Here is a 144,179-nt window from a genome sequence, read left to right as displayed (position 1 = left end):
AGTCCTGTCTATCAATTTTTATGGACTGCCCTTTTAGTGTCAGCAATAAAGAAATCTTTGTTGGGGGCCGGGCAGTAGTGCAGTGGGTTAAGCACACGTGGCACAAAGAGCAAGGACTGGTGCAAGGATCCTAGTTCGAGCCCCCGGCTCCCCACCTGCAGGGGGGTTGCTTTGCAAGCGGTGAAGCAGGTCTGCAGGTGTCTATCTTTCTCTCCCACTCTCTCTCTCTGCCCCTCTTCTCCCGATTTCTCTCTGTCCTATCCAACAACAACGACAGCAATAACAACAACAATAATAATAATAACCATGATAAACAACAAGAGCAACAAAAGGGAAAAAATAGCCTCCAGGAGCAGTGGATTGTTAGCACGGGCACTGAGCCCCAGCAGTAACCCTGGAGGCAAAAAAAAGAAAAAGAAAAAAAGAAAAAAGAAAAGAAATCTATGTCTAACCTAGGTCGCAAGGTTTTTTTTTGATGTCTCTTTTTTTTTTTAGAAAAAAACTATGAATTGATTAATTAATGAGCAAGCAGACACAGAGAGAGAACCAGAGCATCACTCTAGCACATGCAATGCTAGAGATCAAACCTGGAGCCTCATACTTGAGAGTCCAGTGCTTTATCTACTGTACCACCTCCCAGGCCACTTTTGTTGTTTTCTTCTAGCAGTTTTGATTATTTTAGCTTTTTTTTTCTGCCACCCAGGTTATTACTGGGGCTCAGTGCCTGCACTATGAATCCACCTCTCCCAGTGGATATTTTTTTCTCTTTTTTTTCCCCATAAGACAGAGAGAAATTGAGAAGGAAGGGGGGAGAGAGAAAGTTAAACACCTGTAGACCTGCTTCACCACTCATGAAGTGTCCCCCCTGCAGGTGGGGAATGGGGGTTTAAACCCAGGTCCTTGCACATGGTATATGTGTAGGCTTAGCCAGGTATGCCACCGCCTGGCCCTTATTGTTTTTAAGGGGTTGGTTTTTTTTTTGCCTCCAGGTTTTTTGCTGGGGTTCGGTGCCTGCACTACGAATCCACTGCTCCTGGAGGCTGTTTTTTCCCCTTTTGTTGCCCTTGTTGTTTATCATTGTTGTTGTTGTCGTTATGGCTATCGTTGTTGTTGGATAGGACAGAGAGAAATGGAGAGAGGAGGGGAAGACAGAGAGGGGGAGAGAAAGATAGACACCTGCTTCACTGCTTGTGAAGCGATCCCCCTGCAGGTGGGGAGCCAAGGGCTTGAAACAGGATCCTTATGCCAGTCCTTGCGCTTCACACCATGTGCGCTTAACCTGCTGTACTACTGCCCGACCTGTTTTTAAGTTTTCAACTAAATCTATGGTCCATATTTAGTTCATTTGTGTACATGACGTGAAGTATATAATAAGATATTTTCTTCCTATCTTTCTCCCCATGAAACAAACCCAGGGCCTCAGACTGGCCCAGTTTTTCATTCATTATTTTTCTGAGAGAGAAAAGGAGGGAGGGGGGGAGAGCATGCAGGAAACAGACAAAGGGAGAGACACCATGGCACTACTTCCTGGAGTTTCCTCAGTGCTATTTATAGTGCTCCCATGTGGTACTAGGGCTCAAACCCAAAGCCTCACACATAGCAGGATGTGTGCTCTCGTGAGTGAGCTATCTCCCATCCTCCCTTTCCGATTGTGTTTTCTATGTGAATGTTCAGTGGTTCCAACAACATTTGTTGCAGAGATTATCTTTCTAAAAACTGCCTTAGCACCTGTGTCAAAAATCAATCAGCCATATACGTGTAGATCTATTTCTGGTCACTGTTATATTACATGAACCTGTGGGCCTGTTCTTTTGCCAATATCATACTGTATCAACTATTCTAGCTTTACAGCACTTCTTAAAATCAGATACCGTGTGTTCCCGTTTTGTTCTTTATTTTCAAAACTCAGCTATTTTGAGTGTATCGCTTTATCATATAAATCTTAGAGTCAGCTTGAAAATCTCCACAAAAAGTTTTTCTGAGACTTAGGTTTTGCATGGTGTATATACACTAGGTAGGGAAGAATTCACATTGCATCATCCAACGCTTAATTACAAATTAGCCCCAAATTCATCAGCCTACACCATCAAACATTTATTATCCTAGATTCTATGTCTCAGGATGTGGGTGCAGCTTAGCTGGGTGCTTTTGTCTCAAGGTCTTTCACAAGGTTGCAGTCAAGCTGTCAGCCAGGGCTGAGTTGAAGGCCCAACTGGGGGGAGGTTCTGCTTCCAAACTCACTCATGTGGTATGACTGAGTTCCTTGCAAGCTGTTGGACTAAGTGCTTCAATTCCTTTCTGACTGTTGGCTGGAGACCTTGCCCAGTTGCTTGACTTGTGGGCCTCTCTGTAGAGTTGCTTACACTATGGAAACTTGCTTTCCTCAAAGAAAGAGTAAGAGAGTGCTCAGGATAGGAGCCACTTGATTCTGCAACCTAATCTAACAAGTGACATCATTTTTACTATATTCTGTTCATTGTTCATTGGGTGTGAATGACTGAGTTTAACCCCCACTCAAGGGGAAGGTTACACAAGTTTATGAATGCCAGAAGACAGAGATCACTAGGAGCCTTGTAAAGCTTATCTGCCAACAATGAGTCTTCCAATATATGAAGCCAGTATGTCATTTTTTAGGTCTTTAATTTTCCTTATTGCTGTTTTATTGTTTGCAGTACACAGATCTTGCATATATCTTTTAAGAATCACTCTTAAGGATTTCCTGTTTCTGGTCCCCTTACTGCACTCTTTTAAAAATATTTGTATTTGTATTTATACACACATGAGAGAGACAAGCCAGAGCACCACTCTGGTCCTTATAGTTGCCGGAATCAAACTGGGAACCTCATGCATGAAAGTCTGATGCTCTAACAATTGAGCAGTTTCCCAAACCAGAAATGGTACTATTTAAAATTTTAACTTCCAATTGTTTATAGGCATTATACAGATTATACAATGGGTTTTATATATTTATCTTATGCGTCTGTCTTTGGTAAACCCATTTACTGGTCCTAGTGTTTTACACAGATAGTTGTCCATCAACAGAAATGGTCTTATTCTTTTCTGATATGTATGCCTCTTAGTTCTTTCTCTTGCCTTATTTCTTAAAAACTTTCCAATACAATATTGAATGTTACTCATGATTCCTATTTCTACTAGAAAGTGTGTGTGTGTGTGTATGTGTGTGTGTGTGTGTGTGTGTGTGTGTGTGTGTTTTCCACCAGGATTATCTCTGGGGCTCAGCACCTGTGCCACTTCACTGCTCCTGATGGGTATTTATTTACTTTTCTTTCTTTCTCTCTTTCTTTCTTTCTTTTTTAATTTCTGTTTTTGATAGAGCATGCAAGACAGAAAGAAAGAGGGAACAAGAGACACCTGCAACGCTGCTCCACTGTTTGTGAAGCTTTTCTTCCTACAGGTGGGGACTAGGTCCTTGGTTCTTGCTCATGGTAATGTGCCCACTCAACTGGGCATGCCACCACCCAGACCTTCTACTAAAGATGTCTTTATCTTGGTTTATTTTATCCTTCTGGGATATGGTGTTTATTTATTCCTGTAAGCATTTAGTCTAGCATGTTGTTGAAAAGATAAGTTCTACTGCCAAAATATTAGCGTTTTTTTCCCTTAGCAAAAGTATTTCCTATGTAGACATATAACCTATATAATAAGCAAACACCATTTACACTGCTTTACAGCCTGTCATGGTATCATTTAACAATATATTTTGAATATCCTTTTATGTGAATAAATGTGTTATTGGTGGGATTCCCCAGGAAATAGTCTGAGACACAGATGAAAATGCAGGGAGAGCATTGGAGAGTTCTCTGATGATCAACACCATTGAAAAAGGGATGCAAGTTAGATTATGCAGGAGGAAATGGTGCAGTAGTTATAGTGGTACCAGCAGCACTGTCTCATGAGAGAAAAAAAATAGTTGATTATCCTCCTGTAGAGTTTGTAGTGGGCCGCCTCCTGGAAGTAAATATGGCAGTGAACAAAGTAGCTCAGGTAACTGAGTGTAGCTCCTGGTGACAGCACTCCTTGTAGCAGTCCCTGTCCCTGGGAACTCTGAATGGAGGTCTGGGAAGCACATCACAGGATCTGCCACAGCTAGGAACACTTCCGGCTTCAAATAACAATTTAACCAACTCTTTGTTTGCCACCAGGGTTATCACTGGGCCTGGTTGCCTGCACAGTTCCACCACTCCTAGCAGCCATTTTGTTCTCTTTCCTCTAGATAGTGAGAGGTGGAGAGAGATCGAGAAGAAGAAATAGATAGACATGATAGCACTGCTCCACAGCTCGTGAAACATCCCCTGCAGACAAACACATTTGGTGGCCCAGGGCTCAAACCCAGTCCTGAGGATGGTGATACGAGCTGTCTTCAAGGTGAGACACTGCTAGCCAACTCTTGCTTAAGAAACAGTTACTTTTCCTCAGCTAGTGGGAGGTCTGCCATAGACGATCACGGGCAGCAACCACATCTTTCCCTTTTATCAGGAAAGCAAAAGTCTCTCTCAGAAACCCCTAGTAGACTTCGTAGATCTTGCTGAGCAGAACTGGATCACATGGTCACCACTAGAAAGAAAGGAAGCTAGGAGAGGAAGCACGATTGTCGTGAATTTGTGGTTGCAGCAGTGAACATTGCAAGCCACTTGGGTTCTGTTAGTATAGAAGAGGGGAAAGGATTTTAGACATACAACAAACAGCCTGTCACAAATAGGCCTCTACAAAATTATCTTGAATGATCAGATATAGATAGAATTTACTGAAATAGTCCCTGTATTGCTGGGCATGTTTTCCAGCATTTTGCTATTATTCACTGTTAGGCAGTAAACATCCTTTCCTGCCCCTATTATCAACAATTTCTTCTCAACCAAATGCCAAAATGTATAATTTTCTTGTCCAATAGAATGTTCCTTTTTAAGGCCTTTGATGCAGATTACTAAAATGTACCTGAGAAAGATCTTTAAAATGAATGTTTCCAAGAGCAATGAAGACTTAGTTCCTTGCTGGCACTGAATATTAACTTTTTTTATTAATATTCATCAGACTTACATTCTAAAAATAGTTCCTTATTTTAATGTGTATATTTTGTGATCATCATATTTACTCAGTTTTTGTTGTTATTGTTTGTTTTTGTTTTTATTGCCACCAGAGTTATTGCTGGGACTCAGTGCCTGCATAACTAATCCATTGCTCCTAGTGGCCATTTTCCCATATATATACTCTTTATTTGAATAGGACAGAGAAATTGAGAGGGGAGGGGAAGATAAGGAGAGAGACAGAGAGACATCTGCAGTACTTGCTTCACCACTCATGAAATTCCCCCACCCCACAGGTAGAGCAGGGGCTTGAACTCTAGCCCTTTCACATGGTAATATATACACTCAACCAGATGTGCCACTGCCCCCCCCCACTTATTCTTTTTTTTTTTTTAATTGTGGTCCAACAATAGGGCTTGTATGGTTTCAACATTTTGAGAATTATTGAGATCTGTTTAGTGTTTTGTTATTATACTATAAAGATCCATCACAGTAGGCCTGCCTGTGATTAACCTGAGCTGTATGATTAAGTTAACGCTGTGACTCTTGGTCAAAATATGAAACACTGGTGTATAGTTTCCCTATGGAGCCAGGAGACTGAAAAGTTTCAGGGCAATTTGACCCACCTTGGTAACATTGTTTATTAATAACAATGAGATTAAATCGTTGCACCTGGTCTTGGTGGGCTACTCTCCCAGCCACCACACCAGGGTTCCACTGCTTCTGCAGCAGGGATATGCCTAGGTGACCAGTAAAATATAAACCACCTCTGCGAAGACCTCACTTTTTAAAAAAATATATTTAAAAAAATATATAGACAAGACCATAGGGTAGAGGGGTACAATTCCACACAATTCACACTACCAGAGTTCTGTATCCCATGCTCTTCCTTGAAAGCTTTCCTATTCTTTATCTCTCTGGGAGCATGGACCAAGGATCGTTATGGGGTGCAGAAGGTGGAAGGCCCTCATTTCATTCTCCCTGGTTCCGAAGTGTTCTGTGTACACATCAGTGATCTACAAGACATCTGGTCTATTCCTTACAGAAAGAGGACAAAAAGAGCCTTCACATGGCCTCTCCAGACCCCTGCTGTGAGTTATGTGCTATGATATGTTCTGATTTTCCTCTGTTGCTACACTCCCTCCTTTCCTTGTAATGAACTGTCCATTAGAAGCTTTGTCATTTGGGGCCCTATGTATGAGTCTTCTTTAGCGGTTGAACCCTAGTATCTGAGTACCATTATGAGTGCAGTTGTAAATTCAAGTCCTGTTTAAGCATTCCATGAGCATGCGGGATCCAAAGAGATTATTATCCAATGGACATGTTTCTTTGTAAGTGTGTGTTTGTGTCTTTCTTCCTTCCTTCTTTACTTTCTTTCTTTCTTTCTTTCTTTCTTCCTTTTTTTCTTTTTTTATCAGAGCACTACTCAGCTCTGGCTTATGGTGGTATTGGGACTTTGGAACTTCAGGCATGAAAGTCTTTTCACATAGCCATTGTACTGTCTCCCCCACCCATGCATGTAGCTATCAAATATGTATGATTAATTGTATTATAAAGTGAGTTTCTATCCACAGCGCTTGGGTTTTACACATTTCAATGCCATTTCACTCCTTTCATTTTAATCTCACTAGTTTTGAGTATTTTGATCTTTGCTTTCCCTTCACTCGTGTGTGTTTTGTCTGTTTTTCACATTCTCTCTCATTGATCTTTTTTGCTATTGTGTGATTCTTTTAGTTAACATTGAATTGACTTTTCAGAATCAAGTCAGGGAAATTTTATTTTTAAACATAGAAGTAGATTTTATTTACATTTGACAGTATAGCTAATATATTTAACTTACGATGTCCTCTGTGTCTCCCACTTTGCTCTCTCACTCTCTCTCTTTCTCTCGCTCTCAAAATAGATGAATAAAAAATAGCCTGAGAAAGCTGCTGAGCAGAGGTATTGTACCTGTGTTAGTTCATTTTCATGTGAATTTTCTCTCATTATAACATTACTATTATTCATTGGGATCTCATTCGCAGGCCTAGAAGTCTTATATGTGGGGACCAGGTTGTGGCACATTTGGTAGACCACACACATTACAGTGCACAAGGACCCAGGTTTAAGTCCCCAGCCCCCTCCTGCAACAGGCAAGCTTTTCAAGCAGTGAAGCAGTACTACAAGTCTCAATCTCTCTCTCTCTCTCTCTCTCTCTCTCTCCCTATCCCTATCCCTATCCCTATCCCTATCCCTATCCCTATCCCTATCCCTCTCCCTCATCAATTTCCTAAATAATTTCCCCTTCCTATCATAAATAAATAAATATTTTTTAAAAGTAAATTTTGCATGCACAATTCTCAGTTTGTTGAAACCTTAGGTCTACTTGGTCTCTCTCACTGTGTTCTTGGCTAGCCTAACCTTTACAAGAATTTTGAAACTTGCCGTAATTGTGTCAGCAGCTTCCGGTTTGTTCTTCTCCCCATAAAAGTCCAGTCATTTTAATACCTTCTCCCAAGTTTAGTAACTTAGCTCATTTTGTTCCATTCACTAACCCTGATATATTTTTTCTCCAATATTAATTCAGTGTTGTCCAGTTGACAGTAGCAAATTATTGATGGCTAGGGTTTGAATACTTCTAATTACCACAACTAATTTCATTTTATTCTTACTAGAGCTCTGTGCAGTAGGTTCAAGTAACCCCATTCTTTGGTTGAGGAACTTCAGACTAGAGTAATCAGTGGGAGTTGGGGTCTTTCTCTTTAGGAGACTTACTTTTCCCATGGCAAAATATTTTTACTACGATGGGCTCACAGATTCAGTGTACAGGGTGGAGGTACATAGCATAATGGTTATGCAAAGACACTCTCATACTTGGGGCTTCAAAGTCCCAGGTTCAATTCCCTGCACCACCATAAGCCAGAGATGATCAGTGTCCTAGTAAAAATAAAATAAAATAAAATAAGAGATTCAATGTGCAGTTTTGTCTATTTTTTTTTCTTTTTTTTAATTTTTTTTTTATTAAAGAAAGGATTAATTAACAAAACCATAGGGTAGGAGGGGTACAACTCCACACAATTCCCACCGCCCAATCTCCATATCCCACCCCCTCCCCCGATAGCTTTCCCATTCTCTATCCCTCTGGGAGCATGGACCCAGGGTCATTGAGGGTTGCAGAAGGTAGAAGGTCTGGCTTCTGTAATTGCTTCCCGGCTGAACATGGGCGTTGACTGGTCGGTCCACACTCCCAGTCTGCCTCTCTCTTTCCCTAGTAGGATGGGTCTCTGGGGAAGCTGAGCTCCAGGACACATTGGTGGTGTCTTCAATCCAGGGAAGTCTGGCCGGCATCCTGATGACACCTGGAACCTGGTGACTGAAAAGAGAGTTAACATACAAAGCCAAACAAATTGTTGAGCAATCATGGACCCAAAGCTTGGAAAAGTGGAGAGGAAGTATTAGGGAGGTACTCACTGCAAACTCTAGTATACTTCTGTTTTCTTACTTTGGTGCCATACTCCAAACTCAGTCAATTTCTGCTTTGCGTTTCTACTTCTTCTTTTTTTTTTTTTTTACATGCATAACATTCCCCAGATTCCCATTTAGCAATACCACCCCACTATTTCATTCATCATTTTTCATGGACCTGTATTCTCCCCACCCACCCACCCACCCCAGAGTCTTTTACTTTGGTGTAATACTCCAATTCCATTTCAGGTTCGACTTGTGTTTTCTTTTCTAATCTTGTTTTTCAACTTCGGCCTGAGAGTGAGATCATCCCATATTCATCCTTCTGTTTCTGACTTATTTCACTCAACATGATTTTTTCAAGGTCCATCCAAGATCGGCTGAAAACGGTGAAGTCACCATTTTTTACAGCTGAGTAGTATTCCATTGTGTATATAGACCACAACTTGCTCAGCCACTCATCTGTTGTTGGACACCTGGGTTGTTTCCAGGTTTTGGCTATTACAAATTGTGCTGCCAAGAACATATGTGTACACAGATCTTTTTGGATGGATGTGTTGTGTTCCTTAGGATATATCCCCAGGAGGGGAATTGCAGGGTCATAGGGTAGGTCCATTTCTAGCCTTCTGAGAGTTCTCCAGACTGTTCTCCACAGAGGTTGGACCAATTTGCATTCCCACCAGCAGTGCAGGAGGGTTCCTTTGACCCCACACCCTCTCCAGCATTTGCTGCTGTTACCTTTTCTGATGTGTGACATTCTCACAGGAGTGAAGTGATATCTCATTGTTGTCTTGATTTGCATTTCTCTGACAATCAGAGACTTGGAGCATTTTTTCATGTGTTTCTCAGCCTTTTGGATCTCTTCTGTGGTGAATATTCTGTCCAATTCCTCCCCCCATTTTTGGATGGGGTTATTTGTTGTCTTGTTGAGTCTGGTAAGCTCTTTATATATGTTGGTTATTAAACTCTTATCTGATGTATGGCATGTAAAGATCTTCTCCCATTCTGTGAGGGGTCTCTTGATTTGGGTAGTGGTTTCTTTTGCTGTGAAGAAGCTTTTTAATTTGATGTAGTCCCATAGGTTTATACTTGCCTTAGTCTTCCTTGTAATTGGATTCGTTTCATTGAAAATGTCTTTAAAATTTATGCGGAAAAAAGTTCTTCCAATATTTTCCTCTAAGTATCTGATAGTTTCTGGTCTAACATCCAAGTCCTTGATCCACTTGGAATTTACTTTTGTATTTGGTGAAATACAGTGATTCAGCTTCATTCTTCTGCATGTTTCAACCCATTGTTTCCAACACCATTTGTTGAAGAGACTCTGCTTCCCCCATATAATAGTCTGGGCCCCTTTGTCAAAGATTAGATGTCCATAGGTGTGGGGCCTCATTTCTGGACTCTCAATTCTATTCCACTGGTCAGTGTGTCTGTTCATGTTCCAGTACCAAGCAGTTTTGATGACAATGGCCCTATAATATAGTTTGAGATCTGGCAGTGTGATGCCTCCGGTTCTGTTCTTTTTTCTCAAGATTGTTTTGGCAATTCTAGGTCTTTTCTGGTTCCAGATAAACATTTGTAGCATTTGTTCTATTCTCCTAAAAAATGTCCTTGGGATCTTGATGGGGATAGCATTAAATTTGTAGATGGCTCTGGGTAATATATTCATTTTGATGATGTTAATTCTTCCAACCTATGAACATGGAATATCTTTCCACTTTTTTGTGTCTTTTTCAATTTCTTTGAGTAGTGACTCATAATTTTCAGTATACAAGTCTTTCACTTCTTTGGTTAGGTTTATTCCTAGATATTTTATTGTTTTTGTTGCTATAGAAAAAGGAACTGATTTCTGGATTTCAATTTCTTTTAACTTAGTGTTTGCATAGAGGAATGCCACTGACTTTTGAATGTTAATTTTATAGCCTGACACATTACTGTATTGCCTGATGATTTCCAAAAGCTTATTGCTAGATTCCTTAGGTTTTTCCATGTATACTATCATGTCATCTGCAAATAAGGAGAGTTTGACTTCTTCTCTTCCAATCTGTATTCCTTTAATTCCTTGCTCCTGCCTGATTGCTATGGCAAGAACTTCCAACACTATGTTGAATAGTAATGGTGATAGTGGGCAGCCCTGTCTAGTACCTGATCTGAGGGGAAATGCTTCCAGTTTTTCACCATTGAGTATGATGTTGGCTGTAGGTTTGCTATATATAGACTCCACTATCTTCAGGAATTTTCCATCTATTCCTATTTTTTGTAGTGTTTTGATCATAAAGGGATGTTGTATTTTGTCAAAGGCTTTCTCTGCATCTATTGATATGACCATGTGGTTTTTGGTCTTGCTTTTGTTGATGTGGTGGATCACATTGATTGATTTACGTATATTAAACCAACCTTGCATGCCTGGGATAAACCCCACTTGGTCATGATGAACAATCTTTTTGATATACTGCTGTATCCGGTTGGCTAGAATTTTGTTCAATATTTTCGCATCTATGTTCATCAGAGATATTGGTCTGTAGTTTTCTTTTTTGGTTGTGTCCCTGTCTGCTTTTGGTATCAGGGTGATGTTGGCTTCATAGAAGCTGGCAGGGAGTATTCCAGTGTCTTCAATCTTCTGGAAGACTTTTAAAAGTAGAGGTATTAGTTCTTCTTTGAAAGTTTTGTAGAATTCATTTGTAAAACCATCTGGTCCAGGACTTTTATTTTTGGGAAGATTTTTGATAACTGTTTCAATTTCATTAGCTGTGATGGGCCTGTTCATGTTATCCACTTCCTCTTTACTTAGTTTTGGAAGTTGGTAGGTATCTAGGAAATCATTCATTTCTTCCAGGTTCTCTAGCTTGGTGGCATATAGTTGTTCATAGAAGCCTCGCATGATATGTTGAATTTCTGCAGTGTCTGTTGTGATATCTCCTCTTTCATTTACTATCCGATTTATTTGGGTCTTCTCCCTTTTTTGTTTTGTGAGTCTGGCTAAAGGCTTGTTTATTTTGTTTACTCTTTCGAAGAACCAACATTTACTTTCATTGATCTTTTGTATGGTTTTCCTATTCTCAATGTTATTTATTTCTGCCCTAACTTTAGTAATTTCTGTCCTTCTGGTTGCTTTAGGGTTCCTTTGTTGTTCTTCTTCTAGGTCTTTAAGATGTGCAATCAGGCTGTTTATTTGTGCCTTTTCTTGTTTCCTAATGTGTGCTTGTATAGCTATGAACTTCCCTCTTAGGACTGCTTTAGCTGTGTCCCAAATATTTTGATAGCTTGTGTCTTCATTTTCATTGAACTCTCGAAACATTTTGATTTCTTCCTTGATTTCCTCTTTGACCCAGAAGTTGTTAAGAAGTGTACTGTTGAGCTTCCACATTTTGGTACTGTTACTAATCTTTTGTTGATTGTTAAGTGTTAGTTTAATTCCACTGTGGTCTGAGAAGATGCTTGGGATGATTTCAGTGCTCTTGAATAGGCTGATGCTGTCTTTGTGGCCTAACATATGGTCTATCCTTGAGAATGATCCATGTGGATTTGAGTAAAATGTGTATTCCAGTTTTTTGGGATGAATGACTCTGAAAATGTCTAATAGTTCTAGTTTATCTATCTCTTCATTTAGCTCCCTTATGTCTTTACTGATTTTCTTCCTGGATGATCTGTCAAGTTGAGAGAGTGGGGTGTTGAAGTCCCCTACTATGATTGTGTTACTGTTAATATATTGCTGTAGCTCTTTCAGTAGAAGTTTGATGTATTTAGATGGCTTCTCATTGGGTGCATAGATATTAATAATTGTTTAGTCCTCTTGATTGACTGATCCTCTGAGCATTAAGTAGTGTCCATTCCTATCTTTTTAAATCTTATCTATTTTAAAGTCTATCATGTCAGATATGAGAATAGCTGTTCCTGCCCTTTTTTGTGGGCCATTGGCTTGAATGATAGTTTTCCATCCTTTCACTTTAAGTCTGTGTTTGTCTTATTGCGTTAGGTGAGTTTCCTGTAGACAACATATTGTTGGGTTGTGTTTTCTGATCCATCTTCCTACTCTGTGTCTTTTAATAGGTGAATTCAGGCCATTGACATTTATTGATATCAAAGATTGAAGATATTTTAACGCCATTCTTGTAGAGTTCTAGAGTGTTTTGATATATGTTCTATTTGTGGTGGTCTGGTTGTTTATAGGAAACCTTTCAGAACTTCTTTCAAGGCAGGCTTGGTGATGGTTGCTTCCTTCAACTGTTGCTTGTCTGAGAAGGTTTTGATGCTTCCATCTAGTCTGAATGACAATCTAGCAGGATATAGTATTCTTGGCTGAAAGCCTTTCTCATTGAGCACTCGATAGATATCTTGCCATTCTCTTCTGGCCTGTAGTGTTTGTATGGAGAAGTCTGCTGCTAATCTTATGGGTTTTCCTTTGTAGGTGACTCTTTGTTTTTCTCTTGCAGCCTTGAGGATCCTTTCTTTATCCTTATTCCTTTCCAATCTAAGTATGACATGTCTTGGTGTCTTTAGGTCTGTGTTAATTCTGTTTGGGACCCTCTGGGCTTCTTGAATCTTTATGTCTTTGGTGTTGTCTAGACTAGAGAAATTTTCAGCTATTATGGCCTGGAGAACGCTTTCTTCCTCCCCTTCTCTTTCTTCCTCTGGTAAGCCAATAATGCGTATATTGTTTCTTTTGAAGTCATCCCATAGGACTCTGTTATTGTTTTCAGCATCTCTTAATCTCTTTTTGAGATCTCTTACTTCTTTTTTAGTTGTCTCTAATTCATCCTCAATCTTGCTAATTCTGTCTTCAGCCTCATTGATTCTATTCTCTCTGCCCTCTACTGCTTTCTGGAGTTCATCTATTTTGTTGCCCTGCTCTGATACTGTTTTAGCTTGTTCAGCTAGTTGCCTTCTTAGCTCAGCAATTTCAGCTTTCAGCTCTCTAATAACCATGAGATTATTAGAATTTTCTTCCATATTCTCATTTGTTGTTCCTGCAGTTCTGATTACAATTTTTTCAAATTCTTTACTCACTCCTGTTATTATTTCCTTAGCTAATGTTTGGATGTTGAACTCGTTGTTTTGTGCTTCGCCCTCTGGAGGACTTTTAGCTGGACTCTTGTCCTGGTTCGAGTCTCCATTATTTTTTCTTGTTTTTTTAACCATTTTATATAAGTTAACAGTTTTTTCAATCCCTGAGTTGGAGTTCAGTGGTGTAAAAGCCTTTTTTTTTTTTCCCCTGTAGGCTATGGTAGCCTGAGGGCTTTTAAACTATCAATAGGCTTCTTGGCTTAATCAATGACTCCCGACCAAGAGATAAAGCAGGGTGTGGCAGAGATAATCCAGTGGTTATGCAAAGAGACTTTCACAGCCCTTCAGCTATGCCACCGAGGTATAGGTCTTCTCCTGAGTTTCCCGGTTAGATCTCTGTGCCCTGGTGTCCCTCCCTGTTGCTGCTCCAGATTCTGAGGGTAGTAGCAATGGAGACTCAGAGTTGTACTTGGTGAGTCTCTGGGGAGTCCTTTCCTCCCTTCAGCTGTCCCCTTGTTGGTGGAGCAGACTGGAGGTGGTGTCTCCACTGACAAACTGTCGAACTGTTAGCAGTCACTTAATCTCTCCTTAGGCCCCTCTCTCCTCTCTGTCACCAGCCACGCGTGTTTGTATTCACGGGTGATTTACTGGGTTTCTGTGGTCATTCTAGTCCTGTCTTGTTTCGGTCCGGGTGGTCTCCTTTGGTATTCCTAGTTGATCCAGGAGAGGATAGGAGAGGAGAGAAAGCGATCTTGTCTGTTTTTTTGTATCTTTAAGTAATTCCACAGGAAAAGGTACACAAAACCAAATTTTAAATAAGTATTATATCTGTAACGGTGAATGACTATGTACCTCCCTAGTTCTGACCTCTCATCTGAGCTTCATCCAGCAACCTCTTTGAGTGCTTTATTCTTTTTTTTTTATGAATTCAGGGCCTTGCATATGTATTAGACCACTGAGAAGCCTCCCCAGCCCTTTTCTTTCCTTTTTCTTTGGAAAGAGGGAGAAAGAAGAGGCAGGTATAGAGACACAGAGGGAATAGAGACACCACAGCACCATGCTAGCATCCATGTATCTCCCTGGAGCCATCTATGGGCACACAGAAAGGCACACTGTCTACTTAGCTGAGTCATCTCCCAGCTCAGCCTGTTTGTTCTCAAAACATCTCACATTCAAACACCTGATGAGCTCCTGCTACTCCCTCCGCAAACCAATACTCTACCCATCTTTCTCATGGTAATGGATGGCACCATCAGATGCCCTGCAATCAAGTTAGACGTAAGAGTTGTTTTGGGCCTTTCCCTTCTAGTACCTCTTCCATGCTCATTCCATCACCAAGTTCTGCTAGGCTTGACCCCCGAAGTATGTCAAAATTCCAGTTAATGATCTTTTCTCTTTTTTAGTTTTTTAATTATCTTTGTTTATTTGTTGGATAGAGACAGTCAGAAATAAAGAGTGGAAGGGGAGGGACAGAGGGAGAGAGACACCTACAACACTGCTTCATCACTCACAAAGCTTTCCCTCTGCAGGTGGGGACCAGGGTCTTAAACCTGAGTCCTTGTGCACTGTAACATGTGCGCTCAACCAGGTGCACCATCACCTGGCCCCATGATTTTTTCTTTTCTTTTCTTTTCTCTTCTTTTCTCTTCTTTCTTTCTTTCTTTCTTTCTTTCTTTCTTTCGCGCCTCCAGAGTTATCACTAGGGCTCAGTGCCTGCACTATGAATCCACTGCTCCTGGAGGCCATTTTTTCCCTTTGTTGCCCTTGTTGTTTGTTTGTTTGTTGTTGTTGTTGTCATTGCTGTTGTTGTTGGATAGGGCAGAGAGAAATCCAGGGAGGAGGGGAAGACAGAGAGGGGGAGAGAAAGACAGGCACCTGCAGACCTGCTTCACTGTTTGTGAAGCGATCCCCTTGCAAGTGGGAAGCCGGGGGCTTGAACCTGGATCCTTACACCATGAAGCACTGCTCAGCTCTGGTTTATGGTGGTGTGGGGGATTGAATCTAGGATTTCATAGCCTCAGGCATGAGAGTCTCTTTGCATAACCATTATGCTATCCCCCCCACCCCCACCCCCGCCAGAGACCCAGTTATAACTGGCTCCTCTTGATTAGTTTTCCTAGGGCCAGTTCTTGTTTTTGGTAACCATCACAATGTGTGGGTTTTTTTTTTTTTTCCTATTTCTTCAGCTAAGATAGCAGAAGAGGTTATTTATTGTACATGGGTTACATTCAGCCACAAGGAGAGCAGAACTAGTCCAGAATGACAAGTCCAAGGCAAAGGAGCAAAAGGGACTGTGTCTTGGTATGAGCAATGAAGGTCATTCAAGATGGTCACATAGGATCAAATGGTGATGAGGTTCTAGATCTGCTGAAACAAGTTCTAGGCTGCAGCACAGAAGTCTAATTTGTACCAGCGCCTCTGGCCTCCGGCATCCCTTATTTCTGCTCCTGTAGCTTCCATGGGTGCACAAGTCTACTTGGACCTCTGCCTCATCTTTCTTCTTTTGCGCTTCAGCCTGCGCATTCGATTCTTCCTCCACTTGGCTGTCATCGTTCAAAGGGTTCTAGGAAGATGGTGCTGAGGCCAAGAGACACAATGTGTGGTTCTGATATTAGTGATCAAGGATTACCACTCACACTCAGAAATCAATCACCTAGCACAGTGATTGTGCAAAACAGGTGCCCATGAAGCATGTGGTGAATAATTGATTCTTATTTTCTTTTCCCTTTCTTTGCCATCAGGGTTATTGCTGGGGCTCAGTGTTAGCATTGTGAACCACTGCTCCTGTCGGCCATTCCCCCCCCTTTTTTTCTATTTTATTTGACAGGACAGAGAGAAATTAAGAGGGAAGGGGAAACAGAGAGGGAGAGAGATCAAGAGACCCCTGCAGACCTGCTACACCACTCGTGAAGCCTCCCTCCTGCAGGTGGGGAGTGAGGGCTCAAACCTGGGTCCTCGAACTTAACCAGGTATACCACCACCTATCCCCTTGATTCACATTTCCATTTGCATTCTGGCAAAGCAACTTAAGGATGTTTTTCACATCCAAGGCTAAATGTTCTACAGTATCCTTTCTGTCCTGAACTGTGTCTGGATTGTAATCTTGCTGCCTTTGGAATTTTCTTAAAATCTTTCTTTAAGCCAACTTCCTTTATGACTTTTATTCTTCTTCTACGTGTGGTCTTTTGCTTCTTAAATTACTTTTTCTCCTGGTTCTGAAAGCAAATAATTTTCCCAGAATTGGGATGAGGATAGATAGCACAAAGACTATGCAAAGAGACCCTCAAGCCTGAAGCTCCTAAACCCCAAGTTCAATCGCCTTCACCACCATAAGCCAGAGCTGAGCAATGCTCTAGTAAAAAAAAAAAAAAAAAAAAATTCCCAGGATTATTCCCTTTGTCTAAATCTTCCAACTATCTCTTGTCTATCCCATTGTCTTGTTTGTGAGCCTCAAGTTGTTTTTTCTCTTAAATCATATACAAATAAAACCCTTCTAGACTTGTGTCAATGGAGTGTGATAGTCGCCTTTAGTCCCAACCTCTATCCATTTGGGTAGTAATTCCAGGACCGTCCTTGATAAATCTGTAGTTGGACATTCTCTATAGATGAGCACCACTTCTAGCCCATGCTTGGGCTTCTTTTTCTTATGTATTGCTGGGGAATGAACCACACATGTGATTCCACTGAAAGAGATAGAGCAAGAGAGCCAGCAAGCAAGAGAATGATCGGTGACTCCACTTGCAGGGGGGTCGATTCAGGTGTCTATCTTTCTCTCTATCTTCCCCTCCATGCTCAATTTCTGTCTTATCCAATAAAAATGGGGAAACATGGCCGCCAGGAATAGTGGATTTGTAGTGCTGATACCAAGCCCCAGGGATAACCCTGGAGGAAAAGAGGAAAAGAGGGAGAGGGAGAGGGAGAGGGAGAGGGAGAGGGAGAGGGAGAGGGAGAGGGAGAGGGAGAGGGAGAGGGAGAGGGAGAGGGAGAGGGAGAGGGAGAGGGAGAGGGAGAGGGAGAGGGAGAGGGAAAGAGGTGATAGAGGAAGAGACAAAAGACACCAAGGCACAAGTCTACAATCTCTCAATTTCTTCCTTGTGCTATCCATGGTGCTTGCATGTGGTGCCAATGATCAGACCTATGGCCCAAGGTATGGTAAGGCTGTTCTGCCTCCTGGACTCCTGTGCTGAGACTTCTTATAGGCTTCCACTTATTGAACCTCTTTGAATCATAGTGGTTGTCACCCTCCTCCCCTCCTCCCTTCTGGTACTGGGAGCCATGGGCAGTAGGTGAAACGGTTCTTCCCATCTCTGTGGCCACTGCAGTGAGTCATAGGGGTGGGTTATAGTCTTTATATCCCAGCCAGTCTGCCTTTACTTCCTGATTACTAGGGTTGATCGTTAGAGTTGTTCTATCTCAGCATAAAAATGTAAAAAAGACAGTTGCTAGACTAGGGTGGGAGGCTGGAACAAGGGGTTTTGAGACAAGGGGCAAAATTCAGGAACACAAATGCCTGCCTCACATGACTCCTTGGAATGCAGATAGACACACACACCCAGTTAGTCCTCTGACTAGGAGAGACACAGGTGTCTGAATATCTGAATCAGGGCATAGTTGATTGGGCAAGAACAATGTTCCTTCAAAAGAATTCTTTCCAGTTGTTCTCTTTCATGAAGGGAAAGCCTGAATATTCCATAAGGTCCAAGTATGCATCTGTTTTTCCCAGCTCAGCTCCATTCGCCTTAAAGTCATTTATTTTCAAGACTGCTTTTATTTTCTATACTGTTGACTATCAATCTCTTGTTACTTTATTGAGTTTTTATTCTTTTCCTATAAGGTCATGGGATATTTTAGTGAAAATTTGTCAGGAGTTTCTCTGGAGGGCTATAAGATCCAATTTTTCTCTTATCCTCTTTCAACAAAGAAATCTGCAGATCCACAGAATATTCATGAATATGATTTTTTTTTACTTAACATCTGCTCCCATAGCTCTGTCAGTGAGGAATTCATCATTCCCAAAACATTCCATATGCTTTTCCACTCTGCATTTACCCATGCAATTTCCCCTGGCACAAATCCTCTTCATTTTTTGGCCTCTAGCAACTCAAGAACAGGATGTTTCGATCCTCCTTATTTTGAGCCTGAGGACACTGTCTCCATGTTTGTGAGTACTAACATTCTAGTTAGAATCATGCCAACATTGATGAGATTTTATGAAGAACATATTTTCTTGATTAAACTCAAATTGATTGAATTCTTCAAAAACAACTTTTTATATACTTCAGGTAAAATGTCTCTAGACTATTGCTTTTATTTTACTAAAATTATTTTGATCTGGAAAATTCTTATTCATATACCTGTCAGTGTGATGAATTGTTTTAAAATTTATCCAAATAAAGATTCTTTTTTAAAAATGTTCATCTCTTAAATGTGAGTTTACTTTGTGGCAATTATGACTCCCAGTTTCTTGTGGTACAAATTTTGCGAGTCTAAATTTTATCAAGATATAACTCTTGCAATAGTTTCAAGTCAATACCAAAGATAACAGGTATTAGTGGTCCACCCATAACCCCTTTGCACTGACCTTCAGTACCCAGAGAGAAATTATCAGTTTCTGAGAGCAAACACCTGCAATTCCCTGCCCGAAGGCTTTCTCTCAGCAGACCATGCCGGATGGGAAGTACTGGGAATTAGTGTACCTGAGAAAAACCCTAAACCAATAGCAGATGGCATTTGGAGGACAGATACTTTATCCTTGTTTTATGGTGGAATGACTCTTAGATACATTCTACACAGTTTTTCCCCAGGGTTGTCAGGTTGGGTGGAGGAAGAGATTGAGTTTGTCCCCCTGAGTAGAAAGCTGTTTGATGATGTAACCTTTACTGTCTCATCCCAGTCCCTGTCTTCCTCTCCCCTCCCTACTGATGCTTTCTGGAATGACCCTTCCAATATATTACTTGGACTCTTATTCTTGCTTAGTTCAGAGGAAACAGCTTCCAGGGAGACTGACCTAAGACTACAAATGTAATTGTATACTGTTTTTGCCATTGTCAGTTTTATTGTGTCAATTATTTTTATGGGGTCTAAATTTGCAATGGTGCCTTTTTAATTCTCAGAGTTAATTTTTAATGAATAGTCTGAGTAGAAGACTGATAGGTTGATTTAAGAGGGGAATCTAGAATGGAATCTGGGTGCATGCCTGGGTCTGAACCTCCGCCTGTCCTTTTTGGCACATCCTCTCTAGGACACCCTTTTTCATATTCTCCACGTAGAGAAATCCTACTTAATCTCCATGACAAAGTAGAAATGTCCATCCTGCATGAAACTTCCTGATTCTCATCAACTCTCTGAGCTCCGACAGCATCGTGTTTTCCCCTCCTCTATTTAGCACCATTTCCTGCCTGATGTGATTTTTAGTTGTGTGTTTCCTTATTAGATTGAAAGCAGAGTGAATCTTGATTTTTTCCACTCCCACAATAACCACATAGCAAGTATACAATTAATATACAATGGAAATGTGTGTTTCCATTACAGAGAATGGAATCTACTAAGAAACTTCTCATATCACAGGTCTAAGAATGGTGAGGTGGGGGGGTGTTAGTTTTATTTATTTATTTATTTATTTATTTATTTATTTATAAAATGGAAATATTGACAAGACCATAGGATAAGAGGGGTACAATTCCACAAAATTCCCACCACCAGAAGTCTATACCCCATCCCCTCCCTTGAAAGCTTTTCTATTCTTTGTCCCTCTGGGAGTATAGACCCAGGGTCATTATGGGGTGCAGGAAGTGAAAGGTCTGGCTTCTGTAATTGCTTCCCTGCTGAACATGGGCATTGGCAGGTCGATCCACACTCCCACCCTGCCTCTCTTTTTCCCTAGTGGAGCAGGACTCTGGGGAGTCGGGGCTCCAGGACACATTGGTGGGGTCTGCTCAGGGAAGTTAGGTTGGCATCATGGTAGCGTCTGGAACCTGGTGGCTGAAAAAGCATTAAGATACAAAGCAAAACAAATTGTTAAAGAATCAGGAACCTAAAAGCAAGAATATTGCGATAAGATTTGGGGTCTCCATTTTGGAAAAAGCTAGTAGGTATATTTTAGGTATATAGTTTTTGCCTGAGCCTGACATCTAATATGCAGGTTGACCCAAGGTATTGTCTGGGGAGATGGTGTCATAGTTGGAAGGGGTATTAGTTTTCTAATAGTGTTCCTTTTTAATCTGTAACATATGTCTTTCTCAATATTTTTATCAACTTCTCTCTCGAATATATTGGGTTCTTTTTTTATTTCTTTATTGGGGAATTAATGTTTTACATTCAACAGTAAGTACAATAGTTTGTACATGCATAACATTCCCCAGTTTCCCATATATCGATACAACCCCCACTAGGTCCTCTGAATCCTTCTTGGACCTGTGTTCTCCCCACCCAACCACCCCCACTTCAGAGTCTTTTACTTTGGTGCGATACGCCAAGAATATATTGGGTTCTTAATCATTTCACACCAACACTATAACATTGCTTTCATTTTCTCTAAATCAGTTTATTTGCTTTCCATATTTAATTAACTTGATTGTATATTTTTAAAAAATCCATTCCAATAATTAAAGTTACATGGTCATCATTTGGAATAGTAGACCTCAAGTGTGACAGAATATAAACATAAAAATTCCATCAAAATGCATAAATGACATGAATAGGAATTTACAGGATATACACAGTAAATAGACATCTCAAAAATAACTCAACACTCATTATAATCAAAGAAACATATTAAAATACAATTTCCCTATTAGTCTACCTAATGGTTGAAGTGTAGTGTATGATAATGAATTCATATTCATTGCTGTTGCAGGTAGAATATCATGCTTTTTTCCTGGAACTGATTCTGGCAGTATTTTTCAGGGACTTCAATGTTTCATTTTAAAAAATACATGTTTAGAAAAATACAATAAGGACATAATCAGAAGTGTGGAGATCACTTCAAGCCAGAGCTGAACAGCGCACTGGTAAAAAGAAACAAAGAAAGAAATGGGGAGAGAAATGCATAGCATAAGTTCATAATAGGGGTATGCTTAAATAAATAGTGGTAAATTAATTAAGTCATGACATGGCCATATTATGGAACACTAATATGGACTCATGACTTTTTTTTTGTCTCCAGGGTTATCACTGGGGCTTGGTGCTGGCACTACAAATCCACCACTCCCAACAGCCATGTTTTCCTTTCTATTTGACAGGACAGAGAGAAATTGAGAGAGGAGGGGGAGATAGAGACAGAGAAAAACACTTGCAGACCTGCTTCACTGCTTGTGAAGCATCCCTCCTGCAGATGGGGAGGTGAGGCTCAAACTGGGATTCTTGTGTGGGTCCTTGTGCTTACTACTATGTGCATTTAACCAGGTGTGCCACTGCCTGGTCCCACTCCTGAGGTTTTTCTATTGGCTTCTTTTTCCTAATTATGGGTCACTTTCCTGATGCCTTCCATCTCTCAGATTTTTGTTGGAGATTATTACATTTTATTTTATGTATTTATTTTTAAAATATTTTTATTTATTTTGGATGAGACAAAGATTAATAGGGTAGGGGAGATAGAGAAAAACCTGCAGCACTGTTTCCCCACTTGTGAAACTCCCTCATCCCGCAAGTGGGGACCAGGGGCTTGAACCAGGGTCCTTGTGCGCTGCAATGTGTATACTGTACCAGATGTGCCACCACCTGGCCCCTGTATTTATATATATATATATTTTTTTTTTAACCAGAAAATTATTTGGCTCTGGCTTATGGTGATGTTAGCAATTGAACCTGGAAACTTGAAGGCTCAAACATGAAAATACTTTGCATAACCATCATGTATCTCCCTGGCCCAGACATTCCATTTTACAGGTTGTAGGAATTCTCGGTTGTTTGTTTATTTATTTATTTATTATTTATAAAAAGTAAACATTGACAAATCCATAGGATAAGAAGGGTACAACTCCACACAGTTCCCACCACCAGAACTCCGTATCCCATCCCCACCCCTGATAGCTTTCCTATTCTTTATCCCTCTGGGAATATGGACCAAAGGTCATTGTGGGGTACAAAAGGTTGAAGGTCTGGCTTCTGTAATTGCTTCTCTGCTGAACATAGGCATTGGCAGGTCGATCCATATTCCCAGCCATTTAATTTTTTTTTTTTTTTTTGCCTCCAGGGTTATCGCTGGGGCTCCGTGCCTGCACTACGAATCCACTGCTCCTGGAGGCCATTTTCCCCATATTGTTGCCTTTGTTGTAACTGTTATTTATTTTTTAATGCTTTATGTATTTATTCCCTTTTGTTGCCCTTGTTGTTTTATCGTTGTAGTTATTATTGTTGTTGGATAGGACAAAGAGAAATGGAGAGAGGAGGGGAAGACAGAGGGGGAGAGAAAGATAGACACCTGCAGACCTGCTTCACCGCCTGTGAAGCGACTCCCCTGCAGGTGGGGAGCCGGGGGGCTCCAACCGGAATCCTTACGCAGTCCTTGCACTTTGTGCCATTATTATTCTTTTTTAAAAACCAGAGCACTGATTAACTCTGGCTTATGGTGGTATGGGGAATTGAAAACTGGGACTTTGGAGCCCTAGGCATGAGAGTCTCTTTGCATAACCATTATACTATCTACCCACCCTGCAACTCTTAATTCTGTATAGTTCTTTTTACTGTTAGATTGTGTTTTAGTGATTTGCCAGCAAGAATTGTGTGTTTATTCCCTACCCACTTCCACATCTGGTTAAGCGCACAAGCTGCAGCGAGCAAGTGTGCAGATTCAAGCCCCTGGTCCCCACCTGCAAGGAGAAAGCTTCACGAGTGGTGGAGCAGGACTGCAGATGTCTGTCTGTCTCCCCCTCCCTTCTCAATTCCTCTCTATATATACAATAATAAATAAAAACATTGAAAAAAAACATTAAAAAAGAAAATAAAATGTTTTAAAATATAAAATACTTTAAGAATTTATCATTCTTGTGCACAGGGCATGCTAATCATCTATGTATCATTCCAACTTTAGTATATGTGCTCCAGAAGTGAGCACCTTGTTTTTATTTCTTTTTTCTTTAAGAAAGGATAAATTAACAAAACCATAGGACAGGAGGGGTACAACTCCACACAATTCCCACCACCCAATCTCCATATCCCACCCCCTCCCCTGATAGCTTTCCCATTCTCTATCCCTCTGGGAGCATGGACCCAGGGTCGTTGTGGACTGCAGAAGGTGGAAGGTCTGGCTTCTGTAATTGCTTCCCCGCTGAACATGGACGTTGACTGGTCGGTCCATACTCCCAGTCTGCCTCTCTCTTTCCCTAGTAGGGTGGGGCTCTGGAGAAGCAGAGCTCCAGGGCACATTGGTGGGGTCTTCAGTCCAGGGAAGCCTGGCCGGCATCCTGATGGCATCTGGAACCTGGTGGCTGAAAAGAGAGTTAACATACAAAGCCAAACAAATTGTTGAATAATCATGGACCTAAAGGCTGGAATAGTGGAGAGGAAGTGTTGGGGGGGGGGTACTCACTGCAAACTCTAGTGTACTTCTGCTTTCAGGTATATATTTTGCACTAGTTTATGGATACGTGTGAACATATGCTCTCTCTCACAGAACCTGGTCTATATCTAGGTTTGGGGACTTTGTTAGAAAGTGAACCACCTGGGATGGAATTAGAGAATACTATGAAAGGAAAGGTCTCACCCGAGTAATGAAGCTGAAGGGTTGTCATTCCACACCTTAAGTCTCTGGACACAGTCTGAGCTGAAGCATGTTGAGGTGGCAATCGTTGCGTTGATTAGGTTGCGATCAACCCTTGTTTTTATTTTTAAGCTTGGATTCCCACGGTTCACTACCTAAATCAGCATAGTTTAGTGGCCAGCAACTGATTGGCCAGTAATACTTCAACACCTTGATCCAGTGAACGTCCACCCTTTATTGATGAATATTTGTGTGGTCTGGGAAACGTATTCAAAGATTCAGTAGTTTCCAAATCAAGTCTAGCTTTTTTTTTTTCCTGTTTGCAAGCCCTCACATCCAGCAAGGGACAAATAACTTGCTAGAACTTTCTTGAGTCACACAGCTTTGTCCATGATCCTTCGGGACTGTCTAAAGTAGATGGTCGGTTGCACTTCCAAGATTTACTTATTTGTTTATTTATTTATTTATTTATTTGCCTCCAGCGTTACCGCCTGGGCTCAGTGCCTGCAATATGAATCCACTGCTCCTGAAAGACATTTTTCCCATTTTGTTGCCCTTGTTGTATGACAGACAGAAATCGAGAAAGGAGAAGACAAGAGGGGAGAGAAAGATACCTGCAGACCTGCTTCACTGCTTGCGAAGCGACCCCCCTGCAAGTGGGGAGTTGGGGCCTCAAACCGGGTTCCTTACATCAACCCTTGCACTTTGCACCATGTGTGCTTAACTCGATGCGCTACCACCCAGCCCCCGATTTCTTTTCTTTTCTTTCTTTCTTCCTTTCCTTCTTTCTTTCCTTCCTTCCTTTCTCTTTCTTTTTCTTTCTTCCTTTATTTCCTTCCTTTCTCTCTTTCTTTCTTTTTTGCCTCCAGGGCAGGGCTTTCTTTCTTTTTTCCCTCCAGGCAGGGCTGTGCCTGCACTATGAATCCACTGCTCCTGGAGGCCATTTTTTCCATTTTGTTGCCCTTGTTGTTTATCATTATTGTTGTTATTGTTGTCATTGTTGTTGGATAGGACAGAGAGAAATCGAGAGAGATGGGGAAGAGAAAGGGGAAGAGGCAGAGAGGGGGAAAGATAGACACCTGCAGACCTGCTTGGCGGCTTGTGAAGCAACGCCCCCTGCAGGTGGAGGGTGGGGGGCGGAACCAAGATCCTTACGCCAGTCCTTGCGTTTTGCGCCATGTGCGCTTAACCCGCTGTGCTACCACCCGGGTGGGCCCCTTGATTAATTTTTTAATTAATTATTTTTTTAATTATTGGATAGAGACAGAAATTGAGAGGAGAGGGGTAGATAGAGAGGGAAAGAGAGACACCTACAGGCCTGCTCCACCACTTGTGAAGTTTTCCCCTTGCAGGTGGGGACCAGCGGCTTGAACCCGGGTCCTTGCGCATTTTAATTTGTCTGTTTAACCTGGTGTGCCACTATCTGGCTCCCAAGGTTTCTTACTACTGATAATATGTCAGGCTGATCAGCTGGTGGCCTGGTAAACCTAAGACCAACTACACGTCAGCCACACTGATATATGGGCTCCTCCCCACTCTATTCCACATCAAGGCAGATCCTGGTAGAACTTCTGTGCTGGGGTAAGGAGAGCTGGGATGAGAGCAGTTCCAGACTAAAACATCATACACTTCCATTGGTTTTATAGGCTGGGGTCCAGTACATTTATTTAATGCTTCTCAAGTTATATACCTTTTATTATTTTTTGACAAACTTGTTCCGTGTTTGTTTGTTTGTTTGTTTTTCTCTCCAGGGTTATTGCTGGGGCTCGGTGCCAACACCACGAATCCACTGCTCCTGGAGGCTATTTTTTCCCATTTTGTTGTCCTTGTTGTTTTATCGTTGTTGTGGTTATTATTGTTGTGATTGATGTCACTGTTGTTGGATAGGACAGAAATAGAGAGAGGAGGGGAAGTGAAAGATCAACACCTGCAGACGTGCTTCACTGCTTGTGAAGCAACGTCCCTGCAGGTGGGGAGCCAGGGGCTCGAACTGGGATCCTTACGCCGGTCCTTGAGCTTTACGCCATGTGCGCTTAACCCGCTGCGCTACTGCCCGACCCCCACTTGTTCATTTTTTTTTTTTTAGTTGGGACTTTATCCTCTATTCAGAGATACTTAACTGGCTCCCGGAGACACTGTTTAAAATTGTGGCTCATATTTCCAGAAGTATGTTAAAAACACACATACAATCCAAATATAGCACACAGTTTTTGAATGCTCATAGTTCGTCTGGAACCTGTTACTACTTGCCACCAGGTATAGGCAATGGAACCAGAGAAAGTCTCTTAGATGGAATGAAGAGTTTTCTAATCTAGAAAGCTAATGACAAGGGGGTTGGGCAATAGCACAATGGGTTACGTGCACGTAGTACAGGAAGCGCCAAGATCCGTGCAAGGAACCCAGTTCGAGCCCCCAGCTCCCCACCTACAGGGGTTTGCTTCACAAGTGGAGAAGCAGGTCTGCAGGTGTCTATCTTTCTCTCCCCTCTCTGTCTACCCACATGTCTCAGTTTCTCTCTGTCCTATCTTTCACTTATTCAGTTTTATCACTGCTTTTTTAGAGAGGTTTGCTGAGCTTCTTACTAGAGATAGTCATTCTGGAAGAAGTCCTCCTTAAACCATACAAGTTTTACAAATTAATTATGCTCATGGAAGGTGATGTGAGGACTTCTTTGTAATATAAACTCTCCAGGGTAATACCACCTTGGCAAAATGTTGACTTCAAGGGGCCAGAAAATAGTTCATCTCCTTGCCTTGCCATGAGCAAGGCTCTGGGATCAAGCCCTGACACCACATAGGAGTACCATAGCAGCAGGGGAAGTTCCACAGATGGTGGAGTGGCGGGTATTGTGACGCCTCTTTCTCCCTATGAAATAACCAAAATTAAAACAGTGGGCCAGGAGTGGTGAGTCAGGGATATGTGAGGCTCCAGCAAAACTCAAGAAAAAAATAATAATTTATGTCTGGAAAATAGCTAGACTTGTAGGAAGAAGTCCTATTTTATAGACCAGAGCAACTGCATTAGTGGGCTTCTGTACTCACTCTTTTAGATATTTTCTTAAACCTGGCTTTTAAGTGTATTCATGACTCACATATATCCTAATGGAAATTTTTTTTAAAAATCTCGTATTTACCATCACAAATATATTTCAATGGAAATAAAAGGCTGTTAACCACTGAGAAAAAAAAAGTTGGATTTACACCGAACTAAACAGTTAACTGGGGTGGGAGGTAGATAGCATAATGGTTATTCAGAGAGACTCTCATGCCTGAGGCTCCAAAGTCCCAGATTCAATCCCCTGCACCACCATAAGCCAGAGCTGAGCAGTGCTCTGGTAAACAAAAACAAAGAGTTAACTCCAGGACTCCTTGTAGCCTTTAATAAACAGTTTGCTGGTACTAGAACTTTAGTGGTGGATATGGTGAGTTTTATACTCAGATACATAGGCATGAGAAACTATGATCCTATAATTTAGTAATACTGTAAACCAATGTTAAATCAATGAAAGTTGAGATTCTCTGAAGAGAAACGACATGTAAAATTTCCCAAGCTTATGACTACTGAACATTTTCCCATAAACCCTTTCAAAATACAAAATGCCCTTGGTTTTGTTATACTTGAAGTTTGAAGTCTAGATCACCAAAATTGACGTTAAGGAAAGATGTGTCAAAACAGTGATTAGTTGTGTGCAGCAACTTCCTAGACATGGGAGCAGCATAGAGATGACGAGGGAAATTCATCATGGAGGTTTTGGCCATCAGCCAAGCTCTTCAACACAGCTGCCCCTCTACAACCAGAAGCATTTCACTGATGAAATGTTCTTCCAAAGTTCTGGGTTCTATTTTTAATAAGGACTACCATCGTCAGATATTAGACTCTTAGAAAGTAGAAGAAGGGATGGGGTCTAGGTATGCACAGGAGTTATGGTAAGACCAAAAAGACAGTTCCTTCCTTCCCTCCTTTCACCAGAAGCACTGCACAGCTTTCATTTAAGTGTTCGAGACTGAACCTGTGATTTCAGAGCTTCAGGTATGAGTCTTCTGCATAGCCATTATGCTATCTTCCCAGCCTCCAAGGGGAGAGTCGATAAAAGACTGGACAGAGGTTATGATGCCCAGACTAGTCTTGGAAGGTCATGAAAGTGATAGCCACCAGCCATGAAATCATCTCCCCAGACAATATGTTGGGGCTGGGTGGTGGCACACCTGGTTGAGCACAAATGTTACAAAGCACAAGGACCCAGGTTCAAGCCCCTGGTCCCCACCAGCAGGGGGAGTACTTTGCAAGTGATGTAGCAGCATTGCAGGGGTCTGTGTATCTCGCCCTCCCCTCCCTCTCAATTTCTGACTGTCTCTATCCAATAAACTGAAGATAATTTTTTAAAGTGTCTTTTTAAGAATGAATCAGGGGAGTCAGGCGGTAGCGCAAGGACTGGCCTAAGGAACCCGGTTTGAGACCCCCCCCCAGCTGCAGGGGAGTCGCTTCACAAGCGGTGAAGCAGGTCTGCAGGTGTCTTTCTCTCCTCGTGTCATCCCCTCCTCTCCATCTCTCTGTCCTATCCAACAATGACGTCACCAATAACAATAACTACAACAATAAAAAAGAACAAGGGCAACAAAAGGGAAAATAAGTACTTTTAAAAAACGAATGAATCTGGATATGGGAAGGGATGGAGGAGGCATGTGGGGAGCTGGTACATGATGGTGGAAATAACCTGTGGGGGGCTGGTACATGATGGTGGAAAAATAACCTTGAGGGTGAGGGTATTTTGTAGACACCTATCACAAGGAGATGAGAAACTACCCATTTGTCAACTGTACTATAAAACCATTAACCCCAGTAAAACGATATAAAAATGAATAAAAAAGTGATAAACGAAATCTATCGGGAGTTGGGCGGTAGCACAGCGGGTTAAGTGCACTTGGCGCAAAGCGCAGGGACCAGCGTAAGGATCCCGGTTCAAGCCCCCGGCTCCCCACCTGCAGGGGAGTCGCTTCACAGAAGGCGAAGCGGTCTGCAGGTGTCTATCTTTCTCATCCCCTCTTTGTCTTCCCCTACTGTCTCCATTTCTCTGTCCTATCCAACAACAACGACATCAATAACTACAAGAATAAAACAAGGACAACAAAAGGAAATAATAATTAAAAAAGTAAATCTATCACCAAACTGAGGCTTGGGGATTCTAAATGATTTTCTCAATTCTTTTTTTTTAACCAGAGCACTGCACAGCTCTGGTTTATGGTGGTGCAGGGTCTCTCTGCATAACCATTATGCTATCTACCCCTGCCCTTCAATTCTCTTTCCATTCTATAAAACTGTTAGTGGAACTTTAATAATTTGGCTTCGTTATGAAATTCCCATTGTATCTAAGTGTAAATAATTTCACTCTAATGTTCTCATTTGAATCTGTGACAGAAAGCATCAGTAGAAATAACATTTTTGAGGCACTTCCTTGGCATGTAGAGTGAAAACAATGTGCACTGCTAGTCAAGTCATGCATGACTTTGAAAATAATGGATTACGTAACAAAAGTAAATAAGAGATAAAGCATTTTAAAGATTAAAAATATTTTATTTAAACTTTTCTTCATAAACACTTTAACATTTTTTTCAATTTAAAAACAGAATGGATAGCATAAACATGTTTGAAGAGATTATATTCACGGCTTGGGAAAAATTACCTGACAAAAATGTAAAGGCTTTCAAAACAGGTATAAAAGGCAAACCTTAAATTATTCTAAGACTTTTTTTTTTTCAATCGGCCCTAGGATTATTTGACTAATGGCCCAAAATGTACCTAAAGGTCAAAATATTTTTCTATAGACAAAGTATGCCCAAGAGGTATAGGGCATATACAAGTTAGGTAGAAAATAACCTCTCCAATCACCTCACTGGAACATTCCTTCAGAAAGCAAATACCTAATTCTTAATGATATACTGATTAGCAAATTTTTTTAATGAACTTGTTCCCAAAGATGTAAAATGAAAATCCAAGAGTATTAAGGGGGAACAAACAATGCTGATGGCATTCTCTCAGTGTTACTTGTGTAATATTGAAGTTATACTGGTATACTGAGAGGGTATGATTTCCATGAGTTGTTCTATTCCAGTCTATGTCTAGTGAATATTTGACTTTATAAATTCTCAATAAGCTAATTTTTCAGGACTTTAGTTTTTAAGGTAAATCTGTTTTAGAAGATATTTATTCCCAAACCAAGTGTAATCTGACTGAGAAAAACATATGATCCCTAAAATGTTCAGAGTACAAAAACAAAATCAAACATGTGTAATAGGCAAACAAGGAAAATGGCACTAGCAGTCTCACTGCCATGTAGCCCTCGATTATATCTAATTTACACCACTATCTATGTTGTGTTTTACTTCAGTCTAAAACTTTAAATTATGTATCCGCAAAAAGCTAGTCTTTTTTGAGATATAGCTTATAAACTGAAATAACAATTTATATTATAAACTGAAATGTTATGACCTACAACCACATATACATATATAAAAATAGTCCCACTGAACGTTTGACATGTTTAGATTATGCAGCTCAAATAATTTGTTATAAAATATTTTAAAGCTTAGTTTCATGTAATTAAGACAAAACTCTCTGTATTTTTACCACCTCTACCCACACAAATGTGTGTGTCCTTTACTATGACTCGAGCAGGCTTCCCAAAATGAGGTGTCCAAAGGTGCTGCTTTAGAAAAGGTAAGTGAAGGGCTCAGTCAATATTTCACAAATTATAGTAACACACAGAGCAGAGCGAAGAGGATACAGAGAAAGCTGTCTCAATAAAAGCTAATAATTCTACTAATTAAGCTTTGCTTCTTTTTTTAACCAGTAGTACTTCGTCCAATACAAAACCTTCAATGTGAGAATCTTAAATTTTATGAAAAGGTTGTAGTGCAAGGCTTTTTTTTTAAACATATCAACACTAAAACTAAGAAGGATCAAAAATATGGAAGTATGGGAAAAAAATATGGAAGTATAAAAACATTTCTAATTAAGTTGCAATTATGAAAACCAGCTATCTTTTAACAACTGGCATTTAAAATGTGAAGGGGAAATTAACACAAAGATAACAGTTATACTGTATAGTTTCAAATCTCTTTGAATTAAAAAACTATTTTGAGTACATAGAATGTTTATCAAGAATGGTTCCAAATGAAGTACACAAAAAATAAACTTGCAAAAAAAAAAAATCTATGAATTTCCATAGTTCAGTATAATAAAAATAAATCTCTGTCAGCAATTAAGCCTTAATTTTAAAAGGGAATGTAAGTAAATTGTGGATTTAAAACAACCTAGATTAGCACTACGTACAAACAGAATTTTCTCATACATTCAGAAACCGAGCAATAGCAACTATTATTAAAGCTCCAAACTGATTACAGCTAACATCAGGTCAGACATGACTTAAGTGTGAAGCTGAACCCAGAGTTAGTTCAAGTTAAGATTTCACAAATTTTCTAAAACATGAACTTTAACCTTGGTCTTGTATCTTGAAACAGGAAGACCAAGAGACTATTAAACTGTTCGCCCAGATCTTACCCTAACTAGGGCTATGAAGCCCTATCTAAGCAATTAAAGAGAACCGCCACGGGTATAAAAGCCTCTGATAGGGGTGCCCTGTCTCGGTCTTTCCAGCAAGACAACAATGAGGAAAGTAATGAAGACACTATTGTTATTTTCTTTAAAGCAAGAAAGCACACATACAAAACACTATAACTAATATATCAGAAAGAGAATTTAATGGCTAATCTAATTCTAGTTCTCAAAAGTAAAATAATAAAAAAATGATTTTTAAAATGTAGAAAAAAAAGACTTTTACCCATATTACCATGGGAAACAAGATATCAAACTTTAGTTTTAGAAACAAAGCAAATATGACTTGATAAAAAAAAAATTTAGGTCTCATATACAAAAGATTGCTATTAACCTGATTTCTAAACCAATGCCACTGTTTTTCTTTTTCAAAAGCTACATGTCTTGCTGACTGTATCTTAAACTCAAATGTCTTCAGCTTTGCAGTTTTAAAATTTGGTTTTAGTTCCTAGTTGTTTAATTGCCAAAAAAAAAAAAAAAGTCTTCACGTTTCCATGACTTCACTCTTTTCATTTTCTGTTCAGTGGTGGCAGCAGCAAAAAAAAAAAAAAAAAAAAAAAAGCAAAAACAAAACGTAACTAGACAATTTATACAACAGCCATATAAGAAGGCATTGCAATATTGCACCAATATCCTAAGACCTGGCAAGTTTCGCCAGTGTAGATCTAGTCTGGATCAGATATAGACTCTACTCAGGAGAAAATGGCATCAATCTGGATGATCCATTCCCTGATAATTCTTGCTTACTCAACTATATATTCTTTCCTTCGAGTTTAAAGAGTTGGAAGGTGCGGCTAATCCTCAAACACTATAAATGCTTCTTACAGTTATTCTTAACCCACTCTGCAAACTTTGGGGTTATTATCCTTCATGCTAGTAAGCTTTCAATAAATGAAACAAAAGCTGAGGGCTTACATCCCTAGTGCCGCTAAGTATTTTGTACTAAATAATCAAGTAGATATGACCAGTAAGATTATAATTCTATTCCTCACCTCTAAGTCAAAACTGAGCTCAAATTTCCACAAGTTGCTACTTTCCATTCAATAACAGATGTAGCAGCCTTATTGAATGTACAGAATGGGAGTTGCACTTAATTTTCAAGGGGCCTTTATCAGGAGTCTGGTATCACCCTAAATTCTCTTTTAAAAGTGCTTGCACGCTGCAGGGTCAGGGCTTGTCATATACCACTCCAATTCTCACTAAAAACAGGGTAACATTAAACAGACTGCAAAGAAAAACATTTTCAAAAAGACAAACATCAATAAGGAACACTAACATTTAACTTTTGAAAGTAAAATACAAAATGTTAGTTTTCATAAATCCATACATGTTTCAGGAATATAAGGAGTTAGATATTACTGAATCAGTATGGACTGAAGATAGGCTACTTTGATACCAAATGAGGACTCCAGTTATTTTAACTTTCTAAAAACGTTAATACATGAAAAGACGTTACATCTAAAATTCAACAAGTATGGCAAACCGTGTGTGCAAGTGCACTAGCTAAAAAATATAGAATCCTAACCACGCATAAAAGGGGATGTGCCTTATATATTCGTAAGATGTCTGTAAGTATGGATATGCTTTCACTAACACAATGCAGATAAGAGAAGGCAGCTTAGAAATAGTGTTTTGAATATAAAAAAGTTAACTTTGTAGAAAATTTATATTTTTGCATTTTCAGCAAAAAGCCATGCAAAAAGGTCAAGAGTTTTAAACTTAATAAACCAAAATGTCTAACAAACTACAAATAAATGTCCAAAGACTTCAGATAGATAGGACTGCATCCAGTGACACTTTCCAGGTCTTCTCTCAGAAGATGCATCACTCCTATGCTGACATCTGAAAGAAATGTTTAAAGCATAAGATCAACTTCCCAGTAAGTGATCATTCTATTAAACTGTTTCTGGAAGTAGACTCAAGAGCTAGCGCTTTGAATTAACTTATTGCATGAGTCTGAGGCCACTAAAATGAAAGGAAAAAAAAAAAAAGATGCTAGCACAGAATGAAAAAGGTTATATTAGACCAATGGCTTTGACAGTAAAACTGGTGAGGTTCTTCTTTATGCTTCTTAATTAACTACTTTGTCACAAACAAATGTTTTTGTTTGGCATTTTTTTAAAGAAATATGTCATTAATTGCATCGCCTGACCTCATCCAGTATATATTCTGGAAAATGCAGGTTGCACACTTGTAAACCATCCAGCTTGCAGGGCATCCGTGGGTACTCATCTTCCTTCCACTTGTTTTCATCAGGATCAAAAGTGAGAATGGAATCGCTGTAATGACCATTGTAGCAAAGGCCTCCAAGAACCATTATTTGTTTGTCCAGCACAGTCACACCATGGCCACTTCTACCAATTGGCATGGATGCCAATATGGTCCACTGATCAGTCTCTGGGTTGTATACTTCTGTGGAAGGGCATCCCTGAGATTCAAAAGAGGCCCTCAAGATCACACAGACACCACCAAAGACATAAAGCTTGCCATTGTAAGAGATCATCTTGTGAAAGCATCTTGCGTAATTCATCTTGCTCTTATTCTCCCAGCAGTTGGTGACGACTTGAGTTCTTCTGGTCCGTTGTTCGATGGTCCCTTCTTTACTGGGATCAAACACACATACTTGTTTGGAGGTGGAAGATGAGGTGATTCCACCAGTGATAAACAACTTGTTATTCAACACTGTCCCCTCATGTCCATATTTGTTAACTGGATAGGGATCCACAAATTCCCACTGATCATTGGTGATGTCATATCGCTCAGTTGAATAGAAAGTCTCATCTCTGGTTCTGCCTGCTACAGCGTAAATAAACTTGCCAATAACACCAACTGCGAATTCTGAACGTGGTACAGACATATCTGCCATTCGGAGCCAAGAATTTTGTCTTGGGTCATACCTGAACACTTTGGAAGAAGCATGAAATTCACCATCTGGGCCGAGTTCTTCTCCACCCAACAAGAACACAAAGTTATTGACAATAGCAAGACAGTCCGGGCGCAGAGGTACTTGTGGGCCCTCCAGTTCCCACCACATTCTGGGTTTCTTTAAGAGAAGTATTTTACTGTTAACCATGCTATGTCCAATCATTCCTCGGAATACTGTAGTTTGCGGTTTGGCAGAGCGGATGCGGCTTGATTTCATGTCCAACAAAGGCTGCTGGTGAACATTCTGGAAGTAATTCAATGCTTGGTCGACTTCATAGCGCAGCTGACGAGAGTACCTATAAAATTCTGATGTCTTAACCTAAGTAAAATACAAGTATAAGAATTTAACAAAATAAAAGGCATTAATGGAAAACTAAATACTAGAGTCCAATAAGATGATCAATGTATAATTTTACGCACACTTTGCTAAAACTGCTTTTTCTACTACAATCACATAACTTTCTTCACAAAGCTTTTATAATTGTTTATGTAATTTGTATTTGTAAAAAAAAAAATCTATGCATATTCTCAAGCTTTTTAAAGCAGACAAGTTATCTTCTAAGCAGAAGTTCCTCTAGCCAAGCATATTTAATCATCTACTATATGTCTAGCCCTGGGCTCTAAGTGGTATCTATGAGGACAAATAAAGGTTTAATTGTAGAGGAAACCAAGCTCATGGTCTTCTTAACCACAGAACACTGTAAAAACAGCCATGACTAAATAACATGAGGAATTGTTAGTGAGTTAGTAAAACATTAAATATATACAAAATTCTCAGGTTTTTCCCTTTTGTTTTTAGAGCTTACCTATATAATTATAGTTAAGACCTTATGAAGCATTTTTCTTGAGTATTATGCTAAGTACTATGGAGAGATTTAAAAAGAAATAAGCTATCAACATATGGGAGTTTTCTCAAAGAACTTAGAATGGTTTTGGGGAAAGTGAGAATACATACCTAATATTTATTGGACAGAGACAGAGAAATTGAGAGGGGAGGGGGAAGACAGAGGAGAAAGAGACACCTGCAGCATTACTTCAGTGTTCGTGAAGTCCCCCCCCCCCCGCATGTGGGGACCAGGGGCTTAGACCCAGGTCCTGCACACTGTAACATGTGCACTCAACCAGGTGCACCACCACTTTAACCCTGAAAACACACATTTACCACTAAGTGAATGAGTCAGCTGATAGGTATGAAGCTGCACAGCGCATCTGAGAGTGCTGCTGAACCTTCATATAGACACAGCAAACATGTAAGGGATGTCTGTCAGCAAGGTTGGAAGACAGAGACTACGCGAAATAACCCTGTGTCATGACAAGAATGAGGTAGGAGGGCTTTACATTCAGATGATAGAAATTAAATTATTATACAGACAAAAGTCAACAGAAGTGCATGGCTGATTTACAATACGAAGAGGGTGAAAAAGCGAGGATTTGAACGTGAAGACTTTGACTCTAGGTAACAGTGAGAGTTGTGCTATCAATAAGGGAAACAGCAAACTAGCTAGTTTTGGAGAGGTAATGAATTCAAATAATAAGATACTAATAGTGGAAATATCTAAGAGTCAATAGAAAGCATAGGATGACAGTTTGGGAGGGAGTCAAAACCAGGCATATATATATCTGCTTTCTTTCCTTATGTTTTATTAAGGAAATAATTATTTTCAAGATAGTCACCATATGGGTACAATTTCTAGTCCTTCTATGACATTTTTTTTGCCTTTTTTCTTTTATCCACTCCCCACTTTGGTTCTCCCCAAATTTTTGAAAAAGAATAATTTTGTTTCTTATTTTGACAACTGCATTTCAATTGAACAGATTTATTTTGTTATCTCCAGAATTGTTTTTTTTAATTTTTTATTTATAAAAAGGAAACATTGACTAAACCATAGGATAAGAGGGGTATAACTCCACACAATTCCCACCACCAGAACTCCATATCCCATCCCCTCCCCTGATAGCTTTCCTATTCTTTAACCCTCTAGGAGTATGGACCCAAGGTCATTGTTATCCCCAGAACTGTATTGCATTAATTTAAAATTATTCTGAGAAGGGGACCTTTTCATGGATTTCCCCAGACTAGTAAAAGTGTAAACAGAACAACAACAAAAAAAATTGAGGAGCCGGGTGGTGGCACATCTGGTTGAAAGCACGTTACAATGTGCAAGGGGAAAGCTTTACAAGTGGTGAAGCAGGGCTGCAAGATGGGCTCTCTCTCTCTCTCTCTCTCCCTATCTCCCCCTGCCCTCTCGATTTCTGGCTGTCTCTATCCAATAAAGATTGTTAAAAAAATTTTTTAATTGAGAGTTCCTTGCTTAACTACATGAAAGGAAAAACTGACATTATCACTGCACTGGGTGCCTTATGTGTACATGCTAAATTATTCCTACCATTAGCAAACTTTTTATGAAAAATCTGAGGCTCAAAAAATAATTTCACAAGCACATCTCTGAAGTCCCAAGGTCAATTCCTGGCACCACCATAAACCTGAACTGAGCAGTGTTCTGGTGTTTGAAGAAGAAAAAAGCCTCTTTCCTAGCAGCCCAGGTGGAACAATGGATAACGTGCTGGACTTTCAAGCATGAAGTTCCTCATTTGATCCTTGGCATCACATGTGCCAGAGTAATAAGCTGGTACTCTCTTCTCTCCTAAACAAACTAATCTTTAAAAAAAGGAAAAGGAAAAGAAAAGAAGAGAAAAGAAAGAAAAGATAATGGGGCCAGGTGGTGTTTTTACCATGTGCAAGGACCCCCTGGTCCCCACCTGCAGGAGGGAAGCTTCATGAGTAGTGAAGCGGGTCTGCGGATTTCTCTCTCTCCATCTCCCTCCTTCCCACTCAATTCCTGTCTTGGTCAACAACAAAAAGAAAGGAAAAAAAAAGGCCACTGGGAGCAATGAATTTATAGTGCAAGCACTGAGCCCCAGCAATAATTCTGTGGCAATAATTAAGGAAAATAAATGATAACATTACTATGTAAGTGAGTATTTATTAATATGGAGTGGGAGAAATGATAGGCTTCTTTTTCTTTATAATTAATAAGTATTTTTAAAGCAACAGTATTTCATTATACTTTAATAATTTTATGATTATGTTAATAGCAATTATCTCTAACTCCACATTTTTTATTATTTTTTATGTATCATACAAATATGTGTTGCTTAACTATAGGGATGCCTACTGACAAATGCACCATTAGGCTCTTCAATCACTATGAAAGCATCTGAGTGTAGTTATATAGGCCTAGACTATAGACTATTACTCACCTAGTCTATCTATTGTCATTATATACCTGGTCTATTTTACAGAGACAGGGGAGAGAGCATAGTGGTTACACAGAAAAATATTAATGCCCAAGGCACCAAAAGTTCCAACTCCACCCAGTACTACCAGAAGTGCTCTGGTGAAAGGAAAGGAAAGGGAAAGGAAAGAAAAGAGAGGTACAGCAAATGACAACTGATATAAACAAGAAAATCTTGCCATTAAAAATAGTTCAAAATATATCTGATTAGTGAAAACAGACTCATTTCTTCTACAAACTGCCTAATAGTGTGCCTCACCCATTTCTCTTATTGATTTTTAAGCACTAGCAGGCAATAACCCTGAAAATCAGCAAGAAACATAAACCTCAAATTAAATATTTAAGAGCCTACTGTGCACAGCCAGAAGTCTCAGAGCTACACAGGTTTTGAAGTAATAGAATCTTGTCCAGCATAGTAATTAAGCATCATATCAAACAGCCCAGTATGGTGAGTAGGAATCCAGTTCAGCAAATATCTAAGATTTTGCCATTCACAAGCTGTGCAGTCTGGAGCAGGTAACTCAACATCCATAAGCACATTTCCTCATCTGTATTATTGGGATAACAGGAGCACCTACATCTTAGAATCCTATGATAGGACATAAGCAAGACAGCCTATGTGGTGCCTGTCGTGGTAGTCCACAAAACCTATTACCTCTACTAGGTGTTTATTGCTGACAAGGAATATCTGTGTCAAGTGTTAAATCAGCCTAAGTCAATTCATTACATGAGTTTCTATATGAAAATTTGGCCTTTCAGCGGGAAAGCGATTACAGAAGCCAGACCTTCAACCTTCTGCATCCCACAATGACCTTGGGTCCATACTCCCAGAGGGTTAAAGAATAAGAAAGCTATCAGGGGAGGGGATGGGATACAGAATTTTGGTAGTGGGAATTGTGTGGAGTTGTACTCCTCTTATCCTATGGTTTACTCAGTGTTTCCTTTTTATAAGTAAAAAAAAAAAAATTTAATAAAAGAGAAAAAGAAAGAAAAGAAAATTTGGCCTTTCAGAAGTAAAGAGAAACTGCTATTCTGTACCTAGTCCTCACTAGTAAGACATGATTGGTAACACAGAAGTAGAACGTTTTAGAGAAAATAGCCCTGTTTGGAGATCAAGGAAGGAAGGAAGGGGATTGCTGCACATATTGGATAGGCAGATTTCAAGTTTTGCAAAGAAAAAATTAGGATCAACTCCAAGATCAGAAACTGTAAAGAAGCTTGAAGAGGTCTGGAGGCTCTCAAAAGCATGATGACTGTATAATTGCAAAACACACTGATTAGGGGAAGAAAAAAAGGAAAGTGTCTAAAAAATCTGATGTGCTCCACAAGAGCTTTCTGCAATTCAGATGTTAATAAACACTCAGAACAGATGGTAAAATGGGCATATAAAACAAGTATAAGGAGTGAAATGGAGCTAGAATATTTTGAACAAGGGTAAAGTCTCAGGATGACCCTTGACTTCACAAAGAACCAGATAGCAAATAAATAGGACAAGGGAAATAGCATAATGGTTATTATGCAAAAAGCTTTCATGTCTGAGGCTCCAAAGTTGCAGATTCAATCCCCCACACCACCATAAACTAGAGCTGTGCAGATCTCTAGAAAAAGAAAATTAAAAAATAAATAGCATTTTTAAAGTAAAGGGGGCCAGACACACATATCACCAAGCACAAGCCCCTGCTCCCTACCTGCAGGGGAGATGCTTCACAATTGGTGAAGCAGGCCAACAGGTGTCTGTCCTTCTCTCTCCTTCTCTATCTCCCCTCCCCTTCCCTCTCAATTTCTTTCTGTCCTATAAAATAGAAAGAAAAAAGTTAAAGTAGAAAGTACAGAGGAAAAAAAAGTCACCATCCATGGAGTCAGTATGTTTAGTAAAGACGAAAAGAAATTGCTTCATTCCCATTTTACTTCCATCATCAGCTAAGAATGTTTTATTCTTTCCAATCTGAAAATCAAAGACAATAGCCAAGAAGAAACTTAAGTCCAAAATGGTACGTGTATCTGTGTGGGGAAGCTCTATATTCCCACTGAATTCTAGTCATTCAATCTCACAAATCACATCCTGGGGTGCTGAGAGGCTTCAAGCATAAGGCTGCTTAACTGCTTTCTATAATCTGTGTAGAACTGTGAAGAATGAGAAGTCAGATTCCTGAACTACAGACTGCTTAACTTAAGGCTCAGCTTGAATTGTGAAAGAAAACACAAAGGTAGCACTAGCAGATAAGAATACACAAAGTGATCTCATCAAGTGAACAACTATTTCTCGTTTCATTTCTGAGATCACAGTATGGTAAGAAAATGAGAGACCCTATGACTTCAGCAAAGTAATCAACAAAGTTTAATCATAAAGGGAAGGAGAGGGAAAGAGGGGGCAAAGGAAAAGGAGAGCACTGGGGACCCAAGAACTACCTGAAACTGCAGTAAGCTCATGGGGGGACTTTTCCCCTTTTAGGCTCCACATGGCATTTTTAGAGAAACTATACTTAAAAAAAAAAAAAAAAGGACATGGGGATGGAGTGGGCTGGGGAGACAGCATAAGGATTATGCAAAAAGGCTTTCAGGCAAAGGCAGTCAAAGTCCAGGTTCAAGGAGGTTGGCCAAGGTGTGACTACCTATGAGGAGCATTAGAGTGACCCTAGGTCCAGACAGTTTATCTGTGGGCTCCCACCTTTCAATTCCATCAGACTGAACCAGTTTAATTAACTGCTTCTTAGAGTCATTTTCTATTCTTTCAGTTTACACCCAATGTTTTGGTCCCTTTGTCCTCTCTCCATTCAAACTATTGTACTCCTAGGTTCCAGAGAGTCTCTCCAACTCAGACTGTATCCAAACTACCATCTTTATCCAATTGTTCTCTCTCTAGGTCCCCCAATAATGGAAGCTATGCTTTTTTGAGATAGCTGATTACACTATGAAGTATTTTTCTGATTTCCCCCTTTTTTCTCAAGTTACCCCAAAACAGTGATTTGGAAAAAAAGAAACCCGTTCAAATAAATTTAGCTCCTACTTCTTTTTGCCAAGGTCTGAAGTTCTAGATCTATCTTGCCCCTTTAGAGTCACTACTGCTGTAAACCATGCTACATCAAGAGGCATTGCTGGTTTTCTCATTACAGAAATGGGGAATTAATGTTTTCTGATAAATCTGGACAAAGTAATTACAGATACTCTGCTTTAAAAAAAAAGTGTGGGGGAGTCAGGCGGTAAAGCAGTGGGTTAAGCGCAGGCGGTGCAAAGCGCAAGGACTGGCCTAAGGATCCCAGTTCGAGCCCCTGGCTCTCCACCTGCAGGGGAGTCGCTTCACAGGCGGTGAAGCAGGTCTGCAGGTATCTATCTTTCTCTCCCTTTCCCCCTCTGTCTTCCCCTCCTCTCTCCATTTCTCTCTGTCCTATCCAACAACAACGACATCATCAACAACAACAGTAAAACAACAAGGGCAGCAAAAGGCAATAAATAAATATATTATTATTAAAAGTGTGGGTTGGGGAGTCAGGCGGTAGCAGCGGGTTAAGTGCAGGTGGCGCAAAGTGCAAGGACCCGCGGAAGGATCCCGGTTCGAACCCCCGGCACCCCACTTGCAGGGGAGTCGCTTCAGAGGCGGTGAAGCAGGTCTGCAGGTGTCTATCTTTCTCTCCCTTTCCCCCTCTGTCTTCCCCTCCTCTCTCCATTTCTCTCTGTTCTATCCAACAATGACAACATCAATAACAATAATGACTACAACAATAAAACAAGGCCAACAAAAGGGAATAAATAAAATTTTTTTAAAGTGTGGGGCTGAAATTTTTTGTGAATGAAATGATTTAAAATGCAATAATGAAGGAAACCACCCAAAGAGAAACGTGCAGCTCAACTTTTTATGGAGAAAGCATTTCTCATGTAGAAATGTAATCATTTTTATCAGTTGCTCAAAAGGAAAGATATGGAAAGAATGACTTCTTTAATATTCTAAAGTACTTCCTTATCCTTTCACATAAAAAAAAAAACTATAGAACATTATATGGAAGGGAGCAGTGCTCATGTCTCTTTAAAAAATAAAAAAACCTGGGAGCCCCTGGCCTCCCCACCTGCAGCAGGTCGCTTCACAAGTGGTGAAGCAAGTCTGCAAGTGTCTATCTTTCTCTCCTCCTCTCTGCCTTCCCCTCCTCTCTCCATTTCTCTCTGTCCTGTCCAACAACGACAACAGCTATGACAACAATAACAACAAGCACAACAAGGGCAACAAAATGGGAAAAATGGCCTCCAGGAGCAGTGGATTCATAGTGCAGGCACTGAGCCCCAGCAATAACCATGGAGGCAAAAAATAAATAAACCTGCAAATTATAAAATCTTCTAAAACTTGCTACTTATACTTTAGGCTTTCCAACAGTCAACCTGAATTCTAGATTCTAGGTTTTAGGCTTAATATTGTCTCTAAGTCACTGTGTGAATTACAAGTAAGTCTCTAAATTTAGGTATTTTTCTCTTCTATAAAAATATCAAGTTACTTAAACACTATATATACACACACACCTTTGGAAAGTGCAACTGTATTTGGTATAATTTTAGTAGCCAGTAAGATACAGCAGTCCTCAATACTGGAAATGCACCTTCCCTGGTATGACAAGTCCACTTACAAAACCATGCTCAGAATTAAATCTTAGAATGATTTAGAAATCTTAGAAAGAAAACTAGGTGCAAACACCTTTAATTAACATGCTGTCCTGGAAAACTGACTAATAACCAGATAGAAGGCTATTAAAAAAGTCAGTACCTGCTAAACACAAATCCTTTCAGCAATTCCATAACTATAGTCAAATACCAGATAAGGACAAATTTGAATGAGAATTTATACTTCTACCTTCTCCAAACAGAAAAATGTCTCAAATATTAACCAGAACATCAGAAGTCAAGTGACCAGGGTAAATGTGAGCAAGGGAAAGGATCTCTAAGAACAAAATTCTAATAATTATTCAGCCAATTTGGTTAGTCCTCTATTTCTTCCTTCAACTTTTACATAGAATGTAAGGCATTAAAATACAAAATAACTGCTTAAAGAGTTTAATTTCCTGGGCTGGCAAGGTAGTTCACCTGGATAATATGCCTGTTTGCCATGTACCTGATCCAGGTTTGAGCCCAGTCCCCACTATAGTGAAGGAAGCTTTGGTGCTGTGGTATCTTTCCCTCTTGTGCTCTGTCTTTTAAAAAGTCAAGGCGGGGGGCGGGGGGAAAGGGGAGGTGGTAGTGCAGGTCTACCTGATTAAGTATACACATTACCATGTTCAAGCCCCCCCAGCTCCCACCTAAATGGGGGAAGCTTCCAGCTGGTAAAGCAGTGCTGCAATTGTCTCTCTCCTTCTCTATCTCCACCCTCAATTTCTCTGTATTGGGCAGAAGTAGATAGCATAATGGTTCTGCAGATACTCTCATGCCCGAGGCTCCAAAGTCCCAGGTTCAATCCCCACCCCCACTACCATAAACCAGAGCTAAATAGTGCTCTGGTTACAAAAAAAAATTTTTTTCATCTTTTTTAAAAAGTCAATCTGGGGGGGCTGGGTAGGCAGTAGCACAGTGGGTTAAGCACACAGAGTACTAAGCACAAGGACCAGTGCAAGGATCCCGGTTCAAGCCCCCAGTTCCCCACCTGCAGGGGGGTCGCTTCACAAGCGGTGAAGCAAGTCTGCAGGTGTCTATCTTTCTCTCCCCGTCCTCCCGTCCTCTCTCGATTTCTCTCTGTCCTATACAACAACAGCAGTAACAACAATAACAATAATGACAACAAGGGTAGCAAAAGTTGGAAAAATGGCTTCCAGGAATAGTGTATTCATAGTGCAGGCACCAAGCCCCAATGATAACCCTGGAGCCAAAATAAATTAAATAAATAAATAAATAAATAAAATTTTAAAAAGTCAATCTGGGGCAGTGAATTCCTGGTAATGACCAAAAAAAAAAGTTTGATTTTCTATTTCAGCCTAATAATAATGTAATAAAGTATCATTATAAATTAAATCGGCTGGTCTGATGGTATTGGGCTACCAGAAAAACTACAAACCTTAGTGTCACTAAAGTTGGTAAAAAAAAAAAAAAAAAAAAAAAAAACCCTGCTGTGCCATCTCCCAGGCTGAAAAACATATTATTTTATTTTTTAGAAAGAGATAGGAAGGCAGAAAGTGACAGTGACCACAGAACCAAAGCTTCCTTCAGTGTTTGGGGCTGAGCTCAAACATAGCAAAGCAGCACACTACCCAAGTAAGCCATTTTGTCTGTAGATTAGAAAATAACCATTTTTAAAAAATGGGAAAATCCCCAACACACCCATCCAAAAAGATCTGTGTACACATATGTTCTTGGCAGCACAATTTGTAAAAGCCAAAACCTGGAAGCAACCCAGGTGTCCAACAACAGATGAGTGGCTGAGCAAGTTGTGGTCTATATACACAATGGAATACTACTCAGCTGTAAAAAATGATGACTTTACCGTTTTCAGCCAACCTTGGATAGACCTTGAAAAATTCATGTTAAGTGAAATAAGTCAGAAACAGAAGGATGAGTATGGGATGATCTCACTCTCAGGCAGAAGTTGAAAAACAAGATCAGAAAAGAAAACACAAGTAGAACCTGAACTGGAATTGGCTTATTGCACCAAAGTAAGACTCTGGGGTGGGTGGGTGGGGAGAATACAGGTCCAAGAAGGATGACAGAGGATGTAGTGGGGGCTGTATTGTTATATGGAAAACTGGGAAATGTTATGCATGTACAAACTATTGTATTTACTGTTGAATGTAAAACATTAATTCCCCAATAAAGAAATTAAAAAAAAAAAAAAAACGGGAAAATCAGCAAGTAAGAATGAATTTTAGGCCTACTTAATATACTTTCTAGGATCATCTTTTTCCCAGGGGATCTAACAGTAGTCAACACTCTGGATTACAGGCACTCTCCAGGAAATCTGTGAGGCTGGAGTGACTGCAAGTCAAAGGTAGAGAATAAAGAGCACTTCTCATCTACATAAGAAAGACAGAGAACAACACCTTGAATGATAATATTCTTTTAAGTGCACACGAGTTAATTACAATCATCCAAGTCCATGGGGCTAGAGAGGAGGGGTCAGAGAAAGGAGACTGACATAGAAAAAGACATTAACTGGGAAACAAGCTTAACCCATTGACCTAATTTCCAACAGAAGACTTGCAAATCTCTGTGCGTTCACTCCTAGGGGCAAGTGAGCTGACTGTTAATTTAAGCAGTTTTAAGTTGAAGGCTATATTAGGACTATTTTAAATATGAAGGGGATTTAAAACTTCCGGGGGGAAATTCATGCATTAGAAACTCTAATCCAATTGCACATTTGAAAAATAGGTTGCTTGGCTTAAAATGTCTTTTTTATTGTCAGGCACAACCCTGTTTAGATTTCCCATGCAGTTCTAAAATTGTGAGGGTTAGAGGGAAACGTGTTTTTCTTATCTAGACTTATCTGGCTTCAGCTGGCATTAAATATAACTAAGCTGTTTTTCTTCAGGGGTTTTGGTTATACTATAGTAACACTACAGTTTATGATTTGGTTGCTAGACAACAGTGTCAAAGTGAAGAAATACTGGAGAAGTCTAAAAGTACCTACACTTTATACAGATGGGTCCTGGCCTAGACCCATTTCATTACCAAGTGAGTTGTGTCTCAACCAGAGTATCACAACACCCAAGCATGACATCATTAAAAAATAATACATTTCCTGATTTGATGGTCTGTTAATGCTAGATACAAAAATCAACTATGCCTCTGGTCTCCACCTGCAGGGAGGAAATTTCTCAAGTAGTGAAACAGGGCTGCAAGTATCTCTTTCTCTCTATATCTCCTCCTTGCCTCTCAATTTGTCTCTAGTAAAAAGAAGATGCAAGGAAGGGAAGAGAAGGGTACTGGGAGTAGTAGGTTCATCTTGCAGCCACAGGCCCCAGTGATAACCCTGGTGACAATTAAAATAGTAATAGCCAGTAAAATATCAACTGTAAAATCCTAAATGTTAAATTGAAAAAAAAAACGTGGTATTTTTATCTTTTATAGGGCTTAAAAGATTTTTTTCCTTTTGAAAAATTGAAATTCACTGCATCACCAAAAATGAGAGTAAAAAATAAACAAATAGTCACAGATTAACTCACACCATGTTAACACAAGGATTACTCACTACCTCCCATATATTCCACTACTAATAAAATAAAATGGAATGGCTTATATATAATATTACAAAACAAAACTGAAAGAATTCTAAGTGGTCAGCTCCTTACTGTGCTTTTCCTAAATAATTAACTCAAGAAGGACGCCTTAACAATTTCTATTCTGATGAGATTCCCCAATGCTTGGCCAACGGGTAATAAGCACATGGCATACACAAAGAATCCATTAGAAGACAGACCTGATGTTTTATACAATTTACAAAATTACCCAATGACATTAAACTTCAGCCAGTCACTACTGACCACCTTGAACTAAAGTATTAAAAATTATTTCGGGTGGGGGTAGATACCATAATGGTTATGCAAATAGACTCTCATGCTTGAGGTTCCATAGTCCCAGGTTCAATTCCCCTGCACCAACATAAGCCAGAGCTGAGCAGTGCTTTGATTAAAAAAAAAAAAAAAAAAAAAAAAAAAAAAACTTTTGCTAACAATTACCCCATTACATTGTCCCTCAAGAGGGAAAATTTTATTTTCTATTTCATAATTATTTCCATCTAGAAGTTCCCATCTAAGTTGAAGGGTTTTGTTTTTAATAGTGGTAAAGTATTGTATTTGGATTTAATGTATAAATATTAACACAAAATAGAATCCCCCAGGGAGAAAGAGCAATAAAAACAATAGTAAGGGAAAAAATTAAGGCAGTAGACAAGCGGTTTACATAGTTGATGTGAGGCTTGATTATCACTAAGCGAAAATAAGAAATGTATTCATTAGTTTTTATTATTCCTGCTATATAAATACACTGAGAACAAAAGTTAAAATGCCTTAAAATTGACTTCCCTTTTGAAAGTTATGAGTTAATGATATTTCATTGTATTTTGGAGGGAAAAATAACATGCCAGGCTGCTGAGCATTATTCAAACCCCAAATTTACTTATTTATTTTTAAATGGTATAAACAGCCCTCCTTTGCAAATATATTTTTACCACCTGGTCTGATAACCAAAGTTGAGGAAGTCTTTAACATGAAGGGTGTTAACCAAAGTTTTAAGTATGCTTTCTAGAAAGAAAGATGCAAGAGGTAAACAGAACCCCAGAGGTAATCATGTGATTAGAAACCAATTAAGTTAAGCAATTACTGGAACTGCTTTCTCTCCTTTGGGCAAGAAAGATTTACAAGTGAGACTGGCATAAAAATGAAAAAGGCTTACATGTGAAAAGGCCAAGACTGTTTTGGAGGAAAACTATTTTTAAGATAGCAGAACTATTAGATGATAAAATGTGCAAAAGGATGTTTGCTCAATGGAGATAAAAGATTACAGTCTGTTTAGAGATGCCTAAACAATGGTTTTTAGACATACATGTGTTTTCAAGGTTAAATTTAGTTAGTAATCACAGTGAAGTGGGAGAAAAAACAGAATTATAATAGGTAAGGGAAGAAAAGGTCAATACTTGGGCCTATTGGTTTTCAAGAACTAGTTTTAGTGTCCTTACTACTTTTTAGAGGAATATGGAACTGTATGAATTTGAATATGCATGATCCAGAACTAAAAAACTTTTCAACTCTAATTTCAGCAAGTATTACTAAATGTTTAAAAAGGTTTGTCTAGATCAGCTCAGATTTATTTTGTGGGGGAAAAAAAACTAAAGCAAACGTGATATTTTGGATTAACTACCTACCAGATTCATCTTTCACCATCAAAATGGTTTTAAAACCCTAAATAAATGTCTAAGCTACAATAAAGTGTGCCCATACGTGAAGTAATCGTACAAAACTACTCCTTCTCATTTTTACATCTGACCAAGCATGGCAATCTCTTTGGCTAAATGATGACTTCTGTCTATTGCTTTAAAATGCACCAACCTTCTCAAAAACACTGGATGGAGTCATCAGACAAAATCGGATATTCTGAATGATGGTATCGGTATGTCTCCAGCGTCTTCTATCATGTCGCAGCCAAGACTGCACAGCCTCATACAGCTCTATCTCTGGGAATCTGCTCAGATGGTCATTATCCAAATAAGACATGAGCTTCTCAAAGCTCAGGTAAGAAAGGAAGTCAGGTCTGGACATGAGAGGCACAAAGTTGTCTAGCAGAAAAGTGTCCAGCTTCTCCCTGACTCCCTCGATGTTTACACCAAAATCATCTAAGAGTCTCATAATTTCTGCACAATTTTCTAGGCAGATTTTTGCTAACAGAAAAGAGCAGCAGAACTTCACCACTTCTATAAGTTGAACATACATGGCAGCCTGGAGAATTTCATGAACAGTATTCATACTCAGTTCTATAGTCCCATAGTACATAAATTGAAGGACGTGGCTGAAGCCAGTAGCAGTAAGACCTTTCAAATGAATTTTGTCCTGATCTCGCTCCCTCATGTCTGCAGTAAACATAATTCTGAAGTAATCACTCTGGGTGGCCAAGAGTGCTTTATGGGCCTGGAACTGATGATCTTCAATAACCAGAGTGACATCAAGAAGCAATCCCTCCTCATACAGTGCTCTGAATCCAGCAGAGACACTGGTGTCATGGATGGAGGAACAGAATCCTTCCACGTCCCCTGCCATGAATCTGCAAAAAAAAAAGTAATCAAAGAAAGGTATGTTAATCATTTCTAGGAATTCTGAAGACATTATTAACTCAGACCTTACACAATCTTGATAATTATCTCAATTCCACTAAGTCCTAATCCTTTGGGAGAAGGCAACATAAATGTCTGTAGGCTAAAGTTTTTGGTTTTCCTACCTAGGGAAAAAAATCTATTAAGTATCTATGTAAGAATTGTAAATTATTAACTTACAATGTATGTCTATGCCATTTACTTTACACTGTGCACTAGATATATTTAAACATGCCCCCAAAGTGTCAACACATGAATTTTCTCTGCCACCTGTTAAACAGACAAAATGAAATTAAACTGAAAAGTATGTGGTTGACCTTAAAAATGCCTAGAAATTTACTCAGAGAAAATAATCAAGCTAATTGCCAAATTGCACATACAAGGTTTTTCTCTAGCCTTATTTATAGTATTTTTTTAAAAACCTGAAAAATATTCTAAAGACCAACTATAGATTATTAAATAAATATGGTGCCGTCCTATAAAAGATTACTATAGCAACCAAAAATGATGGTAGCAACCTATCTATTCGCACAAAGAGTATTTATTAGGTTTAGTTACATGGAAAAAAGGAGGCAGCCATAGTATGTCTGGTGTGCTACTAAAAACTAAATCACACATCATATATATGTGTATTTAGATGTTAATTTAAAAAAAAAGCCTGGAGGATATATACCAAAAATAACATCCCTGGGTAATGGGACTTTAAGAAATTTAGAGACTTTAATCTTTGTACTTAGCTCATTAACCTTATTTTTTAAATGATCATGTATTGCTTACATTTTTAAGTATTATTCATAAAGGAAATTAAATTATATTTTTCATATCAGAGAAATGAATCTAAGACAGTGAAATTACAATCTAATCACTTCTATTAAGTAGAATAAACTAATTCAGTTTGTTAGTCTGTTTATGAAGCAAAGTAATTTTCTTCGTTTCACAAAACCCCTCCCAGGCTATCCAGGCTCTCCTCAAGTCTCTTCCTCACACAGCGCTAAGCTTCCTCCCAGATGACCCATCCTCCCAGGCCCGAATTCCCTCCCAACCCATCTCACTGTGCCCTGTGGAACCATGTTCAATGTAAACAAACTCCCTTACAGGCTCATACTAGGCACATAAAGTTCCCTCTTAAGTCTGATCAAAATACGAGAAAATATTCTTCTATATTCTTCTTAGAATAAAATACTCTTTTAGGGGCTGGCAAGACAGCTCACCTGGTTAGTGCACCTTCTTTGCCATGCACATGACCCAGGTTTGAGCCTGGCCCCCACCACACTGGGTGAAGCTTCGGTGCCGTGATATCTCTCCTCCTCTCTCTCCTTTTTTTAGACAGAGGCAGAGAGAAGGGAGGAAAGAACCACAACAGTGCAGGTTCCTTCAAGATGATGGGGAATGAGTTTGAACTTGGGTCATGAACATAGCAAAGCACATTATCCAAGTAAGACTGTCTCAGTGGGGAAAAGTGGCTGAAAGTAGTGAAGCCCCAGTGACAACCACAAAAACAAAAACAAAAACACACCACACATCTCTTCTATAGACTTCAAATACCTATGTTTCTAGAACTTCTCAGTTTTCTATTGTCCTTTTTCTAAATCATGGATTTCGCTCAGTAAACTTTACCTTCCACTGCTCCTTGTCATGTCATACATAATATCCTGATCACACCCTCCCACATTCACTGATAATTCTGTCACTTAAAAACTGTCTTGTCTGGGAGTCGGGCGGTGGCGCAGCGGGTTAAGCACACGTGGCGCAAATCGCCAGGACCTGCATAAGGATCCCAGTACGAGCCCCCGGCTCCCCACCTGCAGGGGAGTCGCTTCACAGGCGGTGAAGCAGGTCTGCAGGTGTCTATCTTCCCTCCTCTCTGTCTTCCCCTCCTCTCTCCATTTCTCTCTGTCCTATCCAACAACGACATTAATAACCACAACAATGTTAAACAACAAGGGCAACAAAAAGGAAAATAAATAAATAAATAAAAACTTAATTAAAAATATTTTTAAAAACTGTCTTGTCCACCTCTCAAATATTTACTGAAGGTCACCTATGACAGTGGGGGCTGAGTGGGAGCCACCTGGGAGAGCACACACTTTACCATACACAGGACCTGAATTCAAGCCCCTGGTCCCCACCTACAATGGGGAAGCTTCACAAGTGGTGAAGCAGTACTACAGTATCTATCTCCCCTTTCCCTCAAAATTCCTTTCTGTCTTTATGGATGGATGGATGAAGGGAAGGGAGGGAGGGAGAGAGGGAAATAGCCACTGGGAGCAGTAGATTAGTATCATGCAGGCACTGAGTCCCAGTGATAACCTTAGTGATAATAAAAATAAATAAAATAATCACCTGTTTAAAAACAAAAATCAAAGCTCCCTGACCAATTGCCCTCTGGCAAACCACTCCTCCATTTCAAAACCCTATTTCCAGCCCCATGGAATCTTGCCACAATCCAGAACTGGGCCACATTTAACATCTTTTTAGAAAAGATTTGTATCAATGGGGGGGGGGGGAACAGGAGAAAGACTATCACTCTGGCACATACACTGTTAGGAAACAAACTCGGGATCGCATGGTTTTAATTAAGACTAATGCTGGAGCCACCTCCCAAGCCACATTCATCTGAAACCTTAACTGTCAACTTCCTACTCTCTGGCTTACCCTTCTCTTTTAACTTGATTTATCCTCTACAAACTTTACCTTTGTACTTGTCCTATACCTTCTGGTATGAGAAAAATCACTGTTGCCAAGGCTTCATTTTCCTTACCCCTTTGCCTGTCTTCCACATCTGCTGTGCTAAATCTAAACTATGCTGACTGGTCCTTTTGCCTTCAAACAGTTGTGTCACTGCCATGTAATGTACAATGAAAGATGTTTCTAAGAGCCAAGAACTAGGTCACCCACTAGAGTACATACTCTACAATGTGTTAGGACCCAGGTCAAGCCCCAGTACTACATGGGAACACCATTCACAGCATTTGCTGGAATGGTGCTGGGATGTGTCTCTGCCTGAAATTAAAAGGAAAGAGTCTACCCGCAGCAGTGAAATCATACAGGTACAAAGGCCAGGCAAATTAAAAAAAAAAAAAAGAAAAGTTTCCAAATTAAGGGCAAAAGATAAACAGCTCTGGTATATTTTAACCTTTTTTTTTCTTTTTTAAAATAGATTGAGTTTTATTGAAATCTTACATGAACAGGAATATTGGAAATACAATTACATCAAAGAACACTTTTTTTTTTTTTTTTAGCCAGAGCACTATTCAACTCTGGCTTATGGTGGTACAGGGGTTTGACCCTGGGATCTCTGGTGCCTCAGGCACAAAAAACTGCATTATGATCGGTTTACAACATTGTGTAGAACACCTCATGACTTGGAGCCATGTCTGAGTTATTTGCTGAAACACTATCTAAAAACCATGCAGACTTCTAGGCAATCAGTAAAGGTGGCTGCCAGTACTCAGAACTCTGAATCCTGCTGGTGACAGCACTAGGACCTTGTCTCCCAAAGTCTTTCCTTCTCCTAGTTGGGAGTAGATGGACCACAAGCCCTCCATAAGCCCTGCCTTATTTACACAAAAAGGCAGCACCTGTATGTTCCAGACACTACGTTAAGTGTGGACATGTGTGCCTTTTAGAGATCCCCTCAGTTCTCTGGATTTGGCTGGGCCCTTTGTTGCTAAAAGTCAAAAGGCAGCTTTTATGGACATTAGTTAAAGGTACCACTGTCCACTCATACGTAGACCATCACTAGATTTTACTACTGTTTTGTCAGTGTGTTATTTATGACACCTTACATTTAACTTCTTGACATATTAACCCATTTGTTCAGTCTGAAGTCATCTCAAAAAAAAAACAAAAAAACTCAGTCAACAAATATTAAGTCTAAAGAGTAAACATATCAAAATACCTCCCCCCTGGATGGGGAGAATACAGGTCCATGAAGGATGATAAATGACATAGTGGGGGTTGTATTGTTAAATGGGAAACTGGGGAATGTTATGCATGTACAAACTATTGTATTTACTGTTGAATATAAAACATTAATTCCCCAATAAAGAAATAAATTAAAAAAAAAATACCCCCCCAAATGTTGAAAATAGCTATCTTGGGATAGCAGAATATCAAGTACTTTTTACACTAATCTGTTTCCTAACCTATCTGCAATAAAAGTATGTGATCATTTTTTAATGTTGATTTTAAAAATTCCCTAATTGTCAAATTCAGCAATGACATCCTAGTTCTTTACAGCCTCCTTCTGCTATAGGGCTTTCCCAACAATCCTGATTCTCTTCCTATTCCTGAGTTGTTTGTTGCTCAGTCTCCTTCCTGTGTTCATTTTTCTGGAGTTAATCTTTAAACATCAGTGTTCCCTTCAATTCTTGCTTCTGAACACTGTATCTCACTGGATGACCTCGTGTAAGCCCATAGTTTTCACTACCCACCTTTGCCAACACCTTAATGATCTCTGTCCACATGTCCTGTATATACTCAACTGTCTATGAGACACCATTTCTGGGTGCCTTGTAACATCTAAAAGTTGTTTTTATAAATTATAATTTGGTGTTGGGCGGTGGCACACTTGGTAGAGCACACACTTCTGAGGACTAGGATTCGAGCCCTGGGTCGCTTTCTCTCAGTAGAGTCATTAACAAGCACCAAACCCCAGTGATAACTTTGGTGGCAAAATAAAATAAATCGGGAGCCGGGCGGTAGCATAGTGGGTTAAACGCAGGTGGTGCAAAGCACAAGGACCGGCGTAAAGATCCCGGTTCGAGCCCCCGGCTCCCCACCTGCAGGGGAGTCGCTTCACAGGCAGTGAAGCAGGTCTGCAGGTGTCTGTCTTTCTCTTCCCCTCTCTCTTCTCCTCCTCTCTCCATTTCTCTCTGTCCTATCCAACAATGATGACATCAATAAAAACAATAATTACAACAATAAAAAAAGTTTATAAAAAATAAAAAAATCATAATTCTACTTTTCCCTAATCAGTTTTCATATGTATTTATCATTTTATAAAGAAGCAGTCTAGATGCCTCTTTCTCCACATTTATCGCTTTTTAAAAAAATTAAAATTTGTGGTGCGGGAGGTGTTGCAGTGAAAAAGCTTTGGACTCTCAAACATGAGGTCCTGAGTTTGATCCCCGGCAGCACATGTGCCAGAGTGATGTCTGGTTCTTTCTCTTCCTATCTTTCTCATAAATAAATAAAATCTTTATAAAAAATAAAAATTTTAAAAAGGTCTATTTTATTTTTTAATTGTTTTTTATTACCTTTACTTAGTGGACAGAGACAGTCAGAAATTGAGAGGAGAGGGGGAGATTGAAAGGGAGAGAGACAGAGAGACACCTGCAGACCTGCTTTACCACTCATGAAGCTTTCCCCATGCAGGTGGGGACCAGAGGCTTGAACCTAGGTACCTGTGTACTGTAACATGTGTGCTCAACCAGGCGTGCCACCACACGGCCCCCTTAGTCTTTCTTTGTTCGAGCTAACATGCTTATCTGTAAAAACTAGTATTAATCCAACCTACCTTACAGGTTGCTGTAAGAAATATGTTAATACATGTAAGGCACTTAGAATAGCAATGGTAGCTACTAGAACAAATATAAGCTTGATCCTTTTCCTTTCAGTTAGCTCTGAAGAAACTTTTCTCCAAGAGCAGGGGTAGATAGCATAATGGTTACGCAAAGAGACTCTCATGCCTGAGGATCCAAAATCCCTGGTTTAGTCCCCCGTACCAGAGAGCTGAGCAGTGCTCTGATTTAAAAAAAAAAAAAAAAAGAATTAAAAAAACTCTTCTCTCAAAATTCAAACTAAAATAGCCCACCTTCTCCTCAGTAAAGGGCCAAGTTCTCTCAGGACCAATGCCAACTCTAATTTAATAGATGGGGGAACTAAAGTCCATAGGTGAACTTTTTCTCTGAGGTCATACAACTAGTTAAAAACAGAGTTAAGCCACCAAAGTAAAAGACTCTGAGGTGGGTGGGTGGGGAGATTACAGCTCCAAGAAGGATTCAGAGGACCTAGTGGGGGTTGTATCGATATATGGGAAACTGGGGAATGTTATGCATGTACAAACTATTGTACTTACTGTTGAATGTAAAACATTAATTCCCCAATTAAAAAAAAAACAGTTAAGCAACTCGGGAGGTGGCACAACAGATAAAAAGCACTGGACTGTCAAGCACAAGGTACTGAGTTCGATCTGGCATGTGTGTGCCTCAGTGATGTGCCTCAGTGATGTGCCGGTTCTCTCTTCCTCTGTCTCTTTCTCATTAACGAACTTGGGGACAGGGAATACCTAAACAAAACGTTAAAAAGTCAAGCAGAATTAAGACTAGAATCTGACTCGCAAAAAAATACAAAATGTGGTTAAAAAGAACAAAATCTTTCAAAGCAGAGTGCTTATAGTACTTACCACTGTGTGAAGTTCAGAAATCCAGTTAACATCCTAACCTCAGTTTCCAATGACCATCATCACTGTATTGAAATGTAAATTGCTTGATGGCCCCCTTTATCCAACTCCTGGCTAACACTTCTTTACAGACCCTATACCATCCTTTATGGTTTATCCCATCAAGATATAGTGGTTGTAAAAAAAAAATTTTTTTTTTAATTTTTTTTTAACTTCCAAGTGTTCAATAGGGCGAGCAACAGAATTTGCATGTGGGAGGCCCCCAGTTCAGTCCTTGGCACTGCACATACTGGAGCAAAGCTCTGGTCTGTCTGTGTGTCTGTCTCTCTCTCATAAAAACAGACTTTTAAAAGGGGCTGAGTGGTGGCGCGCCTGGTTGAGCGCACATGTTACAAAGCGCAAGGACCCAGGTTCAAGTCCCCATCCCCACCTGCAGGGGGAAAGCTTCACAAGTGGTGAAGCAGTGTTGCAAGTGTCTCTCTATCTCCCTCCCTCTCTATCACCCCCTTCCCTCTCGATTTCGGGCTGTCTCTATCCAATAAATAAAGATAATGAAAAAAAAATTTTTTAAATAACTTTTAAAAACGAAACCTCATCAACAAGGGCAACAAAAGGGGGGAAAATGGCCTCCAGGAGCAGTGGATTCATAGTGCAGGCACTGAGCCCCAGCAATAACCCTGGAGGCAAAAGAAAAAAAAAAAGAAAAAGAAACCTCTTGACGGAGAAAATAGTTCAACCAGTAGAGCATTCTTATATACCTACGGTTCACAGTGGGATCCCTGGTGCCACATGCCCTGGAGTGTGGCTCTAGCTTGTCCCTGTCCCACTCACATGTAACAGATATATAGATACATATATATATATACATATATATATATTTTTTTTTTAAATGAGAGCTAAGGAGACAGCATAGTGGTTATGCAAAAAGACTTTCATGCCTAAGGCACTAAAGGTTCCAGGTTCAATCCCCAGCACTACCATAAGCCAGAGCTAAACAGTGCTCTGATGAAATAAGTAAGTTAAATAAATAAGTAATCTGGGATGTGGCACAGTGGATAAAGCATGGACTCTCAAGCATGAGGTCCTGAGTTCAATCCCCAGCAGCACATGTACCAGTGATGTCTGGTTCTTTCCTTATTTCTGCCTATCTTTCTCACTAATAAATAAATAAATAAAATCTTTAAAAAAAATAAGTCTTTACAACCTAGGAGGTGTTGCAGTGGCTAGAGTGTCAGATTTTTATTGTATATACCAGAGTAATGGTCCAGTTCTCTCCCTCTGACTCTCATTCATCAATAAATCTTTTTTAAAAATGAAACTTCAGGGGACCAGGCAGTGGTGCACCTTGCAGATTGCACACCTTACCATAGGCTAGGACCCTGGTTCAAGTCCCAGGGTACCCACCTGCATGGGAGAAACTTCACAAGTGATGAAGCAGTGCTACAGGTGTCTCTTTCTCTCTCCTATCTTCCCCTTTCCTCTCAATTCTCTCTTTTTCTGTCTCTACCCAAGAAAGAAAGAAAAAAAAATTTTTTTTGCAAAGGCATTGTTTTCCTTCCCGCCCCCCCAATCACACAAGCACAATTTTCTTGCTTTTCTGCCTTAACCAAACTAGCGACTCTCCATATCTGTGATATTCAGTATGGAAGTATAGTGAGTGTGTAAGTTTGTATATTCAATATTGAAGTACATCTACTTTCCATACCTGTGTTGGAAGTAATTGGCCATGGAGTTATCGAGCACTTGAAATGTAGCTAGTTTAAATTGAGATGTGCTGTTAAGTATAAAATGAACAACAGATTTTGAAAATTCACAACCAAAAAAGGTAAAATATCTCATTACATATAGTTATTACATATTAAAATATTTGACTATATTAGACTAGATAAAACATTAAAATTGGTCTCACCTGTTTGTACACTAAAAAAACTGTGGTTATAAAAAATTGTATTAAAGGCTTTACAGTGCAATCATTGACATATGCATACAATTTCATTATATAATATGCCCCCAAAGTTTTCAATTACATATATATTTATTGGCCAGCAGTGATCTGTAATATCAATGTTTAAGCTATCATTAGACCAAAATTACACATGAACACATGAAACAAAACCTTATTCACAATCCATGTCATGAAGCTACAAAGAAAAATAAGTGAAGCTTAAGTTTAAAATAAGACATAAAATACACATATAAACTAATAAATAGGAAAAGGAACCCAAACTATATACACATGCATAAGAACTATCTAATTAGGCAACTTAGCTCACCGGGTAAACTCCACACTCACATGTACCAAGGACCAACGTTCAAGCCCCAACAACCACACAGGAGGAAGCACCTCTACTAAGGCAATGTTTCATGAGTAGAGGAGCAATAACTTGATGTCTCTCTTTCTGTCTCTCACCCTCCACCCTCTATCTTGGAGAGCGAGCGGGAGTCCACAGGGAGCAGTGGAATTATTCAACAGGCCTTAAGTCCTAGCAATAAACATAGCATCACACACACACACAAAAATCTAAATAAATTAGAGCAATATAAGTAATTTTTTCCTTTAGCTAATGTGATACTGGGGTTATATCTGAGAGCTCATGCATATAAATTCTGTGTTCTATTCAGTATCTTTTTTATCTTTTTTTTTAATATTTATTTTATTTATTTATTCCCTTTTGTTGCCCTTGTTTTTTATTGTTGTAGTTATTATTGTTGTTGTCGTTGTTGGATAAGACAGAGAGAAATGGAGAGAGGAGGGGAAGACAGAGAGGAGGAGAGAAAGATAGACACCTGAAGACCTGCTTCACCGCCTGTGAAGCGACTCCCCTGCAGGTGGGGAGCCGGGGTTCGAACCGGGATCCTTTTGCCGGTCCTTGTGCTTTGCGCCATCTGCGCTTAACCCGCTGCGCTACAGCCCGACTCCCAGTATCTTTTTTTTTTTTAACAATTTTTTTCATTGCCACCAGGGTTATCACCTGTGGCTCGGTGCCTGCACTATAAATCTACTGCTCCCAGTGGCCATCTTTCTTTCTATTTTTCTTTCTTTTTCCTGTTTTATTGGATAACATAGAAAATGAAAGGGGGGGATACAGAAAAATAGACACCTGCAGACCTGCTACACCACTCATGAAGTATCCCCTCTGCAGATGGGGAGCTGAGGCTAAAACCTGTGTCCTTGCACATAGTAATATGTACGCTTAACCAGGTGCTATTAAAAACAAATAGTTATGCGGTTGAGGAGGAGGCTCAACGGATAGAGTGCAGAACTTGCACGCCTGAGGTCCTAATCAACCTCCAATTCGGCAGCACACATGCCAGAGCAATCGCTCTGCTCCCCCCCCCCACTCTCTCTCTCAATAAGTACATTTAAAAATAACAAACAACCAATACCTACAAAACTGAACCAAACTCAAGTGAGAACTCTCAATCAAAAAGGGCTGGGGGCAATCCATTAGTGAGGTTTGACAAAAGTATTTACTGACATACAAAATGCTCAATGTACATCAATTTCATAGTTTACAAACCCCTAGTACATATTGTTCTACACAAACAAGATTATTTTTATGCATGTACAAACTATTGTATTTAATGTTGAATGTAAAGCATTAATTCCCCAATAAAAAAAGGTCTCACCTGAAAAAAAAATGTATTTTATGGATGAGGAAAGGAGAAATGGAGGGAAAAGGGGAAAAGGAAAGGAGGGGAAGGGAAAACAAAATGCAGGCTCCCTCCTTTTTATAGGATGCCATTTTGCGCATGCGATTTTGTATCAAGCCATTTTAGGCGCGCATTTTTGAACCGCGCAGTTTTAGGCGGGCAATTTTGCACCACGCCATTTTAGGCGCGCAAGTTTGCACTGTGCAGTTTTAGGCGGGCCATTTTGCACCACGCCATTTTAGGCGCGCAACTTTGCACTGTGCTACCTTAGGCGGGCCATTTTGCACCCTGCTGTTTTTAGGCGCGCAAGTTTGCACTGTGCAGTTTTAGGCGGGCAATTTGCACCACGCCATTTTAGGCGCGCAACTTTGCACTGTGCTACTTTAGGCGGGCCATTTTGCACCCTGCTGTTTTTAGGCGCGCAAGTTTGCACTGTGCAGTTTTAGGCGGGCAATTTGCACCACGCCATTTTAGGCGCGCAACTTTGCACTGTGCTACTTTAGGCGGGCCATTTTGCACCCTGCTGTTTTTAGGCGCGCAACTTTGCACCGTGCTGTTTTAGGCACGCAACTTTGCACTGTGCAGTTTTAGGCCCGCGATTTTAAACCACGCTGTTTTAGGCTCGCGATTTTCAACCGTGCAGTTTTAGGCGCACAATTTTGAACAATGCAGTTTTAGGCGCGCAATTTTGTGCCACATCATTTTAGGTAGGCTACTTTGCACACTGTCATTTTGTGTGGTGCTGGAGGCAACCCCACACCTCACTTGCAAACTACTTGCTCCTCCTGCCATTGTATTCTATACTTCAGTCTATAAGAATTAAAAATATTAAGACTTTTTCAAAAGGGGAACCAACTTGAAAGATTAAATGACAAGGCATTCGTGTACTACCAGGAAAAAATATATTTAGCAGTGTGCCTTGCATCATAAATGTAATGTTTACTAAAGAAAAACAAAAAAGCAAGTTTCACATTTTCTATGTCTAAGAATGATTTCAGATAGTTTTGGGTTCGATCCCACCTGCATGAAAATGCAAGCATACAATTAGTATGATTCTCAAAGTGGGGTCCAAGAACTCCTGGGGTCCTAGTGCCCTAAAGGGAACCTGCAAAGTCAAAACCATTTTCATAATTACTGAAATGTGATTTATCTTTTTCACTTTCTTAGTATATACCAAAAATCTACTTGTGTAATATCTGAAACGACTGAATATAGAAGTCAATTTGGAAGTCCATTTTTTAAAAATTAAGCCAGATTTGAGATTTGCAAAATAATTGTAAAATGATGCCACTCTTTGCATCAAGCTTTTCATTGCTTTGAAAACGCATTCATTAAAAAATTTTTTGTATAATTATAAATATTTAAAAATTTTATTAAATATAAATAGCTAGGACTCACATAAAAACTGTTAGAGGTTTCTAACAATTTTTAAGCAGCTAGAATGAGATCCTGAGACCAAAAGGTTCAAGTACCACCAACTCAGTGCTAAGAGCTAAATGACAACACACATACACAAAACATCTTCCTACCTCTGCCCTGGAAGACTATTATTACTGCTATTTATATCACAGAAATTTCTAACAGTTCAAACTCTCTAGTGACCAGTATAGAAAGAAATCTGATGAGGGGCAAAGAAATTAAATGCTTCTTTTTCAGTTAGAAGGAAGGCTGCTGTTCTGATTTGAAAGTAAAATTCTAGGCAATTAGAGAGAACATATTTCAAATTTAACTAAACTCCATTATTTATGCAACAAGCCAAAATTAAACACATTCCTCTCCGTAACTGGAAATTTGTATGAAACCCAATTATTCAACACAAAAAGCTGGATCCTCAGGAGTTGATGAACTTATCTTCAGTAAAAATTTTAAATTATGTCATACTACCTTCATTTTTAAACTGCTAGCCTACCAAATTTGATGCCAATGCAAAAAAAAAAAAATGCCATACATACTCTTATACTAAAAAGAAAAGCCCAGGCTTTTAGTATGGGCAGAAATAGAATTAATTTGAGTCATAAACTCTCTAACAATTTCTGTGACCTATCAAGTAAATAATTTTTATTCAGCAGCCTCACAAAAGCAGCCAAATTCTCAATCTCAAAGGGAAGAAAATTTGAAAACAAACTTTATTAGCTCTACTAGCCGTCATTTTATCCTCAGATATGCTACTATACATACACTACTCAAAACTGAAATGCCTTAACTCAGTATGGGAGGGAAAAGTACCTAAGTTAACTTCAATTTGCTTAATACTGGAGGACTTTTATAATACGAGAGATTTTTTTAAGTCAAAGCCACTTGCAAATGACCATTTAGCTGTGCTTTCAGGAAGGCTCTAAGTCTCTAGCCTCCGAGTTGGCACCTATTATCTAAATTACTTCACTTTTCAGGTATGCTTAGCATCCAGTCATCCTATAACACAAGAAACCCTGTAAAAAAAAATTTAAAAAAACCTCCTGCTTCAAAGTGATTTTTTTTTATCACAAGATTTTAATTTAATGCTCCTCTATTTATCCCTCACTACAAGTAGTAGTAGTCCAAGAGTGATGTCATGGAAAACAGCTTCCCTAGCCTTTAGAGATTGGATCCAGTGAGAATTCTAGGAAAAAAAGCTCTATTGGGGAATAAAACCCCAAATCTTCCAACTTACAACCTAACATGAAAACACAAATAGCATGTTAACATTTTCATTCTCCACAAAAAAGGAGAACCTAATCTAAATCTTTTAGATTTTCCCTCATTTTTAAATCAGGGATGGTTACAGAACTCAGGGTTGTATGGATTGAATTTATTCATCCAACAAATATTTATGAAGCACTTACTATGTGCCAAATGCAGTTTTTACCACTAATCTAAATCTCCTAGAAGGTCCCAAACAGATTTCTTGCAAGTCTTATGATAGAGAATCATTAAATTCAATGATCTTATCAGAGACAAAGGATAAATTTTCTATCCATTCTTATTAGTTCAATGATTCAGCCAGATGGAACTTTAAAGGTCTTATTATTAAAAACAGAACATTTGAAGGACCTATCTTGCCTTTTCTAGTTTGTTTATTCCAAGTTAAAATTTCTAATTCTGAAAAGAAAAGTCTTCCCCTTTTGGACTAGCAGGAGTACAACATACTCCCATGGCAAAGATGAGCCAGGAGAGCCTCTAAACTATTCCTAAAACGGCAATAATCATCTATTACTCTCCCCTCGCTTACCCTGCCCCAGAAACACTGGCCTCCACTCTTTTCTGCAAACCAGCCACGCATTCACCTTAAGCCCGCTTTGCACTTGCTGTTCCCTCTGCCTGGAACTCTCATACCCCCAAATGAGTGGCTTCCTTCAGTACTTGACTATAAGCTGCTTCTTTAAAATAAGAACCATCCCACTGGCCCCCTTAACCAGATAGTCCCCACATTCCTTTCCTGCTTTGTTTTCCTCCATGACGTGTTAAATGGAAATATGAACTGTTTTCTCTTTTGTTGTCTTGGGTTTTTTCTTGCTTTCTTCTTTTTTTTTTTTGTGGGGGGTGGCCCCCAAACTCAGTGACTTATCATACAAAGCGTTTGCTCTACCACTGAGCTACTCATTGCCACACAGCCAGGCTCTTTTGCTGTCGGTTTGTTTGCTTTTTGGTTTTCTTTTACAGATTGTCGTCTCCCTGGAATCTAGAAGAACTGTATTTTGGCACCTAGTAAGTGCTTAATAAATTATGTTTGGATGAATTTAATCCTCACAATCTTCTGAGTCCTGGAACTGTCCCTGATTTAAAGAAATCAAAGCTCATGAAGATGAGGCAACTTGCCCAAAGTGGTATTTGGGGGTACATATATCTGACTTCTGAGCCTATACAGTTTAATCTCCATTCTACAATGCTTCACCAACAACTGTCTTTCATTGCTTTTCAATTAAAAAAAAAAAAATCACATGAACTACAATATTCCAGTTAAGAGGCGATCTATGCTCATAAATTAATCCAACCTCTTATAAACTCAAGATTCTTTCTCCTCTCCGTTGGTGCTATTGACTCTCCAAACATTTGCAATGGGCCTTTAAAGAGCAAGCCAGACTACAGAGCAGCTACACAATTTTCGGGACCCACAGCAAAATGAAAATGCGGGCGCCTCCTTGATCAAAACCAAGGGAAAAAGTGATCAAGGTAATACAATATTAAGTTTTCTCTGTTCTTTGGAGGTCTCTCATGAATTGTCATGATGTGTTTTTTAAATTACTATTTAATGTATTCTGAGAAAAATGAAAAATATAAATGAACATGAACTTACCATTCACCTTTATATTGTGCACTGCCTGTTTTACACATAGATCATTAAACCTAGTATGAGTCCCTCATGAACACATGAAGCCAAGCTAGGCTAGTTCCAAGATGGTAAACCCAGAAAACCCAAAATAAGGCAGAGAGAAAGTCAAACCCTGAAATTTCCAATAAAGCAGTGATTTGCCAAAATTTTGTCTTCAGGACAAGCAGTAAATCCAATGTGTAAATGCTAGCACATTAAAGCAGGCTTTTCCTCTTGCTAATCCAATCATGCCTGCCACGCATTATGCTGCCTTTTTACCAAACCCAAACCCACACTGTGAAAGACAATTGGTATTGGAATATAAATCCCATAGAAATATTTCAGAAAAAAAAATTCCAAAAACCATTTGTTAGCTAAAAATAGTATAGTGAAAAAATGCTTCTTTTTCACTGTTTGTGAATCATTGTAAATGCCAAACCATATTACATTTTTGATGTGCCAAGAACGATCTGCTATACCTATATATAAATACTGAAAATTTTAATTTTCAAACCAAAAATATTTAATGTCCCATTAGTCCCCCCAACTTGCTCAAAAAAAGAGCAAATTAGCATCCTTTGCCACTGGAAAAACTGGTCCTCAGCACCTATTAAGTGTTGTGACAAATAAAAATGAGTTAGACTACGCAAATATCACAATGAGTGTCCAAAATTTTCTATACATTCCTAAATCTACCGAGAATTACAAAAAAAAAAAATTTTAAATGCATTTATAAGCTCTTCCAAAACAAATTTCAGGTTAGAAGATGCATTCGGGCATTCCGCTCCCTAGATATGAAAAAAAAGGCGTTAAATCAGAATACATAGCTTAGAAGGCATTTTCTACATTACAAATAGATCACTATTAGCAAAAGAAAATATAAACGTGGAATATAATGAAAGACTAAAGAAATGTGAGGTGCTTAACAAATATTCTGAGTAGGAAAAAGAGCATAAGCGGCCTAGAAAAATGAAAAGCAAAGCACTAGAGTGACGTTAAATTTGAATTAAAGAATACCGTTATTTAAATAAGCAGTTAGCATTTCGTAGGAAGAAGGCCAAGCAACGTGACTATTACATAGCTTAGTCGATCGATCCACGGCACAGCTTCACAATTCCATACTAATTGCTCACACTTATAATATAGAAATAGTCAGCAACAGTTAGCCACTACAACCTTAACCACTCTGGCAGAGGCTACTTTAAAAATGGCCTTGCATTTTCCCAACACTTTCCAGCCAGAGATAATTTTCACATATATGACCTCATATAGTCCTCACTATCCTGTGATGTGGCTGTTACTGCCTAGATTTTATAGATAAGAAAGCGAGGCTCAGCAAGCGATTTTTTTCAGTCACCCATTTGAACCCCCAACCATCTGAATCCACGTTTGAGTCCTCGCATTTCGCCAAGTTTTATTTCAGGCATAAATAGCATTTTTAAAAGAAAGGAACGAGTAAGGGGGGGGGGGGGAATAATAATCATGGTACCTGCAGCTGTGCGCTGCAAAAAATGGCTGAATTAGGCTTCTTCCTTTTTTCCCCTCTCGCTCGCTCCTTGAAAAATACACACACACACACATACACACACACACACACACACACGCGCGCGCGCGCGCGCGCGCGCGCGCGAAATTTCCAACAATTAAAGTACGCGCACAAATTAGATCCCAGCGTCTAACGAATGTTAGTCGGGTCTGTGCAGAAAGGGCGCCCGAAGCCAAGGCTCGAGAGGAGCCGCGAGCTGAAGCCGGGAGCCCACAGGCCGGGGAGCAGGGGGAAGCTACGCACCTCGGGGGTCTGTCCAGCCTCTAGTGGACGGCAGTCTGCATCAGGAAGAAGCGCACCGGCAGGCCGGGCGGTGGGCGATCGGGCGGGCGCCGGGACGGCACTCTACAAGCTCCTCAAACCTCTACCAGGGACCGCTCCCGTGCAGGACCGGGTCGCTCCGGCGGGGGGCGAGAGCACGCGCCTGCAGCCCCCTGACCAGCAGTCCTGGGAAAGAAGACAGCGCTGAGTAGTAGGCGAGACAGTCGGGCAGGGCGAGAGGCGGCGCGGCGTCGGGGCCGGGCCCGGCCTTGCAAACGCCAGGAGCTTCGAAGCGCCTGGCGCGGCTCGGCGGGAAGGCCTGCAGACGCGGGGCCACGAGCGGGGGAAGGGGCGAGGGGGGTAAGGGCCGCGGGCAGCAGCAGAAACGCCGGCAGGCGAAGCGTCGACTACGACGTCTCCGGGCTTCTGCCCCAAAGCGCGCCGAGCCTCAGGATCACCCACGCCGGGGGTGGAGGAAGGCGGGAAAGGGGCGGGCTGGGGGCGGAGCCTGCGGGGCCACGAGCCAGGGGCCGCTCCAGGCCGCGCGCCCCCTGTGGGCCGCGGGAGCCGCCCGGGGCCCGCCCAGGGAGGCGGGGCTGACCAGCGGGGGGCCCCGTGCAGCGTCGTCGCTACGCGCCAGCCTGCCACGCGGGTAGGGAGAGGCTAAAGGAGGGGAAGCCGGGAGTTGGCGTGCGCGGACCCAGGGGGCGCCCTGGGCCCCAATTGGCGCTGCAAGGGGGGGGGGCCGGCGCACCGCCCGGGACCCGAAGGGTGTTTACCTTCCCCCTGATCGAGCGCCAATGCCGCCATCTTTCAGCCGGCTCGCGTCACTTCCGGCGCCGGAGGGGCAGGGGCGGGTGTGGGAGCGAGGTGGGGGCAGGGCTGCCCCACGCCCGCGGGGCCCCACGTCCCCAGCCAGCCAGCCATGCCAGCGGGCCCCACTGGGGCACTGCAAAGGCAAGCGCGGGGGCTGCTGCCATTGCGGCGTCGCCGTCGGGGCTGGGAGTGCACGACTCTGCTTGTCAGTCGCCAGGCTCCCCCTCTGTCTGCATAAACTGAGGGGCCGGAGTCCTAGCGGTGCGCCCAGCCTCCGCAAGTGGAGTGTTAAAAAGCCCGGAAAATCTCATTTAACATATTGAACACTCTGGGGGTGGGGAAGTCGGGGACGACGTGGAGGGAGCGGAGCCATATGTACCTGTGGTATAGAATTGTCTGCATCTGCGCCAAATGACATCATGTTTGTAAAGCAACTTGCAGGGCGCTATTGCGTCATAGTTCCACTTATTGCACAATTATGCGTTTCAGAAATACATTTCCCAGAGGTGGAAAAATTCATAGAAAACGATTTTTCTGCAGCGCGTACATAAATGCCGAATATGAAACGCTGTTCTGTTGCTGTGTGGAATAGGATGGCGAGAACAAACATCCCGAGGGCAGTGACTTGGGGGGCGGTGGTTGGTTTCTGACAGATCGCCTATAGAATTCTAGCTAGTGCCGTTTAAAAGCACGTTTTCTTGACTTCAGAACTTACGGCTGCACTGCAGGACTGTTTCGGGAACTGTATGGTTCGGAATCGCTTTGTGGGGAAAAGTGACGATGATAGAAATGCACTATTGGAGGCCAGTAGTTATATAGTTAACCTGAAATTTTACCATGCTTTGCCCCTTTCTGATCCTAAACTGAGGGATTTCGCCGCCGCCGCCCTCATCCACCCACCCACCCCCGCCGCCATTTTCTCTCCCTAGACCAGTATCCTTGATGAAATTCCAGAGAGCTGTGGGACTGAAAGCAATCATTATCTCTCTCTAGCAAACTTGAACATGTCATGTTTTCTAAGAGGCCAGAATAGCACACAGTATGCTGCTTTGCTAAAGTAGACTACTTCTTGGGGGGAGGGGAGAATCACCTTGATATTCTGGGAAAAGAGAAATAAGTTCTGGTTTAAACGAGCTTTCCTTTTTTATTCCTATAAAATAAGCTTTTTAAAAAAGTTTAAGGGCCAGTGAAATAGCTCTTTGGGGTAATGTGCTGCGTTGCCATGTTCAGGACCCAGGTTCAAGTCTGGCCCCCACCACATTGAAGGAACCTTAAGTGCTGTGGTCTCTTTCACTCTCGCTCTACCTCTCTGCTTCTATGTCTGTATCTAAAATAAGTTAAAATCATACGGTGAAATTTAAAGTGGTATGCAATTAAATATATTCTTGAATTTTCGTTTTAAATAGTACCAGACCTGTAATTTGAATTGTTACATAGTGTGACCCTGACCCCTCCAGAGACCGTTATTTTTTGTTTGTTTGTTTGCTTGGGTTTTTGTTTGTTTAGTTGGTTGGTTGGTTGGTTTGGATTGGTTTTGGTTTAAGTGGAAATTAAACTGCCTTTTTTGCCTATCTCATATGTGTGCAGTCATGAACCGCTGCTTATATGATCAGTTCACCCCTCAATATGACAAAATATTCTTTTATCATGTTATTGACATTTTTTTTTTTTTGTTATTGACATTTTAACTGCTTCTAAAACTGGGCAGACTTGCTGCCACTCTATATGTTTATTATGTAGAACACACACACATAGTTATCTTTCATCAGTGATACCTGTCACCCTTGGGGGAAAAAGAAGAAAGAAAAAGACAGAGAGAGAGAGAGAGAGAAAGAAAGAAAGATTAACTCTGGGCTAAGAAATTAGTGCTGCAGTTAAACACCCGATTTTCAGGGTAGAGGCCCAGAGGTTCCAGGTTCAATTTCCACTCCTGTAGTCTGGGAGGTGGTGCAGTGGATAAAGAAAGGATTGTACTTTTGAGCATGAGGTTCAGAGTTCTGTTCCCGGCAGCACATGTACCAGAGTGATGTCTGGTTCATTCTCTTTCTCCTATCTTTCTTATTAATGAATAAAATATTTTTAATATTTATTTATTCTCTTTGGTTGCCCTTGTTTTATTGTTGTAGTTAATATTGTTGTTGTTGATGTCGTCGTTGTTGGATAGGACAGAGAGAAATGGAGAGAGGAGGGGAAGACAGAGAGGAGGAGAGAAAGATAGACACCTGCAGACCTGCTTCACCGCCTGTGAAGCGACTCCCCTGCAGGTGGGGAGCCGGGGCTCGAACCGAGATTCTTACGCCTGTCCTTGCACTTTGTGCCACATGAGCTTAACCCGCTGCGCTACCGCCCGACCCCCTACAATAAATCCTTTTTAAGCTAAGAAAAAAAATATATTGTCTACTGTTAGTATTATATAGCAGACATTTTGGCACCCCAAAAGTACGAAGACCACAATTCAGAATAAAGAGTGGTCTTGTGAACTGGATGAATGTATCTTAATGAAAAAGAATTGTGTTTTAAGGAGAGTCCACTGTATTAGAAGCATTTCGCTTCTTCAACAGCAAGGAAAGGTAAAGCCACGTTATTTAAATAAACCAATGCCTCCAGGTGATTACCGCCTTAAATTATTTTTCTCACCAATTACTGGAAAGTAAAAGAAGCGCCTAAATTCTTGGAAGGCATCCTTTCCCTATGGTAAAACTCCCTGGGGCAAATGGAGACTGTCTTTTCCTAGCGCTAACCCTCAAGTATTTGAGAATACAGTCCTGGGATGGGGAAACAGCTTGATGGTTATGCAAAGGCTCTGGTTCCTGAAGCTCCAAGGTCTCAGGTTCAATGCCCAGCACCACTATAAGCCTGAGCTGAGCAGTGTTCTGGTTAAAAATAAATAAATAAGTAAATAAATAAGAGGGAGATGGGTGTGCCACACCGGGTTAAGCACACTTAGTACAGCACAAGGACCCACACAAGGATCCCAGTTCAAGCCCCTGGCCCCTCACCTGCAGGGGGGTCTTTAGGTGTCTCTCTTTCTCTTTCCTTCTCTGTTCTCTCAAATTCTCTCTCAGATTCTCAATTCCCCTCTCAAATTCATCCTCCAGAGCAGTGGATTTGTAGTGCGGGCACAGAGCCCCAGCGATAACCCTGGAGGCAAAAATAAATAAATAAATAAGAGAATTAATAAATAAATAAAAGAGAGGGCATACAGTTCTGGGACCAGATTTTTTTTTCTCTCCTACCTTTAACAAATTCCACCTTTAGCAGTTGTCTGTCTAAGGCCAGCTAGAAGCTCAGACTAAGTGTTGGTGCAGTTGGGCAGAAGTTCCTACTCAGAGTTCTGAGAACAGAGGAGACTATGTTTCTGCCTACTCCCGTCCTTTTTTCCTTTTTATTTTATTTATCTCCCCTCTTTTTCAGTTATTTCTTTCTTGTTAATGAAAAAGTTACAGAGAAAGATTCAAAGAGAGAGAGAGAGACCAAAACACTTGTTCAGCTCTGGTTTATGGTGGTGCTGGGGATTGAACTTGGGAGCTCAGGCATGAAAGTCTTTGACATAACCATTATGCTACCTACCTCTTCTCCTCACCCCTCCCACCCACCCAGGCTTGAAACGAAAACACAAGTAGAACCTGAAATGGAATTGGCATATCGCACCAGAGTAAAAGACTCTGGGGTGGGTGGGTGGGGAGAATACAGGTCCATGAAGGATGATAAATGACATAGTGGGGGTTGTATTGTTAAATGGGAAACTGGGGAATGTTATGCATGTAAAAACTATTGTATTTACTGTTGAGTGTAAAACATTAATTCCCCAATAAAGAAATAAATTTTAAAAAAAAGAAGAAATTGAGGCTTTTCAGAAGTCAGAGTCTTGGTAGAACTAGACCTCTTGGAGTCAAAGAAACACCTTCAGGAAACCTGAATAAAGCTGCTTTTAAATTTTCTTTTCACTGGAAAACTGTTTTTGCCAAGTGCTCTATATTCGTCCAGTGTTTTTAAGGCATTTTGTGTGATCCAGTCTATCAGAGTCTACTTGTGCTCCTCAAATTACACCACGTGCTAGGTCCTCCTCCACTATCTTGCACCAGGACCTGACCCCCCCCCCCAGCCCTTTACTTTGGTGCAATACACCAAACATTGTTCATTATTTTATTTTTTTATTAAAGAAAGAAAGAAAACAAGACATAACTGTCACATATACTACTAGGGATCGAACTCTGGACCTCATCCTTCAGAGCCTAGCACTTTATTTATTGCACCACCCCCCAGACCACAAGACCATTGTTTAAACAACCAAATAAAATAACATCAGTTCTTGTATTACCTGACTAATAGGAATTCAGTATCTTCATGAATATAGGAGGAGTTCTGGCTAATGCTTACACGGCTTGGTTAGAGAATTAATGATGCCTGGGGTCCAGTCAGTAGCACACCTGGTTAAGTGCACACATTACAGTGCACAAGGATCTGGGTTCAAGCCTCTGGTCCCCAACTGCAGGGCAGTCGCTTCACAAGCAGTGAAGCAGGTCTGCAGGTGTCTCTCTTTCTCTCCCTCTCTCTGTCTCCCCCACCTCTCTTGATTTCTTTCTGTCCTATCCAATAACAATGGCAGCAATAACAACAACAATAATAACAACAATGATAAACAAGGGCAACAGAAGGGAAAAAATAGCCTCCAGGAGCAGTGGATTCATAGTGTAGGCACTGAGCCCCAGCAATAACCCTGGAGGCAAAACAAACAAATAAACACACACACACACACACACACACACACACACATACACAGCTCTTGCAAGGGGGCCTGGCAGTGGTACACTTGATTGAACTCATGTGTTAATATGTGTAAGGACCCAGGTTTAAGCCCCAGGTCCCCACCTACAGGGAGGAAACTTCACAAATGGTGAAGCAGTGCTGCAGATATCTTTCTCTCTCCTCTATCTGCCATTCTTGATATTTCTCTGTCCTGTCAAAAACAAACAAACAAAAAGCCCTTGTGAGTGGTGGCCTGGAACCCCATCAGAGCTGTGCAGTGGGAGAGCTTTGGGCTTGCAAGCACTAGGTTCTGAGCTGATCCCAGGCACAGCAGAGCACTTCTCTTGCCTTCCCCCTCTCCTCCATCTCTCTGGAACTTAGGAAATAAATTAAGTAAATCCCTGTTATCTCAATTTCTCTCAGTCATATTTAATAAAATAATTAGAAAGGAAAAAAGGGGAGAAATATGGCCACCAGGAGCAGTGGATTTGCACCGAGCCCCAGCAATAATCCTGGTGGCAATTTAAAAGGGCGGGGCAGGTGGTGGCACACCTGGTTAAGCATTCATGTTACAGTGCACAAGGTCGAAGGTTCAAGCCCCTGGTCCCCACCTGCAGGGGGAAAGCTTCACGAGTGGTGAAGCAGTGCTGCAGGCATCTTTCTGTCTCTCTCCCTATCTTCCCCTTCCCCTCTCAATTTCTCTTTGTCTCTAGCTAATAAATAAATAAATAAATGATTAAAGAAAAACTTTTCAAGCAGTTCTCTGCCGTGTGTGTGTGTGTGTGTGTGTGTGTGTGTGTGTGTGTGTTTTGGTAGAGCCAGGTCTTCATGTGTCTGCCATTTCACTGCTCTGAGCCACTATTTTTCATTCAGAAGGAGAGAGCAAAGGGCACCATGGCACCAGAGCATCCTTCAGTGCCATCTCATTGCCCCGTGGTGCTGAGGCTACAACCTGCACAGTGCATATGGCAAGGCACGAGCACAACCTAGGGAGTTGTCTCTGCAGCTCTGCTGCCAGTGTCCAAAATACTACTCTCTGCACGGCCCAGGAGGTGGCACAGCAAGAAAACACTGGCCTTGCAAGCATAAGGCCTGCAGTTCCATTCCAGGCACGGCATTTGCCAGAGTGATCCTCTCTCCTCCCCTCCCCTCTCCTCCCCTCCCCTCCCCTCTCCTCTCCTTCTCTACCAGAGCACTGTTTAGCTCTGGTTTATGGTGGTGTGGAGGATTGAACCTGGGACTTTGGAGCCTCAGGAACCAAACATTTTTTCCCTTTTTTTAAAATTTTTTTTATCTTATTTATTTATTTATTGGATAGAGACAGCCAGAAATTAAGAGGGGATGGGGAGATAGAGGGGCAGAGAGATCTGCAGATCTGTGTCACCACTCCTGAAGCTTTCCCCCAGCAGGTGGGGACCGGATGTTGGAACCCAGGTCCTTGCGCACTGTAACGTGCGCTCAACCAGGTGTGCCACTACCCAGCCCCTACCAAATTTTTAAAAAATATTTTATTTGGGAGTCAGGCAGTAGCGCAGCGGGCTAAGCACAAGTGGCTCAAAGCACAAGGACCGGTTCGAGCCCCCGGTTCCTCACCTTCAGGGGAGTCGCTTCACAAGTGGTGAAGCAGGTCTGCAGGTGTCTGTCTTTCCCTCCCCCTCTGTCTTCCCCTCCTCTCTCCATTTCTCTCTGTCCTATCCAACAATGAACAACATCAATAATAACTACAACAATAAAACAACAAGGGCAACAAAAGGGAATAAATAAATATTTTTTAAAATATTTTTTATTTATTTACTTATTTATTTTTTGCTCCAGGGTTATCGCTGGGGCTCAGTGCAAACCCACTACAAACCCACTGCTCCTGGAGGCTGTTTTTTTCCCTTTCCTTGCCCTTGTTGTTTGTCGTTCTTAGATAGGACAGAGAGAAATCATGAGAGGAGGGGAAGACAGAGAGGGGAGAGAAAGATAGACACCTGCAGACCTGCTTCACCACTTGTGAAGCAAACCCGCTGCAGGTGGGGAGCCGGGGGCTCAAACCGAGATCCTTACAACAGTCCTTGTGCTTCACACCATGTGCGCTTAACCCGCTGCGCTACCGCCCAGTTCCCTTTATTTATTTATTAATGAGTGGGATAGGAGGAGAGAGAAAGAACCAGATATCACTTTGGTACATATACTGCCAGAATCAAACCCAGGACCTCACGCTTGAGAGTCTAGCACCTTATCTGCTTCGCCACCTCCGGACCACCCAAACTCTTTTTTTTCCCTTTATTGGGGGTATTAATGGTTTACTGTCAACAGTAAAATACAGTAGTTAGTACATGTGTAACATTTCTTAGTTTTCCACATAACACTCTAACACCCCTCCACCATCATGTTCCATGACTTGAACACTCTCCCACCACCACCCCTAGAGTTATTTACATTGGTGCAATACACCTTTTTTGTTTTCCTTTGCCATCAGGGTTATTGGGGTCTTGGTGCCTGCACTGTGAATCCCTGGCTCCCAGCGGCTGTTTTTTTAAATTTTTTTTTTGTTTATTTACAAAAAGGAAACATTGGCAAAACCATAGGATAAGAGGGGTACAACTCCACACAATTCCCACCATCAGAACTCTGTATCCCATCCTCTCCCCTGATAGCTTTCCCATTCTTTAACCCTCTGGGAGTATGGACCCAAGGTCATTGTGGGATGCAGCAAGTGGAAGGTCTGGCTTCTGTAACTGCTTCCCCGCTGAACATGGGCGTTGACAAGTCGATCCATACTCCCAGCCTGTCTCTCTCTTTCCCTAGTGGGGAAGGGCTCTGGGGAAGCGGAGCTCCAGGACACATTGGTGGGGTTGTCTGTCCAGGGAAGTCTGGTCTGCATCCTGCTAGCATCTGGAACTTGGTGGTTGAAAAGAGAGTTAACATACAAAGCCAAATTATTGACCTTTTTTTTTTTTTTGAGAGGAGTTGGGGAGGAGTCTAGGCTGTGGCACACCCAGTTAAGCGCACATATTACCAAGCACAGGGACCCGGGTTCGAGCCCCTGCTCCCCACCTGCAGGGGTCCACTTCTCTCCCTCTTTCCATCTCCCTGTCCTCTCTCAATTTCTCTGTGTCCTATCTTTAAAAAGAAGAGATGGGGAGAGAAGATAGACACCTGCAGACCTGCTTCACTGCTGTGAAGCTTCCCCCTACAGGTGGTTGAGTGGTGAGCGTGGGCTCACACTAGGTCCTTATATTTAATAATTGTTGTGACACCACCCCCAAGTCTTTTTGCATAACCATTATGCTATCTCCCCTGCATCTCTGTCTGTCTCTTTCTCTCTCTCAATATTTAGAAAATGGGGGGCAGGTGGCATGCACCCAGTTGAGCACACACATTACCATGCACAAGGACCCAGGTTCAAACCCCTAGTCCCCACCTGCAATGAGGAAGCTTCACGAGCAGTGAAGCAGGTCTGCAGGGGTGCCCCCCCCATCCAGTAAAATAGAAAGGGGGAGGGGAAAAGGAGAAAATCGTCGCTGAGAGCGGTGGATTCATAGTGCCTCAATAAATACAATTTTAAAAACATAATGGGGGAGAAACACCTACTTTCTGCTTGCTGCCAGTCATCAAGTGTTCAGAACTATTGAGTCTCTGAGTGGCTGGCCCATTTTGACTGGTTTAGGGAGTAAGAGGTGCTTGATGAGCAGGCTGGAGGTGTGGTGTCTGACACAATCTATGTTGGGGAAGGAAGTGGGCTAGGCTTCTCTGAAGCAGTGATCTCTAAGGGAAGAAGAGAGTGAACAGAAGATGACCATGAAGGACAGCCACAGGGCAGTACGTTCAAGGCCCAGGAGAAGCCACAGAGCTTCTCTTTAGATGGTCGGTGATAAATGAGTAGTGTTATGGTGTGGATTTCAAGGAGAGAGAACAGAAGCAGAAATCAGGAAAGAAAGTCGAGCCGAAATCAGGAAAGTCGAGCCATTGGACTCAGGGCTTCTCCCTTCTTCTCATGCTCTTTTTATTGTAGGGCTGTTAAGCCAAATTATAGAGAAAAATCATCTTCATATGGTTCTGTTTTTATTCCTATGAATCTCATAGATTGTGCAATTGTGATCTATACTAATTTATTTATTCCACACCATAAATATTTTCTAAGACCTTTTCTGAGCACTGGGGTTCTATCAATCACCAAAGACTATAAAAATCATCACTCTCAGGGTTGGGCGGTAGTGCAGCAGGTTAAGCGCACGTGGTGCGAAGCGCAAGGACCGGAATAAGGATCCCGGTTCGAGCCTTGGCTCCCCACCTGTAGGGGAGTCGCTTCACAGGCGGTGAAGCAGGTCTGCAGGTGTCTATCTTTCTCTCCCCCTCTCTGTCTTCCCCTCCTCTCTCCATTTCTTTTTTTTTAAGTTTTTTTAAATATTTATTTTATTTTATTTATTCCCTTTTGTTTTTTATTGTTGTAGTTATTATTGTTGTTGTCGTTGTTGGGTAGGACAGAGAGAAATGGAGAGAGGAGGGGAAGACAGAGAGGAGAGGGAGAGAAAGACACCTGCAGACCTGCTTCACCGCCTGGGAAGCGACTCCCCTGCAGGTGGGGAGCCGGGGCTAGAACCGGGATCCTTATGCCGGTCCTTGTGCTTTGCACCACCTGCGCTTAACCCGCTGCGCTACAGCCCGACTCCCACCTCTCTCCATTTCTCTCTGTCCTATCTAACAACGATGACATCAACAACAACAATAAAAAAGGGCAACAAAAGGGAAAATAAATAATAAAAATATTTTTTAAAATCATCACTCTCTTACAGATTGCCCAGGTCAATTAATAAAGTATATGGCTTATTAGAATATGATGAGTGGTAGGGGAGATAATAGGACAGTGTAAAAAGACCAGGCATATCCAGGTGGGAGGTATGTTCTGTTTGTAACTGGGAGGATCAGTGTGTGAGGTGTCGTTTGAGGGACCAGGTTGTATAAAGCCTTGTAGGCCACTCACTGTAAGGGAACAACTGGGAGTGTGTGAGAAGAACAATATGATTACCGCTCCAACTGTTGTGTAAATAACACAATTTAGACATAATGTGATGTATAGTGTGATAATTGTATTTGACATCACTGTTTTATATATATCAACCAGAGTGTGTTTTGTTTTGTTTTGTTTTGTTTTTTACCAGAGCACTGCTCAACTTTGGTTTATGGTGGTGCCTGAAAATCTTTTTGCATAACCATTATGCTATCTCCCTAGCCCAACAGAATCACTTTAGCTTATGTTATGTCAAAGATCTAATTTGGGACACCAGGCTTTCTTTTCGATCCAGTGCTTTATCCACTGTGCCACCTCCCAGGCTACTGCATGTAGTATTGAGGCAGAGAAGCTAACAGTATATTTGTAAGTGTCTATTTGTTTGTCTGTTTGTGGCACCAGGACTTTGCACATTGCACTATTCCACTGCTCCATACCAAACTTTTTAAATTTATTTATTAATGAGAAACATAGGAGAGAGAAAGAGCCAGACATCACTCTGGTACATGTGCTGCCAGCGGTTGAACTCAGGACCTCATGCTTGAGAATCCCGGACCACGCACACCAAATTTTTCATTCATTTTCTTTAATGTTACCTACAGAGATAGGGAGAAACCCTACAGCCTCAGTTTTCCCATGTGATGCTTGGACTCAAACCTGACCCATTACTGCTCCTGGAAGCTATTTTGCCCCCTTTTATTGCCCTTGTTGTTTTATCATTGTTGTGGATATTATTGTTTTCATGATTGCTGTCATTGTTGTTGGATAGGACAGAGACAAATGGAGAGAGGAGGGGAAGACAGAGAGGGGGAGAGAAAGACAGACACCTGCAGACCTGCTTCACTGCCTGTGAAGCGATCTCTCTGCAGGTGAGGAGCTGGGGGCTCGAACAGGGATCCTTACTCCAGTCCTTGTGCTTTGTGCCATGTGTGCTTAACCCTCCATGCTACTGCCCAGCCCCCGTCTCCTCCTCCTTCTTTTTTTTTTAAAAGACTTTCATAATTTATTTTAAAGGGAGTTCATGTTCTTTTTTTTTATTGATTTAATAATGATCGATAAGGTTGTAAGATAAGAGGGATACAATTCCCACCAGAGTTCCGTATCCCATCCCCTCTACTGGAAGCTTTCCTGTTCTTTATCCCTCTTGAAGTATAGGCCCAGGATCATTCATTTGAAAGAGACCAGAGTACTGCTCTGCTCTGGCATCGGGTGGTGCCAGGGTTTGAACCTGGAACCTCAGGCATGAGAGTGGTGTGCTCTCACTCACTAGTGCTAGCTCTCATGCTTGGTACATGCTTGTTTTGTTTGTTTTTACATGAGAGCACTTGCTCAACTTTGGTTTACGGTGGTGCTGGGGATTGAACCTGGGGCCTTAGAGCCTCAGGCATGAAAGTCTTTTGCTATCTCCCCTACCCCGACTTAGTGTTTGTTTTGTTTTTTTAATTTAATTTATTTAATTATTGGATGGAGAAAGGGAGAAATTGAAAGGGAAGCAGGGGTGGGAAGATAGCATAAAGGTTCTGCAAAACACCTTTTTTTTTTTTTTTACCAGAGCACTGCTCAGCTCTGGTTTATGGTGGTGCAGGGGATTGAACCTGGGACTTTGGAGTCTCAGGCATGGAAGTCTGTTTGCATAACCATTATGCTGCCCTGCAAAAGACTTTCATGCCAGAGGCTCTTGAGTCACAGGTTCAATTCTCCTATCACTATAAGCCAGACTGTGCAGTGCTCTGGTATAAAGGAAGGGAGAGAAGGAGGAAGGGAGAGAGGAAGGAAGGATGGGAGGATGGGAGGAAGGAAGGAAGGAAGGAAGGGAAGGAGGGAGGGAAAACAAAGAAAGAGGAGGAGAGGGAAGGGAAGGGGAGAATAGGGAGTGAGAAAGACATCAGTAGCAGTTCCTCACCACTTTAGAAGCTTCTCCCTGGTGGTGGGGGGCAGGTCTTGAACCCGGGTTCTTGCACACTGTAATGTGTACACTCAACCAGGTGCACCGCTACCTGCCTACCACCTGCCCCCCCCTACACACACTGTTAATTAAAAAAAAAAATCACTGGAGAAAGATAACACAAAAACATGAGTGGTTCTAAAAAAAACTTTTAGGGGGTCAGGCGGCGCACAGGATTAAGTGCATATAGTAAGAAGCGCAAGGATCCAGGTTCCGAAGCAGGTTAAGCACAAGCAGTGAAGCAGGCCTGCAGCTATCTATCTGTCTCCCCCTCCCCTTTCAGTTTCTCTCTGTCCTATCCAATAAATCGTGAAAAAGTGGCCGTCAGGGGCAGTGGATTCATAGTACAGTCACTGAGCCCCAGCGATAACCCTGGAGGCAAAAAAAAAACCTTTTAGAGCCCATGGAAATAGTTCACCTGGGAGAGCATCAGATTTGCATGCCTGAGGTTCCTGGTTTGATTCTCTGAATTGCACAGAGTAGTGCTCTGAACTTGTGATTGCTTTCTCTCTGTCTCCCAAATGTAATGAGTAAAATAAATATTTTAAAATAATAGAAATAGGGAGTCCGGGCGGTAGCGTAGCGGGTTAAACGCAGTTGACGCAGGGACCGACGTAAGGATCCTGGTTCGAACCCCCAGCTCTCCACCTGCAGAGGGTTTGCTTCACCGGAGGTGAAGAAGGTCTGTCGGTGTCTTTCTTCCTCTCTGTCTTCTCTTCCTCTCTGTCTTCCCCTTCTCTCTCCATTTCTCTCTGTCCTAACAATGACATCAATAACAACAACAATAACTACAACAATAAAACAACAAGGGCAACAAAAGTGAATAAATAAATAAATATTTTAAAATAATAGAAATAAATGAACTCACAGAATAGCTTGCTTGGATAGTGCTTTTTTCTTTGTCACAGGTACAACCCAGGTTTGAGCCCAGCCCCCACTGCACTGAAGGAAAGTTGGGTGCTATTGTGTGTGTTTTCTCTGTCTCTCTGTCTTTCTACCTCAGAACATTGGTCTGGAGCAGTGAAGCTCCAGTCATGACAGTAAACAAACAAATTAAACAAACAAACAAACAAATAAATCTTCTTCTTCTAGCATTTGCCCTTCTTCCGTAGCCAGTCAACAGCATCAGGTTGAGCCTGATGTAAAGTTTCGAGACCTCCTTTGAATCTGGAGAGGTGGCAGTCGTTGACTATGTGGGTCATAGTCTGTCTGTAGCCGCAGGGGCAGTTCAACAAATAAATAAAATTATGTAACTAGATGAGTAAAAATTAAAATAAAGCTTAGCACTCAGTGAGGTGGTTCAGAGGGTAGAGTGCATTCCTTGCATGCATGAAGCTCCAGGGTGTTTTGGGTCTGGTGTTTTTTGTTTTGTTTTGTTTGTTTTGCCAGCAGGGCTGTCGCTGGGGGCTCTGTGCCAGGACTACGAATACAGAAGTCCCAGTGTACAGTTTTTCCTTTTTTTTTTATTTGATAGGATAGAAATTGAGACGGGAGGGGGGAAATAGAAGGGGACCCCGGTGGTGACATACCTGTCTAATCAACATAGTACTAAGCGCAAGGAACTGGGTTTAAGCCCCAGGCTCCCCACCTACAGTGAGGACACGTTGAAGCGGATCTGCAGGAGTCTCTCTTTCTCTATATCCCCCTCCCCTCTTAATTTCTCTCCGTCTTATAGAATAAAATTTTTAAAAACGAGGGGGGTAAGCAGTAGCACAGCAGGTTAAGCACACATGGTGCGAAGCACAAGGACTGGCAAAAGGATCCCATTCAAGTCCTCGACTCCCCACCTGCGGGGGGGGGGGGGGTCACTTCACAAGCGGAGAAGCAGGTCTGCAGGTGTCTTTCTCTCCCCCTCTCTGTCTTCCCCTCCCTCTCTCTGCCCTATCCAACGACAGCAATAGCAATAATAACAACAAGGGCAACAAAAATAGGAAAAAATGGCCTCCCGGAGCAGTGGATTCATATTGCAGGCACCGAGCCCCAGCGTTAACCCTGCAAGTGGTGATCGTGGACTTACACGTGGTAATGTGTACCTTCAACTCGGTACACCATTGCTGGCCGCTCCAAAGTCTTTTTGCATAACCATTATGCTATCCCTCCCTACTCATCGATCTCTAAATATTTTTTTACGTTTTTTATGTTTGTTGCCCTTTTTTTTTTTATTGTTGTAGTTGTTGTTATTGATGTCGTCGTTGTTAGATAGGACAGAGAGAAATGGAAAGAGGAGGGGAAGACAGAGATCGGGAGAGAAAGATAAACACCTGCAGACCTGCTTCACCACTTGCTAAGTGCCCCCTCCGTAGGTGGGGAACTGGGGGCTGGAACCGGGATCCTTAAGCCAGACCTTGCACTTTACACCACATGTGCTTAACCCGCTGTGCTACCGCCCGACTCCCTCTAAATATTTTTAAAGGGGTGGGGGAGCAGTGGCTCACCCAGTTGTACCTCAGCCTGGCCCCCCAGGTTCTGTCCCTACTCTCGTATATGCCAAAGCAATGCTCTGTTGTCTCTTCCTGTCTGTCTTAAAAAAAAAATACATCGGGAGTTGGGCAGTAGGCGCAGTGGGTTAAGCGCAGGTGGCGCGAAGCGCAAGGACCTGCGTAAGGATCCAGTTGGAGCCCCCGGCTCCCCACCTGTAGGGGGTCGCTTCACGAGTGGTGAAGCAGGTCTGCAGGTGTCTGTCTTTCTCTCCCCTCTCTGTCTTCCCCTCCTCTCTCCATTTCTCTCTGTCCTATCCAACAACAATGACATCATCCATAATAATAACAACTACAACAACAAGGACAACAAAAGGGAAAATAAATAATTTTTAAAAATTAAATAAATAAATAATACATCGTGGAGGGTAGATAGCATATGGTAATGGTTATGCAAAAAGACTTTAGTGCCTGAGTCTCCAAAGGCCAAGCTTCTGGTCCCCATATGCAGGAAGAAAGCTTCACAAGAGGTGAAGAACCAGGCAGGTGTCTCTCTCCCTCACTCTCTTCCCCTCCCCTCTCAATTTCTTTCTGTCCTGTCAAATAAAAAAGAAAAAAAAGGACAGGGGTAGATAGTATAATGGTTATGCAAAGAGACTCTCATGCCTGAGGCTCTGAAGTCCCAGATTCTCCAGGTGTCTGTCTTTCTCTCCCCCTCTCTGTCCTCCCCTCCTCTCTCCATTTCTCTCTGTCCTAACAACAACATCAATAACAACAACAATAATAACTACAACAACAATGAAAAACAACAAGGGCAACAAAAGGAAAAATAAAAAAAACTTTAAGAAAGAAAAGAAAATAGTGTCTTGAGGGTAGGAGGGGGAAATATCTGGGGGGGGGGGATAAAAACGAATGTTCTGGGAAGTGGCGCAGTGCATAAAGTATTGGACTCTCAAGCATGAGGTTCTGAGTTCAGTCCCAGTCAGCACATATACCAGAGTGATGCCTGGTTCTTTCTCTCTCTCTCCTCCTATCTTTCTCATTAATAAATAAATAAAATCAGAAAGGGAGAGAAGGAGGAAAGGAAGGAAGGAAGGAAGGAAGGAAGGAAGGAAGGAAGAAAGAAAGAAAGAAAGAAAGAAAGAAAGAAAGGGAGGGTGGTAGCGCAGCGGATTAAGTGCACATGGCGCAAAGCACAAGAACCGGCATAAGGATCCCGGTTCGAACCCCCAGCTCCCCACCTGCAAGGGGCCGCTTCACGGGTGGGGTAAAGCAGTTCTTCAGGTATCTGCCTTTTTCTCCCCCTCTCTGTCTTCCCCTCTCTCGATTTCTCTGTCCTATCCAACAACGACAACAGCAATAACAATAATAATAACAACAACCGTGATAAACAACAAGGGCAACAAAAGGGAAAAATAGGGAGTCAGGCGGTAGCACTGTGGGTTAAGTGCACGTGGTGCAAAGCACAAGGACCAGCATAAGGATCCTGGTTTGAGCCCCCGGCTCCCCACCTGCAGGGGAGTCGCTTCACAAGCAGTGAAGCAGGTCTGCAGGTGTCTTTCTCTCCCCTTCTCTGTCTTCCCCTCCTCTCTCCATTTCTCTCTGTCCTATCCAACAACAACGACATTAATAACCATAACAATATTAAACAACAAGTGCAACAAAAAGGGAAAATAAACAAATAAATATAATTTTTTTTAAAAAAAAAGGGAAAAAATAGCCTCCAGGAGCAGTGGATTCTACTTCCTGCACTACTTCCTCACATGTCCACCATTCTAATAGTGTCCTGTTACCCACTACTGCAATCCCCACACATTCATCCATCACAAGATTCCTAAATGAGCTCCAGCGATAACACTTGGACATGACTGCCACCATTTAATTAAGTAGTGCGGGTACCAAACCCCAGTGATAACCCTGGAGGCAGAGAGAGAGAGAGAGTGAGAGAGAGAGTGAGATGGAGGAAAGAAAGAAAGAAAGAAGCCATTACTGGATAGGGCTGCCATGGACAAGAAAGGCCACTCATTTTATTGGGAAAAGTCTTTGAACTCGAGGAGCAGATACCACAAGCAAAGCTCCCCCTTCTTACATTGAAAAAATATATAGACAAGAAGTTAGCATTGAAATTAAATGGTGGCAGTCATGTCCAAGTGTTATCGCTGGGGCTCATTTAGGAATCTTGTGATGGATGAATGTGTGGGGATGGCAGTAGTGGGTAACAGAACACTATTAGAATGGTGGACATGTGAGGAAGTAGTTTGATCATGGTAGAAGCCTTGCAAAGAATAAGAATAATAAGGGGCCAGGTGGTGGCGCACCTGGTTAAGTGCTCACATTACAGTGTACAAGGACCCAGGTTCAAGCCCCTAGTCTCCACCTGCAGGGGGAAAGCTTCACAAATGGTGAAGTAGGGCTGCACATGTCTCTCTGTCTCTCTCTCCCCCTCTCAATTTTTCTCTGTCTCTATCCTATAATAAATAAATAAAATTTTTAAGAGAATAAGAAGGATGACTCTGCTCAACAGGAAAGCCAGTTGCTTCCATACCTCCCCACCACTGCATTCTCTTTACTATGATACAAGAATGGGGTTGTGTACATGTTCTTATTGACCTTTGTTTAACAACCCATTTTTAAAATTGTTGTTCTTTTTTTCCTATATATTTTTTTTCACCAGAGCACTGCTCAGTTATTGTTTATGGTGTTACTGAGGATTGAACCTGAGACCTTAGAGCCACAGGCATGAAAATCTTTTGCATAACTATTATGCTACAATCCCAACCTGTTAAATAAGCTTTTTTGGTAGTCAAAGAAATCATTTCTGTACCCATTATGAACAAATGGAGCACAGCAAAATAGGCCCATGCTTCAGAAGACTGTGAGTCACATATTCCTGAGGTGCTTATGAGTCTACAAGTGAGTACGAGTAAAGCAAAGACTTCTGAGGTGGGCACAGAACAGTGTTAGGGAGTTGTCCCGGAGAAGACAGTGAAATGTCTGGAGTCCGGGAAGGAGTAGCCAGTGAGATAAGTGTTAAACAAAGAGAGTGGTGTGCTAGCCAGAAAGAAAGGTACTGTTCTTTGTGAAAAGTCCCTCTGCTATCAAAAGATGAATTTCAGTGTCATCATTTTAATGGAATATATTTACTTGGAAATACAATATAGACAATGCCCCCTTACAAATGAAAAATGTGGGAGACAAAAAGAACAAGTTCACCTCAAAGTTTATCATCTTTGTGTTCTTTAGGAAGCACTGAAAAGCAATATGATATTTTGGAAGCCTCAAGATAGTAGCCACATTAAAAAAAAAAAAAGATACAAACCTCATATTCATAAAGACTGCATTTCAGTAGTTGGGTGTGCAAACACACTAAGTGTGAGTGCCAAGGTTTAGGTGAATGGGAGCACTGAAGAGCTGCTTGCTATATGGTGTTTGCTGGATGAAAAAAGTGAAAAGGGGCCTCTAGTAATTACTGTTGCCAGAAGCATAGCTTCAGGGTTTGAGGCCTGTGGTTAAGGATGGAGACAGTATTGAATCTGGGCTCTGAGGTTATTTATTGGTTCTAAAACAAGTTCTTCAAACAGTGATCATACATAGCTCTCTCAGGACAAAATGTCTTTGTCAGTGCAGGGCAGAGAGGGCCTTGAGGTAAGTCAATTCTGGCTGCCTCAGCCTGGAGGGTGTGCAGCTGAATGGGAGCAAGGGGAGTTTAAACAACGGGGCCCAAGCCTGGTGAAAAAGACAGCTCAGCTTCATGTTGGCCAGCAACTCTAGAGAAAAAGCAGTACTGTCTAGACCAGAGGCGAGAGGTGTTGGAATGCTCAGAGGTGAGGCAGGGCGCCCCATGGGGCTGAAGTCTCAATATTGACATGCCGCTGGTTCTCCCCAAGTTGATCAACACATTCTGAGCAAGCCCTATCAAAAACCCAGCAGACTCCTGAATAAATGAGCAAGGCAATTCTAAAACGTATATGCCCTAGTACCACCACAAGCTAGACCTGAAGTACTTTAGTGTGTCTCTCTGTCTCTCTCAGTCTCTGTCTCCCTCCCTCCCTCCTTCTCTGCCTTTCTCTCTCCCTCTCAAATAAATTATTTAAAAAAATACAAGTAGTGGGAGTCGGACAGTAGCACAGTGGGTTAAGCACACATGGCACAAAGTGCAAGGCCCAGCGTAAGGATCCCGGTTCGAGCTCCCGGCTCCCCACCTGCAGGGGAGTCGCTTCACAGGCAGTGAAGCAGGTCTGCAGGTATCTTATCTTTCTCTCCCCTCTCTGTCTTCCCCTCCTCTCTCCATTTCTCTCTGTCCTATCCAACAACAACGACATCAATAATAACTACAACAAGGGCAACAAAAGGGAATAAATAAATATTTAAAAAAACAGTAAAAACAAAAAAATACAAATAGCTTTCAAATAATTCAATGAAACTTTTTTTTTTTCCTCCAGGGATTATCGCTGGTGCTGGGTGCCTACACTATGAATTCACGGCTCCTGGAGGCCATTTTTTTCCATTTTGTTGGCCGTTGTTGTTATTGGATAGGACAGACAGAAATCAAGAGAGGACGGAGAGAAAGAGGGGAGGAAAGATAGACAGCTGCAGACCTGCTTCACCGTGGGTGAAGGGACCCCCCCCCCGCAGGTGGGGAGCCGGGGTCTCAAACCCGGATCCTTAAGCCAGTCCTTGTGCTTCATGCCATGTGTGCTTAACCCACTGCACTCCCACCCGGCCCCCATAAATGAAACCTACAAGGAGGGCCAGCAAGATATGTTGCCCGGGAAAGTGCCTACTTTGCCGTGCATGTGACCCAGGGTCAAGTCCGGCCCCCACCACACTAGGGGTGCTATGATGTCTTTCCCTTCCTATCTTCTGTCTCTATCTTAAAAAGATAGATAGATAGATAGATAGATAGATAGATAGATAGACAGACAGACAGACAGACAGACAGATAGAGGATAGAAGGACTGGGCGGTGGCACAGCGGATTAAGCGCACATGGCGAGAAGCGCAAGGACTAGCTCAAGGATCAGGGTTTGAGCCCCCGGCTCCCCACCTGCAGGGGGGTCATTTCTCCAGCGGTGAAGCAGGTCTGCAGGTGTCTTTGCCTTCCCGTCCTCTCTTGATTTCTCTCCAAGTGAGACTTGTTTAAAATCACTTATTTATTGGATAGAGACAGTCAGAATTCCAGAGGGAAGAGAGAGAGAGAGGGAAAGAGACAAAGAGGCATCTGCAGCATTGCTTCACCAATCGTGAAACTTGCCCCCTACAGGTGGGTGCCAGAAGCTCGAACCTGGTTCCTTGCACACTCACTGTGTGTGCTTAACCTCGTGCGCCACTGCCTGGCCCCTCTCGATTTCTCTCTGTAAAAAAGAAAGAAAGAAAGAAAGAAAGAAAGAAAGAAAGAAAGAAAGAAAGAAAGGAAGGAAGGAAGAAAGAAAGAAAGAGAAGAGAAGGCAGAACCATAGAAAAAAATATAAAATTTAAAAAAAGATAGAATAGATGATAGATATAGGCTGGGCAGTGACACCTGCGGGGAAGAAGCTTAATGAGTGATGAAGCAGTGCTGCAGGTGTCTCGCACTCTCCTTATCTCCCCCTTCTATTCTCAATTTCTCTCTGTCCTATCAAAATTTAAATTATAAGTATTTAAAATCTAAAACTTATGTGGAAATACATAGACTCCAGAAGAACCAAAACAGCTTTGAAAAATAAAATAACATAAAGGGGACCAGGCGGTAGGTAGTGCACCTGGTTAAGTGCTCATGTTATAGTGCGCAAAGACCCAGGTTCAAGCCCCTGGTCCCCACCTGCAGGGGGAAAGCTTCACAAGTGCTGTAGCTGGGCTCCAGGTGTCTCTCTATCTCTCTTCTTCTCTATCTCCCCCTCCCCTCTCAATTTCTTTTTTTAACAACTTTTAAAAAACTATCTTTATTTTATAGAGACAGCCAGATATCTAGAGGGAAGGGGGAGATAGAGCTGAAGAGAGACAGAGACACCTGCAGTACTGCTTCACCACTCTACAAACTTCCCCCCTGCTGGTGGTAGTTGGGGGCTTGAACCTGGGTCCTTGAGTGTTGTAACATGTGTGCTCAACCAGGTGCACCACTACCCAGGCGCTCCCTTCTCAATTTCTCTGTCTCTATCCAATAACAAACAAACAAATAAGTAAATAAATAAAAGGAGAAGGTATAGGCTTTCTTTACAAAAAAATTTTTTTAAAAAGAAAAATAACATAAAGGACATAATGCTTTTCACTTTTAAAGTGTACTACAAAACTATAGAAATTATAAGACTATGGTACAGAAGGTGGCATAGTGAATAAAGCATTGGATTCTCAAGCACGAGGTCCAGAGTTCAATCCCCGGCAGCACATATACCAGAGTGATGTCTGGTTCTTTCTCTCTCTCTCCTTCTATCTTTATGAATAAATAAATAAAATCTTTAAAAAAAAAGAAATTATAAGACCCGGGCAGGGGTAGATAGCATAATGGTTATGCAAAGAGACTCTCATGCCTGAGCCTCCAAAGGCCCAGGCTCAATCCCCTGCACCACCATAAGCCGGAGCTGATCAGTACTCTGGTAAAAAAAAAAAAAAAAAAAGTAAAAGGGAGAAAGAAAGAGAAATTATGAGACCCTGAGTTCAATCCCCAGCACCAAACTAAACAAAAATCCCCACTCACATAAGGACAGACATATAGATCAATGGAACAGAACTAAGAGTCCAAAAATAGTGACTGGGAGGTGGCATAGTATGAGAGCTTTGGATTTCCAAGCATGAGGTCCCAAGTTCAATTCCCAGCACATGTGCCAGAGTTCTGCTCTGGCTTCTCCTCTCTTCCTCCCTATGTCAATCTCATGAAATAAACGTCAGCCTTTTATAAAAGAGTTCAAAAGTGGGTGGGGGTAGATAGCATAATGGTTTTTCAAAGAGACTCTCATGCCTAAAGCTCCAAAGTCCCAGGTTCAATCCCCTGCACCACCATAAACCAGAGCTGAGCAGTGCTCTGGTAAAAAAAAAAAAAAAAAAAAAAAAAGTTCAAAAGTAAACTTTTTATTTTTATCTTTTTAAAACTTTTTATTATCTTTATTTATTTTAAATTCTTTATATTATCTTTATTTATTATATAGAGACAGTCAGAAATTGAGAGGAAAGGGATACGTAGGGAGAGAGACAGACGTCTGCAGCACTGCTTCAGGACTCGTGAAGCTTTCCCTCTGCAGGTAGGGAGTGAAGGCTTGAACCCGGGTCCTTGGGCACTGTTAACATGTGTACTCAACCAGGTGTGTCACCACCCAGCCCCAAAAGTAAACCTTTCCAAAAAGTTATTTTCAGAAAAAAAAAATTGTATTGCACCAAAGTAAAAGACTTTGGGGGGTGGGAGGAAGGGTTTAGGTCCTGGAACATGATGGCAGAGGAGGACCTAGAGGGGGTTGAATTGTTATGTAGAAGTGTTATACATGTAAAAACTGTCATAGTTTACTGTTCACTGTAAACCATTAATCCCCCAGTAAAGAAATTTAAAAATAAAAAATTTTATTTATTTGTGAACAGTTGTTTGTTTTTATCAGAGCACTGTTCAGCTCTGGCTTGTAGTGGTATCAGGGATTAGAACCTGCGACCTTGAAATTTCAAGCATGAAAGTTTTATTGCATAAGCACTATCCTGTCTCCTCACCCCAAATTTTATTTAGTTATTAATGAGAGATAGGAGGAGAGAGAGAAAGAGAACCATACAATCCGGGAGATAGCACAGTGGATAAGGCATTGAACTCTCAAGCACGAGGTCCTGAGTTCAGTCCCCAGCAGCACATTTGTCAGAGTGATGACGGATTCTTTCTCTCCTCCTATGTCCACTGCTTGATCCACTGCACCTCCTCCTGGACCACTGCAATCAAACTTGAACCTCACTCGTGCAGGTTCTGTGCTCTTCCACTGAGCCACCTCTCCAGCCACTGAAAATAAAGGGGGAAAGAAAGAGAGACGCCTGCAGACCTGCTTCACCTCTTGTGAAGTGACCCCCCTGCAGGTGGGGAGCCGGAGTCTGGAGCCGGGATCCTTGCGCCAATCCTTGCACTTCGCTCCATGTGCTCTTAAGCCGGTTTGCTTCCGCCTGGCCCCCTGAAAATAAACTCTTTATGGCTAATTTATGATCAGTTTATTTCTTTTGAAAATATGTGTCTTTCTTTCCCCTCTCTGTCTTCCCCTCCTCTCTCAATTTCTCTCTGTGCTATCCAACAACGATAACAATAACAACAACAAGGGCAAAAAAAAAAAAGTCTCCAGGAGCAGTGGATTCGTGGTGCAGGCACTGAGCCCCACCAATAACCCTGGAGGCAAAAAAAAGTTTATTTTCAGTGGCTGGAGAGGTGGCTGGGACTTTCATGGCTGAGGCTCTGAAGTCCCAGGTTCAATCCCCACTACTCAGCTGAGCTCTGGGTGGGTGGGTGGGTGTGTGTGTGTGTGTGTGTGTGTGTCTACGCAGCTGAGCAGTGCTCTGGTCTTTTTCTTTAAAAATTTGGGGCAGGATAACCCTGGGTCTATACTCCCAGAGGGATAAACAATAGGAAAGCTTCCAGTGGAGGGGGTGGGATGGAAAACTCTGGTGGTGGGAATTGTGTGAAACTGTACCCCTCTTATCCAATGGACTTGTATTAAATAATAATAAAAAAATAGGGGCAGGGCCGGGTAGTGTCGTTCCTGGTTGAGTGCGCCTGTTACAATGAACAAAGGACCTGGGTTTGAGCCCACAGTCCCCACCTGGAGGGGGAAAGCTTTCGTTTGTTTTATTTTTTTTTTCACTTTTCAAAGACATCATTAAGAAAATGAGCAGAGAACCAGGCAGTGGCACATCTGGATAATAATAATAATAATAATAATAATAATAATAATAATAGGGTTGAATTGCACCAAAGCAAAGGACTCTGGCAAAGGAGAAGGAGATAGGAAGTGGAGGGAACCTTGAGGTCCTGTGGCATGATGCATGGGGAGATGAGAAATTATACTTATATGCCAACAACTGTACTGGAAACCACTAATCATCTGTTCCTAATGGGAAAGGAAAATGGTGCGGCTACCTGGATACCAGTTTAGCTGTCCCTCAAACCTTGACATAGATTTACCAGAGGATTCAGCAATTCCACAACTAGATATTTACCAAGAGAAATAAAAACATGTTTTGATTAAAAAAAAAACACAACTTGTACAGAAACATTCCTGAAAATATTATTATCAGGGGCCAGGCAGTGACGCCTGTGGTTAAGCGCTCACATTACAGTGCTCGAGGACTCAGGTTCAAGCCCCCGGTCCCCACCTGCAGGAGGAAAGTTTCACGAGTGATGAAGCAGGGCTGCAGGTGTCTCTCTCACTCTCTATCTTCGCTCAATTTCTGTCTGTCTCTATCCAATATTAAATATTTTTTTAAAAAAGTATTATCCACTTCAGCCAAAGGGTAACAACAATGCTAACATCTATCAACTACTGAATCATGCAACAAAACGTGGTGGTGGTAATACAATGGGATTGCATTCAGCAATAAAGAGGAATATATGAGTGGTCTGGGAGGTGGTGCAGTGGATAAAGTACTGGACTCTCATGCATGAGGTCCTGAGTTCAATTCCCAGCAGCATATGTACCAGAGTGATGTCTGGTTCAATCTCTCTCTCTCTCTCTGCCTATCTTCTTCATGAATAAATAAAATATATTTTTTAAATACTCATTTTTCTTTAGATTTTTTTTTTTGCTATTCTTTTTTTTATTTAAAGAATTTATTTATTTATTTATGAGAAAGATAGGAGGAGAAAATGAAAGAACCAGACATCACTCTGGTACATGTGCTGCTGGGGATTGAACTCAGGACCTCATGCCTGAGAGTCCAATGCTTTATCCACTGCGCCACCTCCCAGACCACAATAAAATATTTTTAAAAGAGGAATGTGGACAGGAGTAGATAGCATAATGGTTATGAAAAGAGACTCTCATGCCTGAGGCTCTGAAATCCCAGGTTCAATCCCCAGTACCACCAAGAGCTACTCAATGCTCTGGTTAAAAAAAAAAAATTAAATAAAGGAATGAACCTCAAAACTATTATGCTATGTGAAAGAAGCCAGATGCAAAAGAACCAATGTTGTATGACTCTGGTTATATAAAAATGTCCAGGAAAGGCAAAGTTCTAGAAACAGAAAGACCAGTGATGGTTGCCTGGGGCCCAAGGTAGGGGTGGGGATTGACTGCAACTGAATGCTGTAGTTTTCTGTGGGGTGATGGAAATGCTTCAACATCTGGATTGCAGACTGGGGATGCAGCTTAGTGATAGAGCCCTGGGTTCCATCCCCATCACCAAGAAAACAATCTAAGTTGTGGTGATAATTGTACAACTCTAATTTCACACACACACACACACACACACACACACACACACACACACACACACACACACTTATTGAATTGTTTATTTAAAATGGGTGAATTTTTGAGCTGGGCAGTGGCACATCTGGTTGAGCACACATCTTACAATGCACAAGAACTTGGGTTCAAGGCCCCAGTCCCCATTTTCAGTGGAAAACTTTACTAGCTGTGAAGCAGGGCTGTAGGTTCCCCCCCTCCTTCTCTACTTCCCCTTTTGGTCAATTTCCTCTCAATTTCTCTCCCTCCTAAACATTATGTAAAATAAAATGGGTGATTATGGTATGTAGATTCTACCTTGATAAAGTGAATTTAAGAGTATGATTTTAATATGTATGCATTGGAAAGAGACAGAGAGAAATCGAGAGGGAAGAGGAAGATAGAGAGGGAGGGACCCTGTGGTGGTGCACCTGGATGAGTACACATGTTACAATGCTCAAGGACCCAGGTTCAAGCTCCCAGGTCCCACCTGCAGAGGGAAAGCTTTGCAGTGGTGAAGCAGGGCTGCAAGTGTTCCTCTGTCTCTCTTCCTCTCTGTCACCACCTTCCCTCTTGATTTTTGGCTGTCTCTATCCAATAAATAAAGATAATACATTTTTTAAAAGATGGGGGGCTGGAGAGATAGCATAATGGTTCTGCAAAAGATTCATGCCTGAGACCCAAGGTCCCAGGTTCAATTCCAAGCAACACCATAAACAAGAGCTGAGCAATGCTTTGATGTTTCTCTCTGTTTTTCTCTCTCATTAAAATAAATAAAATAGAGAGTTGGGCTGTAGCGCAGCGGGTTAAGCGCAGGTGGCGCAAAGCACAAGGATTGGCATAAGGATCCCGGTTCGAGCCCCGGCTCCCCACCTGCAGGGGAGTCACTTCACAGGTGGTGAAGCAGGTCTTCAGGTGTCTATCTTTCTCTCCTCCTCTCTGTCTTCCCCTCCTCTCTCCATTTCTCTCTGTCCTATCCAACAACGACAACAACAATAATAACTACAACAATAAAAAACAACAAGGGCAACAAAAGGGAATAAATAAATAAAAATTAAAAAAAATTTTTTTTAAAGATTTAAAAAATAAATAAATAAATAAAATATTGAGGGACAGAGAAACACTTGCAACACAGCCTCATTGCTTGTGAAGCTTTACCTCTGCAGGTGAGGGACCAGGGGCTTGAACCCAGATCTTTCTGCACTGTAACATGTGCACTCATTCGGCTGCATCATCACCTGACCCTCCAAGAGAGTATACTTTTAACTGCCTATAAATTCCGGTTATGACACTTACTAGCTGTGGAATTGAGTGCTCATTTTCTTTTTTTTTTTATTTAATCTTTTTAAAATAGTATTTATTTATTTATTATTGTATAGACGCAGGGAGAAATTGAGAGGGGAAAGGTGATAGGGAAAGAGACAGATAGACACCTGCAGCCCTGCTTCAGCACTTGTGAAGCTTTCCCCCAAAGAGCCTGGGTCTTTGTACACTGTATGTGAGTACTTAATCAGGTGCACCACCACTTGGCCATGGGAGCCTTTTTTTTTTCTTTCCTTTTTTTGCCTTCTGGGTTATAGCTGGGGTTCAGTGTTAGCACTATGAATCCACTGTGCCTGAAGGCCATTTATTATTTTTATTTTTATTTTTATTTTTGAGAGAGATGCAGAGAGAGAGAGACATAGAAACACCAGAGCACTGCTCAGCTCTGGCTTATGGTGGTGTGGGGGATTGAACCTGGGACTTAGGAGCCTCAGGCATGAGAGTCTGTTTGCATAACCATTATGCTGTCACCCCCACCCTGAAGGCCATTTTTATTGGATAGGACAGAGAGAAATTAGGAGGGAGGGGGATAGAGAAGGAGAGAGAGGGGACCAGGTGAAAATACACTGGGTTAAGCGCACATAGTACAAAGTGCAGGGACTGGTGCAAGGATCCAGGTTTGAGCCTCCAGCTCCCCAACTGCAGGGGGTCGCTTCACAATTGGTGACGCAGGTCTGCATGTATCTATCTTTCTCTCCCCTTCTTTCTCTCCCCCTCCTCTCTCAATTTCTCTCTGTCCTATCCAATATAAATGGGAAAAATGGCCACAGGAGAAGTGGATTCGTAGTGCAGGAACAGAGCTTTTCCCAGCGGTAACACTTGCACTTTGTGCTATGTATACTTAACCCGGTGCGACATGGCCCAAACTCCAGAGCCTATTTTGTAACTTTCTGGGGACTCCATTTCCTCACCTGTAAAATGGAAATAATAGAGTAAACCTCATACAGCTCTTGTAAGATTAAAGTTAATACTTGCTGCTCACCCCAGTAGAGAGCCTTGCTGTAGACCCTCAAGTTCCAGAGCCATATAGGAGCACCATAGTAAGAGGCGTGCTCCACAGATGGTGGATTGGTGTTGGCATGTTTCCTCTTTTCTTGCTCTTTATTGTTCTGTTGGTTTTTGGTTTTTTTTTTTTTTTGCCTCCAGGGTTATTGCTGGGGCTTGGTGCCTGCACTATGAATCCACTGCTCCTGGAGGCCATTTCCCCCCTTTGTTGCCCTTGTTTATCGTTGTTGTTACTATTGTAGTTGTTAGTGCTGCCATTGTTGATGAACAGAGAAATGGAGAGAGGAGGGGAAGACAGAGAGGGGGAGAGAAAGACAGACACGTGCAGACTCACTTCACCGTTTGTAAAGCGACCCCTCTGCAGGTAGGGAGCCGGGGGTTTGAGCCAGGATCCTTATGCTGGTCCTTGCTCTTTGCGCCATGTGTGCTTAACCCGCTATGCTACTGCCCACCCCCCCTCCTTTATTGTTAATTAATGAGAGAAAACCAAAGTATCATTTGACTATGTGCTTCTGGGGATAAAACTCAGGAACTGAAGCTTGGAAGTCCACTGATTTGTCCACTGCGTCACTTCCCAGACTGTAAGATTTTTTAATTTAATGAGCAAGCTAGAGCAAGAGGCTTCTCCATCACATACAATGCTGAGGGTCTCACCAGGGGACTCATGAAGGCATCTCCTCAGGTGCCCTTCTACAATTTTTATCACCTCAGGGGTTTTCTGTATTGCCTGGTATAGCTAGTCATAAGAAAAATTCTAAATTTACAAGTTCTAGAATTTAGGAACTAAATGGCAACCCCAAATATATTGTACACTTTCCATCATCACTTAACCAATGAATGAGTGAATGTTTGTGTATTTTCCACCATCACATAACCAATGAATCAATGGTATGTGTATGGACCTGTGTGTGTTTTGTGTCAGTAGATCCTTGTACATGCTAAATTCCACTGCTCCTGCCTGACTTTTTCTTTTCTTTTTTTTTAAGATTTTATTTATTTATTTTTTATTTCTTTATTAGGGAATTAATGTTCTACATTCAACAATAAATACAATAGTTTGTACATGCATAACATCCCCCAGTTTCCCATATAACAATACAACCCCCACTAGGTCCTCTGTCATCTTTCTTGGACCTGTATTCTCCCCAGCCACCCACCCCACCCCCAACCCAGAGTCTTTTACTTTGGTGCGAATATTTTATGTATTTATTAATGAGAAAGATAGGAGGAGAGAGAGAAAGAACCAGATATCACTCTGAAACATGTGCTGCTGGGGATTGAACTTGGGGCCTCATGCTTGAGAATCTAGTGCTTTATCCATTGTGCCACCTCCCGGACCACCTTTTTTTTAAAATAATTTAATTATTTATTTATTCATGAGAAAGATAGGAGGAGAGAAAGAACCAGCCATCACTCTGGTACATGTGCTGCCGGGGATTGAACTCGGGACTTCATGCTTGAGAGTCTAGTGCCTCAGCCACTGTGCCACCTCCCGGACCACACGACTTTGCTCTCTCTTCTTTCTTTCTTTCTTTCTTTTTCTTTCTTTCTTCCTTTCTTCCTTCCTTCCTTTCTCTCTCTTTTCCTTCCTTCCTTCCTCCCTTTCCTTCCTTCCTTCCTTCCTTCCTTCCTTCCTTCCTTCCTTCCTCCCTTTCCTTCCTTCCTTCCTTCCTTCCTTCCTTCCTTCCTTCCTTCCTTCCTTCCTTCCTTCCTTCCTTCCTTCCTTCTTCTTTCTTTCCATGGGGCTAGGTGTCCGCACTACGAATCAACTGCTCCTGGAGGCTATTTTTTTCCCTTTTGTTGCCCTTGTTGCTTATCGTCATCGTCATTGTCGTCATTGTTGTTGTCGTTGTTGGATAGGACAGAGAGAAATGGAGAGAGGTGGGGAAGACAGAGAGGGGGAGAGAAAGACAGACACCTGCAGACCTGCTTCACCGCTTGTGAAGCCACCCCCCTGCAGTGGGGGCCGGGGGCTCGAAGGCTCAAATCGGGATCCTTGCATGGGTCCTTGTGCTTCACGCTTAACCTGCTGCACTACTGCCCGCCCCTCCTTTTTTTTTTTTTTTGCCTCCAGGGTTATTGCTGGGGCCCACCTCTCCAGATTCAAAGGAGGTCTCTAAACTTTACATCAGGCTCAACCTGACGCTGTTGACTGGCTACGGAAGAAGGGCAAACGCTAGAAGTGCCTGCACCACAAATCCACTGCTCTTGGAGGCCATTTTTTCCATTTTGTTGCCCTTGTTGTAGTTATTGTTATTGTTGACATTGTTGTTATTGTTGTTGGATAGGACAGAGAGAAATCTAGAAAGGAGGGGAGACAAGAGGGGGAGAGAAAGACACTGTAGACCTGCTTCACCCCTCGTGAAGCGACGCCCCCTGCAGGTGGGGAGCCGGGGGGCTCGAACCAGGATCCTTAACGCTGGTCCTTAGGCTTGACGCCATGTGCACTTAACCCGCTCCGCTACTGCCCGGCCCTCATTTTTTTAAATTTTGATTTATTTATTGGATAGAAACACAGAGAAAGGGGCTGGGTGGTGGCGCACCTGGTTGAACACACACACTACAGTACACAAGGACCGAGGTCCGAGCCCCCAGTCCCCACCTACAGAGGAAAACTTTGCGAGTGGTGAAACAGTGCTGCATGTGTCTCTCTGTCTCTCTTCCTACCTCTCCCTTCGCTCTAGATTTCTTTTCTTTTAAAAATATTTATTTATTGGGGCCAGGCCGTGGCACACCTGGTTTAGCGCTCACATCACAGTGTGCAAGGACCCAGGTTCAAACCCCTGGTCTCCACCTGCATGGGGAAAGCTTCATGAGTGGTGAAGCAAGGCTGCAGGTGTCTCTCTTCCCCTCTCTACCTCCTCCTTCCCTCTCAATGTCTCTGTTTCTATCCAATAAAAAATAAATATTATTAAAAATATATATTTATTTATTTATTCCCTTTTGTTGCCCTTGTTGTTTTATTGTTGTATTTATTATTGTTGTTATTGGTGTCGTCGTTGTTGGTTAAGACAGAGAGAAATGGAGAGAGAAAGGGAAGACAGAGAGGAGGAGAGAAAGATAGACACCTGGCAGACCTGCTTCACCGCCGCAGGGGGCTCGAACCGGGATTCTTACTCCGATCCTTGAGCTTTGTGCCACCTGTGCTCTGGCTTGTGGTGGTAGAAGGAGGGGAGTGGGAGGAATTGAACCTGGGATTTTGGAGCCTCAGGCATAAGAGTCTCTTTGAAGAACCATCATGCTATCTACCCTCTGCCTGATTTCTGGCTATCTCTACCCAATAAATAAATAAAGATTTAAAAAGGGGGTCGGGCGGTGGCGCAGTGGGTTAAGCGCACGTGGCGCAAAGCGCAGGGACCGGCGTAAGGATCCCGGTTCGAGCCCCCGGCTCCCCACCTGCAGGGGAGTCGCTTCACGGTCGGTGAAGCAGGTCTGCAGGTGTCTATCTTTCTCTCCCCCCCCTCTGTCTTCCCCTCCTCTCTCCATTTCTCTCTGTCCTATTCAACAACAAAGCAACGTCAACAATGGCAATGATAACCGCAACGAGGCTGCAACAACTAGGGCAACAAAAAGGGGGAAAAATGGCCTCCAGGAGCAGTGGATTCATGGTGCAGGCACCGAGCCCAGCAATAACCCTGGAGGAAAAAAAAAAAAGAAAGAAAGATTTAAAAAATTAAAGAATTGGGAGTCGGGTGGTAGCGCATCGGGTTAAGCGCACCTGACACAAAGTGCAAGGACCCGCATAAGGATCCCAGTTCGAGCCCCCGCACCCTACCTGCAGGGAAGTCGCTTCACAAGCGGTGAAACAGATCTGCAAATGTCTATCTTTTTCTCTCCCTCTCTGTCTTCCCCTCCTCTCTCCATTTCTCTCTGTCCTATCCAACACAACGACATCAATAACACCAATAATAAATACAACAATAAAACAACAAGGGCAACAAAAGGGAATAAATATATAAATAAATAAAAGAAAATTTTTTTTAAAAAAATTAAAGAATTAAAAAAAGAAACAAATTGAGAAGGGAGTGGACAGATAAGAGAGGAAGAGGGAGAGAGACCTGCAGCACTGCTTCACCTGTTGCTCCGCTTTTCTCCTCCAGATGGGGACCAGGGGTTTGAACCCTAAACCCCTGGTCCTTGGGCATGTAACATGTGTGCTCAATCAAGTGTTCTTGGTGCGTGATAGCTTAACCTGTAGGCCCCATTAGGATGCAGTAGGATGTGTACTCTGTTATCAGGTTCCATCTGTGAATTACTTTATTGAAACTTTTTGTTTTTTAAAGTAAACTGGAATCTAAACTCTGGAAAACAAGTTCATTTTAATGTTTAGATTCAATGAGCACATGTGACCTAAATTATTAATATCTCACATTTTTTGTGGTTGGAAATGAATACTTATTCATAATATAAACTTTATAAGTTATAGAAATACATGGAGAAAACAAAAAACCAACTTTTTATTTTTTCCCTTTTGTTGCCCTTGTTTATCGTCGTTATTATTGTTGTTATTGCTATCGTTGTTATTGGATAGGACAGAGAAAAATTGAGAGAAGAGAGGAAGACAGAGAGGAGGAGAGAAAGACACCTACAGACCTGCTTCACCGCCTGTGAAACGAACCCCCTGCAAGTGAGGAGCCCGGGGCTAGAACGGGGATCCTTACACGGGTGCTGGCACTTTGCACCACATGCGCTTAACCCACTGCGCCACCGCCCGGCTCCCTTTGTTTATTTTTTACTTTTATTTATTTTCCCTTTTGTTGCCCTTGTTTTTTTTTTTTAATTGTTGTTGTAATTATTGTTGTTGTTATTGATGTCGTCGTTGTTGGATAGGACGGAGAGAAATGGAGAGAGGAGGGGAAGACAGAGAGGGGGACAGAAAGACACCTACAGACCTGCTTCACCGCCTGTGAAACGAACCCCCTGCAAGTGGGGAGCCGGGAGCTAGAACCGGGATCCTTACACCCGTGCTGGCACTTTGCACCACATGCGCTTAACCCACTGCGCCACCGCCCGGCTCCCTTTGTTTATTTTTTACTATTATTTTTTTACATTTATTTATTTTCCCTTTTGTTGCCCTTGTTTTTTTTTATTGTTGTTGTAGTTATTATTGTTGTTGTTATTGATGCCGTCGTTGTTGGATAGGTCAGAGAGAAATGGAGAGAGGAGGGGAAGACAGAGAGGGGGAGAGAAAGACACCTACAGACAGACCTGCTTCACTGCCTGTGAAGCGACTCCCCTGCAGATGGGGAGCTGGGGGCTCCAACCGGGATCCTTACTCAGGTCCTTGCCCTTTGCGCCACTTGAGCTTAATGTACTGCGCTGCCGCCCGACTCCCCTTTGTTTATTTTGTTTAACAAAAAAAAATTGGGGGGGGGCCTGTGTATTGCTCAGCTCTGGTTTGTAGTAGTGCAGGGGACTGGACCTGGAACTTTGGAGCCTCAGGCACGAGAGTCTCTTTTTCATAAACATTATGCTATCTACCCCTGCCTAAACCAACTTAAAAAAAAATTAGTCCCTTTTGTTGCCCTTGTTGTTTTATTGTTGATATTATTGTTGTTGTTATTGATGTCGTCGTTGTTGGATAGGACAGAGAGAAATGGAGAGAGGAGGGGAAGACAGAGAGGAGGAGAGAAAGACACCTGCAGACCTGCTTCACCACTTGTGAAGCGACTCCCCTGCAGGTAGGGTGCCAGGGGTTCAAACCGGGATCCTTATGCTAGTCCTTGTGCTTTGTGCCAGCTGCACTTAACCCACTGTGCTACCGACTGACTCCCCCAAACCAACTTTTTTATACATCATTGACATATAACATTAGTCTCAAGTGTATAATTCAATATATATAATTTTGATTTTATTTATTTATTTATTTATTTATTGGATAGAGACAGCCAGAAATTGAGAAGAGAGGAGGAAATAGAGACAGAGAGACATCTGCAGCCCTGCTTCACCACTCCTGAAACTTTCCTCCCTACAAGGTAGGGACTAGGGGCTTGAACCTGAGTCTCTGTACATTGTAACATGTGCGCTCAACCAGGTGTGCCACCACCCGGCCCCCATGATTCAATATTTGTGATATTGCAAAATGATCAAAATCTCCCAGGGGATGGGGAGATTAGCATAATGGTTACAAAAGTAGTCTTTCATGCCTTATGCTCTCAGGTTTCAGATTCTGTCCCCTGCACCACCAGAAGCCAGAGCTAAACAACAGAGGTCTGGAATATATATATATATCATGGGAAGGGCTCCCAAGACCCTACTGACTTTTGGGTGGGGGTAGATAGCATAACAGTTACGCAAAGAGACTCATGCCTGAGGCTCCAAGGTCACAGGTTCAGTCCCATGTACCACTATAAACCATAGCTGAGTAGTGCTGTGGTTTAAAAAAAAAAAAATCTCTAAGTTTTCTTTTCCACTTATGAGAAGTTTTGTGATCTACTTTCTTCCAACTTCTTTTTTATATTTTTCCTTTTGTTGCCCTTGTTGTAGTTATTATTGTTTTTATTGATCTCGTCGTTGTTAGATAGGACAGACAGAAATGGAGAGAGGATGGGGAAGACAATGAGGGGGAGAGAAAGATAGACACCTGCAGACCTGCTTCACTGCCTGTGAAGCGACTCCCCTGCGGTTGGGAGCCGGGGGCTCCAACCGGGATCCTTATGCCGGTCCTTGCGCCTTGCGCTGGGTGCGCTTATCCCGCTGCGTTACCGCCTGACTCCCAAACTTCTTTTTTAATAATAAAAAAGCAAGTCTCAAAAATACTTACATTCTAATATATTTTTTTAATTTTTTGTTTGTTTGTTTACCAGAGCACTCCTCTACTCTGGTTTACGGTGGTGTGAAGGATTGAACCTGGGACTTCAGTGCCTCCAGCATGAGAGATTCTTTGCATAACCATCATGCTATCTACCCCCACCCCTAGTATAATGATTTATTGGTAACCCTTAAAGGTTTTCTTGCATCAGCCTTAAAAAAAGGGGGGGGGGGGTCAGGCAGTAGTGTGGCAGGTTAAGCACACGGCGCAAAGCCCAAGGACCAGCATAAGGATCCTGGTTTGAGCCCCTGGCTCCCCACCTGAAGGGAAGTCACTTCACAAGCAGTAAAGCAGGTCTGCAGGTGTCTATCTTTATGTCTCCCTCTCTGTCATCCCTTCCTCTCTCCATTTCTCTGTCCTATCCAACAACAACGACATCAATAATAACTACAACAATAAAATAACAAGGGCAACAAAAGGGAATAAATAAATATTTTTTTTAAAAAAACCTATTGCCTGCCATTGCCTTCTCAGGGATTGTACTGTCCTTTAACTAAATTTTCTACTTAATGTATTTTTATCACTCTAAGTCTGTACTCTATCTTTTCCTTTCTTTGGCTAAATAATCTATTCCTTGTGGAGGTTGGAGCCAGGCTTCTCTATCTCTCTTTTAAGACTTTATTTATGAAGAAGAGAAGCAGACAGAGAGAAAGAACCAGACATCACTCTGGTACATGTGCTATCGGGGATTGAACTTGGGACATCATGCTTGAGAGTCCAGTGCTATAGCCACCGCACCACTCCCCAGACCACAAGCCAGGCTTTTCTCATTTTTTAAGATTTTTTTTAGTCCACACTCCATCTTTGGTGGGTGCCTTTATTTATAAACAAATCTATACTTTTTGCTAAAAATGAGCACTAAAAGAAAAAAAAACTGTAGGCATTTTCTTTATAGCCGCGATCCTGTGCTAAATCAAGTGCAATCTAACAGCAACAGACCACCTCCCAGGCTTGAGAAAAATTAAACTTTTGCCCCTAGCGCAGCCCTGCCCTCTTCACCCAGTCTTCTCGGGAGGGCGCCCTCCCCATGGCTCCCCCAGAGGTCCCATTAGCTGTGAACGTGACCAACTCTACGTTCCACCTCTTCCCAGTCAACAGCCCCAAAATAAGCAAGGTGGACCCCCTAGCTGACAGCGCTTTATTACATATGGAAATGGGAGAGGGCATTCCACTTTTTATTTCATTATTATATTTTTTACCAGAGCACTGCTCAGCTGTGGCTTATGGTGGTTGGGGGGGGGGGTTGAACCTAAGACTTTGGAGCCTCAAGCATGAGAGGCTGCATAACTTTCATGCTTTGTCCCCTGCCTGGTATTCCATTTTCTGTCCCCACGCCCCGCACAAAATAGCTGGTTCCGAGAAACTTCCGACCACCCCTACGGGAAACGGAAGTTGCCTCTCAGCCAGCGCGCGCGAGTCATACGTCACCTGCCTCGCTAGGGACTTTTTATGAAGCTGTCCTCAGCGTTGCCTGTATAAATATCTTACAAGTTTGCGACAGATAGACCCCGAATCTCTGGCTTGTGCTTTTCAGTACGCCTGCGGGGGAAAATACACAAAGCCAGTCCGAGAGAAGTCTAAACAGTGTGATTCCTGCTGTAGCAGCCATCCTTGTTTCCCAGGCCCTGGCCCTAGTCTACCTTCCCGCCTTGCACACGGGGGCCTGCGTCCGGTCAGGCAGCCACCAGGGCTACTTCCTTCCTCTCTGTGCAAGATGGCGGGGGGCGAAGTTGGAGTGACTCTTGGACAGCCGCACCTTTCTCGTCAAGACCTCGCCACGTTGGTAAGGTTTCATTTGGGGAGGATGCGGAATAAACGCAGGAGCGGGGCTGACTGAGTTTCCCTGGAGGTTTTGAGGCGACGCAGTGCCAGATTTTTGGAAGCATGTGTTAGGAGGGAGCCGGGAGTTCACGCTGCGGCATGTGTCCCAGCAAGTAGACTGGTTGGGCATGGGGGAGTGAGATTGTGGGACCTCAGATCCCCGAAAGATTTAGCTGAAAAGTCATGCTGTTACGTGCTATTAAAGTCTTTACATCTGAAGATCTGAGGGCTGCCTACCCTGTCAGTGCTAATGCTGTCAAACAGAGGGGGCTTGGGCTTCTCCTTGTTTCAGAATAAATGAAGGTGCAGCCGTGTATAGCCTTGAGGGATCTCTAGCGTTATCAGCTTCAAAGTACAAGATTACTTATACAGGAAAAATGCTTTATAAGTAGAGGAGAGCTGTTCAGGTGGTGGAAGCAACTGTAAAGTTAGTGAAGTTGTGACTTGTCTTATGAACAGCGATTTAAAGTTTGAAAAATGTCTGATTACAGGACGTTACCAAGTTGACTCCACTTTCACATGAAGTTATCAGCAGACAAGCTACAATTAATATAGGTAAGATAATAACTTGGAGACCTGACTTGCTTGATCTTGAACAAATAATTTTAGTCTTTGTGATTGATTACCTGAATTACGTGAGGATTAGATATTCAAGAAATAGATACTGAGCTATTGTGAACAGAACACCTGCTAGTGGGGGGGGGGCAAGCATGAAGAATGTTCTCCATGAATAATTTACAGACTAGTTGGGACATATGAAGTGTGATTAAAAGGCCTTATATGTTAGATATATGTAGCAGAATTTTAAGACAGGTAACAATGCTGCTGCACTACTCATGCAGGATTATTGAAAGAGCAGAGTTTGTGAAAGTCGTATTTGATATGTAAGCTATTATTAAGTAGAGTATTTTTCTTAATTGGCATCTAGAACTTTAGAGGAGTTATGTTAACTGAGTGTAAACTTGGGGTAGTTGAGAGTCTGTACAAAGAACACAGTAAATAGAACCTAGTTAAAAGTAAGGTCCTACCATGAAGCTAATAAAAAGTTATATGCTACCTCGGACAGCATTACTGTAATTAAGTTTGGGTTCTGTTTTCATAGATTTACTTTTGGTTGTATCGTAGCTCATAGTATTTACCTATTAGCTTTATTCTGGAAGTGTTGGGAAGTTCTTAACACAAACTTTTATTTACTTTATGTTGACTATGTATTATAAATTAAGGCTCTCTCCCTCGCCTCTCCATAATTAAAAGCATAGAATAACTTTTATTACTCTTTTTAAGAATTTTTTTAATTTAATTTATTTTGCCTTTTGTTGCCCTTGTTTTTTTATTGTTGTAGTTATTGTTGTTGTTGTTGTTGTTGATGTCGTCATTGTTAGGACAGAGAAATGGAGAGAGGGGGAGAGAAAGATAGATACCTGCAGACCTGCTTCACCGCCTGTGAGGGGACTCCCCTGCAGGTGGGGAACCAGGATCCTTACAGCGGTCCTTGCGCTTTGCACTACGTGTGCTTAACCCACTGCGCTACCGCCCTACTCCCAACTTTTATTACTCTTAGGTATAGTTTTAAGCGAGGTTGTTGGTTACATGGGAAGTTCTTAGTCTTCTTTCAGAATAAGTCTTTAGTAGAAAAGGGATGTGTAGGAGGGAAAAAATGAAATGAGTTGATTTTATGTTGATATTCAGTGATGTATGTCTTTGTGTTTTCTACTATGAACACTATTTGGAGAAAAAATACTAGTGGAAGAGATAACATAATGGTTATGCAAAGATACTTTCACACCCAAGGCTCCAAAGTCCAAGTTTCAGTCCCCCCATACTACCATAAGCCAGAGCTGAGCAGTGCTCTAGTAAAAAAAGAAGTAAAAAAATACTTGGTATAATTGAATATATGTGTATGATTCTTTTGTGTTTTGTTTAGGTACAATTGGTCATGTAGCTCACGGGAAATCTACAGTTGTAAAAGCTATTTCTGGAGTTCACACTGTCAGGTTCAAAAATGAACTGGAAAGAAATATTACAATCAAGCTTGGATATGCTAATGCTAAGGTGAGCTGTATACTGTGAAGCTAGAAACTAACTTAAACTGTTGAATGTGCAGATAATATCTTCATTTTTCCTTTTCCTTTTCACTTTCAGATTTATAAGCTTGATGACCCAAGCTGTCCTCGACCAGAATGTTACAGATCCTGTGGAAGTAGTACACCTGATGAGTTTCCTACAGACATTCCAGGGACCAAAGGGAATTTCAAATTAGTCAGGTGATGATTTATGTTTTTTGAAGTATTTTACTGATATTTAATGATGAATCTAGTTGATGAATGGCTTTATTTTCCCATTATCTTGTGTCTTTTGTTTTCGTCATGATTTGAAAAATTCAAGTATTTGGACTTCTGTTTAGATACTTATATTTTGAATCCTGCCCTCACTGCATTATAGGAAGCTTCTGTGCTGGGGTTTCTTTACCTCTCTGGCTAAAAAAGTCAGCCTGGACAGTGAGGCCCCAATGACAGCAACAAAGATAAGATACTTAAATTCAAGTTCTCCAAAGAAGAATCACATAAACAGGGTAGCATGGAGGGAAACACAGCTCATAGAATTTTAAAGGATTCTTTTAGCGTGGATTCTTAGATATTTTTAAATTACTATTAATATTTTAAAAACATAAACCGAACACTGCTCAGCTCTAGGTTAGGGTGGTGGCTGAAATTGAACATGGGATCTCAAAACTTCAGTCATGAAAAACTTTTGCATAACCACTATGCTATCTACCCCCAACCATCCCCGCCTCACCCGGCCAAAGGCAGAGAGAAAGAGACAGAAATGATAGTATGTGCTCCAGGAGATGGTGTAATGGTAAAGCTTTGTATTCTCAAGCATGAGGTCCCGAGTTCGATCCCCGGCAGCAGTGTGCCAAAGTGATGTCTGGTTCTTTTTCTCTCCTCCTATCTTTCTCATAAATAAGTAAAATCTTAAAGAAAAAAAAAAAAAAGAAACCATAGTATATTTGTGAATTCAGAGGTTTGTATAGTGGATAATGTATTGTACTCTCAAGTATAAAGATCTGAAGTTTGGCCCTCGATATCCCATGTGCCAGAATGTGCTCTGGTTCTCTCCCATTAATAGAGCTTTTTACATTTTTTGCTATTTTGTTCATAGGCTTTTTTTTTTTCCTTTTTATTTTGTTAACCAGTGCACTGCTGAGCTCTGGCTTACGATGGGATGGGGGGTTGGACCTGGGAACCTCAGGCATGAGAGTCTGTTTGCATAACCATTATGTTATCTCCCCTGCCCTGTTCATAGGCTTTTTATAGTACTAAATTTAAATGTACTTATCTCAATTATTGAGGTTTCTGGTAGCTCCTTCTGTCTTGCACCAGCGACAGGCACCTCGTTTGCCTCACCCTAGTTCTTCTTTTTATTTTATTTATTTAATTTATTTATTTATTGGATAGAGACAAAGAAATTGAGAGGGATGAGAGAGGGAGTGGCAAGCACCTGTAGCACTGTTTTACCACTTGTGAAGCTTTCCTCCTGCTTCACCAGGGGCTTGAAGTCAGATCCTTGAGCATTAGAGCATCTGTGCTGAACTAGATACACCACCACCTGACTTTCACCCCAGGTTTTTGTTTTTTCTTTCTTCTTTACCCTAGTTCTAACTCTGATCAGGGATCAGCAGGATTTTCTGTTACCTATTTTTAGGAGCATATACTTTCCAACAATGATGATTTTGGTGGCAAGGGAAATAGAATGGCTGGGAGAACACTGCACTTCCATGCTTTAGGCTCCTGGTTCAGTCCTTGGCTTGTGTTTTGTTTCTATCTCTCATGTGAAACTCTGTCTCGTGAAATACTTACTTCTGGAAAATAATAATTCTGTATGAGTTCGAATAGTGCTGCCATCTCTCATATTAGCAATCCTAATTGTTGAGAAAATTTTGACAAGTTATTTTTTGAGGTGACAATGCCCCCCCACCTTTTTTTTTAAGTGAGGGATCAATGATTTGCAATAGGAGTTGGGTGGTGGCACATCTGGTTGGATGCATGTTACAGTGCGCCAGGACCCAGGTTCAAGCCCCCAGTACCTGTTTATAGGAGGAAAGCTTTGTGAGTGGTGAAGCAGGACTGTAGGTGTCTCTCTGCTTCTCTCCTATCTCCCCTTCCTCTCAAATTTCTGGTTGTCTCCAATAAATCAATAAAGAGCGGGGGTAGATAGCATAGTAGTTATGCAAAGAGACTCTCATGCCTGAGGCTCCAAAGCCCCAAGTTTAATCCCCCGCACCACCATAAACCAGAGCTGAGCAGTGCTCTGGTTAGGAAAAAAAAGTCAATAAAGATAATAAAAAAAGAAATGGTTTACAATAAATACAATTGTTGGTATATGTATAACATTTCTCAGTTTTCTGTGTCATTTATTTATTTCATTAGGAATATATTTTCTTACTACTCCTGAAGGTCTGTGTCCCCACCCGCTTAGAGAGCTACTGTAGTTCTACAGTCTTAGATAAAAGTTGACTTTTTTCCTTCCTGTTCATTTGTTCAGTTCTCAATATTCCACATGAGTGAAACCTTTCTATAGCTGTCCTTTACCTCCTTACTTATAGCATAATTTTTTTTAATGTTTATTCCCTTTTGTTGCCCTTGTTGTTTTATTGTAGTTATTGTTGTTGTCATTGTTGGATAGGACAGAGAAATGGAAAGGGGGGAGAGAAAGATAAGACACCTGCAAACCTGCTTCACTGCTTGTGAAGCGACTCCCCTGCAGGTGGGGAGCCAGGGGCTCTTACCAGGATCCTTGTGCTGGTCCTTGCACTTTGCACCATCTGCGCTTAACCCACTGCACTACTGCCCGACTCCCAGCATAATTTTTTATTATTGCTCAGTAATACTCTATTGAGAATATTTCCCATAACTTTTTTATCCACTCATCTGTTGAAGGGACAGTACCCCTTCTATTAACACTGTTTTTGGTTTCTTTCTTTCTTCCTCTCTCTTGCTCTCTTTTTCTTTCTTAAAGATTTTATTTATTTGCTAATGAGAAAGATAGGAGGAGAAAGAGAAAGAACCAGACATCACTCCGGTATATGCCCTGCTGGGGATTGAACTCATGACCTCATGCTTGAGAGTTCAGTGCTTTATCCACTGCACTACCAGACCACACTGTTTTTGTTTTCAAATGTATGCCATTCCCAGTGCTCTGTACTGTAATCACTTCGATTAGATTTGGGAATTTCTACCTCTGGTTATTTCTATACACAGCTGACTTTTTTTGCTTTTACTTCTAGTAGTTAATTTTATTTCCAAAGTCTGGAAACACCAAGTGCTGTGATCATATCATTGTAATAATAATCATTTTTATATTCCATATTTATAGTAACTCAATTTTGTAAAATTTATTTATTTTCTCTTTTGTTGCCCTTGTGTGTATGTGTTTATATTGTTATAGTTATTGTTATTAATGTTGTCGTTGTTGGATAGGACAGAGGGAAATGGAGAAACGAAGGGAAAACGGGGAGAGAAAGATAGACACCTGCAGGCCTGCTTCACCACTTGTGAAGCGACTCCCCTGCAGGTGGGGAGCCAGGGGCTCAAACTGGGATCCTTATGCCGGCGTGTGCGCTTAACCTGCTGTGCTACCGCCCGACTCCCATAGCAACTCAATTTTAAGAAATCTGTACTTGCATGTTGAATATTGAGTGATCTTAGAGCTGACTATATTATTTCTCCGTTGTTAGACATGTGTCATTTGTTGACTGTCCTGGCCACGATATTTTGATGGCTACTATGCTGAACGGCGCAGCTGTGATGGATGCGGCTCTTCTGTTGATAGGTAAATGCATCAAAATTGGTTTGGGCAAATCAGTGTGAAGCAAATTGTACATGGAAGAGCCATATTCAATACCTAAGAATGGCGTGAATAGGAGCCAACGGTAAGGGTGATACCCTTGCCTTCAAACTGTCACAGAATGCTAGTAAGCATGAGAGGCTCATTAGCCTCGTGATCATTCTGATGGCAGTAATTTAAGATAAAGACAAAACCAGTCATTACTGAATTTTTCACATTTAGATCACATAAAGTAAAATTTATTTTTATTGCAAATGTATGTCTGTAGGGTTCTGCTTTTGGTTTTTGTTTTTCTGTATGACTAGTTACTTTTGGATTTGTTGGTCTCAGTTGTCCACTGTAAGCATTGACATAAAATGGTTTTATTTAGATGCAGATCTTATAGTAAGTGCTGAAGTCTGGACTTGAATTAGGTATTCACTATTAGCCTTATGCTACTTTATGTAACCTGTTTTAGGATTTCATTGCTATGGGATACAATTTTTTTTTATTTGTGTGTATGGTGCTGAAGATTGAATTCTGGCCTCATACATGAGAAGTTTGTGTTCTATTTTCTATCACTGAGCAACATGCCCAGCATGGGATAGTGAATGGATGGGGTGTGTGTGTCAGGGGCTCCACCTGGGTCGCCCACATGGCATGGGATAGTGATATGTGTGTGTGTGTGTGTGTGTGTGTGTGTGTGTGTGTGTGTGTGTGTGTAATTAAAAAAAAAAATTACAAAGCATTGACAGTAGTACCAAAGGTTCCTTCAGTGTGGTGGGCACTGGGCTCCACCTGGGTCGCCCACAAGGCATAGCAATGCATTATCCAAGTGAGCTGTTGCACAGCATACATAGAATTTTTAAATATTTATTTACTTATTTTGGATAAAGGTAGAGAAATTTGAAGGGGGGAGAGAGAGAGAGATACAGCACTGCTTTACCACTCATGAAGCTTCCCTCCTGCAGGTAGGGATGGAGGGCTTGAACCCAGGCTCTTGATAACTATAATGTGTGTGGTCTACCAGGTGCACCACCACCCAACCTAATTTTTAAAAATTTATTATTTGTTTTTCCCCTTTTGTTGCCCTTGTTGTTGTTGTTATTATTGTTATTGATGTCATTGGATAAGACAGAGAAATCGAGAAAGGGGAAGAGAAAGTTAGACACCTGCAGACCTGCTTTACCACCTGTGAAGTGAACCATCTGCAGGTGTGGAGTCAGGGACTTGAGCTGGGTCCTTGCGTTGTGTGCTACGTGTGCTTAACCCACTGCTCTACTGCCCAGCCCCCACCTCCTCTTTTTTTTTTTTTAATAAAAAAAATATTCATTTATTTGAGAGAGAGAGCGGCCACCAGAGCATCACTTTGTCATATATGTACTATGGAAATTGAGCTCTAGACCTCATGCTTAAGAGTTAAGTGCTTTATCCACTGCAGCATTTTCTAGGCCTCAAGATATAATTTTTTAATGCTACATTAGAGACTGGATCTTGAGTCTCATATATCCCCATTACCACTGAGGCATTTCTCTGATCCAACTCCCCCTCTGCTGTCTGGAATTCTCCTTGCTGTTTCCATGTATTGGGGATCAAACACAGAGCCTTACACATTCTAAGTCAGTGCTCTTTCACTGAGCACCTCCTAGGATCTTGGAATATGATTTTTTAAAAGTATTTATTCATGAGAAAGATAGGAGGCGAGAAAGAACCAGATATCACTCTGGTACATGTGCTGCTGGGGATCAAACTCAAGACCTCATGGTTGAGAATCCAGTGCTTTATCCGCTGCATCACCTCCCAGACCACGGAATATGATTTCTTGAAGCATGTCAAGTGGATATAATACTAGCCACTTTGACATCACTGCCTGGAGAGGATGATAGTTGGAGTGCTCGACAAAGTATCCTTCCTTCCTTCCTTTTACCAGAGCACTGCTTAGCTCTGGCTTATGGTGGTTCTAGGTTCGAAGCTGGGACCTTGGAGTCCCAGGCATGAAAGAGCATGCCTATTAGTTTTTCTCTTTTTTTAAGTTTATTATAATATGGTGTTAAATGCAGACTGGAGGGTGGTGTAGTAGAAATATTTTTTTCAGTCTTATTATGGAGGCTGAGGAGTTACAGTATCTTATTATCTGTTGAGCTTCCTCTGGTACTGTAGTGTCAAGGCTTGGATATAGTAAGGCATGTTCTACTGGGTGAACAACATCCTGGCCTTGAGTGTCCCTTTTGATTATTCTCTGCCTCTGAATCTAGGCTGGTCTAATATCACTAAGGCTGGGTGGAGCCCAGTGTGTTCATGCAGATTCTGAGAAGTAAAATTTGGTTCCAGGATTCTCGCTTAGGTCCATGAATTGGAGCCAAAAGATAGGAGGCTACAAGGAACAAAGGCACAGAGTGAAGCGGTGGCAAAAGTATGGCAATGATGTATAGAACTTTTGCCTTAAGTCATTCAAAAGTTGCCTTTATTTCTTAATATTTATTGATAGGACAGAGAAATCGAGAGAGGAAAGAGACAGCGAAAGAGAGACACCTACAGCACTGCTTCACTGCTTATGAAGCTTCTCTCATGCAGATGAGGACTGGGGGCTTGAACCAGGTCCTTGTGCATTATAGTGTGTGTACTCAACTGTGTGTGCCACTACTCAATCCCCTTTATTTTATTTTATTTATTCCCTTTTGTTGCCCTTGTTGTTTTTTTATTGTTGTAGCTATTATTGTTGTTGTCGATGTTGGATAGGACAGAGAGAAATGGAGAGAGGAGGGGAAGACAGAGAGGAGGAGAAAGACAGACACCTGCAGACCTGCTTCACTGCCTGTGAAGCGACTCCCCTGCAGGTGGGGAGCCGGGGTTCGAACCAGGATCCTTATGCCGGTCCTTGTGCTTTGCACCACATGCGCTTAACCCGCTGCGCTACAGCCCGACTCCCTCAATCCCTTTTTTTTTTTTTTAAGTAAAATGCTCTTCATATAAAGCTTGTCATTTCAGCCATTTAAACTTTTATGTTCGTAGCGTTTAACAAGCTTCAGCACTATCTAGTTCCAGAACTTGTCACTGAAAAGTAACCTATGCCCATGAAGCAATCCCTCCGCATTTCCCCTTCTCCCTAGTTGGTGGCAACCATTCATCTCCTTTCAGTCTCTATGGACCTGTTTGCTTTGGATACTTCCAGTTAACTCCCATACATCTTTTTTATTTTTCATCTAGCTGGTAATGAATCTTGTCCGCAGCCTCAGACTTCTGAACACCTGGCTGCTATAGAAATCATGAAACTGAAGCATATTTTGATTCTGCAAAATAAGATTGATTTAGTAAAAGAAAGCCAGGCTAAAGAACAGTATGAGCAGATCCTTGCATTTGTACAAGGTAAGAAACCTTGATATCTATTAATACTATGTCAATAAGTCACTGTAGAGGCAGTTAATCTAGATATCCCATTAGTTAAGTTAATTTTGAATGTAATATCTAAAACAGTAAATTTATGGGTTTTTTTCTTTTTTATTTATTGGGGAATCAATGTTTTACATTTGGTAGTAAATACAATAATTTGTACATGCATAACATTTCCCAGTTTTCTGTATAACAGTACAATCTCCACTTGGTCCTTTTTCTTGGTTTTTATTACCAGAGCACTGTTCAGCTCTGGCTTATGATGGTGCGGGGGATTGAACCTGGCTGGGACTTTGGATCCTCAGGCATGAATGAAAGTCTTTGCATAACCATTATGCTATCTACCCTGCACTGTTTGATATAGAATTAATGGAAGTGCAAATACATGTGACAGCAGTCTTTGTTTAGCAATGAGTCTATAATTTTATTTTGACATTTATTGGGAGGTTAATCACATATTATTATAAATTTTTCAAATAGTAAAGTGTTCTTTCCCAGGAGTGTTGGTTTTTGATTACTTTTAACAGTTTCACTGTCTTAGTATATTGGGTATATCAATTAGCATGGTTTAGCAATTTTTCCTTTAAAAGGAATAGTGCTGTCTTTCATTAAAGCAAACAGAACATTATCACATTTTTTTTTAAGATTTGATAAGCAGATGTTTAAAGTATTTGCATTTAAGCTTTATTACTAGTGGGAGACCAAGAATCAGATTATCATGTTGCCACATGCAATGTCTGTGGATTCAGGACCTAATGCTTGAACATCCTTTTTTTTTGTTTTGTTTTGTTTTGTTTTGTTTACCAACTTTGGCTTATACTGTTGCCGGGAATTGAGTTTGGGATTTTGGAGCCTCAGGCATAAGGGTTTCTTTGCATAACCTTTATACTATCTCCCCAAACAACCAGCATTTCTCTACTACTGTACCACCTCCCAGGCCACTAGACATTTTTATGTGATAAGTATAGAGTAAGGTTTGTAAAACTGAAGAGTTATAGATATTCTGAATTTTATCATATAGGTACAGTTGCAGAAGGAGCTCCTATTATTCCAATTTCTGCTCAGCTGAAATATAATATTGAAGTTGTCTGTGAGTACATAGTAAAGAAAATTCCAGTACCCCCAAGAGACTTTACTTCAGAACCGCGACTTATTGGTAAGTCATGGAATTATCTATAGCAATTTGATCTTTTCCATATCGGTGGTTCCCCTTTAACGTTATTTCCTAAATAACTATATTTTTATTTTATTTATTTATTTTCCCTTTTGTTGCCCTTGTACACATGTTTTTATTGTTGTTTTAGTTATTGTTGTTGTTACTGGATAGGACAGAGAGAAATGGAGAGAGGAGGGGAAGACAGAGATGGGGAGAGAAGGATAGACACCTGCAGACCTGCTTCACCACCTGTGAAGCGACTCCCCTGCAGGTGGGGAGCCGGGGGCTCAAACCGGGATCCTTATGCCTGTCCTTGCGCTTTGCGCCACGTGCACCTAACCAGCTGCGCTACCACCTGACTCCCTCCCTATCTATTTATTAAACATTCCTACCTCCTCAGTGACCTCACATATGCAGGAATAGGCCAAGGGTTTATACTTCACCCTGCACTTCTTTGACTGCTATTTTAGAAAATATTTCCTCAGAACTTAAAATAAATGGATTTAACATTGATTTGTCTTGTTTTCTTTTAGTTATTAGATCCTTTGATGTCAACAAACCTGGCTGTGAAGTTGATGACCTAAAGGGGGGTGTAGCTGGTGGTAGTATTCTAAAAGGAGTATTAAAGGTAAACTAAGTTTTCATTGTGTTTTTGTTTCGTTTCCTCTTGTCTTAATTAGAAAAATAGTATAAATATTCTAAATTGTGTTGGAATAAGGTGTTTAAAGTATCTAGAACTGACATGATTTCTGTATTATTAAATCTTTTGAATGTATCTCACCTCTAGCTTCATAGGCTGCTTGTGAGTGTGGAGCACATCTGGCATTAGTATTGTGTGATGGGTAAAAAAAAAAAAAAAAAAAGAGGGCAGTTGGGCCACCAGGTGATGGTGCACCTGTTTGAGCACACATGTTGCAGTGCACAAGGATCTGGCTTCGAGCCCTGGGTCCCCACCTGCAGGGGGAAAGCTTTGTGAGTGGTGAAGCAGTATTGCAGGTATCTGTTTCTCTCCCTCTCTGTCACCCCCTTTTTCTCAATTTCTAGCTGTCTATTCAATAAACAAAGATAATTTTTAAAAAGGATGGTAAAAATAGGATTGACTTCAGTCTTGTGGTTTTATTATTACAGCTTTTTATATGTAAATATTACTGGCTTGTCCTGAAGTGATTCTAATTATAATTTATTCTTTACAGGTGGGCCAGGAGATAGAAGTCAGACCTGGTATTGTTTCCAAAGATAGTGAAGGAAAACTTATGTGTAAACCAATCTTTTCCAAGATCGTATCACTTTTTGCAGAGCACAATGATCTTCAGTATGCTGCTCCAGGGGGTCTTATTGGTAAGTGTTTTTCTATTGTTTCATTCATATCTAATTTATTTATTAATTTTTGTTTCCCTAAGGCCTTACCAATTTTGATGCTCTAACAGACATTTTCAGGTAGAAACAAAGAGGAACATCACAGCAGAAGCTTACCCCAGTGCTACAGTATTCCCACGTGGTATGCTGTGGTCTCGAACCTGGGCTGCATGCATAAGGCAAACACCTTACCCAGTGAGCTATCACACTGGTTCCCTCATACCATACTTGTAATTTGTGGAATTTTCCATGGCAAGTTTAAGTAATTAAAAAAGATACTAGATAGCCTGGGAGGTGGCACAATGGATAAAGTATTAGACTCTGAAACATAAGGTCCCAAGCTCAATCCCCAGCATCACATGTGCCAGAATGATATTCTGATTCTCTTTTGTAAATAAATGAATGAAATTAGTATACATGATTTTATCATTCATTATGTTTTAAAAATATTTTGTTTATTCATTTATTGGATAGAGACAGAAACTGAGATGGTGGGTGTGATAGGGAGAAAGAAAAATCCCGGTATTATTGTTTATTTACTTGTGAAGCTTCCCTCCTGTAAGTGGGGACTGGGGTTTGACTTGTCCTTGTGCATTGATTAAAAAGTGCACTCAACCTTGTGTACCACCACCCAACCCCTTAGTTATTTATTTTACCAGAGCACTGCTCAGTTCTGGCTTATGGGCATGCAGGGGATTGAACCTGGGACTCAAGAGCCTCAGACATGAGTCTTTGCATAACCATTAAACTTTACCCCTTAAAAAGTCTTTTTTATATAAACTGTATAATTTCATGTAAGTTGTTTTTAGTTATCAGTACTTTATTAATCTTGCATCATATATATGCCTTGCTCCCTCTCATCAAAAGACACAGCTAAAGTATTAAGTGGACCCCAGGAATTATGAAGTCTTCAAGCTGTCTTTTTGATCAGTTTTCCTCAGTAGAAATGACAGGCAAATATTCATATTACTTAATAAGAATTTTGTGTTGTGGGGGAGATAGCATAATGGTTATGCAAACAAACTCATGTCTAAGGTTTCCATGGCACAGGTTCAACCCGCTGCACCACCATAAAACCAGAGGTGATCACTGCTCTGGCAAAAAAAAAAAAAAAAAAGAAAAGAAAAGAATTTTGTGTCTCTTGCTTTTGACATTTATTTTCATAGGAGGGAGGCATATGGTGGTGCCAGGCTTTGAACCTGGTGCCTTGGACATATGAGTTATATTCTTAAGTTTTCTGTATTTGATTTTTACTTTAAATTTAAATAAAATGATAGGTTTATGTTATGGGGAGTGCATAGCTTTATAGGAATTAACCACGGAATCACACCTATCTTTATATCAGGAGTTGGAACAAAAATTGACCCCACTTTGTGTCGGGCTGACAGAATGGTGGGACAGGTGCTTGGTGCAGTTGGAGCTTTACCTGAGATCTTCACAGAATTGGAAATTTCCTATTTCCTACTTAGACGGCTTCTAGGTGTACGCACTGAAGGAGACAAGAAAGCAGCAAAGGTATTGTTTTCAGAATTGTCTGATTACAAAAATGTGACAGTAGTATTAAGACCAGTATTGAGGTCTCTTACATAAATTAGCATGGTGTTAAGGAAAGGTGGGGGGGAGAAAATGGTTTGTGAAAATTGAGAACTTCATTTTTCTTTTTTTTATTGGATAGAACCAGAGTGAAATTCAGAGGGGAGGGAAAGAGACAGAGACACCTGCAGCCCTGCTTCACTACTCCTGTAGATTCCTCCCCTGCAGGTGGCGACCAGGGGCTTGAACCTGGGTCCTTGCACACTTGTAATGTGAGCGCTTAACCAGGTGCACCATCACCTGGCCCTGAAAATTGAGAACTTCTATGTGGCAAATAGTTTAAAGTTAAAAAAAGCAGCCCTGCAGATGGCATGGTGGAAAAATCACTGGGCTCTCAAGCATGTGGTCTCAAGTTCAAGCCCAATCACATACTAGAGTGATGCTCAGATTCTCTCCTCTATCCTCTCTCTCTTTCTCTGTCTCTCTTTCTCTGTCTCTCTCTCTCTCTCTCGTTAATGAATATTAAATTAAAAAAAAAGACAAATGTGTGTCAGACAGGACAGTAACATGATATTCTTGTTAAATGCTTTTTCAAAAAATCTTGATTCGTTTAGTGGAAAGTTTCTGGCCAATGTCTGTTGTTGGCACTGGTGTAGGAAATAGCTTTTTTGAGAGGGTCTAAGTCAGTTGTACTTTATTGTTATTATTTATTTACATTTTATTTGATAGAGCAGAGACTTTGAGAGGAGTGGGCTAGAAAGGGAGAGAGAAAGACATCTGCAGCCCTATGTCACTGTTTGTGAAGTAGTCTCCTTGTAGGTTGGAACCAGAGGTTTGAGCCCTGGTCCTTGCACATGGTAAGTGCACAGAACCAGATGCACCACTGCCCACCTCCCTTAGCATATTTCCTTTTCCTTTTTTTTTTTTTTTTTTTGTAATTTTATTTATCTTTCCCTTTTGTTGCCCTTGTTGTCTTTTTATTGTTGTTGTAGTTACTGTTGTTGTAGTTGATGTCGTCGTTGTTGGATAGGACAGAGAAATGGAGAGAGGAGGGGAAGACAGAGAGGGGGAGAGAAAGACAGACACCTGCAGATTTGCTTCACCGCCTGTGAAGCGACTACCCTGCAGGTGGGGAGCCGGGGGCTCGAACCGGGATCCTCATGCCAGGCCTTGCGCTTAGCACCACCTGTGCTTAACCCGCTGCACTACTGCCCAGCTCCCACCTTTTTTTTTTTTTTTAAGATTTATTTATTTATTATTAGATAAAGACAGAAAAATAGAGGGGGGGGAGATAAAGAGTGAAAGAGACAGACATCTGCAGACCTTCACTACTTCTGAAGTTTCCACCTGCAGGTGAGGACAGGGTCTTGAACCCGGGTCCTTGCATACTGTAATATGTGCGTTTAACCAGGTGCACCACCACCTAGCCCCACATGCTTCTATAAGGCTATTCTTCTAATGGAAATAATTTGTCGCTTGAAAAAAAAATTAATTTTAAAAATGTGAGATTCTCATGGCAGGTGGGTCACATAGCACAAATAATGTGAAATTTTATTTTCATATAAAATCATTTGAAAATAAAACTATATGCTCATAAAACTATAGGTTTGTTGTATTTTTCAGAATTTTTTTTAACTAGAGCACTGCTCAGCTCTGGCTTATGGAGGATTGAACCTGGGACTTTGGAGCCTCAGGCATGAGAGCCTGTTTGCATAACCATTATGCTAATCCCACCCTTTTAGAATTCTTTCGTGTAGGCTCCCCCCCCCCCAACTAACTCAGGCTTAAAACTATTAGAATAATAATCTAAATTTAGGCATTAGATTTAAGTGAGAAAGCTCACTACTAGATATAGTAACTTATAATTCATTTAATTCTTCCTACAACCATCTGTGATAGGGTGTTATCCAATTTAACCAAAGCTCAGTGAGTTGCAGAAACTAAGAACATGAGTGGAACTGGACCTCTATAACTTTGGGGTTTTTTTTTTGTTTGTTTGTTTGTTTTAAGATTTTATTTATTTATGAGAAAGATAGGAGGGAGAAAGAACCAAACATCATTCTGGCACATGTGCTGCCGGGGATCCAACTCGGGACCTCATGCTTGAGAGTCCAAAACTTTACAACTACGCCACCTCCCGGACCACAATTTTTTTATTTTTAATGTTTTGTATTTTATTTATTTGTTATTGTATAGAGACAGAGACATATGTAGCATTGCTTCACCACTCGTGAAGCTTTCCCCCTGCAGGTGGGGATCAGGGGCTTCAACGTGGGTCCTTGTGCACTGTAATGTGTACTCTTAACCAGGTGTGCCACCGCCTGGCCCCTGTTAATTTTTATAATAACTTAAATACCCTCCCCACTCCTGGTTAGGAGATTTTGTGCCCCATTTCCACTGCAACTTTTGTTTCTTAAAATTTATTTATTAACACAGAAGGGATGGGGAGATAGCATAGTGGTTTTACAAAAGACTTGATGCTTGAGACTCTGAAATCAGTTGTCCCTAGTACCACCATAAGCCAGAGCTGAGCAGTGTACTGTTTTTTTTTTTAAATAATAAAAAAAGCATTAAAGATCAATGTTACATCAAATCAGTGGGTATCAAATCATTTGCTTGCCATCTTTATGTGTACATACTTAAATTGCTCATACGTTGTTTAAGTGTCTGTTCCTATCCCATTATAATGAAATTTCTGTAGTGCTTTTTTCCCCATTTATGATTGATTTCCAAAAATACATAATAAATATTTCTACTCATCTCTAGAAAGCATTTCTAGATTTGGGGAGTTATTTATTTTCTCCCCAAATTTGTTTCCCTAGGTGCAAAAACTGTCTAAGAATGAAGTACTTATGGTGAACATAGGATCCCTGTCAACAGGAGGAAGAGTTAGTGCAGTTAAGGCTGATTTGGGCAAAATTGTTTTGACTAATCCTGTGTGCACAGAGGTGGGAGAAAAGATTGCTCTTAGCCGAAGAGTTGAGAAACACTGGCGGTAGGTTTATTATCCTTTGTCATTGTCTAAAAATACCCCAAAGTCTGTTTCCTTACATTTTTGCTGCTTTATATATACACGTACCCTGTCTTATGATCGTAAGTTAAGATACACTTTGTTTGCCTCCAGGGTTATTGCTGGGGCTCGGTGCCTGCACTATGAATCCACTGCTCTTGGAGGCCATTTTTCCCATTTTGTTGCCCTTGTTGTTACCCTGTTGTTGTCATTATTATTATTGTTGTTATTGTTGTTATTATCATTGCTGTTGTTGGATGGGACAGAGAAATTGAGAGAGGAGGGGGAGAGAAAGACAGACACCTACAGACCTGCTTCACCATCCGTGAAGCAACCCCCCCACACACATGTAGGGAGCCTGAGGCTCGAACCGGGATCCTGATCTTTGCGCCATGTGCGCTTAACTCACTGCACTACCGCCCAACCCCCAAATACACTTTTTTTAAAAAAAATTATTTATTTTACCATAAGCTTAGCTCTGGCTTATGGTGGTATGGAGAATTCAACCTGGGGCCTGAGGGCCTCAGACATGAGGTTGTTTGTTTAACCATTAAGTTATCTCCCCCACCCCCAAGAAGTTTAACTTTAGTAAAATATCAAACCCTGTATATATAACTATAGTTAGTATGTTTTTCTTTGTTTTTGCCTCCAGGATTATCGCTGGAGCTCAGTTGAATCCACTGCTCCTGGAGGCCTTCCCCCCCCCATTTATTTATTTATTTATAGGATTGGACAGAAATTTAGAGAGGGGGAGAGAGAGGCACCTGCAGATCTGCTTCACTGCTTGTGAAGTCATCCCCCTGCAGGTAGGGAGCCCAGGGCTAGACCGAGATCCTTGTACAGGTCCTTGCGCTTCATACTTGGTGCACTTAACCTTGTGTGGTACCACCTGGGCCCCCATATGTTTGTTGGTTTATCAGAGCACTGCACAGAGGTTTATGAAACAGACTTACAGACTTTAATGTCTGGGGTACCACATGTCCCAGATTCAAAACCACAGCATTCACCATAAGTCAGTTGAATAGTGCTCTGATTAAAAAAAAAAAAAAAAAAAAAGGCAATACACTAATTATACACTAAGGTGGTTTCTTAGGTGGATTGGAAGGTTCTTTGGTAATTCTGGAGGGTTAGTACATTTTAGTAGGGTGAAGATGAGCATTTTTTATAGAAGTAACTTTGTTGCCTTTTCCTTTTCCTATGATTGTGACTGCAGTCCATCTCTCCCCATCTAAGAATTTAAAGTAGTATGGGTTTTTTCTATGGAGGAGGCAGGTTTTGAAAACATTTGAAATTAGCAGATAGGCAAGTACAGCTGTTTACACTATAAGATTGTGTGATAATAATGAAATGGACATAAAAATTCATTATTTTATTTTCATTTTACAGTTTAATTGGTTGGGGTCAAATAAGAAGAGGAGTAACAATCAAGCCAACAGTAGATGATGACTGAAGAATTTCAGTTAAATAAGACATTTGGATCAAGTTGGAACGTCTTTTAACCTAGGGGTATATTTTCAATGCAGTAGCAGTGAATTAATTTCACAGCTCATTACTTAGTAGCTATAAGGTTATTCTCATATTTTTGGTGATAAATTTAACCTCTAGTACTAAAATAGGCTCTATAAGGTAAAAAATTGACATAATATTGGATTAAATCTATACGTTAGAAGAAATTAATCATTCCTAAATAATGTCTAATTTATACAACAATGCAGGTTTAAAATGAAATTGTTTGCTACAACCAAGCGTTGTAGCATACACCAGTGAAGCTGTTTGAAATAAAGTTTTTCTTCTTGTTTTTCATGATTCGTCTTTGAGTAGCTACAAGCTTGAAGGATTGTTAAACTAGTAAAAACTTGAAGACACAAATTCTGCCTGAGGACTATTTTCCCTTTGACCCATATTTTATATTGCTTTGTCTTAACTGTAATTGATTATGATTTTTGTGACTATAATGTAGATTATGATATTAGTAATTATCTTGGGACCTTTCAAGAGGTAAAAGATACTATCGTAGAGTAAGCCTTTTGGTTTTTAAGTTATTCTCCTGTACTTTTCCTGTGCTTTTGAATTGGTGAGGTGGGTGGGAGTGGGGTTGCTTCATGGGTTCTGTTAGAGCAGTAGTTCCCCACTTAAGTTGAAATTAGAATTCCTGGAAAAGCTCAAAACAAGTGTCCCACAGAGATTGTGATTTAATTGGCTCGGAGTAGATCCTGTGGGCTGGAATATTTTAAAAATTCCTCAGTGTTGAGAAAAAGACTGAAAGTTGAAAGGTACATGTATCAAATAATAGAATCTTACTTGAACTAGAATAATCTGATAATACTTAATAGTTTGATTTTTCTTGTCTTCAATTAATGTGATATTTATTGCCACAGTCATAACACTACTCTTTGGGTCATTAAAACTGCCTTGTAGAAGTATAGAAGTTATGGCTGTAAGTTATTTTAAATTTATAGGCTTTGAGAGGAAGTGTTTTTAATGTTACATACGAAATAGATTTTGAAGGGTTGTATGGTACCATAAGAAACACACTTAAAATATGCAAGGTTCTAATACAAACTTTTTTTTTTTTTTGGTAAATCTAGAATGTTCCAATGTTTTGTGTAAGCACCATTTACCAGAAATCTGGAAAAACCTAAGACTCAAACATTTACAATAGTTGACTTTTAATCTCATGACAGAAATGAAGCCATAAGTATTTTGTCTGTTTTAAACATCACATGAATTTCAATGAATTTGCAAAGCATCATGTTAGTATAAATGGTATAAATGAGAAAGTAGTGGGCCTTCCTTATTTTCATACAACTTAAAAGCAATTTGTTGTTTCTCATTAAAAGACAAAAGACATACCTTTAGGACTTAACAGTATGGAGAATCCTTAAACAAAAGACATACCTGTTTGAGGACCTGCAGGTAATGTGATGTTACTGATAAAAACATGTTGATTGTATGTATCCTGACTTTCCTGTCAAGATACTTAATAGAACCTAACTAGTTCTTGCCACTTCTATTTTCATCTTAGTTGAAGCCACCAGTAGCTCTTATCTGGAATAACCCTTTAAACTCTCTCTCTTTGCTTTCTTACTTAACTGCACTACAATCTATTCTCAGTATCCAGTTACCCTTTTTGCTTGAATGTAAAGTTTCATAGAAATGGGAGACGTAGAAATAACTATGATATCCAAATCATTTCTAACTGACCTAGAAAACACCTCTTTTTCACTTCTTGTATACAAACCTCCAGTGATGTATCTGCTTTGGGGTAAGGAAAAATAACTTTTGTTAAGAGTGTGCAATAACTACTCTCAAAACTTCTGAAAAGCCATTTCTAGGAAATCTTGTGAGAATTCTGGTAAAATGGTTGCTTTTTCAGAAATTCATAAAAAGTAAGAACTGTCCAAAATTAAACATAAAATATTGATAATTGAGAAAGCTATTAATTTTTTTCTCTTCATTTCTCCTCATTTATTCTCTGCCCTAATAGAAAACAAAGGGAAGGGGGGGGAGGCTGCTAGAAGTAGTGGATTTATGGTGCAGGCACTGAGCCCCAGCAATAACCCTGGTGGGGAAAAAAAAGTGTGTGTGTGAGGGGGAAATTTAATGATGCCCTTGTTATTTACGTTATTCAGAATCTAGGGAAGGAGAGATCCTAACTCATCCAAAATGTACATCCCTGGAGAGAATAATAAAAAGAAAAACAAGCTAATGATACAATTTTCACATGTAAAATCAGCAGTGGAGTATTAGTTAAGCCAGTGTTATAAATTAGCTTTTATGTACATGAGTTTATGCACTACAAGGTAAAAAGAAAACCTTGAGGATGTAAGATGTGAAGACAACTAGCAGAATCTTTTAAAAATCATTTTATTGGCGTGTTGATGGTTTACAGTACAGTTGTTGACACATGGGTACATGATAGGTGTCTGCAGAACACTCTTATTCCCAACTTAGGTCCTTTTTTACCATCATGTACCAGGACCACAAAGCCCCTCACCGCCCCCAACTCCTTCCCCAGAGTCCTTTGCTTTGTGTAATACCTCAGACCCAGTCCAAAAATCAGCAAGTATCATCTGTTCCTAGAAGTATAGGAGAATGTAATAGGAGCTCATCCATGATTCCCTAAGTTTATATGGGTAAAATAAGTTGTGAAGTTTAATGACTAGACTAAAATTTAGTGAGTGGGAAACAGTCATCAGTTGCATTACAGCAGAATTCATGTTATTTTTTTGGTTTCTCTATATTCTCAAGGTATTCCACATGATAGTAAAACCATCCTAGAGAGTTGGGCGATAGTGCACCAGGTTAAGCGCATGTGGCGCAAAGCACAAGGACCATGGTAAGGATCCCGATTCGAGTCCCCGGATCCCCACCTGCAGGGGAATCGCTTTACAGGCGGTGAAGCAGGTCTGCAGGTGTCTGTCTTCCCCCCCTCTGACCTCCCAGTCTCTCTCCATTTCTCTTCTGCCCTACCCAACAATGACAACAATAACTACAACAATTAAAAAAAAAAAGGCAACAAAAGGGAATAAAATAATTTTCAAAAAAAACCCATCCTTTATGTTCCACCAATATAATATCTTTTTATTGCAGAGTAGTATTCCATTGAATACATACTCGTAGTTGCTGCTGATTTTTTAAAATTATTGTTGGATTGAGGCTGAGAGAATTTGAGAGGGGTGGAGGAGGAGGTAGAGAGCTATTCCCTTTTGTTGCCCTTGTTGTTTTATTGTTGTAGTTATTATTGATGTCATTGTTGCTGGATAGGACAGAAAGAAATGGAGAGAGGCGGGCAGGACAGAAAGAAATGGAGAGAGGCGGGCAAGACAGAAGGGGAGAGAAAGAAACGCCTGCAGACCTGCTTCAACTTGTGAAGCGACTCCCCTGCACGTGGGGAGCAGGGGGCCTCGAATCAGGATCCTTAAGCCGGTGCTTGCGCTTTGCGCCTTGTATGCTTAACCCGCTGCGCTACCACTGGACTCCCGACTTTTTTTTTTTTTTTGGTATAGTTGGATAGAGACAAAGAAATTGAGAAGAGACAGAGATATATACAGAGAGAAGCTTTCCCACTACAGGTGGGAACTAGGGGCTTGAACCTGGGTCCTTGCACACTGTAATGTGTGCACTTAACCAGGTGCACCACTACCTGGCCCCAGCTGCTGCTGGTTTTAAGGTAAACAATCACTGCTTGGGGGGGGACGGACGAGGTTGTGCCTGAACAAGGATTCCACTGTTCTTCATGGCCATTTTATTTTCCCCTCCTACGGAGACAGAGAAAAGGGTGGGGGGAAAGGAGAAAGAGACACCTGCAACATCACTCCAACTGTGAATCTTACCCCTGCAGATGGGGACCAGGGATCTGAACCCTAGTCTTCTCTCAAAAAGTGTGCACTTTACCAGGTGCACCATTGCCTGTTCTCTACCTCACAAATACCTGCCCGGTGTGCCTGCTTTGCCGTATGACCCAGGTTCAAACTGGGTCTTCAGCCATTAGAGGAAGCTTCAGTGCTAAGCTGTTTTTTCCCCTCTTTTTCTGTCTGTCTTGGACTCTGTCTCAGTATCTGGAAAAGTCAGAATGAAGTGGTGAAGCCTTGGTGATAACAAAAAAAAGTTAATATATATGTAACAAAAGTGACGTTTTTATTTTATTGGTTAAGCACACACTACAATGCACAAGGACCTTGGTTCAGTCCCCTGGCCCCCACCTGCCTGGGGAAAACTTCACAAGTGGTGAAGCAGGGCCAGGGCTACAGGTGTCTCTTGTCTCTTTCCCTATCTCCCCTCCCCTCTCAATTTCTCTCTGTCTCTATCCAATGATAATTAAAAAGAAAAGAGAGACAGGGAAAGGGAGAGAGATCGAAGAGACAGACACTACAGCAATGAAGCTTTTGTCAGTATGGTGGGGACCAGGCTCAAACATGGATTATGCACATGCCAAAACTACACACTATCCAAGTGAGCTATTCCACCAGCTCCTCAAATGACCTTTATCGTGAATTTCCTGGAGATCTTGTGATTTTTAAATTATCATCAACCTTCCCTAGAAGGCTGTAAAAATTTAACAAAAGCTGTTAGTCGGGTGGTTTACATCTCAAAAACACAGATTAAGCAGTCTTATTTGTCTAAGAATTTTCTCAATAGCTGTTTAGATTAATGATGCTTTATTTTTTAAAGCATTATTTATTAATAAGAGAACCAGAGCATCATTCTGGCACATTAGAAGGTAGGGATTGAACTTGGGAACTCATGCTTGAGAGTCCATCACACTGTGCCACCTGACAGATCACTTTTTCCCCCTCTGTGTAGTGCTTGAGAATGAACCAAGGTCTTCAAGAGTGTATGATACAGCTCAGCAGCTTCCCTGGTCAAATGTTTCTTTTTCTTTTTACTATTTTTAAAAGATGTGCTTTAGGTACCTGGTTGTGCTGCATCTGGTTGAGCACACACGTTACAATGTTCAAGGACCTGGGTTCAAGTCCCCAGTCTCCACCTGCAGGAGGAAAGCTGCAGGAGCTGTGAAGCAGTGCTGCAAGTGTCTCTGTTTCTCTCCCTCTCTATCTCCCCCTTCCCTCTCTATTTCTGGCTGGCTGTATGGAATAAATAAATAAAAGATAATAATAAGAAAAAATAAAGATGTGTTTTGTTGGCCCAGGAAATAGTGCAGTGGCTAAAGTTACGGACCTAAAAGCATGAGGTCCTAAGTTCAGTTCTGGGGACTGTATGTGCCAGAGTGATGCTCTGGCTCTCTCTCATCTCTCACTCTACCATAAATAAATAAATGTAGGCGCTGCAGTTTAAGCACATACACTATAGTGGACAAGAACATGGCTTCAAACCCCTGGTCCCCACTTGCAGGGGGAAAGCTTCACCACTAGTGGTGAAGTAGGGCTGCAGTTTTCTCTCTCTCTCCCTCTCTCCCACTCTTTCCCTCTCTCCCTCCCGATCTCCCTTCTCAATTTCTGTCTTTATACAATAATAAATAAATAAATATTAAAATAATTAGTTTTGAGAGGTAAATAGAGAAAAAAGCCAAAGCAACACTCTGGCAAAATCTGATACTGGGGATTGAACTCAGAACCTCAGGCTTGTAAATCCAGAGCTCTACCACTGTGCTACCTACAAGGTGCTTTTAATTATTTTTTATTTATTTTTATTATTGGGTAGAGACAGAAATCGAGAAGGGAGGGGATAGAGAAGAAAAGAGCCAGAGAGAGCTTGTGAAGCTCTCCCTCTGTAGGTGGGGGCCAGAGTCTTGTACCTAGGTCCTTGCGCACTGTAATGTGTGCACTTAACCCAGGTTTGCCACCATCTGGTCCCCCCTTTTTAATTATTTTTTTAAAAAATTTATCTTGTTGAATAGAGAGAGAGAAATTGAGGGGGAGGGGAGATAGGGAAAGAGACCTGCAGGTCTGTTTCATTGCTCGTGAAGTTTCCCTCCTGCAGGTGGGGAATGGGGCTTAAACTCTGGGTCCTTGTGCACTGTAGTGTGTGCACTTCACCAGGTGAACCATCGCCTGCCCCCCGTTTATTATTATTATTATTATTATTGCCTCCAGGGTTATTGCTGGGACTCAGTGCCTGCACCATGAATCCACTGCTCATGGAGGCCATTTTTCCCCCTTTTGCTGCCCTTGTTGTTGTAGCCTTGTTGTGGTTATTATTGTTATTGTTGATGTCGTTCGTTGTTAGATAGGACAAAGAGAAAATGGAGAGAGGAGGAGAGAAAGATAGACACCTGCAGACCTGCTTCACCGCCTGTGAAGCGACTCCCCTGCAGGTGGGGAGCCGGGGGCTTGAACCAGAATCCTTATGCTGGTCCTTGCGCTTGGTGCCACGTGCGCTTAACCCACTGCGCTACGGCCCGGCCCCCTTGTAATTATTTTTGTGTGAAAGAAAACTACACAGCTGTGGAATACTCAGCTTTCAGACCACCTGGTAGGGTATACACTACTGTGAGCGAGGCCCAGGGTGTGAACCTCCTCGATAACACGGGGTGAACTCCAGGGATGGTGGAATGCTGTCATGGTGTCTCTCTTCTCTCAAAAAATAATGGGGCCAGGAATTCACTTAGCATTATCATACATGCATGAAGACCTGGATTCATTTTCCAGCTCCACGTAACAAAAAATGCTTTCTTGCTTTCTTTTCTTTATTATTAGACTGTGTCCAGAGATGTCAGGCATGGGATGCCAACCCTTCACCATCATCACTCAGGTGAGACCTTTCCTTTCATAGTATTCTCTAATTCCATTCCAGGAGGTTCACTTCCTAACAAAGTCCCAAAACCTAGATATAGGCCAGGTCACGTAAAATAGAGCATATGTTCATATGTATCCTTAAATTAGGGCAAAATATATACCTGAAAGCAAAAATACACAATAGTCTGTGGTGAGTCAGTATCAAGTTCATAATGTAATAGTGTCCACTTAGACTTAGATGCCCTCCTCACTTACTTCCTATTAAAGTTCTCTCTCTCTCACTCCAAAGCTAACCTTAGCAAAGCAAGGACTGCAAAAGCTGAATAAGGGCAAGAGACTGGCATACTTTAACCATGACTCTTTAGTCACTATCAGGCCATTCCACCAGCTGGGGCCCCAATCGGGGAGTCCTGAGATTCCCAAACAGACTTGATGGGCCTAGAACTCAAATAAATCCCTCTCTCAATTGTTACCGGTCATTTCTATCAGGAACAACACAATAGACCCCTTTGTGGGCCTCCATAGGACCTTGCCCTCAACTTGGATCAATAATGGTAGAGAATGTTCCATCCACCGAAGGGAGGATGGACAACATAATCTATGCTACACCTGAGGAAGATGGATCGATACTGGGGCAGCATGGAATGTTCCTACTCATGACCAGAGAATATGAGCTCAGATCTACAGGGATGCAGAGGTCACACAGGCTCCTAAACTAATTATGGGCCCCAGATCACATCAAATTGATGGGGTTTACAGTCAACAATATTTATACCCCTTTCCCATATTAGGGAGCTACTCTCTTCCCTGATCCAGCTTTCTGGTCTTTTTTCCAGCCATGATATCATCTCCCCAGACAATAATTAGGATCCACCTGCATATCAGATTTCAGGCTCAGGCAAAAAAGCAAAAAAAAAAAAAAAAAAAAAAAAAATACTAGTATAGCTACAGGCCCTTTGAAATATAACTAAAATATGCCTACTAGCTATCTACAAAATGGAGGACTCCCCAACACTTTATCTGCACTATTGCAGCCTTTAGGTCCATGATTGTTCAACAATTTGTTTGGCTTTGTATGTTGACTCTCTTTTCAGCCACCAGGTTCCAGAAGCTAGCAGGATGCGACCAGACTTCCCTGGACAGACAACCCCACCAATGTGCCTTGGAGCTCCGCTTCCCCAGAGCTCTTCCCCACTAGGGAAAGAGAGAGACGGGCTGGGAATATGAATCGACCTGTCAATGCCCATGTTCAGCGGGGAAGCAATTACAGAAGCCAGACCTTCAACCTTCTGCATCCCACAATGATCTTGGGTCCGTACTCTCGGAGGGTTAAAGAACAGGAAAGCTATCGGGAAGGGATGGTATACGGAGGTCTGGTGGTGGGAATTGTGTGAAGCTGTACCCCTCTTATCCTATGGTTTTGTCAATGTTTCCTTTTTATAAATAAAAATAAATAAATAAATAAAATACATTAGAAAGCAGGAGTAGATAGCATAATGGTTATTTATGCAAAGAGACTCTCATTCCTGAGGCTCTGAAGTCCCACGTTTAACCCCCCACACCACCATAAGCCTGAGCTGAGAAATGCTGTTTTTTTTTTTTTTTAAAAAGTACATTGCAATAGTATATATATATACTTTGGGGGGCTATTTAAAAGTGTTCGATTATTTACCAGTAAGTACATTCACAATGTTGTGCAACCATCATCACTATCTAATCCAGAACATTTTCATCACCTCGAAAGGAATCCTCATAGTCATTAAGCGATCATTCCCTTTCCCATTTTCCCCTGTCCCTGGCAACCGTTAATCTTTTTGTTTCTATGCATTTTCCAACTTTGCATATTTCATATAAATGGAATTATACAATATGTGGCCTTTGGTGTCTGGTTTCTTTCACTTAGCATAATGTTTTCAAGGTTCACCCATGTCATAGCATGTGTCAGTACTTCATTCCTTTCTGTGACTGAAAAATATGCCACATTTTGTTTATCCATTCATCTACTGATGGTCATTTGGATTGTTTCCATTTTCTTGGCTCTTTGAATAATGCTCTGGACAAGCTTTTATTTGAACACCTGTTTTCAATTCTTTGGGGTATATTCCTAGAAGTGGAATTACTGGGTCATATGACAATTCAGTGTTTTAACTTTTTAAAGAACTGCCAAACTCTTTTCTGAAGTGGCCAAAGTTCTGCATTCCCACCAGAAATATACAGGTTTCCATTTTCTTCACATTCTCATCAGTGCTGATGGCTTATGTTTTGTTGCTGCTGCTGTATGACCATCCTAGTGGGTTCGAAGTGGTTTTGACTAGCATTTCCCCTACTGATCAGATGCTGAGCTTCCATGTGCTTCATGGTCGTATGTATGTCATCTTTGTAGAAGTGTCTATTCATGTCCCTTGCTTTTTTTTTTTTTTTTTTAGTTGAGTTAGTTGTCTTCTTACTGAGTTATGGAAGTTGATACATACACATACATATACATATACTGGATATTAGAACCTGTGTAGTTCTTTTATAGGTTGATGAATTCTATTTGCTAAATCTTGTGAGTTTATGTCTGTATTCATGAAGAATATTGACAGGTTTCTTTTTTTAATTATCTTTTTAAATAATATTATTTATTTATTTATTTTCCTTTTTTGTTGCCCTTGTTGTTTTTATCATTGTTGTGGTTATTATTATTGCTGTTATTGATGCTGTTGTTGCCAAATAGGACAGAGAGAAATGGAGAGAGGGGAAGACAAAGAGGTGGAAAGATAGACACATGCAGACCTGCTTCACCGCTTGTGAAGCACGCCCCCTGCAGGTGGGGAGCCGGGGGCGCAAACCATCCGGGTCCTTGCACTTTGCGCCACGTGCGTTCAGCCCGCTGCGCTACAGCCCGGCTACCTACAGGTTTCTTCTTTTGATTGTCTCTGGTTTTGGTCACGGAAAAGCTAGCTTCATAAAATGAATTGGTAAGTATTCCCTCTTTTCTGGGAGAGTGTATATAATTGATATTAATTCTTCTTTAAAACTCTGGTATATAAACTATTAATCTTCCAATAAAGACATTAAAATAAGATAAAAAATAAAACTCTGGTATAGGGCTGGGAAGAAAACATAATAGTTATGCAAAAAGACCTGCCTGGTAGAGTAGAGGCACCAAAGTCCCACGGTCAGTCCCCAGTACAACCATAAACCAGATTTGAGCAGTGCTCTGGTTATTAAAAAAAAAAAAAAAAAAAAAAGAGAGAGAGAGAGGGGTCAGGTAGTAGCGCAGCGGGTGCCGAAGCACAAGGACCAGCTTAAGGATCCCGTTTTGAACCAGCTCCCCATCTACAGGGGGTAGCTTCACAAGCTGTGAAGCAGTTTTGCAGGTGTCTTTCTCTCCCCCTCTTTGTCTTCCTCTCCTCTCTTCATTTCTCTCTGTCCTATGGCATCAATGACAATAATAATAATAACCACAACAATGATAAAACAAGGGCTACAGAAGGGAAAAAAATAGCCTCCAGGAGCAGTGGATTCATAGTGCAGGCACTGAGCCCCAGCAATAACCCTGGAGGCAAAAAAAAAGGTATAATTCTCCAACTGAAAGCATTTGGTCCTGGAGTTGTTTGTTTGTTTTTTGGAGGGGGGTATATTGCCACCGGGGTTATTGCTAGGCTCAATGATGGATGGCATTGTGAATTCACTTCAGCCATTCTTTCCTTTTCTTTCTTTCTTTTTTTTTTTTTTTTTTTTTTTTTTTTTTTTTTGGTAAGACAGAGAAATTGAGAAGGGAGAGGGGAGATACAGAAGAAAGGCAATTGCAGACCTGCTTCACTACTTGTGAAGCTTCCCCCCTGAAGATGGGGACTGGGGGCTCAAACCCAGGTCCTTGCACATGGTAATGGGTGCACTCACTCAGGTGTGCCACCGCCTGGCCCTTGGGGGGGAGGGGAGGAAGTTTTTCAGTCAGGGTATTGTTTAGCTCCAGCTTATGGTGGTGATGTAGCTTGAACCTGGGACCTTGGAGTCTTGAGCATGAAAGTTTTTGGCATGACCATTATGCTATCTCCCCAGCCTAGCTGTCAGATTTTGAAAAGATTTATTTCATGTCAGATAAAATTACATAGGGCTGGGAGGTGACTCTGAGTAGGACACTCAACTTGGAAACATGAGGCCCTGAATTCAGTTCCCAGTATCCTATATGTCAGAATGATGATCTGGTTCTCCTTCTCTCTCGTGTTAATAAATAAAATCTGGGAGTCGGGCGGTGGCGCAGTGGGTTAAGCTCAGGTGGCGCAAAGGGCAAGGACCTGCGTCAGGATCCTGGTTCGAGCCCCCGGCTCCCCACCTGCAGGGGAGTCGCTTCACAGGCGGTGAAGCAGGTCTGCAGGTGTCTTTCTCTCCCCCTCTCTGTCTTCTCCTCCTCTCCCCATTTCTCTCTGGCCTATCCAACAACGACGACATCAATAATAACTACAACAATACAACAAGAGCAACAAAAGGGAATAAATAAATAAATATTTAAATAAATAAATAAAATCTTTAAAAATATATTTATTTATTTCCTTTTGTTGCCCTTGCTGTTTTATTGTAGTTATTGTTGTTGTCATTGTTGTTGGATAGGACAGAGAGGAATGGAGAGAGGAGGGGATACAGAGAGGGAGAGAGAAAGATAGACACCTGCAGACCTGCTTCACCACCTGTGAAGCGACTCCCCTGCAGGTGGGGAGCCGGGGGCTCGAACCGGGATCCTTATGCCGGTCCTTGCGCTTCGCACCACCTGAGCTTAACCCACTGGGCTACCGCCCGACTCCCTAAATAAAATCTTTTTTAAAAATTCGAGAGAGAGCTTGAGCTTTATCTGTGTTCATAAATAAAAACTTTTTTTTTTTTTTGCCTCCAGGGTTATTGCTGGGGCTTAGTAGCGAATCCACTGCTCCCGGAGGCTATTTTTTCCCCTTTTGTTACCCTTGTTTAATGCTGTTGTGGTTATTGTTGTTGTTGTTGTTATTGCTGTCATTGTTATTGGATAGGACAGAGAGAAATGAAGAGAGGAGGGGAAGACAGACACTTGAAGACCTGCTTCACCGCCTATGAAGCTACCCCCCTACAGGTGGGGAGCCGGGGCTCGAACCGGGATCCTTCTGAGGGTCCCTGCGCTTGGCGCCATGTGCGCTTAGCGCATTGCGCTACCGCCGGACTCCCTAATAAAAGCTTTTTTTAAAGACTTCATGAGAGAGAGAAAGAAAGAAAGAAAGAAACAGGGAGTCGGGCTGTAGCGCAGCGGGTTAAGCGCAGGTGGCGCAAAGCACAAGGACCGGCATAAGGATCCTGGTTCGAACCCCGGCTCCCCACCTGCAGGGGAGTCGCTTCACAGGCGGTGAAGCAGGTCTGCAGGTGTCTATCTTTCTCTCCCCCTCTCTGTCTTCCCCTCCTCTCTCCATTTCTCTCTGTCCTATCCAACAACAACAATAACAACAATAACAACAACAACAATAAAACAACAAGGACAACAAAAGGGAATAAATAAATAAAATAAATATTTAAAAAAAGAAAGAAAGAAAGAAAGAAAGAAACAGAAATAACAGTGCTCTGGTACAGTAGCATGGGGAACTGAACCAGGAACCTCAGTGTGCAAGTCTTGTACTTTACAAGCTTGAATTATTTCCCCCAACTCCACTCACCTGTCAAGTGTTTGTAGAGTGCTGTTGTTTGGTTGGTTTTGCTTTTTGTTTTTGATGGAGGTAAAAAGGGAGAGAGAATGAAAGAGGCCACAGCACTGAAGTTTCCTTCAGTGCAGTGATGGCCAAGCTCAAACCTGGGTTGTGCACGTGGCAAAACAGTGCGCTAACCAAGTGAGTGTAGAGTTGTATGTAGTATTGTCTCATTATCGTTTCTTTGTTTACAGAGTCGATAGTGATGACCCCATGAAATAGCTCACTTGTATGTGTTTAGATTTCTAAGTTAAGGAAGTGTTCTTTTTCTTTTTTGTAGCCATGCCTCTGATTTTGCTGCTCTGGGACATATTTTTCACTCAAATAGACACAGAAAGAGAGAGGGAAAGACCACAACACCAGAGCTTCTTCCTTTAACGAAATTATCTTTCTTTTTTATTTTTTTCCCCTTTTTGTTGTCTTTGTTTATCGTCGTTGTTGTTATTTTGTTATTGCTGTCGTTATTGTTGGATAGGACAGAGAGAAATGGAGAGAGGAGGGGAAGACGGAGAGGGGGAGAGAAAGACACCTACAGACCTACTTCACCGCTTGTGAAAGGAACTCTCTGCAGGTGGGGAGCCGGGGGTTCAAACCTGGATTCTGATGCCTGCCCCTGCGCTTTCCACCATGTGCACTTAACCCACCCAACTCCCACGAAATTTTCTATTCCATGTACAATGCTCCTTCTCACTCCGAATCAAGCCTGTACTCTGTGTCGTTTTCCTTTCCTTCACTGAATATATTTTCTGTCCAAGAGAATGAAGGATACCAAAGAAAACACCATGAACAGATTGCCAAGCGAGGAGGTTAGATATATTCTTTGAGAATGTCTACCTCCACCTCTGAATCTAATAAAATGCTCACCTTTATTTTATTTCTTTGCCTCTAGGATTATCACTGAGGCTCTGTGCCTGCATTACGAATCCGCTACTCCTGTGGCCATTTTTATTATTATTTTAGATAGGACAGAAAAATTGAGAGAGGAAGGGAAAATAGAGAGGGAGAAAGACAGACACTTGCAGACCTGCTTCACCACCTGAAGGGGAGTCGCTTCACAAGCGGTGAAGCAGGTCTGCAGGTGTCTATCTTTCTCTCCTCCTCTCTGTCTTCCCCTCCTCTCTCCATTTCTCTCTGACCTATCCAACAACGACAACACCAATAACAACAATAATAACTACAACAATAAAACAACAAGGGCAACAAAAGGGAATAAATGAATAAGTGTTCATTTCATTCTCTTTTTCAAACATCATGCCATTTTATATACCACACAATTCACCCATTTAAAGTGTAAAATCCAGGCAAGCAAGATAGCATCATGGTTATGCAAAAGACTTTCATATATGAGGTTCTGAGGTCCTATGTTCAATCCCCAGCACCACCATAAGCCAGAGGTAATACCCAGAAGGTGGCATAGCTGATAGTGTTGGACTCTCAAGCATGAGGTCTTAAGTTTGATCCCCCAGAACACATATGCCAGAGTGATGCTTTGGTTCTCTCCCCCTCTTTCTCTCTCAAATAAATAAATAAATCTGGGGGAGGAGAATTTAGTTAGAAGTGAGAATTGAGCTGGGTTGGGGAGACAGCATAATGGTTATGCAAAAAGACTTTCATGCCTGAAGCACTGAAGTCCCAGGTTCAGTCCCCAGCACTACCATAAACCAGAGCTGAGTAGTGCTCTGGTGACAAAAAATTAAAAACTGAGAATTGAGCAGTGTTCTGGTAAATAAATAAATTAAATGGGTGGGGGCAGATAGCTAATGGTTCTTCTTCTAGCGTTTGCCCTTCTTCTGTAGCCAGTCAACAGCGTCAGGTTGAGCCTGATGTAAAGTTTCGAGACCTCCTTTGAATCTGGAGAGGTGGCAGTCGTTGACTATGTGGGTCATAGTCTGTCTGGAGCCGCAGGGGCAGTTCGGGTCGTCTCTGGCTCCCCAGCGGTGGAACATAGCGGTGCACCGGCCATGGCCTGTTCGATAGCGATTGAGGAGGGCCCAATCATAACGTGCTAGGTCAAAGCCGGGTTGACGCTTGCAGGGGTCTGTGATGAGGTGTTTGTTCTTTACCTCAGCTGACTGCCAACTCTGTTTCCAAGAGTCTGGAACAGAGAAGTTCAGTGTAGGTGTAGGGGACCAGATTGGGTGACGAGACGTCAAGCGTTGGACAGGGTGGGCGAAGATATCCGCGTATATTGGCAGGTCCGGTCGAGCGTAGACGTGGGAAATGAACTTAGATGATGCCGCATCCCGACGAATATCTGGCAGGGCGATGTTGCTAAGAACTGGCAGCCATGGAAGCGGGGTGGAACGGATGGTTCCAGAAATTATCCTCATGGAGGAATATAATTTGGAATCGACCAAGTGGACATGGGGGCTACGGAACCATCCTGGGGCACAGTATTCCGCAGTGGAATAGCATAATGCCAGGGAGGATGATCGTAGTGTGGAAGCGCTCGCGCCCCATGAGGAGCTGGCCAGTCTTGCAATGATGTGATTCCTCGCGCCCACCTTTGCTGCAGTTTTTATGAGATGTTCGTGAAATGACAGAGTGCGATCGAGAGTAACGCCAAGATAGACTGGCTGGGCTTCATGCCGGATTCTCCTATCGCCAAGCTGCACATTAAGCTCACGCGAGGCCGAGGCATGGTGTAGATGGAAAACAGATGATACCGTTTTTGCAGTGCTAGGGATTAGTCGCCATTTTTTACAGTCATCAGATATCAGAGACATGTCTTTCGTGAGTGTTTCCTCGAGGATGTCGAACTTGTTAATGGTTATGCAAAGAAACTCTCATGCCTGAGGCTCCAAAGCCCTAGGTTCAGCCCCCCCCCCCACGCACCATAGTCAACCAGAGCTGAACAGTGCCCTGGTAAAAATAAATAAATAAATAATAAATAAATAAAACAAATGAAGTGTAAAATTCAGAGCCAGCAAAATACCTTAACTGGTTAGTGCACATGCTTGGCCATGCGTACAGCCAGGTTGGAGCCTGGCCCCCAGTGCACTGGAGGAAGCTTTGGTGCTGTGGTAACTTTCCCTCCTCTTTCTTCTCTTCTCTTCTTCTGTCTGAAGAAGTCAGCAGAGTACTGGAGCCCAAGTGATGATTTTTTTAAATGCATAAGATTCAATGGCTTTATTGGTTTCATAGATGTGTTCAACCACTGTTCCCTCATCAAAGTACTTTTTTTTTTTGCCTTCAGGGCTATTGCTGGGGCTCAGTGCCTGCACCTTGAATCCACTGCTCCTGGAGGCTATTTTTCCCCCTTTTGTTGCCCTTGTTGTTTTAGCCTTGTTGTGATGATTATTGTTGTTGATGTCCTTGTTGGATAGGACAGAAATGGAGAGAGGAGGGGAGACGAAGAGGGGGGAGAGAAAGAGAGACACCTGCAGACCTGCTTCACCGTTTGTGAAGCGGCTCCCCTGCAGGTGGGGAGCCGGAGGCTCTAACCGGGATCCTTCTGCGGGTCCTTGCGCTTTGCACCATGTGCGCTTAACCCAAAGTACATTTTAAAACCTTTCTATCGCCTCAAAAAGAAACCCTGGGGCAAGGGTAGATAGTATAATGGTTCTGCAAAGCATCTGTCATGTCTGGGGCTCCGGGTTGGCAGGTTCAATCTCCCACACCACTGTAAGCCAGAGCTGAGCAGTGCTCTGGTAAAAATAAAATAAAATAAATGCTGCATCCTCTAGCTATCGCCTCCCTCCCAAAGCCTCCCACCCCAACTCTACAGTCAGTAGTCTATTTTGTTTCCATAGATTTCCATGTGCTGGGCGGTCACATCTCAAGAATCATATAAGATGTAAGCTTCACTCTTTTTTTTGCTGAATAATATTCTCCTGTATAGGCTGGGCACATTTTGCCTTTTTTTTTTTTTTTTTTCTTTTTTAACCAGAGCACTGCTCAGCTCTGGTTTCTGCTGGTACGGGGACTTGAACCTGGGACTTTGAAACCTTATGTGTGAGAGTTTCTTTGTATAACCATTATGCTGTCTGCCCCCGACCAGCACATTTTGTTTGTTCTTTCATCTACTGGTGAATATTTGAATTTCTGCCTTCTGGCAATTGTAAATAATTCTGCTTTGTACAAGTTTATGTGTAGACATATGTTTCTACTTCAGAAACAAATGTGGAAATACTGGGTCAAATGGTGACTCCACCCTTAGTCATTTGAAGAACTTTTTCTCTTCCTAACACACCATCGTGCATTCCACTGGCAATGTGTGAGAGTTCCTGTTTCTCCACATCTCACCAGTACTTGTTATTATGACTTTTTCTCTTGTGGGTGCATTCTTTCTATTTTACTCTTAATCTGTTCCTTTTTTTAACTGATGTCCTCTGTTTACAGTAACATTCATACTTTGAATTGTGCACGTATGTGTGTTGACAATTGTAAGTGGTGCATATAGTTGAAACTACCCTATTCTACAGTATGATTTCAGAACCCTAAAAAGTACTTTGCCTTACCCACCCATCCCTTCCTGCCTCCCCTTGAGCCCTCAAAATCCACTGATTTTTCTTTTTCTTTTTTTTTTTCGCCTCCAGGGTTATTGCTGGGCCTTAGTGCCTGCACCACAAATCCACTGCTCCTGGAGGCTATTTCCCCCCCCCTTTTGTTGCCCTTCTTGTTTTATCATTGTTGTGGTTATCATTGTTGTTGTTATTGATGTAGTTGTTGTTGGATAGGACAGAGAGAAATGGAGAAAGGAGAGGAAGATGAGGGGGGAGATAGACATCTGCAGACCTGCTTTACTGCTTGTGAAACAACTCCCTGCAGGTGGGGAGCCAGGGGCTCAAACCGGGATCCTTACTCCCGTCCTTGTGCTTCGCGCCATGTGGCTTAACCCGTTGTGCTACCACCTAACCCCCCCTTTTTAAAAAAAATGTCTCCAGCTTTGCCTTTTCCAAAATATCAAATAATTGGAATTCTGCATTACATAGCCTTTTGAGGTTGGCGTATTTCATTCAGCAATAGTCATTTAAAGTTATTCCACATCTTCCAATCTAGGTAGCTCATTTCTTTCTTTCTTTTTTTTTTGCATATCAACATATATTTTATTTATTTATTTATTTATATTTTTTCATTTCTTTTTTATTTCTTTATTGGGGAATTAATGTTTTTTTAAAATTTATTTAAGAAAGGATAAATTAACAAAACCATAGGGTAAGAGGGATACAACTCCACACAATTCCCACCACCCAATCTCCATATCTCACCCCCTCCCCTGATAGCTTTCCCACTCTCTATCCCTCTGGGAGCATGGACCCAGGGTCATTGTGGGTTGTAGAAGGTGGAAGGTCTGGCTTCTGTAATTGCTTCCCCGCTGAACATGGGCGTTGACTGGTCGGTCCATACTCCCAGTCTGCCTCTCTCTTTCCCTAGTAGGGTGGGTCTCTGAGGAAGTGGAGCTCCAGGACACATTGGTGGGGTCTTCAGTCCAGGGAAGCCTGGCCGGCATCCTGATGACATCTGGAACCTGGTGACTGAAAAGAGAGTTAACATACAAAGCCAAACAAATTGTTGAGCAATCATAGACCCAAAGGTTGGAATAGTGGAGAGGAAGTGTTAGGGAGGTACTCACTGCAAACCCTAGTGTACTTCTGCTTTCAGGCATATATTTTGCAGTAGTTTATGGATACATGTGAACATATGCTCTCTCACACAGAAACTGGTGTATATCTAGGTTTTGGGACTTTGTTAGAAAGTGAACCACCTGAGATGACATTAGAGTATACTATGAAAGGAAAGGTCTCACCCGAGTAATGAAGCTGAAGGGTTGTCATTCCACACGTGAAGTCTCTGGACACAGTCTGAAGTGAAGCATGTTGAGGTGGTAATCGTTGTGTTGATTAGGTTGTGATCGGCAGATGCAATATTATTTGATATGGATTGGGAGAGGCATACAGGAAAGTGGGCCCTATCCAATGGTTCCAGGACTGGGGGAAGTAGAGGCTCTATAGTGGAGATGTGAGGTTCCTGCTGTCTTAGGGTTCAAAAAGACAATCGATAGTTAATGTTATCATCACATTATTTGGTAATTGGGTTAACTTTGAAAAGTCCTTTTGTTAGGGTTTGCTGTACAGTACCCAGTATCTTGTATATAGCTGTGCTATTGGTTGCTTCTGATCTACTTGGTCTAGGCTTTTGAGAGAGTCTGCATATCAAATACACAGCCTATATATTAAAAAGACTCAGTCTGTGTTTTAAAAAACTTCAAGACATACAATTAATTTTCGCCTCTCATATTAATTAACTAGTGATTTATATGACTACATTTTACTAGGAGTGTACATAAACACCATTCCCAGCACCAAAAGACTGTGACCCATCCCTCCCACCCACTCCCACCCCCCACTGGCCCAGGAAGCTGCATGTCTACCCCTCACCACAGGGTTTTTACTTTGGTGCCCTGCTGGGAATTAATGTTTTACATTCAACAGTAAATACAATAGTTTGTACATGCATAACATTCCCCAGTTTCCCATATAACAATACAACCCCCACTAGGTCCTCTGTACTCATTTCTTTTTATCATTGAAAATATTCCATTGTCTGAATATACCACTGTTTACCTATTCATCAACTGAAAAACATTTTAATTTTGCCCTCATGTTGCAATTACAGATAAAGCTCCTATAAACATGCATGTGTAGTTTCTGTGTGGACATGTTTTCAGTTCATTTTAGGTAAATACCACTGAGAGTAATTACTGGATCTTATGGTAAGAACATGTTTAATTTTATATGACACTGCCAAAATGTCTTCCCAAGTGTAACTACTCATTTTGCATTCTCACCTGCAATGAATGAGAGTCCCTGTTGCTTATGACATTTTTATTGTAGCCCTTTTAGTGGCTATCAAATGGTAACTCATTATCATTTTGATCTGCATCATCCTGATGATTACTGATGCATGTATTTCTTAGTCATTTGTGTATCGTTCTTGGAGAAAAGCCTATTCATATTCTTTCCTCATTTTAATTTTTAAAAGATGTTATTTTACTTATTATATATGACAGAAAGAGTTTCACAGTAGGCAGAGAGAAGAGAAAGATATAAACCAAAACACCAGTCTAGTATTTCCCCAGCAGTTCATTTTTATTTTTAAAAGATTTATTTATGGTCAAGGGAGATAGCATAATGGTTATACAAACATTGGATTCTCATTCCAGAGACTCCAAGACCTCAGGTTCAATCACCATAAGCCAGAGCTGAACAGAACTCTGGTAAAATAAATAAATAATATAATATAATATAATATAATATAATATAATATAATATAATATAATATAATATAATATAAAATAAAAAGATTGATTCATGACAGAGGGAGTAAGGGAGGGAGGGATGGTCGGAAACAGATAGAGGAAACAAAGTGTCACTAGCATAGGCTGTGCAAGAGATCAAATCTGGGACCTCACACTTGCAAATCTAGCACTTTACCTTTGTGACATCTCCCAGGTCACTTTTTGCTAACTTGAAAAATTATTATTTTTTCTTTTTTTTTTATTGGGGAATTAATGTTTTACATTCAACAGTAAGTACAATAGTTTGTACATGCATAAATTCCCCAGATTCCCATTTAATAATACAACCCCCACTATTTCATTCGTCATTTTTCATGGACCTGTATTCTCCCCACCCACCCACCCACCCACCCCAGAGTCTTTTACTTTGGTGTAATACTCCAATTCCATTTCAGGTTCGACTTGTGTTTTCTTTTCTAATCTTGTTTTTCAACTTCGGCCTGAGAGTGAGATCATCCCATATTCATCCTTCTGTTTCTGACTTATTTCACTTACCATGAATTTTTCAAGGTGCATCCAAGATCGGCTGAAAACAGTGAAGTCACCTTTTTTACAGCTGAGTAGTATTCCATTGTGTATATATATATACCACAACTTGCTCAGCCACTCATCTGTTGTTAGACACCTGGGTTGCTTCCAGGTTTTGGCTATTATAAATTGTGCTGCCAAGAACATATGTGTACACAGATCTTTTTGCATGGATGTGTTGGGTTCCTTAGGCTATATCCCCAGGAGAGGAATTGCAGGGTCATAGGGTAGATCCATTTCTAGCCTTGTGAGAGTTCTCCAGACTGTTCTCTACAGAGGCTGGACCAATTGACATTCCCACCAGCAGTGTAGGAGGGTTCCTTTGATCCCACACCCTCTCCAGCATTTGCTGCTGTTACCTTTTCTCATGTATGACATCCTCACAGGAGTGAAGTGGCATCTCATTGTTGTCTTTATTTGCATTTCTCTGACAACCTGAGACTTGGAGCATTTTTTCATGTGTTTCTCTGCCTTTTGGGTCTCTTCTGTGGTGAATATTCTGTCCATGTCCTCCCCCCATTTTTGGATGGGGTTATTTGTTGTCTTGTTGAGTTTGGCAAGCTCTTTATATATGTTGGTTATTAAACTCTTGTCTGATGTATGGCATGTAAAGATCTTCTCGCATTCTGTGAGGGGTCTCTTGGTTTGGGTAGTGGTTTCTTTTGCTGTGAAGAAGCTTTTTAATTTGATGTAGTCCCATAGGTTTATACTTGCCTTAGTCTTCTTTGTAATTGGATTTGTTTCATTGAAGATGTCTTTAAAATTTATGCAGAAAAGAGTTCTTCCAATATTTTCTTCTAAATATCAGATAGTTTGTGGTCTAACATCCAAGTCCTTGATCCACTTGGAATTTACTTTTGTATTTGGTGAACTACAGTGGTTCCGTTTCATTCTTCTGCATGTTTCAACCCATTGTTTCCAACACCATTTGTTGAAGAGACTCTGCTTTCCCCATTTAATAGTCTGGGCCCCTTTGTCAAAGATGAGATATCCATAGGTGTGGGTTTTTTAAAAAAAAATTTCTGTGTTGGGTGAGGTTAATAGTTTACAGTCGACAGTAAATACAATAGTTTCTACCTGTATAACATTTCCCAGTTTTCCAAATAACAATACAACCCCCATTAGGTCCTTTGCCATTATGTTCCAGGTCCTGAATCCTCTCCCACCCCCCACGACCCCAGAGTCTTTTACTTTGGTGCAATACACCAAATCCAGTCCAAGCGCTGCTTAGTGTTTTCCCTTCTGATCTTGTTTTTCATCTTCTGCCTGTGAGTGAGATCATCCCATCTCCCTTTCTGACCTGTCTCACTTAACATGATTCCTTCAAGTTCTATCCGAGATCCTCTCCCTCCTTTTAAACAAAGAAGGAAAGAGACACCACTGCACCGCTCCAGCAACTGCAGTCTTCTTCCTTATAGGTGTTCCCATGTGTCGACCAGGAGGCTTGAACCTGGGTCCTCATGCACTTTGCTAAGTAAGCTACCTCCCTGCTCCCTGTATCATTTTTAAATATTTATTTTTTAAAGTTTGCTTATTTTAATGAGAAGGATACAGAGAGAAAGATAACAGTGAGAGAGAGAGACCTCTGGCTTATGGTGGTGCTGGGGACTGAGCCCCCCACTGCAGCACCATTATGCTATTTCCCCAGCCCTCTGTGTATAACTTTAAATATATATATATATATTTATTTATTTTCCATTTTGTTATCCTTTTTTATTGTTGTTGTAGTTATTATTGTTGTTGTTGTCGTCGTCGTTGGGTAGGACAGAGAGAAATGGAGAGAGGCGGGGAGACAGAGGGGGAGAGAAAGATAGACACCTGCAGACCTGCTTCACCGCCTGTGAAGCGACTCCCCTGTAGGTGGGGAGCCAGGGGCTCGAAATGGGATCCTTATGCCGGTCCTTGAGTTTTGCCAAGTCCACTTAACCTGCTGCAATACCGCCCAACTCCCCTGTGTATAACTTTTAAGATTACTTCTTTTTTTCCCCCTCCAGAGTTATTGCTGGGGCTCAGTGCCTGGACTACGAATCCTCTGCTCCTGGAGGCTATTTTTTCCCTTTTATTGCCCTTGTTTATCATTATTGTTGTTGTTATTATTATTGTTGTTGTCATTGCTGTCACTGTTGTTGGATAGGACAGAGTCAAATCCAGAAAGGAAGGGAAGACAGAGAGGTGGAGAGAAAGATAGACACACCTCAGACCTGCTTCACTGCTTGTGAAGCGACTCCCACACAGGTGAGGAGCCAGGGTTCGAACTGAGGATCCTTTGCGCCACTTGCGCTTAACCCGCTGCGCTACTGCCCGACCCCCAAGATTTCTCTTTACCATTGATATTCTAAACTTTCACTCCAATGAGTGGGAAGGGGAAAAGTACCCACACACTTCCAAAGACTCCCTAGAGGGCAGTATTGTCCCTATGGAGTCCATAGCCCATCTAAGGCAATTAGTGTATCTTGAATGAAGTAGCTTTTTGGCTAAAGATTGATTGGTTGAGTTGTTAGATCTGGGTGGTAGATTTTCAGTTTCTCATAGTCTCAAAGGTCAGTCTAAGGACCAGAAGGTGGCACACCTGGTTGAACGCACATGTTACAATGCATAAGTACCCAGGTTCCAGCGCACAACCCCCACCTGCAGGGGGAAAACTTCACAAGTGGTAAAGCAGGGCTGCAGGTGTCTCTCTGTCTCTCTCCCTATCACCTCCTCCCCGCTCAGTTTCTCTCTGTCCTATCCAATAAATAAGTAAACAAATTTTTAAAAATCCAATCTAACGACAACTAGGGCAACAAAAATGGGAAAAAATGGCTTCCAGGAGCAGTGGATTTGTAGGGCAGGCACTAAGCCCCAGCAATAACTTTGGAGGCAAAAAAAAAAAAAAAAAGCCAGTGTAATCTTTTTTTTGTAGATAAAATAGCATGGATTCCTTTTTTTTTTTTTTTTTTTTTTTTGCCTCCAGGGTTACTGCTGGGGCTTGGTGCCAACACTATGAATCCTGGTGACTTTTTTTTTTTTTCATTTTTATTGGGTAGGACAGAGAGAAATTGAGAGAGGAGGGGAGGATAGACAACTGCAGGTGGGGGGCCGGGGGCTCGAAGCGGGACCCTTGAGCGGGTCTTTGCACGTCGCACTATGTGAGCTTAACCCAGTGCGCCACCGCCCAGCCCCCTGGATTTCAAATTTTTAAATAGAAGTTGTACCCATAGTTTATATAATCCTCATTTTTAAAAAATGTAAGTAGTGGTGAAGCCAAGCTGCAGTGTACCTGGTTAATTGCATGTTACCATGCTCAAGGATGCAGGCTTAAGCCCCTGTTGCTCACCTGCAGGGGGGAAGCTTCCTAAAGCAAGTACTGCAGAAGTCTCTCTCCCTCTCTATTTCCTCTTCTCTCAATTTCTCTTTCTGTCCTATCAAATAAAGGGAAAATAAGGGGGTGGGGAAAGTGTCCGCTAAGAGCAGTGGATTCACGATGCTTGTACTGGGCTCCAGTGATAACCTGGTGGGGAAAAAAAAGTAAGTAGTGGGGGTCGGGCGGTAGCGCAGCAGGTTAAGCGCACTTGGCGCAAAGCTAAAGGACCGGCATACGGATTCCGGTTCGAGCCCCTGGTTTCCCACCTTAAGGGGAGTTGCTTCACAGGCGGTGAAGCAGGTCTGCAGGTGTCTGTCTATCTTTCTCTCCCCCTCTCTGTTTTCCCCTCCTCTCTCCATTTCTCTCTGTCCTATCCAACAACAAACGACATCAACAACAATAATAGCCACAACAAGGGCAACAAAAGGGGGGGGGAATGGCCTCTAGGAGCAGTGGATTCATGGTGCAGGCACTGAGCCCCAGCAATAACCCTGGAGGCAAAAAAAAAAAAAGTAAGTAGCAGTCCAGGAAGTGTGGCACAGTGGATAAAGTATTGGACTAGCAAGCCTGAGGTCCTGAGTTCAACCACCAGCATCACATGTACCATAGTGATGCTCTGGTTCACTCATTAGCAGATAAACATATACATTTTTTTAAAAAAAATATATATATATAGGGCTAGGGAGACAGCATAATGGTTATACAAGTGACTTTCTTGCCTGAGGCTCTGAGTTCCCAAGTTTAATTCCCAGCACCACCATAAGCTAGAGCTGAGCAGTGCTCTGGTAAAAAACTAAAAAAGAAAGAAAGGAATGAAGGAAGGGGAGATATATATATATATATCATTGCATATACAGTGCAGGAAGGAAAAATACACACCGAATGTTGCATATATAATGCATTGCATTTTAGCCACTACACCACCTCCCTGTATGCTAATTTTTCTTTCTTTTTCAAAAAAATTATTTATATATTTGTTAATGGAGGAGGGAGAGAGGGAAAATACTAGATCATCATCACTGTCACACGCAGTGCTGGGGATGGAATTTGTGATTTCTTGCTTGGAGAGTCCGAAGCCTTATCCACTGTGCCACCTGCTAGGCCACTAATTTCCATTTCTTACTGGTAACTTTTTTCCCCACCAGGGTTATTGCTGAGGCTCAGTGCTGACACTGAATCCACTCTTCCTGGTGACTATTTTGCTTCCTTCCTTCCTTCTTTCCTTCCTTCCTTCCTTCCTCCCTCCCTTTCTCTCAATTTTTATTTGACAGGACAGAGAGAAATTGAGAGGAGGGAGATCGAGAAAGAGACACCTGCAGACCCCTCATGAAGCATTCCCCTCATGAAGCATTCCCCTGCAGGTGCAGAGCTGTGGCTCAAACCCAGGTCTTTCTGCATGGTGATATGTGTGCTTAACTGGGTGATAGTCTAACACTTTATCCATTGTGCCACTTCCCAGGCTGTGACATTAAATAGAATTTTAAGGAACATATGAAGCTGAGCCAGAGAAGTCTTTGACTATAATTCATCTCTTTTCTTTTTTTTTAAATTTTTTATTTAAGAAACGATTAATGAACAAAACCATAAGGTAGGAGGGGTACAACTCCACACAATTCCCACCACCCAATCTCCATAACCCACCCCCTCCCCTGATAGCTT

General features: G+C 41.5%; 2 protein-coding genes and 1 non-coding gene across 6 annotated transcripts; 1 reads left to right on the top strand and 2 right to left on the bottom strand.

The window, feature by feature from the left end:
• Positions 1-23,438: 23,438 nt before the first annotated feature.
• Positions 23,439-23,541, bottom strand: LOC132536021 (U6 spliceosomal RNA). The gene has a single exon (XR_009547720.1). It is a non-coding gene; the product is annotated as a U6 spliceosomal RNA (small nuclear RNA).
• A 6,195-nt stretch (positions 23,542-29,736) lies between these two features.
• KLHL15 (kelch like family member 15) lies at positions 29,737-65,759 on the bottom strand. Of its 3 annotated transcripts, none has more exons than XM_060182825.1 (5): positions 65,718-65,759; positions 64,921-65,124; positions 56,895-56,963; positions 48,026-48,734; positions 29,737-35,041 (listed from the first exon to the last, which is right to left on the bottom strand). In XM_060182825.1, the coding sequence occupies exons 3-5, from the start codon at positions 56,915-56,917 to the stop codon at positions 33,932-33,934; spliced, it is 1,842 nt and encodes a 613-aa protein (XP_060038808.1). In that variant the 5' UTR covers positions 56,918-56,963; positions 64,921-65,124; positions 65,718-65,759; the 3' UTR covers positions 29,737-33,931. The 3 variants fall into 3 exon arrangements, with proteins under 3 accessions (XP_060038808.1, XP_060038809.1, XP_016048420.1); XM_060182826.1 differs by lacking the exon at positions 65,718-65,759 and having other exon boundaries at positions 29,737-33,639; positions 33,950-35,041; positions 64,921-65,379; XM_016192934.2 differs by lacking the exons at positions 56,895-56,963; positions 65,718-65,759 and having other exon boundaries at positions 64,921-65,379.
• EIF2S3 (eukaryotic translation initiation factor 2 subunit gamma) lies at positions 65,461-119,262 on the top strand. 2 transcript variants are annotated; one of them, XM_060182827.1, is made up of 13 exons: positions 65,461-65,590; positions 100,907-101,155; positions 101,685-101,748; positions 103,118-103,245; positions 103,336-103,457; positions 106,931-107,025; positions 110,227-110,385; positions 111,431-111,565; positions 112,099-112,193; positions 112,759-112,903; positions 114,267-114,436; positions 117,277-117,449; positions 118,851-119,262. In XM_060182827.1, the coding sequence occupies exons 2-13, from the start codon at positions 101,087-101,089 to the stop codon at positions 118,912-118,914; spliced, it is 1,419 nt and encodes a 472-aa protein (XP_060038810.1). In that variant the 5' UTR covers positions 65,461-65,590; positions 100,907-101,086; the 3' UTR covers positions 118,915-119,262. The 2 variants fall into 2 exon arrangements, with proteins under 2 accessions (XP_060038810.1, XP_007534140.1); XM_007534078.3 differs by having other exon boundaries at positions 65,472-65,590; positions 100,995-101,155.
• The last annotated feature ends 24,917 nt before the right edge of the window (positions 119,263-144,179 follow it).

This window comes from Erinaceus europaeus, chromosome X (assembly GCF_950295315.1).
Source record: "Erinaceus europaeus chromosome X, mEriEur2.1, whole genome shotgun sequence".
Taxonomy (NCBI): domain Eukaryota; kingdom Metazoa; phylum Chordata; class Mammalia; order Eulipotyphla; family Erinaceidae; genus Erinaceus; species Erinaceus europaeus.
Note: the sequence above shows the minus strand (reverse complement) of the source record. Positions and strands in the feature narration are given on the sequence as shown.

Coding starts and splice junctions, on each gene's coding strand:
- KLHL15 (XM_060182825.1), bottom strand. CDS start 56,917: ATGGCCAATTACTTCCAACACAG. Junction 48,735..56,894: donor GCCAATTACTTCCAACACAG/GTATGGAAAGTA, acceptor TTTTTTTTGCAG/ATTCATGGCAGGGGACGTGG. Junction 35,042..48,025: donor CATCCAGTGTTTTTGAGAAG/GTTGGTGCATTT, acceptor TATTTTACTTAG/GTTAAGACATCAGAATTTTA.
- EIF2S3 (XM_060182827.1), top strand. CDS start 101,087: ATGGCGGGGGGCGAAGTTGGAGTGACTCTTGGACAGCCGCACCTTTCT. Junction 101,156..101,684: donor GTCAAGACCTCGCCACGTTG/GTAAGGTTTCAT, acceptor GTCTGATTACAG/GACGTTACCAAGTTGACTCC. Junction 111,566..112,098: donor TTCAGAACCGCGACTTATTG/GTAAGTCATGGA, acceptor GTTTTCTTTTAG/TTATTAGATCCTTTGATGTC.